General features: G+C 37.5%; 6 protein-coding genes across 8 annotated transcripts; 5 read left to right on the top strand and 1 right to left on the bottom strand.

Annotated features, from left to right (window-relative positions):
* Positions 1 to 5,474: 5,474 nt before the first annotated feature.
* LOC136260398 (tyrosine-protein kinase receptor UFO-like) lies at positions 5,475 to 26,384 on the top strand. The gene is made up of 14 exons (XM_066054110.1): positions 5,475 to 5,605; positions 11,736 to 12,148; positions 12,213 to 12,240; positions 12,295 to 12,710; positions 12,969 to 12,992; positions 15,118 to 15,295; positions 18,160 to 18,200; positions 18,653 to 18,772; positions 18,858 to 18,938; positions 19,408 to 19,622; positions 21,785 to 21,894; positions 24,044 to 24,203; positions 25,257 to 25,393; positions 26,097 to 26,384. Exons 1-14 carry the CDS (start codon positions 5,529 to 5,531, stop codon positions 26,266 to 26,268), a joined length of 2,172 nt encoding a protein of 723 aa, XP_065910182.1. The 5' UTR covers positions 5,475 to 5,528; the 3' UTR covers positions 26,269 to 26,384.
* A 1,761-nt stretch (positions 26,385 to 28,145) lies between these two features.
* On the top strand, positions 28,146 to 60,280 carry LOC136260397 (tyrosine-protein kinase receptor TYRO3-like). Of its 3 annotated transcripts, none has more exons than XM_066054108.1 (14): positions 28,146 to 28,287; positions 39,945 to 40,381; positions 42,331 to 42,358; positions 42,415 to 42,821; positions 43,951 to 44,019; positions 44,772 to 44,970; positions 45,847 to 45,938; positions 45,999 to 46,130; positions 46,566 to 46,646; positions 52,189 to 52,403; positions 53,661 to 53,770; positions 54,892 to 55,051; positions 57,613 to 57,749; positions 59,936 to 60,280. In XM_066054108.1, the coding sequence occupies exons 2-14, from the start codon at positions 39,976 to 39,978 to the stop codon at positions 60,108 to 60,110; spliced, it is 2,211 nt and encodes a 736-aa protein (XP_065910180.1). In that variant the 5' UTR covers positions 28,146 to 28,287; positions 39,945 to 39,975; the 3' UTR covers positions 60,111 to 60,280. The 3 variants fall into 3 exon arrangements, with proteins under 3 accessions (XP_065910180.1, XP_065910179.1, XP_065910181.1); XM_066054107.1 differs by lacking the exon at positions 28,146 to 28,287 and adding an exon at positions 35,238 to 35,356; XM_066054109.1 differs by lacking the exon at positions 28,146 to 28,287 and adding an exon at positions 35,484 to 35,612.
* Positions 60,281 to 64,134: 3,854 nt separating this feature from the next.
* Positions 64,135 to 71,158, bottom strand: LOC136259692 (thymidylate synthase-like). The gene is made up of 7 exons (XM_066053198.1): positions 70,742 to 71,158; positions 70,578 to 70,693; positions 70,359 to 70,529; positions 68,764 to 68,864; positions 67,306 to 67,380; positions 64,497 to 64,568; positions 64,135 to 64,322 (listed from the first exon to the last, which is right to left on the bottom strand). The coding sequence occupies exons 1-7, from the start codon at positions 71,098 to 71,100 to the stop codon at positions 64,185 to 64,187; spliced, it is 1,032 nt and encodes a 343-aa protein (XP_065909270.1). The 5' UTR covers positions 71,101 to 71,158; the 3' UTR covers positions 64,135 to 64,184.
* Positions 71,159 to 71,242: 84 nt separating this feature from the next.
* Positions 71,243 to 73,624, top strand: LOC136259690 (band 4.1-like protein 5). The gene has a single exon (XM_066053196.1). The coding sequence runs from the start codon at positions 71,382 to 71,384 to the stop codon at positions 73,428 to 73,430; it is 2,049 nt and encodes a 682-aa protein (XP_065909268.1). The 5' UTR covers positions 71,243 to 71,381; the 3' UTR covers positions 73,431 to 73,624.
* A 17-nt stretch (positions 73,625 to 73,641) lies between these two features.
* LOC136259691 (clathrin heavy chain 1-like) lies at positions 73,642 to 84,457 on the top strand. The gene is made up of 9 exons (XM_066053197.1): positions 73,642 to 74,457; positions 74,539 to 74,657; positions 74,710 to 74,832; positions 75,550 to 75,643; positions 75,720 to 75,830; positions 78,005 to 78,150; positions 79,395 to 79,578; positions 80,413 to 80,605; positions 84,214 to 84,457. Exons 1-9 carry the CDS (start codon positions 73,642 to 73,644, stop codon positions 84,315 to 84,317), a joined length of 1,890 nt encoding a protein of 629 aa, XP_065909269.1. The 3' UTR covers positions 84,318 to 84,457.
* A 724-nt stretch (positions 84,458 to 85,181) lies between these two features.
* LOC136260259 (RRP15-like protein) lies at positions 85,182 to 121,692 on the top strand. The gene is made up of 7 exons (XM_066053935.1): positions 85,182 to 85,283; positions 96,829 to 96,917; positions 97,607 to 97,669; positions 111,114 to 111,225; positions 111,443 to 111,535; positions 120,770 to 120,858; positions 121,532 to 121,692. The coding sequence occupies exons 1-7, from the start codon at positions 85,253 to 85,255 to the stop codon at positions 121,664 to 121,666; spliced, it is 612 nt and encodes a 203-aa protein (XP_065910007.1). The 5' UTR covers positions 85,182 to 85,252; the 3' UTR covers positions 121,667 to 121,692.
* The last annotated feature ends 4,048 nt before the right edge of the window (positions 121,693 to 125,740 follow it).

Here is a 125,740-nt window from a genome sequence, read left to right as displayed (position 1 = left end):
GTGATGGTTTTATTATTAAAGATTTTCAATTCTAAAGTGTGATTTTATACACAGTTCAGATTTGTTATCTAAACAGTAGATGGTCCCCAGGAGGGCCATGCCATTCTATGGCTGATATAATCTTTTATCTTGTGTGAAAGACCCATTTCCTACACATACATGCCTCTGTTGTTATCATGTTACTGTTCATAAAATTGCTAACTTTTCTGGTCAATCAATCCTCATATTGAAGGCCATTGCCTGGGGCAGGTTCAAAGGGTTCCTTGGAACCCTGTTTTTGAATGTAGGCATAGTATTATTACCTGCTGACAGTTTTTTCTTAAATTTAAAATCAGTTATGTACTTTTTAGTCAAGTACAGTGCAAAACCAGGTGCTTTAAGTTAAGCTATTAAAATGAACTTCACACATCCCACAAGTCAAAGGTAACACTAAATTTTGACAAGCACAATAGGCTGATGTTCAAACCTCAAAGTTTGTTTGAGGTATAGCTTGTGTCACCAACAAATTGCTTAGTCAAATTCTCAACACTTCTGCCTCCAATAAGGCTGCTCTCTAGCTAGCAGTGACAACATTAAAGTTAAAACTGACCAGACCTAAGACCTATAACATATATAATGGATTGCACAACAACCCTTGCCACATCAATTCATTGCACAACACCTTACATCATGTACTCCTGTTGCAGAAAAAAAAAGAACTAGACAGAAATTTGAGTTCAAACACTTGTCTCACAGTAAGGTGCTCAGTTGGTAGTCAATTCATCAAATGTTTGCTCACTAACTCAACTTCCCACCCAGAGTTCCTTGTCCTGCACACTGTAATTCTGGAATACATAATGATAGTGGGGGATATATTGTTTGTAAGACCCAAGCTGTTGCAATTTGCTTTTATATTATTTATATACTTTAATTGTAGGAACTGAGGAAATTCTCCAGCAGAGTTGCTTGGCACATATCTTTTGATTTTGTTTTTATCGGTAAAGACATGGTTAAAATTAAAGGTCTAAACAACTGGTTTTTATGTGAAGTCAATAGGTATGTAATTTCATTTCAAAGCCATGAATTCTATAAAGTTACCTGCCCTTTACTAATTTACACCTAAAAGGTGGGTCACATGCAGTTTATGACTAATAACAAGAATTCATACAAATATTATGAACTCTTGCTAATAAAAATGACTAACTTTTTCAAAAAAAAAGTCACTAAAAACTAACACTTTTAATTTGGAGCCATGTTACTGATAACAGTGTAAATTAATGCCTCAGGGAGATAAAGACAAAAATGATACATAGATGGCTGCAAAGGTCAAATCTGTATCAAAAATGAATGTCATTAGGAGTACAATAATTGATATGGAAAGCTTCATACTTTTCTCACAAATGATGCAACTTTCACATTATACTCTACTATTGGTTCCTTTTGGCTTCATATTCATTAGAATAGACCTATATTTCAACTTCTTAGGTGGTGCAGTGTTTAGGTGAGTATTCTATTAGGATTTGGCAAAAGGTAATCTCTATTCTAAACCACCATGATATCGATGTTCTGTCTATAGATACAGTGTAATGTTTTTTTTAAATTAATTGGCACTCTCTTCCACCCTCACAACTCTATGAAGAAATTTGTTTAAAGTTGTTAGCGATATATACCTACAGAATAGGATACCTACAAACCCACTTGGGAAGGGGAGGGGCGGTGAGATCACATACAGTGGACACCCTGCATGTACTCGAGAAGATAGGCTATAAGGTGTCCAGAGCTTGACCACTAATACACATTATTGATGACCTCAACAGTGAAAAACTTGGATAGCAGCATAGCCAGCTCATTATGGAAGAGTAAGAGGTGTTCCTTTGGATGGACAAAAGATTGGCAAGACGCTTGAACACCAACAGAAGCAGCTTTCCCCATACCACCAGGTGATGAAAATACAAGTGGAGTAAAGCAACCAGTAAACAGTGTAAATGAGTCCTTGTAATGTATATAGCCATCACATGAGAACTTTAAATGTGTAATAGGGTAATCCAGGGGTGTAGCCAGGATTTTTTGAAGGGGGGTTCCAGCACCAGCATTGAGTTACTAGAAGCAGGGGTCTGAGGGTGCATCCCCCAACCGCTGAGAGACTTTCAATATTTTAATAAATCAAAACTCAGCAAATCGCTATATTTTATGCAAAAAGTACATTAATTATGATGCATTAAGTGGCCCTGGGATGAAGGTACTGTAGTACTAGATAAAGTCACCTAGTGGAAGCAGACAGCATAACACATAGAGACACATATAGCTAGTAATCTGTAAGTGATGGTTATATCTCACTGTGGTATAGGAGCCATGAATCCACTGATACAAATGACGATCAAACAATATAACTATACAAATATGCATAGCATGAATTCATTTTGCATAACACAAGTGATAAATTACTGGAGCTCTATATCTTTAAACACTGCATACCAAAGCTATAACAGTATAAGGTCATGCTAAGTTTTGCATTTAATGTTGGAATGTCTGAAAAACTTCATATGGACATGGATATTTACATGCATGTTCTATTAGAGTATATACCTGACTGCTCTATTAGAGTATACCTGACTGCTCTATTAGAGTATATACCTGACTGCTCTATTAGAGTATATCGATCTTTTTAACAAGTTTTGAAGAGGGCTCATGTTACCTCTGTAAATCCTTCCCTGAGAGATGAATGTAAGTTTTATCAATTGTTGTGCTGTGCCATTACACTATATTGCTCACTCATTTTGTCCTGCCACACTAAATGGTGTGTTAGGATCCTGCTTGCAGAAGTCTAAATTTTACAGGGGGGGTTCCTGAACCCCCCGGAACCCCCCCCTCCCTACGCCCTGTAATCACTGCAGTGGAGTGGCCTATGCCTATGGAGTTGCTGTACTGCTGGACACTAACTGATTTTAAACTATTAAGATTTCAGGACCTTTTCGCACATGATGAACACTTAGCCATGAGATGTCATGAGTAAAATTGTGTATTGAAGTCATGTGTGCATTTAAATACTGAATACAGGTAGGGGGAAAAGTAAGAGTAGCTAATATAGGGTCCGCAACGTGAAATTTCGACCTCCGAGAATCAACTACCAAACCACCCACAAATGCTAGGCTAGGTACCACTTAGAAAACGCCAGATTGGTGTTATTTTTCATTAACGTCTTGTCGTGCAAATCGGCGAATATGCTTACAAATTACGAGATTTTTTGCTATATCTTCAAGTAAATGTCTTTTAAAGCTATAATATGCACTCTCAACCTTTCTTACTAACTGTATTCTAAACTAAAACCATCAGTGGCTGCATTGTCTGGAGCGATTTCCAGCCGCAGCATCGCGAAAATGAAATTTCGGACTCGAAAAAAATTTCGATGCCACTGAAGCACACAGTATCGATGCCAAAGTAACCCTCCCAGGTCAAACTGGTCTGGCATGGGTCCAACTACTACCACACCAAATATCATGGAATTCCAAAATTGTTTGCCATCTGGCTGAGCTCGACGGATGTAAAAAATTCGTCAAAAATGCCGATTTTATTCACTGACGGGGACCTTTGCTAGCCAGATGTGCTAGTTTACTTCTCAAAAGCTTACTAGACCCATAGCCAGTAGCTTTCATTCATAGGGTTGGTCTGGCAGCTCTTCTAGCGACCTCAAAAACCAACAAATGCCGATATCCACGAATTTTGCCGATATCGACCAATTTACAATGCGTTAAAGAAATCTTGCACATCAAACGTGATGCTTTGCCTCTCTAAAGTCATGCTGCATCCTTGTTTAGTTATATTCGTCCATAGGGTGGCACTGGCGGCTCTCTTATCGAGGCCAAAATCCATCAAAATGCCCATCTCACCATTTGTCATCAGTTTTAGGAAGTTTTAGCTACAAGTCAAACATACTGGTTTGCCTCTCTAAATCTTTACTGGACATTTCAATCACCTTCGTCTGTGTAGGCACCTTTCTTCAGTTTCTTGAAAATGTCAGAGCACGCCAATTGGGCGCAACCATCAACACCACTTACTGCTTATTTTGTTTCATTGATTCCACGAAAATCCAGCAGAAATATTACATAACCCAACTGGATTTAGTCTAGTTTAAAATATCCACCCTTCGGAACTCTACACGAATGGAAATTTCGATTGTGGTTTTTGATAATCGGAATTTTCATTTCGTAATCATTTGTATAAACCTGTAGAGTACAATATTTAGAGCTAGACTAACTCCATTTTCGCTCTATTACATTTCTGCTGGTTTTCCTGTCATTTTTGCGTGGAACCAATGAAACAAAATAAGCATTAACTGGTATTGGTGGTTGCGCCAAATTGGTGTGCTCTGACGTTTTCAAGAGACTGAAGAAAGGTGCCTACACAGACGAAGGTGATTGAATGGTCCAGCAAGGATGCAGAGAGGTAAACCAGCATGTTTGACTTGTAAAACTTCCTAAAACTGATGACAAATGGTGAGATGGGCATTTTGATGGATTTTGGCCTCGATAAGAGAGCCGCAAGTGCCACCCTATGGACGAATATAACTAAACAAGGATGCAGCATGACTTTAGAGAGGCAAAGCATCACGTTTGATGTGCAAGATTTCTTTAACGCATTGTAAATTGGTCGATATCGGCAAAATTCGTGGATATCGGCATTTGTTGGTTTTTGAGGTCGCTAGAAGGGCTGCCAGACCAACCCTATGAATGAAAGCTACTGGCTATGGGTCTAGTAAGCTTTTGAGAAGTAAACTAGCACATCTGGCTAGCAAAGGTCCCCGTCAGTGAATAAAATCGGCATTTTTGACGAATTTTTTGACATCCGTCGAGCTCAGCCAGATGGCAAACAATTTTGGAATTCCATGATATTTGGTGTGGTAGTAGTTGGACCCATGCCAGACCAGTTTTACCTGGAGGGTTACTTTGGCATCGCTACTGTGTGCTTCAGTGGCATCGAAACTTTTTTCGAGTCCGAAATTTCATTTTCGCGATGCTGCGGCTGGAAATCGCTCCTGACAATGCAGCCACTGATGGTTTTAGTTTAGAGTACAGTTAGTAAGAAAGGTTGAGAGTGCATATTATAGCTTTAAAAGACATTTACTTGAAGATATAGCAAAAAAATCTCGTAATTTGTAAACATATTCGCCGATTTGCACGACAAGACGTTAATGAAAAATAACACCAATCTGGCGTTTTCTAAGTGGTACCTAGCCTAGCATTTGTGGGTGGTTTGGTAGTTGATTCTCGGAGGTCGAAATTTCACGTTGCGGACCCTAGCTAATAGATAGCTACATAATCTCATTCAGTGATTGCAAGAATTTTACCTTGCAGGGTTTCTCAAACACCTACACAATGATCATACAATCATAACAATCACAAGTCATTTCCTGTAATTATAGCCATCGTGAGGAGCCCATATAATTTTTTATGACGTCACATAGACAGGATAGACTAATGTAAGCTCGAGCATGCATATGATTAAATACTTAGCTACCGCGTTAAGATACCACCTGAGGTACAGACTGAGTCATGACGAGATTACTCGTGGCAACGTTTTTACTCCTGTATGCTTCTCATCCCAGCGTCGGTCAAGGGGGCCTAGAAAGGTACGTACTCGTGTTATAATATAGTAACAGTTGGTATTACTCAATAGCTACAGGCAGTGAAGCTACAGTAAGCTTACTGCATATAGCTAACTCACTGGTGGTACGTCGTAGTAGATTTCTGTCCGTAAGTATGCCATCAGTTAGTCTCGTGGGTACTGGAATGCGCAAGAGAGAAACCATCACTTTAATGGCTACTGTGTTAAGCGAGTCTGTGACACAGCCACAGATGGGGTACTTAGCTGTCAGTAAAGCTTTACAGTGACCAGCTTAACAAAATGCCTCACGAGTGGGCATGGCAAGGAAATGAAGAAAAAATTAAAGTAGTAACTAATTAAAATTGAAAAAAATACTGTAGCCTATGAGAGTGGTCGACCTTCAAGACTCTCCTGACCATTCTGGGCAATCTCTAGTCATGAATATTCTTCATTGAAACAGCAGCTGCCAAGTTGACAATACGTCTGCAGGTTGATTTATCAATAATACTGTTCTCATTTTGAAAATAGGTTCTGAAATGATGACAGAGAAGATGATAGCTATATAGATAGTCGTGCATGTAATACACGTATCACAGGGAATTCCTAGATGATGAAATTCTGACAGTACGTATAGTTCTTGATATAATATTAAACTTTCAAAACAACTGATATGGTAGCTGATTAGTTTCGTGTGGCCAAGCTGCTTATTTCTCTTTGTCATTGGGTAGGGAGAAAAAAGGACTAGTAGCTATTTTTGACACTTAGTTATTGCCAATTTAATTTTCATTCTCTATAAAGCATTGCCTGGTATTCTAGCATGTTATGGCTACATAATTCAATACCAGCAATCCCTCACTAACTTCACTTCCAATATCAACTTTTGTTCCATAATATTATACTGGATGAAATCGGTTACATATAACTAAGTTAATTAGTTGCTCAGTTATAAAATTCTCTTGTGTTTAATAATTCAGTTAACTTCAGCTATTAGGAAATTGCATTCTCAGTGTGCCAGAGCAATCAGAGAAAGTTTATATGACAATTTAAGTACTTTGTCATCTTGTATAAACCAATATAAACCAAAAAGATCCTATTTAATGTCACAGTTTTGGGTAGCTGTTGTTAAGGTGTGTAGCAAATACAGAGATTCATCATGTGAATGCTACACTTTTATTTCTTTGTGGATCGACCTCTAATGGAATGCAATCAAATAGATGCAGTCACATGATGGACATTGGATATTCACTGGAAGGTAGGACTTGTGTTGTGCTACATTATTGATCGTAATAGGAGAAATTCAAATTTCACTGGAGCTCAGAAGACATTTAAATTGCTGTTTATGTTACCTTAAAGAAAGTGTGTTTTGCATTGAAACAGCTTTGTTTTGATTTCATCAAAAAAGCATAGGGACTCATACATACAAAATAAAATACATAGCTTTGAAGCTTACATAAAGCGCTATCTAAATATGTATGCCCCATGACTTGCTAGATTTGTAGTGGAGACTTATATGTGCGTGCAATTAAGGAAGCAGCATGTCCTACTTACTCTGAACAGTGGTAAAGGGAAACAGCTAATTTTCAGTTCTTACTGAACAATGCAAATACAGTAAAGCTTTAGTCTTTGAGGTCAGTGATATGGCTAATGATATCAGAATGAAATAAGAAACTACTTGGCCAAACTTGTTTGATGCTTTATAAACCAGATTTGACTACACTTTATCTCCAATGCCCACGTTCCATTCATGCATACGTAGGTCTTCTAATAACATAAGCCCAACTCCATGGCCACAGAAATAAAGTGTATACTGACTTAGCTATTGAGTTTTAAGAGGTTTCTCATTTACAACCGCCTACAGATGTTTAATACTTGTGCCAGTAAGACCATCACTCCCTTTAGGAAAATTTATTCATTTTATTTTGAAGCATATCTGTGCTACCACTACGTAGTATTTCATGAGACTAGATCTCACATGATCAAGCTTGTCACAAGCCACTAATGCAGGATGTTACTATCTATCTGGATATAACTGGTATTCATATCAATTTCTCTCAATTCTTCTCACCTTTATGAATTATATTCATCATTTGAATGCAACATATGATAGGATATTTGCCATATTATGTCATAAACCAGTGCAGACTCGGTTACTCACGATGTCTGGTTACAAAGAAGATGTGTATTTCAAACAGCAGCTACATAATTTGCTTTGTCTAAAAGGTCAAACCGACAACATGTGCTTTATCTAATTTTCTATTTAGTTCAGGAGGACACTGGATTAAGTAAGACAAGTGGTTACTAAGATTGTGAAAAGTGCAACTTTACAAACCATAGATGAGTAGCCAGAGTACATAAGAGAGTTTACAGTATCCATATAAAAATTAGTTAGAGTACAAGTTTAATATAATATATTGCTCATCCCTGTAGTTGTTCCCAAATGTTAAAGCTATGATATATTGTTTTGCTAACCATGCTATTAGGCCTATGTCATGTGAATCATAGTGAATGGAATGAAGAACCTTCTTATAGGCTAACTTAATTGTGTGAAAGGTAAGTGTATATGGTGTAAGTTGCCAAATATGAGTTTGTACTCATTAAATAGAGCAAATCAAACTACAGCATCCTGTTAATATTGGATTCCATCTTATTGTAGCAACTTTATAGCAAGTGTACAGTCTTTGTGTTAACTAGTTACACCAATAGCAGAGTTTATCACTTATTATCAGCTTTTCTTATGGCAGACTGAAATATCAATACAAAAACTAGCCTATTTATATTAACCAAAGATTACATCAACTACAATTACATCAATACCACAAAAATGTTCTAATGTCACACAGACTAAAGTTATCATTTATTACATTATAATAGGCAGTTCAATCAGATTTCAAAACCTCAGAAAGCTTTATCCAGCAGAAAGATGCCTTACACCAGTAGTTTAGGCATTCAAAGCCTCTGCCCGCTGTATATGGCAAAGAGACAGTTGGAATTTGCTTCCATTAATTGGTAGCATTAGGTCTTCATTAATGCTGTGACATGTACAGTTCTAACAATGTGAACAAAAGAAGCAATAGAACTAGGCATAGCTAAGGGTTCATTTTCATTTACCACCTATGTCCCACACATACAAACTGGCCTTATACATCAGTCCCCATGCAATAGCTAAGTAATTTAGTTTCCATACATATATGGTTGGCATTTCCAGATGTACATAAAATACGGCTATATAAATAAGCTGTTACCCCAGTTTACACGAGGTCCCCATTTATAGCTTGGAAGGCTGGAGTAATGTGTGCAAGCAGTCTTGTTTAATAATCTCAGTATATAGGCAATGATGTCATGCACATTGGCTTGCTCTATTCCCCTGGCTATTATTAACTGGCTGGTCACAAATCAACAGATTACCTATATAAAAAAGTAACACCACACACTTTAGCAATAAAGTATGCACAGGGAGGTAACCTGAATAATATTGAAAAGTGCTGAATTATAAACATTAAAGTGTTAGTATACACACACAACACACGTACGTGTACTTATATGTGTAAGTGTCATCAATTAATCAGTGTGGTGATTTTGATAATACAGCGTAGCTCCTGGTCTTTTGAATTACTTAACAAAACAACATCATTGACTATTTCATTGGAATTTTACTATTTCAACTATTCCATGTCTCTGCATGGAATCATGTTGCCTAATCCACTACAGAAACTACAAGCAAACTTTGCACCCATTGCAAACATTGTCCATCACACAACTATTAACAACGTATGTAGTAAGACCTGCTACCATTTATTTCTCTGTGGTGACTTAAAGACTTGCTACATTTGGTTAATACATGTATATCGCTATGGCAAATTAATATTTTGTTTTATGGATGTGCCAGGTCAATGTTTGCATATCTAAATTTAAAAACAATCACATAATCTCTATGATAGTGTTTAGCCTAATATTGCTGTAGACTCCTAAACATTGCACAAGAAGTCATAGGTTAAGCACAGAGGAGGCAAATGGAGCTCCTTTCACTTAGGGTTTTAGCTATCACCAAGGACGTAACTAGGGGGGTTCATCTGAATCCCCCTTTCAGAGGCAGAATTTTTTGAATTGAAAATCACACCGAATATTACAGCCCTGGAGTTCTCTGGGAGCTACTTACTCACTGGTGTGGCTTTGTACTAATTTTGAGGGTCACAGTGCATTAATGCTGAATTGTGATCAATTGTGCACATGATGCATGATGAAAATGGCGAAGGTCTATTACAAGACAGAGGCTGCTTTGAGTGGTCGTGTTATACGTGTGTCAGGGTAGCACAAACCATGAATAGTTGATGTATATTTACATGATGAATGTTTTGTTTGTTGGTCATGGGCACGTGATCTCTCAAATATATTGGAATACAAGCCAAGTCTGAAATTACTGAGCATCAATAGGAGGACTGACCGAGAATCAAGACACACGGTAGTGTGTCGTGCAGCCCAAGAAGCTGGCGCACAACATCCGTGAGTATATTGACAGGAAGCCGATGAAAATGCAATTTTTGCACCACTGTAGCTCTGTGATGCCTTGATGAAACAAGACAATTTTTGCTGTGGACACGCCTGCTAACTTCAGTTCCCCACATACCAAATTTGAGTGTAATTGCTTTAGGCGTTCCCGAGATATGCGACTTCAAAAATTGGCTTAGTTTCTTCGTTTTTTTTTTCTTATTTTTCTTCCTCTTTTCGCACACTTACAAACACTGCTATAAAACGCGAACGTTATATCCAATTGCCTTGAAATTTGGCACACAGAAGGGAGGTATAAAGGCACATCTCAGTACCAACTTTGGCTGGAATACGATAAACAGGCAAAGAGTTCCAAAATTCACCTGAATTGTCGTTATTAAAATTTTTACCATTAATCTACCATCACAGCCATTTCTTGGCCGCCACCTTGGATTTCACATTTTTTTCACCATAGCCTTTTTGAAGGCCACACTCTTTTTTTACAGTTTGGCTGTTTTGGATTAGATAATATATACCCAGAAGAAAGTATTGCCAACTAAGGGACTCAAATGTGGAGGTCTCCCCTGTGCTAAGAATGAGTTGCAAGTTGGTGACATTCCATGCACTACAAATCCAAACTCCTTTCCAGAACATACTGGCTACTCCCCTGATCACACCCTAAATACTGTAATGGAGAAGTCATGTATTCTCTAATAAAACAGTCAGGTAAAGTTAATAATTACATTAATTTTTATATTTATGGCCTATTGGGTTAGAACAACATCTCCACATTTTTTGTGGATCATGAAGGTAACAGTTATCATCACTGGTATGGTTTAGTGTGACTCCTCACCTTTAACATGATTCATTTGCTACTCCTAATGTTTCTTAGAGTCTTGCTACCTTGCTGGCCATCTTGATGGAAGCTTATTATACGAGTTCACAGGAAGGTATTTAAAAGTCCTCGTCTCCGTGCACTTAACTGTGTAGCTGCACGTGAGATGAGCATTTGTTTGCTACTGGTGAAAACATAGTAGCTATGTGTAGTAATTGTGTTTGTGTTATTAATACACCAGTTGTACAACTTCAATGAAACTGTATACCAGCATTAATTTGATTGCTGACTTCATGTGACAATTTATCTATAGGTACAAACACATTGTTTGTAATCCACACCAGTGTACTTTTAGTATAGCTTCTCTTCCTTTTAGTGATGTCCAGACCATACAATTAGATTCCAGATATCACTTTGAAATTTCTTCTTGTAGTGGCATACTATCCAGTTTCAGTTTTTATCATTGATAATATTTATGCAACTGTCAAACTACTACATTGACACTACTGTTGTTTTTGGTAATGCTGGTATTGTTCACCATTACTGGTTAATACTTGTCCACTACTCAAAGTACAATGCCACTAATTATAAGGACCTGCAAGAAGGACTAAATCCAACAGACTTTGCAAATAAACTCAGGGAAGAATCCTAGACCCAGTGTGACTTGACCTTCCTGTATATACATTATTTTAAATAATTATTCAATTGTGAAATTTATATAACAATAATGGCAATATGCATGACTTTTTATCTTCAGATTTGTATTTTGATTTGTAACCTTGTCTTTCATAGAGCAGCATTGACTATGTGAGTGACAATTGGTATTATTGTGTAGGTGTGAGAGGGCTGATTCTGGTGCTGGATTACCTAGAGTGTGTCTACAGTTTTATGGTGGGGATAATGGATTCTTTAATGGCACATTCAGAAATGGATTACGAATGACAATAGATGATCTTGGAATGGAATTCTCTACTATGCATAATGATTCTGGATGTGTGGACTATGCATTAAATTATCTGTGTTACTTCTACTACCCCGTGTGTAGACTGACAACTGGTGTGGTATCCTATACATGCATCAGTAGTTGTGGCTTGTTGGTCAATAATCAAAACTGTGCAGATTTATTGTCACTGGCTGGTAATCGGTTAGAAAATGAGAACTTTCTTGAGCCTGAAGCTGATTGTGAAAGGACATCTCGAACACCTGAGACGCCTATGGTAGTGGCAGAAGAATGCATATCAATTGAAGGTTAGTACATTTCTCTATGTATATACAAAGAAAATATGTTTACATCTTTGATTTAATTTTCTAGAAACTCTCCCTGTGCCTTTCCCATTAAAGTAAAATGATTAATGTATGATAATGTTTATTTAATATATATATTACATGTCCAGCTGTGAATCAATAGAAAGTACTAGATGTCACCCATCATTGTCATACACCCACTTTGCCTTAACTGGTTCTGAACTTATTAATGAAAGAGATGAAGTAACTGATGAGTTTGATCATTTAGGAGAAGAGATAGGAGCAGATCATGATTGTTTAGAGATCCTCAGACTACTTGACTGTATACTCTCTCAACCAGCTTGTAATCCTGACACTGGAACAGTTACTCCAATATGTCCTGAATTGTGTCCAGAAATTGACCAAAATATTGCTGATAGCTGTACTAATCAATCATTCATTAATGATACTATACAGTTTGAGCATTTGAATCGTATTCTTCAGTTTAACTGCTTTGATCCAGAGAGCTATTACAACTTTCCATCATCATATTTTAGTAACTCTAGTGTTGATTGTATATCTTTTGGTAAGCCACACTGCATAGATATGCATATATAAGTGTACTCAGATTCGATCACATAATTGAATACCTATTGCAGTGGAATATCAGTTATCCAGGCATCATACGTAATGCATACCACTTTAAAAGTCAATGGGTAGCCACTACAGTATCTAAATTTTTCTTTTTGCATACTTTTTAAAGCAGTTCTTGTTAACATGCAGAATGCCATTGTATGATGATATATATATTTATATTTATTTATCGTTTGATTTGGTTTTTTAGTTCTAACTTCAAGCAACAGTGCAGGTATGAATGTACAATTATTACATGTTGTATACTATATTTGTATCAGAGTCATAATAAATCGTAGGAATATTTAATGCTTTCTAGGTTACATCTACTATGTATTATGTATATGTACATATGTAAGAGGTAAAGCATTGCTGCAAGTACTACATGTCAAATCTGGCATGAAAAAGAGTGGGCGAGAGACAAATATTAAGAGTTTCATCAATAATGACAGTGCATGGTCATCCTTTTGTGACTTAATAATGATATGAAACTTCTGTGGAACTGATCTTCCTTATAGGTATGGGCAAGTTTCCTGATTACGTTGTAACAGCAAAGTTGTTTTCAGTGATCCACACCTTGTCCACAAGAGCAAAACAGCTACATAGAACTGATAAATAAAGCTTTAATCACTGTTGTCAAATGATGAAATATACATATATAAAGCAACCATGAATGTATATAGAGTAGTGATTAGCTCACCATATCCAGAAAAACCTCCAGATTTATCGGTGCAGAAAAAGATCACTCTTCCCATAGCACGAGGCGAAGGGGAGTGTTATATTTAGTCTTGAGACCACTCTTTGAGTGCAATATTTGACGTACCGTATAATGGGTATAATTTTCGAATGGCTTTATTTACAAAAATTTTGGAAACTGCCAACTGTTTTCAAAAATAATACTTTCGAAAATAGCTACAGTAGCTAGTTGCAAAATTAAAGCTGAGTAGCTCAGTGGGCATAAGCCATTTTTGCAATCAGTTATCTAGCTCCGCTACACAATTAATAATGTAATATAACCACATCAGTGATCCCTTTTAGTTACGTACTTGAAAACAAAGCTGATACAAGTAGCTACCATGCTTGAGGCAATCTGGCCACGCAAGGCTACCAGTACCACCACTTTGGATAGATACGGTATACGCTGCAACCAGTAGCCCTTTTTATGTTTCTCTGCCCACAGTATGTTGACTATAGTTTCTAACTAGTAGGCAGCAGATTACGGCTGTGGCAGCGAGTGGACTAGATCATTAATTTCCAAATGAAAAACTCCTCTCCATGGGTCTAGATCATCTCACCTACACATGATGTGCCCAAATCCATCACACAGAAAGTGTCGTGATGGGAGAGCTCCACTTAGTAGCAATAGCGAATAATGCTTGGAGTGACGTGGTACAGTCCATCTCAATTTAGGAAGGCAGCACACCACACATTGTGACATTTTTGAAAATATTTATTTGAAATGTTTGCAAGTTGATATTTTTTGAAAATTTAGCCATTCGAAAAATACCCATTATATGGTATAGCATGAGCCTAGGCAGTGCTTTAACTGTTATTATAATAGCAAACTGTCAACTTGAGGTTTCACAAGATGCACAAACAATTAGAAACTCACAGTGTAGTCTTGTAGGCCGATATAGAACTGTGAAGTGCTCTATAACCCAATGTAGAACTGCTGTGTTCTGTATGGCTATTACAAAACGGTTTTTTGCTTTGATCCCCTCATGCACACATGGTTTTTTATATAATGTACCCCTTTACCCTCTGTTTGTGTACATGTGTGTGAACATACTAATACATACTGAAGCACAAATGTTTAGGAATAATTTGTACACTTCCTTTTAAACTTGAAAAGTAAACTTCATTGATTTTCATGTATCCGTAACTTTGTTGTGCATAAATAGAAAAGTCCCATTTTGGAATTTTTTTGCAGTTTGGGACACTTTTCATACCAAATTTGAGGTCAGTTGTTTTTGAGGTATACTTCTTCAAATTTTGTCTTCAGATTTTAATTTTGTCTTATTTTGGCTCTCAAATTTGATTTCACAACTTTTTAAAACCTTTCTTATTTCATTATGTGCTCTTTATAGTTTTTATGAGTCATTGGTTCATGTCTGCATAGCAAAATATATACTATGTTTATTTAAGAGTCACCGTAAAATGGTTCTATTGTTAGAGCAGGTGTCTTAAAGGTAGGGTAACCGGTTATAGTGTGTTGTAGTAGAATTAGGCAATTTCCTTTTTGGAACTTCTTTTACAGCATATGCTTCTATAGCCAAGTAATTGTACAATACTAGTAACACTTTGTGATAAAGCTCTGTGTACTATCTGTGTATTGGTCTACATATTGTTTATTCCTTCAGCTGATGATTCTATCAGTACTGGTGTTATTGCTGGAATAGTTGTAGGAGTCGTCATCATCATCATCATAGCAATAATAATACTAGTAATATTTGTAATGGTGGTGAAGAGGAGGAGGAGTCACATACCTGTAATGTATAAGGATTCTACTGATTGTTGCTCTATAGACCAAGGACCAAGGTTGTTGAAGTAGCTGTGTTTATGTTTTGAATGTATCACATACATATGTATGCTTTGCTCTTGTTTAGAGGGACTGTATTTATGAAGTTACAGTAATGCAATGCAATATTTCTTCTAACATTAATCTCTATTACTATGTATATCTAGCTATACTCTTCTGCATAAAAATGTACTAGTAATATTTAAACCACACAAAAACAGCCAAGCTGTGAAAAAATGGTGCGGCCTTAAAAACCCTGGATGAAAATAGTTGTGAAATCAAAGGTAGTGGCCAAGAAATGGCTGCAATAATGTTATTATAATTGATGCTAATAAATTTTAACAATGCACACAGCCATTATTAAAATTTATTAGCATTAATTAACATCATTGCAGCCATTTCTTGGCTGCCACCTTTGATTTCACACAACTTTTTTCACCAAGGATTTTTAAGGCCTCACCATTTTTTTCACAGCTTGGCTGTTTTGTGTGGATTCCACTTCTTTTTGTACTTTATAAGGCCCCAAAACCAGCCTATAGCTGACTTTCGGGTTTGTTTTTCTGTAGACACAATGATGATTATCAAAGATAGACATATAAATGTATTGTATTGCATGATTTACTTCAATATTTGGTAATATTGTTGTATATAGTACTCTAATAGAGTGCACATTTTTAAAGGACTTCTAATAGAACATACATAGAATGTTCTAAAACAATCCAGTACTTCTATGGTAGATCTATGAAATTACAAACATTTTGGTGACTGCTCTATTAGAGTATCTCCATCATGAGATTTTACACTTGCTTGGTTTTTGCTTTATAACTTTGTGACTGTACCTCTATTGTTATTCAAACCATAAAAAGGAACTGCTACAACGATCAGCCTATGTACACAACCATTTTCAACTACACTCGGCTTACACTGTAGCCGTGACAGAAGTTTGATCTTTTCTTAAGTGAATATATTCTCATAACTCCTCGGATATTCATCAGATTCAAAGCAAACGTGGTACGTGAATTTGCCTTTATACACTCTTCGTTTGTGCCAAAGATCGAGGCAATCAAATTTTTGTGAACTGTGCGAAAATAAATCAAGCTCCCGTACGGCATAAAAAAAAACAAAGAAATGAAATCAAAACTTTGAACACTCATATATATCTCACAAATGGCTATTGTGAATTTAATCAAATTTGCTGTGTGGCCTATCCTGCCTGGCGGACAGCTATAATGCAAAAATGGTGTGCTTTGGAGAAGGGGCCATGGAGCTATGCACACATGAAAAAGCTGTTTTCTTTCTTCCTGTAAATATACACACAGTGTGGTGCGCTGGCTTTCTTGGTCACACGACACACTACCATGTGTGTCTTGATATTGCAACAATATTTCAGAAGCTGATATACTCAATACATGTATTTCAAGATTGTTAACTTAAAATAAAGTACTGAGGGATCCAATCACAAGTAGGAACGAAGTGGGAGTAGTGAAATAAGTGACATGACTCATTACTATAGCTATGTAGGAAATCTCTACTTTAATTGGTAGTTATGCAGTTATGTATAATTTGCTTAAATGGTACACCGTATTTCCTTGAATTATGGCCCGGGAATTTCTTTAAGCACCTATCGCTCGTCCAAAAGTAGCACTAAATTTGAGGTTAATCACTATAAAAGGTTTCTGTTGACACAACAAAGGTTTCAGTTGAAATTAAGTGAAGTCTATTAAAGCTATGAATACTAAAAACTGGCATTCATGGTGGTTACATTGTTATCAACCTCAGCGACTAAGCGAGACCAGGAATTTATACAAGACCGGCCATAATTCGAGGCAGTATGGTATACATATATTTTAGGATTTGTATAACATGTGACCTGCTCTGTCTGGGATATACTCCCCCACAGGAAATTTAGCATCATGAGATGAATTTTGATTCACCCATCGACAGACTAGTCTATTAGAACTACTGATTGTTGTATTAGAGTATGTCAATGTAGAAGCAGACTCCTTTGGGTTGGTATTCCTATACAGTGACTGTGTTATTTGTAGCGCTAAATGGTGGTGATGTACTGTATAGTTTAGCCTCTCTAACCTTGCAAATGTGGCCAGACTGGAAGGCAGACTAAAAGTCTGGCTTTGTCATTCAATATGTAAGCGTTTGAGCATTAATCAGATGGTTGCAGGTTCGAGGCTGCCAAGGTCCAGTCATGGATTTTTTTCTCCTTTCTGCACCTTTTCAAACATGCTATGTATAGCAACTTTAAACAGGTTGTAGGACCAGGTGTCCTACAGACCTTCAGCACTTGTGTTGTAAAGTCTTAATAAATAAAATAATAATAAATAAATATGTTACCGGATTTGGCTTCCACACACATCCAGTTAATCGAGTTTGAATGACCATAACTCAACATAGGAGTATGCCCTTAGTCTCAAAGTTTGATCTGTCATTAAACAATACTGTGAAAACATTGGGTGAAAAAGGTCAATAGCTTTCTGAGAGGTCATTGGTTAAAAATGTGGCTGTTGAATGTGTGTGGAAGCCTGGTTTTGTTAAATTCGGTCACATATTATGCTTCTTGCTTCTAAAGCTAGATTTGACATTTCTTGTGCAAGATTTGGCTTTAGACATACACTAAAACTCCTTTGTAAAGGTGCATAAGATAATGACTTTAATTGCAGGGGTGCCATTTTGTTTTGAGGGATTACACTGTATTACCATACTGTATGATGCATAAATTATATAACATGAGGCATGCAGTAAGATACATATTAATAATATAGTTGCCTATTAAATAAGTAGTCCGATTATTACTCACTGCCATAATTGTATAATCGAGTTTGCGTTTAGGGATGTCAGTCCATAATACAACTTTTTTTTTGGTTTATAGATATATACCAACTCTCACCCGTGATAATCCTTCAACTTCAGGTAAGTAACAATTATTTATCATGCTCACATGTACATAATAAATAACACACACACACACACACACACACACACACACACACACACACACACACACACACACACACACACACACACACACACACACACACACACATACATAGGCTCTCAAGCAAAATCACATTTTTATGATATCAATAACTAAAGTGATTGTAATAAGAAGACACTCTCACTAAGCACATCCCTTCAGCTCCTTGTATATACGATATCATGATGAAAATTCCATGCAACATGCTCTACAATAATCTAAACCCAAGTAATGGATTTATTTGTTACTAAGGGAGCATTAAAGGTGATGATGAGAATTTGTAGGTTAATGGGTAGTTACGTTGTTCACAGAGTAACAATACTAAGTGACTCATATAACAATATACGGTACCCTAGACATAACTACTGGATGATTTGATTGTTTCTAGAAGCTATACCTGGAGATAATAAGCAAGAAATTGATCAGTTCCTACAATATGTCAAGGAAAAGTTTTCTGAAGTTCTGTTACCTGCAGAAGTTGTTACTAAGTCAGATTTCCTAGGAAAAGGTATGTCAACTATCCTGCAAATAATGTTGATAGTTTTGCACATCTGCTTAATGCATATACTTAAGTTATCATTATCCTCCTACAGGAGCATTTGGTATGGTCCACAAAGGAGATTTAGTTACTTCTGGTGGTGTTGTCAAGGCTGTGGCTATTAAGACTATCAAATGTAAGTAAGACAATCAAATTCAAAAAAATTGACAAAATTGAGCACTTGATTATTGTGTGTGTTGCAGTATATTAATCTGGGCCTGTGGAAATAAGGAATACTGTGACAGGGTCTGCAAAAATAAGGCACGTGGGCACATAAAATTTGCTTACTATTTCAAACTTTCATGACTCATAACGTTGACAGGCATTTTGTAATTAAAATGCATTTTTTAGCACTCATTAAACGTTTAATTGGCTTTATAATGAAGGATACAGAATGCAGATATTTCATCCTGGTACTGAAATATGATCCGACATGTGATGGGGTGTAGTTTGTACCCACATGCCCTATTTTTGCAGGCCTGGTCACTTAATGTAGACATTTAATTGTGTTACTGATATAATCTGTTGTATGATGGGATGTAGTTTGCCGGCACAATTACAAATGTAATTCCAGCAACATTGCACATACATGTATACTTGTGTAGCTACCAGTTTGGATGGGATGAAGGACTTGGTAGCAGAGACAGCCATAATGAAGGGTTTCCATCATCCTAATGTGTTACCATTACTGGGAGTGTGTGTTGACTATGATGATGAGGATGTACTAAAAATAGTCATTCCTTTTATGGCTAATGGAGACTTGAAAACTTTCTTAAAAGAGAATCGTGTCTCACCAAACAGCACACATGAATACCCAAAGGTACATAACATTGTATTTGACTGCACGTATGTGTTGTATAATGGGGAGGGTTCCACAAGCAATATTTATCAGATACTTTAAAATTCATTTAGTAAAGCTTTACAGCACACTTTCTGAAGGTCTATAGGATACCTGGCCCTATATATAGCCTGTTTAAAGATGTTATAAATACTGTCTTTCTTGGTAATGTAACATGCATGGTGATAGGTTGTGCAACCAAGAAACTTTATGCGGCATGCCACATCCATATAACAGGAAGGAATACCATTAGGCTTGAGTACATTATGCTTTTTAAATTATCATTATTCTTTCTGGAAATTCTTTTTTTAAAAACCTACTATTCCCAAATATTCCTGGAGTAATTCCTGGAATTATAAAAGTCAAATGGATATTCTTCTGCAGCTGAAAATATAACCACTTGCAAGCATAAAACTATACCCAAAGATCGAGATACTCTAATAGAGCTGTCACAACTAAACTTGTCTGAGTGTTCTATTGGGTTAAGTGACTGTTCTATTAGAGTATCTCGATCTTTTTGCCCGATTATGTGCTAGCAATGATTGTGGATGTTCCTTTACAACTTTTTCTGCGATACTGCACAAAAAATGTGTGAATTCTAATTAATTATTCCAGAAGATCACCCTATTATTCCATAATTATTCCTGATGCTTTTTACCACCAATTATTCCAAAAATTATTTGGCATAATGTACGCATGCCTAAATACCATAGACACTTGCTATTAGGTGAATGCACTTAGCCCATTGTCAGTAGAATTTTTGTGAAATGTATACTATGGTTGTTACACATGTGCTAATAAATGACTACAAGGAGTTTCTGCTAGGAAAGCAGTACTATGGTTTTTAAACAATTTGGTTGTATATACCGGTATTGAGTTAAAACACAGTAATGCTCAAATGTAACATTGTCTGCCGAGAGCGTGAGTAACTAAAAAACTCACTAATTAAAGGGTGTGGTGCCCATTTCACTCGTGAGTATTCATCCCAATCAAAACAGGATGAATATACTCGTGAGTGAAATGGGTGCTACACCCTTTAATGAGCAAGTCTTTTAATCACTTGCACTCTTGCAAGGCGACATTATGTTTGAGCAGTATGTAGCTTACTTTAGTCAAGGAAACAGCAATTCTTAAAAGTCCACTACAGCATTGTAATTGTAGGCAGTGTTAGCTCGAATAATTGTACTATGTGTCTTGCAAAACATCAAGTGTACTGTGACACTTCTGGTCTGTTCTGATGATCTTTTGCTGCAATTCTACATAGCACAGTTTGCAGCAACAATTTCAACTACTACACATATATGCACTTACAAACAGGTGTCTAGCACAAGCATACCATCTGCTCTTAACAGGCAATATGTGACTGGAGGTAGCAAAATCAACCATGTGGGCACAACAGCCAAAACTGAGATAACACCAGCATGAAGTTGCTGCACTATCAGCTTGCAATTGGCTATTAATTTCCACATCAAACTTTCCTTCAACTTTGTAGGGTCTGCTTTTCACAGACAGTTCTCTGGTGGCCTGTATAACCATGCCAGATGTTTGTACAGGTCTGAACACCAGCTAGGGATGTGCTGTAGAGAGTCCAAACACTCTGGACAGATGAGCAGGGAGCTGAATGTGTACATGTGATATAATTATGTCTCTTTTTGTGAGATTTCTGCCTATTTCCTGCCTCTGACAGGCTGTTTTGTGGTCTGGTGCCTTCAATTACCATCCTTGTAGTTTATCTTTATCTTGCCCACTCTGCCACCCCCACCCTTCACCCCTTTTTTGACAACTTGTGATGCAGCAACACTAGTGGTGAAAATCTAGCAGGAAATATTGGCTACCAGATGCCCATCTTTGGTGATGCATACCAGGGCTGGCAAGTTAAAATGCTTTGAAATGTTTAAAAAAGCATTTATCTGTGGACCAATAATGCACTCAAATGGGTGATTTTCCAAAATTCAGTCACATATGTGCTTAATAACTGACAATGTGTGCCTAATAGCCAAATTTTGTGCAATGCATAAAAGTTTTTATAGGCTTCCATAGGTAGCAGGTTTGTTAGTTGCACTTTTATATTATATTGCATTAAGTGTGTCTTGTATGAATGCACTAGTTCTACCCCCATACATATGCTATGCATTGTTATTTAGGACCTTTCTGGAAGAATACTAAAGATGATGTGTTTGGATATTGCAAAAGGAATGGAATATCTCGCTGAAAGGAGATTCGTACATCGTGATTTAGCAGCTAGGAACTGCATGTAAGCACAAGTTTGTTTTCTGGGAAGAATATATAAATTTCTGTGTTACTCTATACCAGGGCTGTGTGGTTTTGAAACTTTGGTGGTATCATGGTATGGTAATAACTAAATAATTATTATGGTATTGTTAAATTGATTGATGATTCTATTAAGTTGTCTTCTACAATAACTGACTGTTATATTAGAGTCTTTTACTGGTCAATTAGACTGTCTCTACCATTTCATGTCAGATCTGCAGCCCCATTGTCCAGTTGTACATCCCATGACAGTCAGTGGAACAATTTTTTGGCACAAGAAAACCAACCGCTGTGCTACATAAGCTAAATAATGTGATAGCTAATATTGTTTCACTGAGATTGGTTGATGCAGTTACATAAATGTGACCTGATTTTGATTTTGTGCAGAAAAAGATATTTTGTATTTTAAATGGTAATAGTGGTTGGCAGCTACATAGGTAACGATAGAGATATTTATGGCTTTTAAGGCATTTAGAGCACAAGAAATAGTTTCCTGCCAGGTTTTATCATGACCGTACATGTTGTTGGACCACCATCGCCAACTTTTGGTGGTCATAATGCTATGATTCAACTTCAAGAGAGAAAAATGTATTGGAGACATATGGGATGTAAATATAAGGCAACATAGCAGAGCAGTGAATAGACTGCTGCTGCTACTGCTGCTGCTGTTTCTGCTAAATCATGTACCTCAAAAGTTATCAGCCCTCTCTCTACAAGGTGATCTTTCGTAGCTGAACTCTCTACATGTACATGATGGTTTCTTTGTAGCTGAACTCTCTACAAGGTAAAGTGCAGCCACCCATGCAAAAATGTATTTTAAAAAGGTGCGGCTTTCAAAAAATTAGGGCGAAAAATAGTAAAATCAAAGGTGTTGGCCATGAAATGGCTGTAATGATGTTAATTATTTTAAAGTTCAATAATGGCTTTGTGCATTATTATCATTTAATGGCCGCCACCTTTGATTTTTCACCCAGGCACTTTGAAGGCCACATCCTTTTATAGTGTTGTACCGATTCCAACTTTTTAGGCAAAACCGATATTTTTTTACCTTTTATCAAATATCATAGTTAACCGATATATACCTGAAAGTTACACTTGTACATACTCCACTAAAAGTACAGCTAGTAAAGCCAATTCTGTGAGGTTGTATACTTACCGCAACTCAAAGTTGCTAGCCAGACAAGTGAGCTAGGGCTCCAACCATCACTGTTTATTATTGTGATTGTGGTGCGGCCCTTGGGCTTGGGCATATATATCAGGCAAATCCCTCGTGGCCATGGTAGTTATGTACATTTTGTGGTAACCACAATCACAATAATAAACAGTGATGGTTGGAGCCCTAGCCCACTTGTCTGGCTAGCAACTTTGAGTTGCGGTAAGTATACAACCTCACAGAATTGGCATACCACTCTGGTATGCTCACCTAATAGGTGAAGGAATGCATTCACCACATTACTTTTATACAGAGGTTTGCAAACATTGATTGTGGGTTTAATTGTGGGCACAAAACTAAGGAATGATTGTGGGTTTCACCGGTTGTAGTGATACCATTTTAACCAAATAACCACTCTGTGGACGAATAAAATAACCCAAGGTGCTAAAATAAACACTTAGATATATAGGTTGGGAATGTTTGAGGCATCTTTTCATGCAGTTGAAATGTACTCTGTAGAAAAACAATCCCCACATTGCAAAAATGATTATTTAGTGATGCCTAGTAACTGTACTATGCAATGCTGACTCACTCAATTCTTTTTGCTTCATGATCACAACAATGCCCCTAATAAACCTACATGTTTAACTCAAACCCACAATGCAAAACTTTAAGCAACTCTAATTCAAACCCACAATGCAAAACTTTAAGCAGCTCTATATAAATAATCAAAGGGAACCAATGCTTTGTAGCTGCCTCAGCATCAAAGGCAGTTGTGGTTAGGGTTATATCATGACATCGCCCTAACCACAGGGCAATATGTGATATATAGCCCTGTGGTTTCCTTTGATCTGAAGTGTCAAAGTGGTATATTAAGTTATGGACCATCCCTACCCTCTGTACAAATGCTTTTCTTCAAGTATTAATATTTCCACTGTGTTAATTTGTCAATCTGATGAACTGACTGTTTTATCTACAGGGTTGATGAGAGCCTTAGGATCAGAGTGGCAGATTTTGGCCTAACTAGAGACATATACAGCACTGAGTATTACAGAATAGAAAAACATGCCACATTACCAGTAAAATGGATGGCATTAGAGTCACTACTGGATGGATACTTTGATGAGAAGACCGATATGGTATGGGCGTGTGTGTGTGTGTGTGTGCGTGCGTGCGTGCGTGTGTGTGTGTGCGTGTGTGTAGTATGTACAGTGATGGGCAAGTTACTTTTTAAAAGTAACTAGTTACATATTACATATTACTTGCAGCTGAACTATTTAGTTACAGTTACATATTACCCATAAAATAAAGTAACTGTAATAATATTACATATTATATTACTTTGTGTCCACAGCCTTAAGCTGTCATGTGTGAAACTACCACTTTATCACATGACATGATTGCGTTGTTGGACAATGTGCAAATCTTGATTATAAGTAAGAAGCTGGTGAATAAGCCTTATTCAGTAGGCTTCATTACTTCGTTGTGGCTAGGCGTTACTCAGTGGATTACTAATGAGATTAGTAACTTCGTTACTTGTAGTAATAATATTCCTTAATATTAGATTCGTTACAGTAACTATATTACTTAGGTAACGCGTTACATTTGTAAGTAAAGTAACTTGAGTTATATTACCTGTTTTTATAGCGTATTTCGTTATATTACTTTGTTACCACAAAAGTAATAATATTACGTAACGCGTTACTCCCAACACTGAGTATGTACATGTGGTATGCTTGACTAGCTGCATTGTGCTCACAATACGCACACATGTACACACATACACAAACTTACTAGCACACTTGCCTTGGCAGTGCCAATCTTATCATTTAATTCATAGCTAATTAAATTCATCAAAATGTTTACTGTAGCGGCTATGTAATTGTTCAGAAAATTGTACTGTAACAGCTATATTCTACCAAAAGATCAAACTAATTAGGTGCAGATAATCAAATATGGCTCTACGTTTCTAGGTGCCTCTAGAGAGTATGTTGGAAAGGTAGACACCCTGTAGCCAAATGTGCTACCCTAGTGAAGGACACAAACAGAATCTTAAATGCACCTCCTTCTACTCCAAGGCTATCTAATTCACCCCACCAACCAATCACAGACAACTGTGTAATTAATCCATCCATTGGTTGCTCCCTTTGTGTACAAGAATGTATGTGTGTGTTAATGTTCATTCATTACAGTGGTCATATGGAGTCACCTGTTGGGAGATTTTCTCACTTGGTAGAATACCGTATCCTGGTGTGGATAATGCTGAAGTGATCAAGACACTGAAAACTGGAGAGAGGCTAGATAAGCCTGACCTCTGTCCATCTGAAATGTATGTATTATGTGTTTGTTTAGACTACAACAAAAAATTTTCATGTTTTCCAACCTTATATCCATTGAAGGTCTTAAAAAACAACATTAAATTTTGTGTTACTACTTTAAAGAATGCCTCCTATAGTATGCATAGCTTAGTTGTAAGTCAACAGTGTATATACGCATTACAGTTCAGGGGATAAACTGCAATGGCAACTTTATTAAACAGGTTGTTATCATAATGGATCAACACAAATGCTGGTTTTCAAACCTGTTTATGAACGTGTTTGGTAGCTATGTTTACCAGTAGAATCCTTTGTGTATGGATATAGAGTGTATATAGAAAAGCAAAATAGTTGAGTGTGGTGTTTTGAGTGTGAACAGGAAAAAATAAGCTTTGTTTGGATGGACTGTACATTTATCTGTGTATGCACATGTAAGCAAAATTTTAAGCTATAATATAGGGCTCTTTGAGTTTATGCTGAAAGGCTGGCTGACTAATTATAATATCTGGTGTTTATCATCAGTGTTATAAAAGCAACATGAATCCATTCATTACAATTCTCATTACAAGTTTCAGGAACACTGAGTATGGCTAATATTGTCTGTGTTTAGAATTTACCTTCATCTCAGTTCTCTTTATTAAGCTTTGTCTTAGAATGTGATGTAGTTATAACTTCTTAGACTCTCCTGTACGTCACATTATTAATTTGTTTACACAGGTTTATTATGTTAGAAAGTACATGGAATGCTGAACCAGACAAGAGACCATCATTTTCTGATATTGTACACACCTTAAGTGATGGTGTGGAAGATACTAGTGTAACTAGTGATGATAGTACTGTTGAACATGTTACTGAATCTAATGGTTACATTGATGTACATGCACAATAGCATAATCTGATTTCCTAACTAACTTGTTCAACGCACTTCATGCAGCTATATCAATCATGTACATGTACTAATTGACACAATTATCTTTACATGTGGTATCATAGGCACCACTTTCATTGGACAATGCTTGCAACAATGTTAGATTTGAGATAGCCGAATTTAATTACTCTAGTAGAACAGTCACTTTTACATTTCTTTAAAACTGCATAATTTATTTGCTTTGTCTAAAATATTCTCTAAATTATAAAACTCCCATACCTATAGTATGTTCGCGTTGAGCTGAATCCTCAAAAACATTTAATAACTCATGGATGCAATTACACACAATCTTGAAATTTGGCTCATTTGCAGTACTGCTTGATCCGCTAAAAATATTTCAAAATCTTGTCGTTCAAATGTTTAACATAATATTTACGGCCAATCAAAATTTTCACAATACATTTCCTATGGAGAAGCCATATAAGTACGGTGTCCATTAGAGCCCTTTCTCGAACTTTTAATGGAGCCAAACCATACGTGTCTGTTTTTGACACCTTTGCTGTTACCAATAATCATCTGGTTGGCTGAAATGTTAACTCTGATGAGAAAAAATCCACTTTTAATTTTTAGCTGTTTTTCAGGGTTCAGCTCAACGTGAACATACTATAGTCCCACAACTAACATCCATACTGTTGTATGCTTCAAACTCTGCTATGTAAATTTCATTATCAAAGTTGACCCCTCCCCTACTCTTTGACCTGTTTCACCACCCCAAAATAAAATGCATTTCAAGGAAAACAAATCTCACTTGAGAAGTTAAAAACAGTTCTAAGACTAGATATGCCTTTGTTGTGTTTTTAAATACAGATCTGAAAACATGTATAATTAGCAGAATTAGTATGCATTGCACCAAGCTATAAAACCAAATGTATAGGTGTGTGTTTGGTTATGGCATACTCTATTATAACACTCTCCAGTAAAATCACTCTAATAGTACAGTCACAAAGTTTTAATGCACCAGTTGAATATATTTACTCCAGGAACTGGTGCACTTCCCTTTCCAAATCCTGGATTCACCCTTGAATCTACAGTCTGATTCCTTAGTAGTCTGCTGCACTCAGGGTAGAAGCAGGGAGTCTGGGGCTGCAGCCCCACAGAAACTATAACTTTGTCAATATGTTTAAGACTAAAAGTTTTGATGTAGAGTAGTTTTATGTATAAATGTCTAAATTATACTTCTTTCTCAGTAGACTAGCTACATTGACCATGATTAAGAGTTGTATAGGGAAAATGACAGTCATGAGTAGTTCAGTTAGCTACACAGTATATGAGCCTAAAGAATGGCATACACAAGACCATGTGCATTTCATCATCCTTAATAGGCTAAGTGTGCTCATGTATGGGATAGTGTGCAGGTGCATCATAGTTTCAATATTCAGCAACTGTGGAGGATATTCTCAATAGAGTTGTGTGGTGACTGTTCTATTAGAGTATTTGACTGACTGCTTTATTTGGTTATCTCAATGGCTTTTATTTTGGGGGGCGTGTGCCCTCTGTGTCCCCCCCCATGGATCCACCACTGATATAATTTGAATAGCTTATACCTTTTTTGAAACACAATCCTATTATGTAAATGCTCTAGTATTGACAAGATGATAATAGCTTAATGTTACAAGAAATGACATTACTATAGTATTATACAGTAAAAAAATTTTCTTTGACGCGCTAAGGCTGTATGACCTACTTCTCTCTCATCACCTCCAACCTAAATAAGCTGTGGTACCGTGGTGAAAAGTGTGTAGATAACGGTACAAAGGAAGGTTTGTTTGCTTTCAGTACGTACAGTTGTCTCGTTCGCGTATATTCGCAGCTGCTGGTCACCCTCAGTTGGCAACAATTGGAACTGAAAGTAGACTCTGAAGCGGATGGCATCGCTGGGAAACAATCCATCCAAACGAAAGAGACCAGAGGATTCCCCTGACGATTCCAGTAAGAGCGTAGATGTTTGCCGTCATTGCAGCAAGAAATGTACTAAAAAAAGTGAGGCTGTTCAATGTGATTTGTGCTGTTCGTGGCTGCACGCATCTTGCGAAGGTCTAAGTAAAGACGAATATAAACTGCTTACTCAATTAACATCCACTGTTGAAAATGTTATGTACTACTGTAAGTTTAATAAGTGTGAAACGCGCTCCAAGCAGCTTATGTTCGGTTCAATTAGTAAAGCACTTTTCCCACCGGCTGACAGCTCTGAAACCAGCACAGCAACGGAACAGAATTGTTTATCTAAGACTCTGACTGACCTTAGTGAGAAAATTGCTGATATGACTATCAAACAACAAACACTACACAACTCAGTGCAATCTATATCCTCCAAATTTGTTGAGTCTGCTGTTAACATGGACACTGGTGCTCCAGCTCAATCCATCACTCAAGGAGCTGGTCCATCTAGTAATGCTTTAGACATTATAGATGAGATGGCAGATAGAGATCGAAGGAAAAATAACATTGTCGCATACAATTTCCCGGAGTCCACTGACCGAAACGTTGATATTCAATCATTTAAGGCCCTAAGTGACACAGTTTTCAAATTGGATCTGGATGTAACCAAGGCTATTCGTTTGGGACCAAAGATCCCTAATAAACACAGACCATTACTATTGACTGTTGAAGATGTTGACGACAAGACTTTCATGCTCTCTCATTCTCATTTTCTGAAGCGACACGAACAGTACAACAAAGTATACCTTGTCCCTGATAGAACAAGACTTGAACGTGCTAAGCACAAAAGGGTTGTTGACGAGTTAAAACAAAGGAAGGCCAATGGAGAAACTAATCTGATAATTCGTAATGGCATTATTTCACAGAGACAACCCCGTGTAAATATAATTGCTGAAACCACCAACACTCAGCAGGCTACTAATTGTTCCTGATAGAAGTCTTGCTGGTTCTTCAGTAATGATAAGTAATACAATGTTAAGAACTTTGTATACAAACGCTGATCAGTTTTTAAATAAGCGTGATCTTCTTTCCGCTCAAATTACAGGTAGCCACCCCCCTGACATAATTATTATTACCGAATTGCTTCCTAAATCACCAAATTCTACTGTTAGCTCAGCTCTACTGGCACTTCCTGGATATTCTCTTTACGTTAACTTTGATCCAAACACATATACCCCTGTCACCTCTCACATACGCGGAGTTGGAATATTTGTCTCTGAGAAGCTGCAGGCTCATCAAGTATTTTTTCACTCACCTGATCTTGAAGATCAAGTATGGGTTAGAATTCAACTTTGTGGATCTGATTCACTGTTAGTTGGCTGTCTGTATCGTAGTCCTACGGGTGATCTCAGTACTAGTGTTTCATCTCTTTGTAATTTATTTACCAAACTCGATAACTATTCTCACTTATTAGTATGTGGCGACTTCAACTTTAAAGAAGTTACTTGGTCAGACCTTTCAGGTTCAACTACTAATTCTCATATAGTACCTTTTCTCGACTCAGTAGATGATTTATTCTTGTTTCAGCATGTCAACAAGCCCACAAGAATTAGACAGGGTGATTCTCCAAGCCTACTCGATCTAGTATTCACAAACGAAGAGAATATGGTTACAAACTTGTTGCATCTTCCACCCTTGGGTAATAGCGACCACATTTGTATACAGTTTGATCTTTTGTGCTATTTGGAGCCAAAGAAGACTGACAACTTGAAATATAATACAAGAGCGGCAAATATTGATCTAATGAAGCAAACTCTTGGTGATGTTGACTGGGTATCCTTATTGGACCCCCTTGATATGAGCGATGCTTGGTTGCAATTTAGGTCAATCTTTCAGGATGCTCTTGACAATTGTGTTCCTACTTACAAGCCCAAGGAGAAGAAAAGCCTATACAGTAACTCTGAAGTGTTTAGTTTGAAAAGGAAAAAGAATCATCTTTGGAAAAAGTACCTCTCGACCCGTTCTCTCATAGACCTTGCAAACTTTAAATCAGTAAATAATCAGCTTAGAAGCTTGACTCGTAACCTTAGAAAAGACTACGAAAAGAATCTGGCTCAAGGTGTCAGATCTAGGCCTAAAGCATTCTGGCAATATGTTAACTCAAAGACAAAAGTACGCCCAGGTGTTACCGAGTTGGTCTCCTCGGATGGTTCTGCAATACATTCCGATACTGAAATGGCTACTCACTTTAACGAATACTTTTCTAGTGTATTTACCTGTGAGGACACCACAAGTATTCCAACAGTTGATTCAACTAGTTCCCCTCTCCTTGATGACTCCATTGAAATCACTCCTGAAACTGTTTTCAGCAAGCTAATAGCTCTACAAAGTAATAAATCCTCTGGACCAGACGGATGGCCTATAACTATTGTCAAATCTGTAAGTGAATTTATTTCTGTACCATTATCTATCCTGTTTAATAAATCGCTAAATAGTGGCACTTTACCTTCAGATTGGAAGTGTGCCAATGTAACACCTATTCACAAAAAAGGTGCACGGAATCTGTCCTGCAATTATAGACCAGTCAGCCTCACTTCTATTTTCAGCAAGTTAATGGAATCCATTGTCAAAGATCATATACTGAACCACCTATCCACAAACAACTTACTGTCTCCCTATCAATTTGGCTTCATACCAGGAAGATCGTGTTCCACTCAATTGCTTCTGATGCTGGATTATTTAACTCATCATCTTGATGAGGGCTATTCTATTGACGTAATCTACTTAGATTTCCAAAAAGCCTTCGATACTGTTCCACACCGACGTTTATTGCAAAAGTTAACATCATTTGGTATTCATGGAAATGTGCTAAAATGGATTGAAAGTTTTTTATCTAACAGAGTGCAACAAGTTGTACTTAATGGCCATAAATCTTCCACCATTCCAGTTACTAGTGGTGTCCCCCAGGGTTCTGTGCTGGGTCCCCTACTATTCACGATGTTTGTAAATGAGATACCATCAATTGTATCAAGTCCGGTGCTATTGTTTGCTGATGATACAAAAATCTTTCGAGTCATTAGAAATAGAGAAGACTATACTGCGTTACAGAGTGACTTAGACTTACTTCAAGGATGGTCACAACAGTGGCTTTTGAATTTTAATATTTCCAAGTGCAAACACCTTCACTTCGGCCCAGCCCACCACTATGGTCCTTACTGTCTCAACGGAATATTTATTGACATCAATGCAACGCACAGCGACCTCGGTATTGTTTTTGACGATCAGCTCAAATTCCACCATCACACCACTCAAGTTACTACCAAAGCTAACCGAGTACTTGGTTTGATTAAGAAATCATTTGAATACCTTGACTCTACCATGCTAACTTGTCTGTTCAATACATTAGTTCGACCTATCTTGGAATACAATAATCCTATTTGGGGGCCTCATTATATTCTAGACAACAGAAAGGTAGAGAAGATACAACGAAGGGCTACTCGTCTCATCCCACAACTTCAAGACAAATCTTACTCAGAGAGGTTGACACAACTAGATTTGCCATCTTTTCATTATAGACGTTTGAGAGGTGATCTAATATTTCTTTTCAAAATTCTTAACAATTATTTCACCACCGATTTTACTGATATATATACGTACTCAAGATCTATTACCAGGGGGCATCAATTCAAATTGTTTAAGGAACGCTCAAGACTATTATGTAGATCTAATTACTTTATCAATAGAATCACCAACAATTGGAATAGTTTGCCTAATTATGTTGTAAATAGTTCTTCGATTAACACTTTTAAATCATTATTAGATAGTCATTTAATTGATTCAAGATTTATTTTTGTATAAGTTATTTAATTGATTCAAGAGTTATTTTTGTATAATTACTGCATTGATCGGGTATGCAGGCTGTGCCTTTACCCGTATTTAATCATAATCATAATTTAATCATAAGTAGACATTTTTAGAGTCCAGTTCTTCACTTTGTGTCACATATAGGTTCAGCTGTAGCATGAACACAAGCTAAAACTTATTCAAAGCTGGCCAGTTTTACAAACTTTATGTTGATCATTTTAGATCTTTCATTTGATACTGCAGATTATGACCCCTGCAGTTCAAGGGTTTGCCCCAGAAGATGATGACAACACATCAAATTTTTATTACTAAACAGTTAGTTGTTGACTGTTTTATTTGAGTGCTCTATTAGAGTACATGTATTACTCAAAAATGGACACGGATGTAAACACTATTAAATACAAAAGCCATAGAGTCTATAGTAATGATCATATAGCTAGACTGTTCCACATTGTAGTACGACATGGCAAACTTTGAAACTAATGGTTTATTCCTATATTACTATAATGTACAAAGAGTGATACTTTACTCGTTTATGTATAGCTACATAACTTTACATTGGTGCGAAAGTGTGCTTCATTTTCCACTACTTATTTACTGCCAACTGCACTTTATTGCCCTAGCTCCAACTGTATAGCTTTAGGAAATTTCATAGCTTAATAAATTACAGTAAAACACAGGTAACAGTCACCCTCAAGACAGCCAATAAATAATTATTTTACTGAAAGACAGCTTAGTGTACAAAAATCACTGAGGATTATATATATAGGATTTAAAGTACCGGGCTTCGAAAGTTCCACAAATAATTTAAAGCATTACCTTGCTCGTGCTATGTGAATAAGAAAGAGCTTGACCCTCAATTCTAATACTGTATAGTGTAGGGGCAAAATTTTTGAGGTTGAGAAATGTTACTGACCTAATTTAAAATTATTGTGGCTTTGCAAACACTCTCAAAATGTAGTAGACTATCATATATAGAGATCTAAATATTTCAAGGATAAAATGTTTGGTGGTAACCCCCAAAACTTTCACCCCTCAAAATGTTTTGGCTAAAGCACTTGACTTTACCTTTTATTAGAATCTTGGCTGCACCCCAGCCTCGTGATTTAGCTATTGTCCATATAATTATAGCAGTGTATAAAAAACTGGATGTTTGTGGAAGCCTAATTCAGTCACATTTTTGTGTTCCTGCACTTGACTGTCTGGCGTTGTAGCAAAATGTCCTCAGTAGTAGTTATTTACAAACCTCCTTCACTTCAGATCTCTTTTGACTGTCTACAGTGTCCTTGCTTTTTGCAGAAAGATAGAATCTTGAAAATAAACCCAGATTCAGTAGCTAGTACAAGGCCGGAGGAGACGGTCCGGTTGGTCAGGCCTGAGCCGGACCAATAATCTGGAGTTGAACCAACTAGCTGACCAGTTCGAACTACATTACTCTTGTCATGCAATCTTTGGACGATCACATCTACATGTAGCTACGTACATTTTAGATGTTATTGAAAATGCATGACACGAGTAGTTACCTAGTTTCTCAGCCTAACTAAAGCACAGAACTACACGTATAGTACCTCCAATTACCTTACAGTACAGCATTGCATTCGTATTGTTTTGTACAGAAATGATTGTGGGTTCTACGTACAGTATCACGTGTGCTGACAGTTGGCATTTATCACGTGTGCTGACAGTTGGCATTTATCACGTGTAAGGTATATGCCTTCTTTGATTCTAAACCAGTACACTTATATCGCAATTCAATCTTCATAAAATAATCATTAGCATTCCTTGGCTTGTCTCTCTTGGCTTCCTTTACTGGGCGAAGGGCTGGCAGTGACAAACCAGATACCTCATTCCTCGGCAAGAAGCTGCACACTCATACATTACATGGTGGCCATCTGGATGAGATGTTGAGTAGAAATCACTCCTCTTCAACTACCCACTCGTCCTGTCGAGATACCAAGCAAACTCTCAGTCTCACCCACATCGCGCCATTTTCAAATGCTGATTGGTCTCGTGACTGTCCACCAGTATATTTACGTGATGATCCGTTCACTTCATACAAACCAGTATAGTAGTATACAGCTGTGTAGCATTTTATTGTAGCTGTGTGAATTCACTGTATAGTAATTATATCCTAGCTAAAGGGGGCCATGCTGCATGGGTTCCCTGTGAAATTTGGGGGGAAAGTTGCAATTTGCTAGCTAGTTTTACTTTAAAATTTAGCATCAATTTTAAATTTTAAGGCATTTTCAAACCTTTAAATTGCAAAAATTCTGCAGCTCCTGGAGGTTGCACTCCCAGACCCCCCTTGAACTTCTAATTGCTAGCTATAACTAAATGAACCATACAGCAAGTTTCACGCTGTGTCCCCTGTATGTCAGGTCTACAATTATACATAGTATAGAAAGTCTGAAGAACAACAGATAGACCTGAGCATATTTATATAGCTAGCTAGCAGTGAAATATCACTAAAATTGCATATCTGAGTGTCTAATTTTCAAAAATTTCCTGTGGGGGCATGCCCCCAGACCCCCCTAGAATGCTCGTGCTTCGCACTTTGCAGAGTGTGCTTTGCACACTGTGCAACAGCTCCTCTCTCATTGGCATGTATACAGTAGTAATTTCAACATTATAGTCAATGGCCTGACCAACTCAATTTTCCCTCCTCCGGCCCTGTAGTATGTTTTTATCCACCTTGTAGATGCACTATCTTCATAGTGGTACAAAGACAATCGTTGGCAGTAGCTATAGCTACTCCTAGATTATCCCACTGTCTATGATGATCTGGATAGGTATTATCCCTTAAGCTACTCCTAAATCTGCAGGATTTAACTTGCTACATTTTGTTTTAAGTTATGCAGCCCATATTACCGACCCCTCTGCTCTGTATTACTAGCCCATGCTCTATAAGACTTCTGCCATCTAATCCGGATCCATCATCATGTGAAGCTGTCAGCTGTGACTCACATGGATGTCTGATGTCTTTAGATCACTTGGCTTCTCTGAATAGAAGCAGTTATTTCATGATTCAGTAAATTGAGTAATGCATCATGACTGCTATTCACCTCTCTGTAATAAACAAATTAGCTTGTGCCTTACACCCGTTCTAATTCCTGGAAGTGATCCCAGAATTCTGGGAATTTCATAATGGGGCTACGTGTATATCTGACGACTATGTATTTTACGTGTGTCACGTGAGAATACAATTAAATACATAATCTCCGCAAATTGGATTTTTCACACTTTAATCAATCATGTTGATAAGCTGCTGTATCGCGTTGTCCGCTGTATTGGTACTTGTTGAGGGAAGGTCAGTGTATTGTATGTGTTGGTTTGTTGTGCTCGCGATTATGAGAGGTGCGCGTACACACCCCGACTAAATTCTCGTGGTTCTTAACTTAGTTCTTGATTCAGTTCCGATTGCAACTGTTTCTGATGATGGTGTACATCATCGTTTGGCCTACTGCGTCCTTTCAGCCGTTAAGAGGACAATGTACGGGACTCGCAAATTTATTTGAACTTTGAACCAATTTTATCTGACACATAAAGGGAACTCAGTGTTAAAGGTATACTATCCGCTGTGTTTAAAGCTAGTAAACATGTTCTGTCAGGAAATACTATACTGTGCACATAGGTGAACTGTGTATATTTCCGCGTGACAAATGTATGGCATATTGTAAATTGTGTGGGCTGGACTAGTGTAGTGTTAATAACTAGCCATACTGACCATAGATATACGGTTAGTATATCTATGTACTGACGGTTTCAGTAGTAACCTCAGATGTAATGAATGTAAGGGAGTGACACTCCAATATACCTTGTACTCCCTGCTTTGATCCTTGTCTTCATCTGACCAATTAGACACTATCCAAAACCACGCCCACTTTTCGGACGCCATTTTGAATGGGGCTAATTTCAATAATCACTAACTGCACTGCATGAAATTCAGCGATGAAGAAAGCTCGAACTAAGTGGTATTGTCAAACAATAGTCCATGAAAGCTTTTAATGCTGCAAATTCTTTGTTCTGGCTAAAGGCAGGTGATTATCAGGTGATGACACTAATTCCCTTGTTTACCTGTACAAGGAGCGCCTGGATGGTCAGCCGCTACTACGGTTACTATCACAAATAATTTACCGCAGTAATGGATACTAAAATACTATCTATTTGCTTCGCAGTGCTTCCTGTGTGGGCCAACAAGGCAATTTGGGCTGTCGATGCTTCGCGCCTTGTTCAACCCTGATAACCAGCTGCCCCTAACCAATTTACAACCTCAAAGACTTCCACAGCCAATTGTTCGACAATACCCCCCAGTTCGAGCTTTATTCATCATCGGATTTCAATGTAGCGCAATCGTAATAATTGATACTGGCCCCATTCAAAATGGCGGAAAGCTGTTGCTATGTCAATTACGTAGTTTTGGATTGTGTCTATTATTGTACATCAGTGTTTTCAAAATTACGTTTAGGCCATATAAGGCCACCAATTGTAGATTCTTTGTTTCCTGTCACCCGCCTACATGGTAATTTAAAAGCTGCATGCAAATTTGTGACCCAGTCTGGTCTTATCGCCCATGTCAGCAGATTCGATTTTTCACCCAGGACACAAAGCTACATGAAAAAACTATCTAATTCCACGATCAAAATCAGCTAGACTTGAGTGGTCTGATTTTGCTGGCTGCTTTTCCCAAGCCCGGTGTCGATCCGTACGTGTGGTGTGGGGCCTTATTGGAACTGGTCAGCCTGGGGGTGACTATGTGGGTGTACAGCTCTGTGGTGTTGAATAAGTCCCTCTGCTTTTCATTTTAGCCAATTTTGAGATCTGAATGGCCCAAAACTTGGCCAAATTCATCCCTATGCCTTCCTTTTCAATTTTTGAGCACCATCTTACCCGCCTTCCAGGTCCCCCGCCTCCCACCCCTTTTGCAGCTCGCCTGATACAGTCAACCTCGGTATAAAAAGTATCTAAAATGGCGGAAAACATAGTTGTTGGCTACTTGCACAGTGGATGCTCTGGAAGATAAGGAATTGGTATAAAATGTGTGAAAATTTGATACACACAGCTTCAACCATTGGCGAGCTACAACACACTAAACACTAAAAACCGACATTTCTCATAGGCGATAAGCCCGGTTTTCCCAGACTGGGTCACATTTATTATTGCATTTGATAGTCACGTGACTTAAATATTACTGCTGGCAGGGAGTTGTGTGCATGGCCATGTCATGGGATGAAGACTAGTGTCATGGTGTATTATTGGATAGGTGCGTTATGTTATTTAGTGCATGGCTCCGAATACTAGCAGTGGATTTCTTCAAGTAGCCTTGAGATATATTGATGAACACGAGCCCCATTCTCTAGCTATTAATGTGTGTGAAACATTCGGAAAATTTGTGCTTTTGAAGTTGATTGTACAGAGTCAGGCTAGTGCTATATAGCATGTGTCACCACGAGCATGACAAATGCCTTTCTGGCTATGCAGGAAACATGAGCACTTCGAATCTAACCTTCTAGAGGTTTGAATCTTGTTGAATCCCAGTAAAATCTTTCAAATCACAGCTAACCTTGAATCTAGCTCTCCTAAATCTGAGAGAAAAAGCAATTTGGAGTTAATGGGTTCCCTTTAATATCCTTGCTATTAAAAAATAGCTGCCCGCCCACACGGTGTTTTTGGCCTGACTAGGATGAGAAACAAGGAATTTACAATTGTTGGCCTAAACATTATTAATTTCATCCTCCAATACTCAATAGCAGTGTGGGATGGGAGGATTTTTATTTTATTACCGTATTTCCTCGTATAAAAGCCCGGGCTTTTATTTCCTTCCCAGCATTTTTGACCCGGCCTGTAAACAAATAGGGCCTTTATTTGAGACCGGACGTTTATTTTGGATTGGTCCGACCGACGCCAGGTGTTTAATTAAATTCGGGTGGTGGTAGAGTAATGGTAAGCATAGAAAATAGTGATACAGTGTGTTGACTATATGTACAAGTGTAGGTGAGGTGTAAAATATGATTGGAAAATAATTATATCATACATAATCTGAATGCACGCGGACTCGCCCGAACTACTCACGTGATTACTCGTAGTACCTTCATCCCTCAGATGGCCCTAAACTCAAGTATGAAGCAGCAGCAGCAAAAAGGGAAACGATTAAAGCCACTAACAGTACACTCAAGTAATACCCTGGGCTTCTATTTGAGACCAGGCATTTATTTAAAGGTGCTGGAAACCCCCTGCTTATAATCGAGACAGGCGTTTAATTGAATGCGGCTTTTTTACGAGGAAATACGGTAACTAGGTATCTGAAATAGCTAGCTCAGAATGCAGTTTTCTTAGACTGCACTAACTGTTACTAACTTTAATAGATGCTGAATGGCTGCACTCAGCCACCAGTGGTACAAATTTTTGATCCAGTAAGAAAAGCAGCAACGTTGGGTGGAAATGAGAACCTAATAATTAAGTCTATGTTGGGATTCTAAAAGTAATATACACTTCGCAATGTTTGTCTTTTGACATAATGCAAATTTCTTGCTCGACTTATTTGTATGTAGTTTTTATGAATTTTGTACTTTATATAGAAGGAAGTCTCTTTTTAATATTGGATTAGCTATAGAAAATCAATACAAGTTAGTTTCAGGGGATTCCTATAAGACATGTTTATTTTTACAGGATTTTGTGGTCTTCTTGTAACGATGTATGTATGGCTTTATCTTGTATTAGTTTAGTGGATTAATTGCAGGAGGTAGTGCAAAATGTTTCCAAGACAATGTGTATGCAGAATGTTTGTGTTGCCTTTAAGTGAAGCAAATAAGAATATTGCATAACTACAGTAGATCGAGACAGACATTAACACTTGGCTTGCTAAAATACCATGTCCATTAAACAGTTATCATTCACATTCTGTATTGAACACAGCTCTGTGCACTGACACAATCAACTCCAGACCAGTAGTCACTCAAGTTATTCAGTGTGCTATCATGTTTGCTTACTCCTAGCTATGTGACAGTGTTAGGGAACTTTTTCATTTGATAAGGAACTACCTAACACTTTAGGATGTGGCAAAATTTCCTTGTCTCAATTTTCTGAAGAAATTAAGAAAAACTTTATTGTGAAACGCTAGAGGAAATCTAAGCAATATAGCTTCGACTTTTAATTTGTCTCTTTTCTGTAACTTCAAAGTATGCTGAGGGTGTCATTGTAGTAAATTTATGTAAGGTTGTAAAACATGCTGCTAATAAGAGAAACCATATAGTGCAGTCCATTACTACATGTATAGGATGTCATATCTTTCGTTGTGTGGGTAGGCCTTTGTGTGGGTGACCTTGACCTTAACTAGTTTGTACTGTGTCAACTGTACTAAGGTTTTGTGCTTAATTCCTTTCATGACAGGACAAACTGAATCACACTCACAACCTGAAACTAAGTTATTACTATGGACTGATGATCTCAACTATGTTGTTTGCTTAAGAATCTGAAAAGTAGTACACAATTAAAAAGAAGCTTAAACAAGTAGTCAGTCATGAAGAAAGTGTACACAAGTATTATACAAACCACCCTGTATATATGGAGCTGTCCATGGTCCACATTATCTCCTTACTGAGTGATCGCTCACTAACTTTCCTGTCTCACAGACACAAATGAGTGAATCACACTATTGTACTTTTAAAATGTGATTATCAATTTGATTTGTGGCACCCTCTGATTCTAAGTTAGAAACCTGCAATAGTATACACATGATCTGGTTACCCCAAGAGACAAAACTTCTGTGTACATTTCATGATAAGCAGGCCCTGAACATAAGTAACTGACCTGCAGTAATCTGTAGTACCACCATGCCTTTTTGTCCCAAAGTGAATTCACTTTGTTTTGAAAGATGTGATGTGATGTTTTCTTTTCAGATGTGTGCCATATGATAGCGATCAACTTCCCATGGTCTGTGATGGATATTATGACACCAATAGTGGATATTTCAATGGAAGTGCAATTGATGAATTACAAACAATACTGGATGAAGAAATTGCTAACAGTATTCCCAGTGACGCAGATACTTGTGTGGATTATGTACAACGATATTTATGTTACTACTATTTCCCAGTTTGTAACCTGACCACTGGGGTGATAATACCCACCTGTAGTCCCAGTTGTAACCTGTTGACTAATAATCAAGACTGTAAAGCATTAATACAACCAGCAACCAGAGCAATTGAGCAGAGAATTAGTAATATTGCAGTTGGAGACAATCTTAATAATTCTCCCGGTGGAACTTGTCTTATAACTGTCAACAGTTCTTACATAGAAAATGCTACATTGTCTATGGACTGTATAGCAATTGAAGGTACGTATATACAGCCCTGTATGTGTATGGTGTGTTAGTATGTGTGTAAGTATTTCATTGTTGAGCACCAGTAGATCATAGAGTGGTATATGATAGTTCAAATTAGTTGAACCAGTCCATTTGGTTTCACATGGGATACGTTGAGATAATAAGCCACTCTCTAGAGTTCCTATGAATACAAATACATGAAATGGACAAGGAGAAAATATCCTGACCACTTGGCAGACCCCTGTAAGCATTCGAGCGTAACTCGGATGGCTACAGTATCTATGTTCAGAAATGGATTTTTTCTCCTTCCTGCAACTTTTCAAACACACTAAATATAACATCTTTAATTAAGCAGGCTGAAGGACCAGGTGGCCTTCAGACCTTCAACACTTGTGCTGTAAAGCCTTAATAAATATGTTTGATGTTGTTGCAGGGCTTCTGTGTACCTGTCTATTCTGTCTATTCAATTAGGTATATATATACATGTTAGGATATGTTGGAAGCCATACTTTACTGGGTCACATGTAAAGTTGTAACAGGGACATGATGTCCAATTTCCTGAGGGCCACAGTGCATGCATATCAGGCTCATAGCCTGATTGCCCCATGTTACAGCTAATGCATCACGTGCTAAGTCTAATGGTGATTAGTTGGAGGTACTTTTGTCCTCCTTTGTGTCCCATTTCTTTCTCCACTATTGTGTAAGTGTTGATTCACAGTAACGTGTCATTCAGTGCTATAAGAATCGTCTGTGATTTCCATACTGACTGGATTGATTGCAGAGGTACTTCTTGTACTGTTCTTTGCTTGTATCAGTGTATAACGGGTAGGAAATAGCTGAAAATAAAGCAGAATGGCTTTTTATTCAGTGGATTTTTGCTGACTGATTGACCAGTTGACTAATGCCAGTATATTTCAATAGTGGCTAAGGATGCAGGCTTGATTTTTGTACTGTTAGATGTTACTTTGAACAGCCCGACAGGTGCCTTTTAGCATGCTGAAGTATAAACAATTTGTGCTTTATGGACTTGCCTTTGTCCTCCTTTGTGTACGCTCCCAGCACAAGGTGTTAATTCGTGGTAGTGTGAAATGGCTTCCCCTGTGGACTATCACCATACGACTTGGGCATTATTCAGTGCACTGGACTGGACTACTGGACTGGTTTTGCACATTCTATGGCTTGATTTATGGAGTCTTACTAGTAAGCACCCTTAGGGCACCTGCAGCCTACTTCTAACGGTGAAGATGAGTTGTGAAATATGCAAAATCACTACTGTTAATTATTCCACTATATAGCACTTATTCCTTCCCTGGGGTGTAGTAGTGTTGCAGGCAGTGCACGGAATGTGACAGCAATAGTTAACCAGCGATCAACTTGCCATTAGACAATGAGATATCCTTAGAGCAAGCTTGAGGAGCAAGCTACTCTTGCTGCCACACTTCTGTTTCATAGCAGAGGCTATCAATTATATTCCGAAAAAGTAAACAAACAAGCGCGAGCAAAATATAATTAAAGAACACAACAATAAATCAAGGATGTCACCTGCGCCTGCAGATAGATACTAATGGAGATTTAAGCCCTATAATTCAATCACGACAATAGACGTCCACTAGTATACCTGTAGGTATAAACAATGACCTTGTTACTTTTTATGTCTACGATCCCTTATTAATTCCCAGTACTTGTATATTAATTGTGGCTTGGTTCAGCTAATCCTACTCTTGTACATTTTGTGTGTTACTGTACAGCTGTATTTGGTTAGCAGAAATTTAATTTAATGTTGTGTATCATTGACAAAATATTGACAGGCTAGACTAGTGAATGTACTTATGTGTGCAAAGATTATATTATTGTATCAGTAGTGGTAGCAGTTGAAGTATTTTAAAGTATGTTTGTTCATAGCTGTCCTGTCATTTTTAGCTACCTACCTTTTTCTTTATGTTTTTTTTTTGTACCTGTAGAATTGATCAACGAGACTATTCCATTGAGGTAAGCGTTACTTTTATATTCTTAACATATTATTTATTATTACATTTTTAATTTAGTTGCATTCCAGTTGAGAGTGATGATACTTGCTTGCCACAGTTGCCGCCTGATGCATACTATGCTCCAAACACATTTGAACTTGTTGGTGCAGTGTTCGGTGAAATACAAACTATTATCCGACAATTACCCCAGTCAAGTGTGTGCAGAGGTTTTATTGGTACAGTGGTGTGTGTGTTCAGGTTTCCAGGTTGTAATCCGGACACTGGAAAAATCCTTCCAATTTGTTCTTTTGTTTGTCCCGTAGTGGACTGTATTGTAGACGCGTGTTCATTGGAATTCTTCCGTAATGATCCTAATTTCCCAGAAGTGAATCGATTACTAGATCAATTCATTTGCCGTGTCCCTCAAACATATTACAATTTCCCGTCACAGTATATTTCAGATGATAGCGACTGCTCATTAATTAGTAAGTTGTGCTATAAATACTGTATTTACTTTACTGTGTGCGTATGTGTGTGTGATATAAGCCTCCCTACATATGCGAGAGGTTGGCTGCACAAAAGTTACATAATCACATGCCTCACACATGTGATGTCAGGCTCTTGGTTGGCATAGCAACCAAATTTATTTCCCTGTTTGGAACTGTGATGACCTTACCGCACGAAATGGAGAGCAAACAGCAACAGTGGAAGTCCGAAGAGAATAGCACCGGAAATTGTATTCCAGGTCTCCATAATCCTATATATCAGTTTAAGTCAAAATATGTAATTGTATTTGATAGCACTTAATGTGTGTCATGCCTCCTCTGGATCAACAGTATATAGTTGATTATATGGCTTCTGGGGCCCATTTTAAACCCCAAACTGCTTTTAAAATTTTTTAAACTTTCATCTGTATATTATTCCAGGGGTCAGCCATCAGCAATTTGTAGCAAGCATTTCGTTTTAGATTGACATATTTCAGCAGTTGGGATGTGGTTATGTTTCTTACCACTTGTGTTTACATAGACATTTGTTGCTAGGTGATAAAATAAACTGGGAGGGATTACTTTATACCAGAGTGTACAGAAGAACTGTGTATACCGTATAGACAGAAATTTTCGAGGGATGAATCTTTCACGAAATTGTGTAAAATATGGTTTTCACGTTTTTTAATTCATGAAAGCCTAGAAACCGTTTCACTTAGGTAATAGCTAAGCATATGTGATCTCAAATATTTCACAATTATATTTTCACAAAGCTATCATTACTTGCAAAATTTGTGAACATTTCGTCCTCCGGCTATACGGTAGACATGTCAGACCAACCATCCAGTTGATCTCACGTGTGCCTGGATATTTTTAAAACCTTATTTTCTGTATTCCATCCATTTTTGGTTCCTGCCATCCATTACCTTTTACCCAAATCCCCAAAATAAACTGAAAAGATGTCTGCCAATAGTTTCAGAGTTACGTATTATTGGTTTCCACTGTGTACATTTGTCATATGAGGATCCATAGACAGGTTGTTGAGACTCACAATGTAAAATGGCATGTACATAATTATGTTGTATTTGTACATGTCTACTTAATATTAATACTGACATGTCTATTACAGTTTCTACGGCATCAAACACTACAGATACTAACCTTATACAACAGGAGTGCATTGGTGCTAGTAGCCCAAGTGAGTACAGAAGTTCGTAATTAAGTGTTTCCCTTGTTGAAAATTTTATGTAGTATGGTAATTCTGTATGGTAGGGATCATGGAGCTTCCTGTCAAACATATCCATTGAAAAACATCCTCACCTTTCTGTGTCATAACTGTTTAGCAGAGTATTAGTGTTACATTATCTAACTCCTACACAGGTATTCAGTAGGCTTCTTGCAGGTTTCTTAGTGGGTACTGATTAGTAAATTACTATCATCTTTGCGGTATTGGTTGGTGTAAATTACATACCTTCAGGACACTAAATGCTTCTAATGGATATTCTAATGATTGAATGATTAATTGATGTCTTAAGACAAGAGTAACTCAATACGGCTAACACTACAAAAGCTTGATGTTTTCACTGTTACTTGGTTTGGCAAGTGTTTGTTGATGTAATACAATAGATCGCTAGTGGTGATTCACGGGTAACACATTGATGGCTTCATATGTTGTCTATCACGTTAGAATAAACATCTTTAGCATCTCACCTCTAACAGTCAAAGTAAGTGGGGCTTGGTTGACGCATCTTGTCCTCTCAGGCTATGTAACAGGCAGATGTATGAGCTAGTCTTCCTGCCAGTGATTAGTGTGGGAGTGTATGTTTTGTTGTGTCAAATGTAGTGTATGGGGATGTTACAAGAAAGTTAACAAACAAGTAATAAGGATATCAGCTAGATATTGTTGACATTGTAGACAATGATCTCACATTGTTTAATGTACTCACACAGCTTCTTCTCCTGGAAGCTCCAGTAGTTCTAGCAGCAGCACAGGGATCATTGTTGGTGTAGTGGTGGGAGTGTGTGCAGTCATTGTAGTCATCACGATCATAGTGATTGTAATACTGATAAGAAAGTGTAATAACGGTAAACGTAGAGATATCAATGAAGGTCCTAGAAATGACTATAGCAGTGATCCAACAGCCGCCAGGTTAGTCAATGCTTTAATGGCCACATATCTGGTGTATTATTGCAACTTTTTGAATGGATAGTTTTTGTAGACAGATAAGCATTGTTTTCTTTGAGGTCCCACAAGCACACACGTACTACTCTGTGTTAATTATGTGATATTGCAGCATGAAATGTGAACATGTGTATAATAGATACAAGATGATTAAGAAAATAGCATAGCGAACTAAAGCAGTGTATTTTCCTTTTTAAACCAGTGTGGATGTACGCCTGGTTTACTGAAATTGTTTTCCGAAAAAAAAAAGTGTGTTTGTATGTATGTTTGTATTTGTACATTTGTTTGTCTTTCTGCACCCACGTGAGTAAAATGGCTTGTGCTACTGAAGCTGCCTGTATGTGAGCAATGAAGGCTAACCTTCCCGGTAGGTAAGTGTTTGCTTTGAGGCGGTTATTTGTGCTAGCTTTGAAAACAAGTGAAGTGAGTTCCTGAGGGCACTATGAATGATGGGTTGTATGGACATAAAAGAACTGAAAAATGGCGTATCTGGCTCGTAGGCTACCAGAAATAATGAATTCCTCCAAGGAGAAAGTCCCACACTTGCAGTATGCGAACGAGAATGAAGGGCAGCCTCGAGGGTATTCCTGTGAGAAAGCACAATAGACACACTATAAAACAGTTGAAAAGATAGTTCTGTCCATATTTTATCTAACTGAAAATAGCATAGTATTAACTGCCTATTTAGCTAGAATGGGATAGTATTAACTGCCTATTTAGCTAGAATGGGATAGTATTAACTGCATGGTCGCCTGTTTTTAGAAGTACATGTAACATAAAATCAACTTGTTTTTGTAGATATAAATACATGAGGTACTAACTATTGTACATTTACTGTTGTAGATATGAGCGACGTAATGGTGATGGTACTGTAGATCTCAACAATCCATATAGTCCGTCCCCATATCTGGCACCTCGAAAATTTCCTTTTCAAGGTACGCTATACAGTATATGTTGAGCAATGAGTGAATACTGTTTGTATTTTATTTTTGTAGAAGAACGATTGTCCAGTAGCATGGGCTCCCTTGTGTGTGAAGTGACCCAGCTCCTACAATATGTTAAAGATAAGTTTTCTGAAGTTTTATTACCTGCAGAAGTCATTACTAAATCTGACTTCTTAGGGAAAGGTGTGTGGTGTAGTAGGTTGTCTGTAGTTTGAAGTGTATGTGTGTGCATGCATGCGTGCGTGTGTGTATGTGGGAGTGTGTTGTATATGCAGTATAGTAAACCACCATGTGAAAGTTCAGTGGTGAATATTAACAACAGATACATACAGTATAAGTCCACTGGATGGAAGTTATAATATTAATTACACACACTAGCTGGAAAAATAATGACCATAAAAGGATTTAAATTGTACAGGAGAAATATCCAGTTTGAAGTACATGTATTTGAAAGTGATTTTATTTATGTGTACAATTGATTTAGGATTTATGTGTCACTTATGATCAGTACACTTTGGTAGTAGATTTTTCAGATTGAATAGTATTGTTCTTTTTGGTTGTTTTACTCACATTGGATATTGTGGATATTGTGAATATTATACAATTATTTTGTTATAGGAGCATTCGGTGTAGTACACAAAGGAGAGTTGATTGCTACTGATGGAACCAAAAAGGCCGTGGCCATTAAGACTATCAAATGTAAGGCTTGTTTGTTTGTGGGTGAATATCAGACCAACTGCCCAAACCAGTACTGTACAGTCTTACTGTACGTGTGCAGTGGGGAAAAGTCATCCAAGAGAGTGGAACGTTACAATGCACACAGAGGTCTTGGGATGTGTATTAAAATTCTTATGACTATGATAATATCATTAGTTTCAGTTTTCATACGGTGATTAATTCAGCACATTGAGTGGGATGATTGTGTTATGTGCCCACTGGCAATCTTTACTGTGACTATGTCGACAGTTTATTTTGTATTGGCATCCTCCACACTTGTATGGTTTGTGTAGCCCAAACATCCTAATGGAAATGTTTCAATTGATGAGTTTCTGTGATGTGATAATGGGGTCACTGTCAGTATAGAAAGTTTACAAGATGGTATGTACAGTAGATCAGTGAACTCTTGTGCAGTGTAGGCTTTTACTCATAACATTACTTATATGGAATAGTGTACAATAGTATTATATGCTTTGTAGTAGATTTTTTCTAGGATAAGTTTTCTATGGCTTTCCATATTAAACCTTGCGTATGCTCCCACACTGCTCCCACACGGTTTTGGGCACGCACCTGTTTCCTGAAATTGTTTTCTGAATAATGTATCACTTTGTTTGTCTTTCCACATCCGCTTGAGCAAAATGGCTTATGCTAAAAGCAGCCTATATGTGAGAAATGAAGGCTGTACAGCACCAGTATTAACCGTGCAAGTAAGTAAGCTTTAGCAATTTATTTATGCCAGCTTGAAAAACGGGTGAAGCGAGTTCCTGGAGGTGTTATTAGTGCTTTTCACAATGGGTTATGTGGGCATAAAGCAACCGAAAAAATGTATATCTAGCTTCATATGGTATCAGAAATAACAAACTCCTTCAAGGTGAAAGGGGACATGTCTCGTACTTATGTGAATGAAAATGAAAAGTAGCCTCTAGTCTTTCTCTAAACATTTTTGCATGAGAAAACATGACAGCCACACTATAGAACAGTTGAGAAGATACTTCTGTACATGGTTTGCAGTTTAAAGTGATTTGTTTGAGTTATGCTTCCTTATCAACATAATTACTGAATTACAAAATAAGTCATAATACACTAAATTACAATATTAATTATCTAGCTAATAGCAAAGCAATTTGTAATAGACCACTTTACCAGAAGCCATGGAATGTTAAATGGATAATAAATTAGTTATTGCATAATCACTGGAGTACTCAATTATTTGGCCTATGCTTTGCCACAAGTCTATGAAACTAGTTTCATTAAGGGAATTAGTAAAACGCGGAATTGCGGAATAACGAAATAAGCAAAACTTATCTTTGCAGATTGTACAAATAGTTATATGCTCTATAGTAATTATACTTTATTTACCTTGTAACAGCTCTGCATGGCGCACCACGGCGATGGATAGAACAGCAGCTGGCGAGCATTAAATGGAATGAGCACACAACCAATCACCCTAGCACGATCTACCTTCGCTAACTTTACTTACCTACACTCTTGATTCAAACCTGAAGAGTTTTGAAATCCATTTAAAGAGTAAAGACACACAACCACTGGACTTCCCTACTGAACTCTAGTATGACTCTAATAAATTTGGTCGTATGCACATGAAGGGCAACTAGTTTAACCTAAGAATAGAACTAGATCTTGGCGTTTTGTAGCTAGATCAACTAAGTAGTATAGATAAGTAAGTTTAGCGAAAGTAGATCGTTCTAGGGTGATTGGTTGTGTGTTCACTTGTCCCATTTAATGCTTGCCCAGCTGCTGTTTAGCTATCCATTGCCGTGGCGTGCCATTCAGAGCTGTTGCAAGGTGTAAATAAAGTATGATTGCTATAGAGCATGTAACAATTTGTACAATCTGAGCTTTGCTTATTTCGTTATTCCGCAATTCTGTTATTCCGTATTCCACGTTTTACTAATTCCCTTTCATTAATGCAGTTATGGTCTAGGGATAACTGACAAGGTCAATCAGAGCCTTGCTCATTCTTGTATAGGTGCACTCAGTGGTAATAGTTTGTAGCATGGTAATAAACACCCCTTTATCACCCTGTTAAAGCGTTCTGAGGCATTGCATATATTGTTTCACATTAGTAAGGGAAACCATTGAACACATAACAGTAGTGTAGTCATAATGCTTGCTGCACTGTGATTGTTGTGATATGAAAACTAGTCATCGAGTACCTGTGGTTCATCTTACACTATGACTTTTAACAAAATTCAACTACTGACACTCATATTAGCATTGCCACAGACCACACAGGATAGTAGTTTAAACCAAACTCAACTAGTACATTAAAAATTATAAATTTAAAAATGAAGTAGGGATCCAAGCAATAACAAGTAGTGAAACAAGAGATGAACGATGGTAGTTATTACAGCATAGCTTTGTGGAAAATCCCTACTTTGGCATGGTATAGCAATTATTTTGTGTTCAATGCCAAAGTAGGGATTTCCCGCCAAGCTATGCTGTAATAACTACCATCGTTCATCTCTTGTTTCACTACTTTTTATCGCTTGGATCCCTACTTCATTTTAAATTTAGGATTTTTAATATACTATATAGTTTGTTTAGATTTTTGTTTAGGCATATAGCTAGCTATAAACATGTGACTGTTCTATTAGGGTGACTGCTGTATTAGAGTATCTCAAGTCAGCCTGCGAAGATGTGCGCTTGCCCAAAAGGGGGCATAGTCATCGTGGTTTCGATCAATTATTAAAGTATCTCAAGACAGCCTTCCAATTTGAAGGAGTGTGGTCACTAAAATACAGCTAGTGCAAAAGGAGTGTGTCATCATGGTTTCAATCGATAGATCGATAATGTGTATAATAAAGAATGGGCGTGATCTTGTGACTTATCGTGAAAGCTACGAAGTAACGGTACCTCCTTACAGTAGTGCGTAGTTTAAGCGCCTTAAATAATCTTGTAGTGTCTATTATGCTGCTTAGAGAAAGTGTTGATATGGAAATTAACGCCTCGATATGGTTTTGTTGGATTAAGAAGAAGACAAGCAGCCTGATTAAAGATAAAAGAAAAGACAAAGCGCAGAGGGCACACACTCCTCGGAATCCCAAAAGGCACATCCCACTGGTGAGTTTGTTATTGTGGTGTAAAATGGTGGCCGTGCACTGCTTCGTTTGGCCTCTAGGCTTGTGACTGTGGTCAGTCAGGCAGTCAGTCTAAAATTCAAGTTTTGGCGATTTTTAAAAATTCTATATCCGATCACCTGAAAGTGTTTTGTTGTATTTAATGCTGTTTTATGTATAATGTGGACTAGTACTATTCCGTAAAGGTGATTTTCGTCTCGTAAGATATCTCTAGGATGTTTTTTAAAGGTGGAATTTTGGGCGGTACGGCCATACCGTTTGATTATAACAGTAAGTTACAGACCCCGGCAAAGTATCTAGTAATAAAATGGGAGTAAAACAATATTTGACCTCTACTGCACTGTCAGTAAGGATTGATTATGGCTTGTAGGAGTGGATACTGAAACATTAGGATCTTTTCAGCAAGTGTTTCTGTGACTAACAGGCTTATTCTTCACCACAACATGTACTACATTCTTGAAGCCATATCTTCACCTATGAACTTGCTATTTTCACTCTGTTTGTGCCAATTAGTTCTATAGGTGGTAAACCCTGTGTCCAAGTTCATTTCAATCCAAGGAACTGTGAGTCTGTGAGACACTTTGAAAAACATACAAATTTGTATATGTGTGGTTTAGAAAATATGTACTCCAGACATTGCCAATCCTTAATTACATTCCTCATGCCTTTATCTATTGCATGGGTGTTTGCTTATTAGAAGTAGCACAACATCAATTGGTTTTTAGGACAAAATTTTCACACATACGAATTGGAGACTGTTGCAGAAAGCGAATAGTCTAACACTTCTTATAAACAACCACAACTATCCCACTGACACATTAAGATAATCATACTATATATACAGTTTCTAGCACTATACAACTTGATGTCAAGTCAAGACTTTTGCCAATAAAGGTTTTAGATAGTTTTACTGCACTTTAAACAGCAATAATTTGAACTTCTCTACTGTATGATCTACTACGATTTGGCACACATGTAAACAATGTGATTTGATTTATGCATTGAGTATGGGGAATTTTACGAATAACTGTCAATTCTTAATTTTATTTCTCAAGAAATCTGTACCTACCTTTGGTAGCATAAGGGACAGTAAGTCACAAACCACAATAATTCGTGCAGTTTTTGCTTTATATGATGTGTGCCATCCAACTACGTAAATTTATGGATGTTGGTTACTGACTTCTGACTCTGCCTGTGGGTGGGTAAGTTGTGGGAAACATGCGATCTTGTGATGGCAATATAAAGTATAGTACTCGAGATTACTGCACAACTTAAGGTGTTCTACTATGTCACAAAGGAAGTGCCATTATCAGCACTAGGAAGTATGGATTGTCATTATAATCAATACCTGCCATGTCTGATCATTGAACACTTGGCTGATCATTGAACACTTGGCTGATTATTGAACACTTGGCTGGGCAATGCTACTATTTGAACTAAAGCTGTCTAAGTACTGGAAATCACTCTGTATTTTTGATGTGTGACTTAATGTGTCACTGTGCAACTTTCAGTAACTTTTCAACACTTTTAAAAAGCTTTATAACATGCAGAGCTGCTATCCTTGCCCTCTGGCAGGAGTACCACTGGTTAGCCCTCAAGGCACTAGTCACATGTACTAAGTGTGAATGACATCACTAGTGGTACTAGAAAAAGTGCATGACTTACGGTCTCTTAGGCTGTGTTTAGTGAATTTTCGATGTTGAAAATGGACAACTGTTTTCCAATAACTATAGAGTATTTTTAAAGGCTTAGTGTTTTGTATTTTGTTATCAGAATGGCACAAAAGTCAATTACCTGACCAGATTAATAAGGCCGAAAATATTTACATTCTGAAGTGTGTTATGTTCAACAACTGTCTGTTCATTTGTTCATATTAGTTTACAATTTCACCCCCACAATGAAATGCTATCTTATAATTTTTACCTTGCACAACATACACATATGTACACACTAAGGCTGTGTTGATGCTGATATAATATTGATAATGGCACTTACTTAGGTATGAGTAAATCTCAAATCTGATCAATAACTAAGATATAGTTATTGTGAGTATGAGTTAGTGATTACAGTACAGATTATGATGTTTGGGTGGGTTCACAACTCACTACGTGTATACTATATAGCTCCCCTCATTCCATAGAGGTATGCTGCTGACATGTACTCTGGTACAGTAGTCAACCCAAGGGACATCTTCATTGTGAAATCTTCTGGGTACCGAGTTCTCCTTCTTTTGACTTTCATTAAGGGGATGGACGTATTACGACCTTTTGATGTCAGTAATGTAAAATTTCAGATTTTATATTGTGTAGCCTACAACACAGCAGCAGTACATTCACAGAATAGTATTAGTATGTGGGGTTTGATGGTGTGTAATATATACTGCTACATAGTGTATAATTATTATTATTCTTATCCCATGTGTGTAGCTACCAGTTTGGATGGTATGAAGGACTTGGTAGCAGAGACAGCTATTATGAAGGGTTTCCATCATCCTAATGTGTTACCATTACTGGGAGTATGTGTTGACTATGATGATGATGATGTACTAAAAATAGTCATTCCTTTTATGGCTCATGGTGACTTAAAAACTTTCTTAAAGGAGAGTCGTGTCTCACCCAACAACACACATGAATACCCAAAGGTGTAGTATAGTTGTATCTTTGTATGTTCCGTGTTATGTGAGACAGTTCAGCCAAGTCAGCCACAGGTTCCAGGGTCAGTGCTTGGCTTTTGTAGCTGTTGTTGTTGTTTCCTTGAGCAAGAAAGTTTACTTGCACTACTCCAATCTAATTAACTATACAACGGGTACCTGGTACCCTGTGTCAACTGGGGAAGTGAATGCACATGTCTTGCTTAACAGTGTTGGGGTCATTATAAAGTTGTGGGTTCTGCAACCTTTGTCTGTGTATACTGTCCCGTGAGTTACTATTCTTTGCTTTGTTAGTACCACCTGAGTTTGGGCACTGGTACCACACATTTATTTATCCCTCCTAAGAAATATTTGCCATGTGATAGTAAAAAGTTCCTCACAAATATGTGATGTGTACATGTGCTGTGTTCCTAACAATATGTACCACATGCATTTGACCCCGACATTTCTTATTCACAAAAGGTACTAAATATGAGTTCATTCCGTGCCTGGCTAGTAAAACAGAAAATTTAAATGTGCATACTGTATAGCGGGAAATTTTCGAAAGGTTAAAGTTTTGAAAAATTCGAAAGTAACAATGTGTTTTCGAAATTAATATTTCATAGTTTATCAGAAATATCTAGTTGGCTACAAGGATCAAGTAATTTAAAGTATAGCAAAGTTTGAGTGTTTGTTTCTACTATAATATCAGTTAGTTAACTATAGCTAGATCTTGATCAGTATGGCTAGACACTGGCCACTCAGTGGATAGTCTGGTGTGGCTCTTTAATTTCTAACTGAAGGTGTGGCTGCGCCAGACTACTCAGTGGAAGGCAAACACATGATTCAACTTCACAAGTGACACCATGAGTCTTGAAGTCTAAGAGAAAATTGTTATGTCGTGGCTCTATCTGCAAGCCATTGGATTAGCTAACATAAACACCAAACAAGCTATGAAGGAGGAAGGAGTAACTAGATGCGATTCTACCAAAGTCAGATGAACATTTATCAATATGTATGTAATCAAAGCAGCATATTCTATTGTATGTTATCAATACCATTGCTAGCTTCTTCCAATTAGCTAGTGTGTGTGGGGTTTGTAAACCATTATCTAAGACAATCATTTCAATAAACTTTTTTTTTTTTTTTCAAACTTACAATCAAGCACTCTTTTTCGAAATTTAACCACCTTTCGAAAACTTTCTGATATATGGTATCCCAAACATTTATGTACACAAATGTGTGATTTTCTTTTGTTTGTTATTGCAGGATATGTCTGATGAGGTGCTGACGATGATGTGCTTTGATATTGCTAAAGGAATGACATATCTTGCTGGTAAAAGATTTATCCATCGTGACCTAGCAGCTAGGAATTGCATGTGAGTTTCATTAAGTATATGTAGTTGTGTAGAACAATCCCATGTAGGTAAGGGCTTACGTAATTACCAGATGGACACGCTAGTGTACATATATGGATCAATAAAAATACTGATGCTCATGGGCTGTATTTAAGTGATGGGATATGCAATAAGAGTGCTTCCACGCACACAAATACAAACTTTTTCCTTAAAATATATATATATGACTGGCTGAGCAAAAGCTGGGTGTTTTGTTTTCAAAATTCTATTTTGCTATTTAAATAAAGTGGGTAAAATATGGATGCTACTTAAAAAATTATGCGCGTTTTTATTGTTTTGTTATCCACTGAAGCAAAAGTCAAATCAACGAAACCTATAATCGAATTCACCTGTTCGTGGAGAGTATGTAAATCATTGTTTCGTATTCGTAAACGAAAGGAACATCAGTTTTGGTTACATATTTATGATGTAGAAATAAAGATTACCATCATCATTTTATGTTGGAATGGCTTTCATATGGAGGAGTACGGTATACCTTGATGGATTTTCCAGTTCATGGTGAACAAGTTGAACCAGTGGCATACAGTTATATATATAGCTTGTTTTAGTTGTGAGTTACATAATTAAGCGCCTGTAATGCCCTACTTTTGCTGTACAAATCAAATATATTTGCTGTTCCAACTATCTAGCACTCTAACTATTCTCTCTAAAAGACTGAAACTTTGGCTGTCCACTTCTTTGTTACTATAAATAACACAGAAGCAATAAAATGGAATTCAACGAATGTGTGAAAATGACCGACTTTTTCTCAGCTGGTCACTCATTACGTTATGTGTTTGATTGAGTTCAGGTTCTTGGGCTGTATCACAATGCTAGCAATTTCAGCACTATTCTGATGGCCTTAGCCACCTAGGATGAGGACTCTTCTCTGGCCCCTGATGCTTGGCAGCCCATTATTTGGTCTGTTAACACCTTAATCATGTGTTATAACAGATTGTTCATACAAAACAATATAGTTTTCTCAAAAATATAAAAGTTAACCCCATTTTTCACAAATCTGGTCTCATAATTAAGTAAATCAAATGACTTATAAGCAGTGTACATGCGTAATTGCATATCGATATGTGTTTTTAATTATCCAGGGTAGATGAAAGCCTTAGGATCAGAGTGGCAGATTTTGGCTTAACCAGAGACATATACAGCACTGAGTATTACAGGCAAGATAAACATACCACATTACCTGTAAAGTGGATGGCATTAGAGTCACTACTGGATGGATACTTTGATGAGAAGACTGATGTGGTATGTGTGTGTATGTGTGTGTACGTGCGTGCGTGTGTGTGTCAGGCTTGGGGTCAAGTGCATTGGTACTTGTACTTAAGTACACATTCTTGAGTACTTGTACTTGTACTTCAGTACTTTTGTTTCTTAGCCATTGTTCTTGTACTTAAGTTCAAAGTGATGTACTTGTTAGTACTTAAAGTACTTATAAGTACATTAAAGTACTTTGAAGTACACACATGACTTGACACATGCAGGCTTTCAACAGGTCACCATAAAAAATGTAGCAGCAAGAGTTCATAATATTATATTAGAAAGCAGCATGAATAATTCTCTTTGATGTTGACACAGTTAATGAGGTTATTAATACCACTTAGAGACCTGAGGTGAGGGCTCTAAGTTTCATTTAGAGACCTGTTGTCATGTGAGACTGTTATGGTAAATTCAACAACACTTCAAAGAGTTTTCTATGTCACTGATTTAATTAGTGGTTGTATGGTTAGTGAGATTTGGGTTTTTACCTTCATCAGCCATACCAGCACTTGACCAATCAACTGAAAGAGCCAGCTGCTCGATGCATATCACAGTTACCCCAACAATGTTCACATTCACTAACCATACAACTAGCTAGCCATCAGTGAAACTACTGGTGTTGCGAGTTTACAGCAAGCACATTTGCGTTCGTCTGCTTCTCAGCACTGTCGCCATTAGACCATCAACACACTTCAGCTATGCTATTGCACTTGTTTGTAACATTTGTCACTCTGTGGCCAGTTAAAAAAAAAAAAAAAAGTTATAAAGCATGTAGCTTCGTGGCCAACTGTTATAAAGCCTGTTGCTTTGTGGCCAGTTGTTAAAGTTTGTAGCTTGCATTGCAGCTAATAAAGCTTGCCGTTTTCGTGGCATCAGTTGTTATAAAGCGTCGTGGCCAGTTGTAATACAGCTTGTCGCGTTGTAATAAAGCTTTTCGCTTCGTGGCCAATACAGCTTACTGCGTTGTAATAAAGCTTTTTGCTTCGTGGCCAATACAGCTTACTGCGTTGTAATAAAGCTTTTCGCTTCGTGGTCAATACAGCTTACTGCGTTGTAATAAAGCTTTTCGCTTCGTGGCCAATACAGCTTACTGCGTTGTAATAAAGCTTTTTGCTTCATGGCCAGTTGTAATAAAGCTTGTCGCTTCGTGGCCAGATGTTATAAAGCTTGTCGCTTCGTGGTCAGTTATAATGAACTTGTCGCTTCATGGTCAGTTATAATAAAGCTTGTCGCTTCGTGGCCAGCTTGTATTAGCTAGTAAACAAGCCTTGGACCTAAATAACATCTACTAAAATAACACTAAGCCGGCGGCACAATTAAGCAAACACGCTGTAAAGGACCTTACCTAGCGTGACTCTGTGCTTCTTTTGTCAGTGCTGGTAACGAGCTGCTTTCTAAATAGGTTAGATACCCACTGTCGTTTTTTAGTAGGGTTGAAACCCTCGTTCTTGGTTTGGCACCTCGGCGGGCATTAATTAGTGACCTCGGCTGCGCCTCGATCACTAATTAATGCCACGCCTCGGTGACCAAACCGTGCCCTCGGGTTGTCAACCCTACTAAAAAACCTCCAGTGGGTATCTAACATACACATATTATGAACTCTTGGTAGCAGTTTAATTAGTGTAGAGAATGTGTCTACTAAAATCAGCACTAGAAAGAATAATTCCACAGTCACACTCAGCAAATACAGCCACCCAAGTTTCTGAAGAAGTTGAACCTTTACCCAAAAAAAGGAAAACGTTGTTTAATTTTATGGAATCAGATTCTTCATCTTCTCAGAGTCAAAATCAGCCAAGCACACTTGATAAGATGGGAGATTACTTGGAAACTGTAAGTGCACAGATGTCTACTGATCCAGCTAAGTATTGGAGAGAAAATCAGAAGAAGTATCCATTTTTAGCAATGCTAGCCAAAGATGTTCTTGGAGTACCATCATCCTCAGCTCCTGTAGAGAGGTTATTTAGCATTGCTGGCAAGGTGTTTACTCCAGAGAGATGTCGGCTCACTGATAAAAGATTTGAACAGTTAATGTTTATCAGATGCAATCATGCACACACATCACAATGAAGGTTTTACTACATATATACAACATGGCTTCAACTGTCAAATGTACTTATACTTGTACTTAAGTACTTCAAAAAGTACTTACTTCTTGTAGATAAGATGTTGTACTTGTACCTGTGAAGGTTTCAAAGTACTTGCACTTGTACTTAAGTATTTTGAAATGTATTTGACCCCAAGCCTGGTGTGTGTGTGACTATGTGTGTCACAGGTGTGACCCTGGTTAGTCTCCAGGTGCCCACCATTATATGAAACATACTAGTCCAGCTCGTAGGATTATGGCAACACTCATAAAAAGTAGGGAGCTCTGTTTGGGGGAGAACACGTAACAATGACCATATTTTATTTACATAGTAATCATACTTGGTCAGTGCTGTATGCTGCACGGGTACCTCAGTTTCACTTGACTGGTGACTTATTTTAACAATGGTTGCATAAGTGTTGCTCTGTGTATAAGGTATACATTAAATGTTGTACATCAACTACAGTGGTCTTATGGAGTGACGTGCTGGGAAATTTTCACACTTGGCAGAATACCCTACCCTGGGGTGGATAATGCTAACGTCAGCACCATATTAAAGACTGGTAGGAGATTAGAGAAACCTGAACTGTGTACAACAACTATGTGAGTAAATAACAGTATTGTATGTTGTGTTGTTGAAGGGATAAACTTTTCTTACCATTAATAGGAGAACCTATGAGTGGCTTTAAAATCAGAAATATGGGTGCTAGAAGCCTGATTATAAGGCCCATCTAATCAAATAAACACTACTTAAGTGAAGGACCTCAGAGAAAGCAAAATCCACTTGTAGTACATTTTATGGAACATGCAAAGGGTTAAAACAGTGAAGTGAATACCATGGTGTTCACTTAGTACTGTCATTTAGTTATTATAGGATGTTGAATTGTGAAGGGTGTGAGAATTGTTTGGTGGGGTATACGTATCTTATATTTGGGTTCAAGATTCATTCATCTATTGTTTGATTGATTGTTATCACTTGGATCCCTACTTCATTTTTATAATTGGGGCGAGCCTGAGCGAGCCCCACACTAGTGAGTCAGTGGTGTAATGGACACATTTACAATAATTTACAAATAAATACGAAGTTAATTGATGCTATCAAACATCACATGATAAATTAAGTTACGGAATACTGATGCTATTGGTGCTATCAAATAAAAGTTGTTGGTAGGTAAACTCGCCAATTAAATGGCTACAAAATACCACTATTTCGCTCCAGACGCTCCATAAACTTATGATCGCCAGTGCCACTGCATGATAATGCTCTAAGTATGGGTTGGTGCTAATACTCCATCACCACCATCACTGAATACTCTGTCAAAACCACCACCACCGTCACTATGGTAATATCCAGTCAGAGACTAATATAGCAGTTGGTCACCAGACATTTGCCGTCCAAATCGTTCAGTTTACTCAGACATAATGTCCTAGCTATCAAAAGAAAAGGGATGGAGCCTAAGCAATACAGCTTACTGTTTGGTTGATGGCTTGTACTGCTAATGATAACTACCACTTGGTTGCTAGGAGACACTACATTCTTACAACCCAAGGGGGGTGACCATGAATGTACACTAGGCCTATTCCCATGCAATTAGCAACAGTTGTTAGCTCACAACAACCACTACCAATGCTGTGTGCAATTGATACAAGTGTTAATGACATTTAACTAGTACATTCTGACTCTAATTGATTGAAATGTCCTACCTTGCCCTACCATGACTGATCAAGCCTGCACATGATAGGACATTATGGTGGGTCTACTGCTGAACATTATATTTGTCTCTGTACCCAGTCACTTAAACTAATCACTGTATTTTGTAACATATAGTCTGACTTATTCATTAGTAATAAAACAATTTACAGTTGAAAGTTTACTGCCCAATTATGCGATAGGATTATTGACACTTTTGGCACAATTAAAACATCACATGAATTTATTTCTTGTTCAAATTGATCTTCCATCGAAGATGACCAAAAACATACATTTATGAACAGTACCTGTCTACAGTTATACTTTCTATGCAACGTTATCATCTATTGCAACCTATATAACCCTCAGACTCGCCTCTTCTCGCCCCTTGATGCTGTTAGCATTTGTGTAGTAAACTAGTTTGTTTGGGTTTTTGTTATAGCATACAACTATACACATGTGACTGTTCTATTAGGTCATTCTGAACCCCAAAAGGCACATGCCACTGGTGAGTTTGTTATTGTGGCATAAAATGGTGGCTGTGCGTTAATTTGTTTGGCCTCCAGCCTTGCAACTGTGGTCAGGCAGGCAGATGAAAATTCGAGTTTCGGTGATTTAAAAAAAAAAAAATTCTATATCTGGCCGCCTGTAAATGTTTCTTTTTTTTTTTTTTTTTTAATGCTGTGTTTGATGTGAGATGGACTAATGTTATTCCATAAAGGTGATTTTCGTCTCGTAAGATGTCTCTAGGATGATTTTTAAAGGCAGAATTTTAGGCAGCGCATCCCTTTTGAGGGGATCCCTACTTAAACAGTACAGTACTGTTCGATACTCTTGAAGTGACTGCTCTATTAGAGTATATCATTGTGTAGTTTTAGTGTTTCAGTCACTATATACTCAGCATAGTGACAGATGTCTATAGCTTGGTCATTTTCAAGGCATGCACTTGGTAGACCATATTAATACATATGAGTAGAATGCTGTAGAGAGCTCCCTATGTGAGCCTTTCCTATGTGAGCCTTTCCTGTGTTAGTATGGTATGGTATTCTTGTACCTCATACAATACACAATATCAACACACATTATTTTTTCTATGCAGGTATACACTAATAGAGACCATGTGGTACGAAGACTCGGAGAAAAGACCATCGTTTTCAGTCATTTTAAAGTCATTAAATAGCATGTTACATTTGGAGGAGGCTCCAGTGAATGAAGAGACCTCCATCATATCTGATAGTGATGAAACAAGTCCATACATTTCTGTAACAGCATAGAAATATTAATTTAATTTACATTGTGTATGTCTGTATGTGTGTGTGTTAACGCGTACTTTTGTAAAGTAGCAGCTAATTAGAGTAATGTAGACACACTTGGTACAGATTTATTTGTATCACTTCATCTTATAAAATTGATCTATGTGACCACCTTTCTGTAAAAAGCTCTGAGTAAGAAAATTATATAGTAATTCAAGAGTTTATTGCTTACTAAGCGAGTTACAATAGACCATACCTATTGTTTTGGTTGTTGCTCTCACTGGGTACATATAATATACATGGCAGTGTCTTAGTACAAGCCCAAAGCAAAGATTATTCCCTATGCTCAAAGTCAGTATTGTGGCAACAACTAGCAGTCCCACTTCTAGCTCTTGGATGCTGGAGGTTGTGACAACAGATCTATACGTATCTTGAAATTAACTGTTCTATAACAGTATACAAATATTTGACTGTTCTATTAGAGTAAATCGATCTGGGACCAAGTCCTGTATTCTTACATACACTGTTAGGATAGTTCGAGATAGTATCGTTTTAAGACAATATCGCTGTATTAAGTCAAACCATATCGATATATCAACATATTGTGACTTGTTAACATGTCTGACTATCAAATTATTGTACATTGTGGTTAAACTGAATAGTATGTAATGCTTCTCAAAAAAAATTAGCTCACTTATTTCTTAAAAAACAAAATTAAAAAGCAACATAGACCATTGCTTAGATTCCACTTTGTATCATGCAATATAAGTTCATAAGTCTGAAGAGTCCATATCTCTGAAACTGTTTAAATAACCTTAAAATAGCATGAATTTGTTAAAAAATTCAGAACTATCAACTGCCCTAATAGAACAGTCACTACTCTAATAGAGCAGTCATTTTCATAGTTTGGTTAACCGAGAATCTGGATAAGTGGGGTCCAGATAACTGAGGTTCCACTATATACATATACTATGCTAGAAATTTTTTTACAAAGTATAGTTCGTAGACCCTCTATTCGAGCTCTGCTGTAGGCAAAGATCTCTTAAAAACTAGTGTCCCCTCTAAGAAAATCCAAAACGTCAGTGCCTCATTGAGCTACATGTATGTGTGTATGACATGTCTGCTACAGACAGTGCAGTTTAATGGGTTTTTTTAATACTATTTTTTATTTTTGAAACATGGCTACAACCAGAAATCATAAACATATTAATTTCTAGGTGTTCATGATCTTTTTTTTTTTCATTTTTAAGTTGGGTTCAGAGCAACAATTGCAAATTTCAAATAGGGCCAAACTATTTTGCCTGTAGGTGTCTGGCTCCATTGTGTTACCAACTTCAACAATGTGCTGGCAGTTTGCTCTAAATTACATTGTAACATATTAAAATTACTAACATTGGTACCTGCCCTACGTGCAGTACCATCTCTCCAATATATAAAATTTTAAAATGGGAACCAAGCTACCAATATGCAGTGCTAATTTCATGTATAGTAGTATAATGTATAGCATATGCATGTATTATTGTCACATTTAAGGTAGATATATTCTCGTGCACATACATTAAACAGGCAATTGTACTACATGTAGCAATTTATTGTACAAACTATATGGTGCTTAGTATAGTACCTGTCCCGGCTATCAATAACTTACAGTGACAAAAAACGCATTAAGTTATATGTGATGATGACTTAATGCTTATTCAAAATGGAGCTATGGCAGATCACATTTCTATAATCTGCTTAACTTGTGTTCACTGTACTGATACTATAATCATATCCTATTCACGTTAATTCAACATCCTTATTGCAAGTACGCACAGTGTTTGAAGCTGTTATACGAGTGCAGAAGAGAGAGAACTGTGACATTAAAGGAAACTCAATCTTATCCTATACATGTATGACTATTGCTCTAGTCAGTAGTTATACTTTTTAACGTGAGTCTCAGACTTTGTATTGAAAAGTTTGGTAGCTATTTGTGCCGTCCAAAATGAATCAATATTGCATGCACGTGCAATGGACACAGCTATATGTACAGTGACACAAAGCTTACAAACACTGAAAACTGAAACAAAAGGTAGTCATGCAATAAGATGGAAAGGTGACATGAAATTTACAGTGAAAGAAGACAAAACTGGTTGTACCAAGCTGAAAATTATTGAAGCACATACCAAAACACTATAGCATGTCTACTCATAAATATAGCTACGCTATTTTAGTATACAAAACAAACACACTAAAAAGCATGTGTACAGCACTGAACCATGTAAGTTCCAGCTAATGCACTAAAGGAATACCAGGGGCGGATCCAGACTTTTTAAAAGGGGGTTCCATTCTGGAATTGCAACTTCAGCTTAGCTGTAAGTTGAAGACCAAAAAAAAAAAGGTCATCGCCTGCTGACAATAGCTACCCCTCACCAACTATATTTCCTTATTTATAACTCCACACGTAGCCTGCTACACTGCTCCTCTGAAGAATACTGTGACTGCTCTATTAGAGTATCTCGAGTAAGAGAGGCTCTTTCAAAAAGGGGGTTCCATGGAACCCTTTGAACCCCCTGGATCAGCCCCTGAATACTTACAGTTCCCTACATCCTACAACCAAGGGTTTATAACACATTATAAACTCTTGCTACAACCGTACAATATTTTCTAATGTCACCATCATTCACTCATAGATAACAGGTATATATTATCTATGATTCACCTGTATAGTGCTAACACCTATAAAAGCTCTTCGTGAAAATGTTGGTATTTAGCTTTAGACAATGATATATTTAGGTTACTAAATCACTTAGTCACCTGACATGCTCATTTAGTCCCCTACACATGTTCATTTAGTAACCCGCCCTCAGGCAATTTTGTATGTGATAAATAATTATAACACGAAAGGTACACTGGAGTACTTGATAATACTGTAATACAATTCTTCTCTGTGTTCTGTGAATAATTCTGGAGAAATAGTAGACTAAGCGGCATATCTACTATAGCTCTAGCCGTTACTCTGGTTACCGGTCGAATAATTATTTTTGTGGGCGCTGTAAGGACTTAAGGAAGAAACCGTTCTGCTGTTCTGCATTGCTCTTTCACGCCACCCTAATGCTCTGGCTATAAAGGTACTTACTTTAAACTATAGTCTAAATAAGTTAGACACCGCGACCAATGGGAACTAAGCGATTTAGTAACCCCTCTGGCCCTTAGTGGCGCCCTCACTGCGTTCGGGATGCTACAGCCTCGGGCCATTGGTGTTACTAAATCGCTTAGTTCCCTTGGTCTTGGTGTCTAACTATTATATAGTCACACATGTAATACGACATAACAATGTTCCTTCAGAATAGAAGGTGCAATAAAAAGTATGCATATAAAAGTAGCCAAAAGCAAAAAAAGTTGTATCTAAAGGTTGCCAAAACGAAAAAAAAAAAGTTGCTCCATCTGGGACTTCGAACTCACTACACGACAGTTATGAAGCATACACCATACCCATTTAACCAAACTGCCTACACTTGTGGTTCATGAGTAAAACCTGGTTATAAAAGTTTATAACCAGGTTTTACTTTTAAGGATATATAACAGCAGGAGTCCTACACTTGACCCACCACTCAATTTCTCCAACTCCTGGCCATTTTGTAACAAATATCACCGGGCTGATTAATATTCAGTGATCTGCAAGAGTAGTTGATGACCCTGAAGTATATTTTATTTTACAAAGATAGCCACCATTCTGTATAACACTTGTATCTGCAGCATCCTGTATGTGCCATGGGTATAATTAGCCTCTTAGGAAATCATTTTGTACATGTATTTGGAATGCAATGACTGACTGCTCTATTAGAATGCTTGACCAATTGATTGTGATGGAGGGATCACCAGATGCATGGTCTGAAGAGAGCGAATTTTGTCAAGAACCTGTATCCATGTCACTTACACAGTATAAGGATATCAGGGCACAAAATACCCACAAGCACTACTGCTAGGTGAGTTCCACCCACACTGACTCCATTACAAGGTACTAACCTTGAACACTACCTGAATTGCTTCGCCAACAACAAAATTAGCATGTACAATATACTATTACATTTGAATATGAAAAGTCTGAAATGTTTATACTGCCATGACCATTTGTATTTTGGGGTGGCATTTGTAGTTCTGAATCATGAAGTCATCATACACAAAATCATCAATGTTGGTCACCTTCCTCTTGAACTCTAGCTTGGGGAATGGCTTCGGCTCCCGTTTCAGCTAAACAAATTAAAAGCTAATTATTTACCAAACAAGCCAATGTATAAAACAGCAAATGGGCTTGTTATAATATGTGTGTCGTGTGGTGTGTGTAACATGCAAGTTTTTAAATCGCATTCTGGGTAAGCTACATTTCATAAATACACTATACTAGTTACACACAAACAAATGTACCTGTTCCTTCAGTGGTTCAATGTGATTGGTATAGACATGAGCATCACCCAGTGTGTGTACAAAGTCACCAGCCTGTGAACAACACATGTTACCATCTTCTCAAAATAAAAGCAATGACACATGACACATTTCCCTGACACTGACTATTCAACCACAAAAGTACAGTAGTGCAAATCTTTCACATTCCACTATATCAATTAATTTTAATGTACCTTAAATATTACAAAGAGCAGTGCATATGTTTGATGTTTCACATCGTGAGATTGCTAATGATAGTATTGTGAAGAATAGGTGATAGATTAATAACTGTCAGTTATGGTTAAATAAATGAACTACAACTCTTCCAATGTTTGGGCAACAGTTGACATATCACCGACATATACTACCAGTGCCTGATCTTACTGTGTTGTTTATTCTCTCATGTAATTGTACTACAGTGGAACCTCTCTATTACGGACATTTTGGGACCCAGAATTTTTGGCCACTTTTGGCTATAATATAGAGGTTAAAAAATGTATTAACCAGACCTGTTGGGACCAAAATTTTTGTCCTTGTTTTTTCTATTGTGTCCTTAATTCGGGGAGTTTGTTAAGAGAGGTTCCACTGTATATAATATAGAACGCACATGATTCTAATGCAATTATAATAAAATGGTGCTCTAATGTGTGTTGAGTTGTCTTTGTTACATGAGGACAGTAACTCCATCCCTTAGTAATATAGTTAGATACTCGTAACAGGTGTCTTCGAGGATTTAAAGGCTGAGGTGATGTCAATTATTACCTTGGCTGTGCCTTGGTAATTATTGACATCACCGATGGCCTTTAAATCCTTGAAGGCATCGTATTTCGAGTGTCTAAGTGTTTTAGACAATGGAAGCAAACGCTGTGCTGGTGGATAGTCTGTCTCTGATATATCGTGGGGATTTTAGTGAGCCAGTTCTTGAAGGATTTGAAAGAATTTTCATGCACTTGTTTAGTGACACTCTGGAGTACAAATCTGAGGACAAACCTCGCCTCAATGATTACGATGCCGAGATTGATGAGTTTGAGGATGAATTACTTATTCATATGAAGAACCCATTAATCTATGCTCCTTGAAGCATCACAGGAAGAGGAATACCAGTTAACTAAGTACTGAACACAAGACTCCACTGACCCTTACAACAAAAGCAGGAAACTAACCAGAAAATAAATGTGTTATTACAAGGTTTTCTTGTGCTAAAAGTGCCATCGACATTGCAATGGTAAGAATGTCAGCTATTCCAAAGACACAACAGAACACGGAAGAGTTTGGTTTAACTGGGCTACGTAGTGAGTGGAAAATTTGTCAGCTGACGAAGTAGGGAGTGGACACGCACTAGAAAAAACATTTGTGCTTATGAAAGTGGAAGCTGTGAACTACTGGCTATGTCAATTTATCCCTGAAGCGAGAACGATGTCAGGTAAAAAATACAACTCTGATAGTGTATATCAACTGTGCTGTGGTCTTCAGTGGAGTGTGAAGAATACTGATCGAGTTGGTAATTTATTCGAAGATTCCGCTTTTGCTGAATTTCATGGTGTGCTAGGTGATAAGCTGAAGCAGATAAATAGTAGGGCTGAGCAATAGTATCGATAGTGCGATATATCGTGATAGTAAATCACTATCACTATCGTTATCGTGATAGTAGGGATATCACTATCGTGATAGTTATGATAAGCTCAGATCTGCATTAAAATGGTATTAACAACCCTTCTATACTGTTTTACAGTTGGTATTACCAGGTTTCTTACAAAGGAGTAACCTGTAAAAGCTTTACCAAAAGTACATATTCAACGGCCACCCATGCAGTTAATTAACAAATGTCCTGTGCATGCAAAATAACTTTCTATATGACTACAAATCAAGAGTGCACTTCAAGTTTAGCCTATTCAGCCGGTCTGCCCCACTCTTCCAGGCACAGAAATTGCTCTTGAAATTTATGGGGATCATGTGCATAAAGGTTTGTTGATGAGATTGATGTTTGGTACTGTAGAGACACCTTATGTGCATTTAGTTTAGCGCATCAATGATCGAAGAAAGTAATGTGTATACTAAAACAGCCTCCCGGGAAAATAAAAAAAAGGTAAGCGGTCGCTGCTAGCTTAACTTCACAGAAAATTGAGCAAAGAATTAGAAACCTGCTCACTCACATTGCAATAAAAAATTGCCGTTCATCACAAGAATCACAAGGAAATGTGGTGTGGTTATTGCTAAACACTGTCAATCACTTAATCTCAATCTTGATATTAGAATTATGCAATTAACAGCAATAAATTTCAGTAGCGCTTCGTGTTGACCCTCCTCTGATTATTTTCAGGATAACAGTTGGCACTAGACACTGTTCTAGACACTGTTGTATACAGTGAAGCCAAATAAGCAAAAGTCTCATGCACATCTTAATTATCAGTGTAACAGTTGGGAAAAACAATAAGACTATTCACAATGGCTTCAGCAATTAAAATAACATAGTTACATACTACACACAATACCCAGGATAGCAGCACAAACATCACTTTATGAAACAATACGTCTAATAGTTGAAGTAGCCTTATGGCTTGTGTGTGTGTAGTACCGGTAAGATGATAAGCCTATACAATAACAGTACAAGTGACTGAATACCAGTCGTATGGCATTATTGTGGAACATAAATACATTCCTAAGATAAAGTTTGATCTCTCAACAACTGTGTAGTGCATATATACGTATGTATACAACACACACACACACACACACACACACACACACACACACACACACACACACACACACACACACACACACACATTACCTTCAAGTCACACACGTGTGCTATCATATGAGTGAGTAGTGAGTAACTAGCAATGTTGAATGGTACCCCAAGCCCCTAGATAATAACAAAACAAACTATTAACCAGTAGTATGACATCACTAACTGCTAAATGCCAATGTAATAGTCCAACAATAACCCTTAATGTATACAACGACCTCATCAACAGTTAAACGAGAATGTTCTCATCTCATATTACCCCCTTAATAGCGTAGCAACTGATGGATCACTAGCAACCAACCACAACAGGTTATATCAACATTGAACATGTGTGTGGCCTGGCATATAACATACACAACATCTAACCACAATCCCTCCCAACAGTGACCACAGAAAACTATCTAAAATCCACACAATGCCAGGCAGCCTTACAAATACCATGTAGTGTTGATAAGAGTTCTGTTAACTGGTAACAATGACAATCTAGTGAAGCCTTGTTGTCGGTAACTTAAGGCATGTCCACACGAATTCGAATTAGGAACCGGATGCAAAACGAATTCAGGCAATGCGTATTGAATCCGAATTGAACGTGTCCACACGCATTATTGAATTTACTAGTGTGATAAACGGATAATTAAACGGTTAAGAAAACACTCATTTGCGCCAACCAAGAGAACAGTGAGTTTAACGATAGACTGAAAGGAATAGCTCCTAGTAACGCTTATACTTTTGTTTATAACGTACCGGAAGGATTTCTACGAATAGAATACGAAAAACTGCTGATGGTGCGTGATGGGTATGGGACCATTGTTCTTTCAAACTCTAAGAGCTAGATACGATGATGAAACACTGCTTCCATACGTCCCTGCGCTTTTATCACACCGAGCGCTTCTGCATTTCTATCCTGTGTTGTTTACAAAGGTCACGCGCAAACGTGTCAAGCCCTCACGTGTAGCATTATTATGACATAGCAAATCCCGATTCGCAGCCAGTTCGTATTCAAACCACCTGTGGAGGTGGATTCGTGTAATCCACTTTCAATTCGAATCACCCTAATGCGCATTCCGTGTGGACGCGAATAATTCGAATCAATGCGGATTCAATTCGCATTATTTTTGTCGTGTGGACATGCCTTAAGTCAGGAGTGCCTACAGCAATGTACAGCTCAAATTAATTTGAACATTTTTAATACTCAATGACTCATGATGTACAACAATTAACAGTTGAATAAACTTCCAAAACAACTACTACACTATTGAATGATATATTAACAGTTCAACAAAACGTGTAGCTGTTGACTGAATAGTCACTATTTCCTACAAGTCTTTATCAAGGAAGTACACTAATTGACACAGAGTAGACAACACATAATGTAGCTATAATTAACAGAACTGGCTCTCTATAACAAGGGCACAAAAATGAGTTTTTGTTTTTTTGAGATGTGTAGAATACTGTCTCTTGTGCAATATTATGGTTGTTGGTGAAACATCTTACACTAACCATGTCTGCTGAACGTTGGTAAAGTTGACATGATAATTCTCCATTGCAGACGTAGAACTGGACAAAAGCATGACAAGGTGGCAATGCCATCTCGGGTAAATCTAGAAAGAACAAAATAGCAACTTGTAAAAAAAATAGTCTCCTAGTTAGAGAAACCTGTTGAGTTAGCAGTACACAGGCTTCCTTAATCTACATGGAACAATGAATGTCAAGGTCGTCAAGGAAGGATATAAGCATGCCTGGCAAGCCCTACCCATGCACAATCTAGGAGCCCATAAGTACTACAAGGTACAATTTAACAGCCAGAGCAATATGAGTAAAAGTTTAAGGAAACAACAACAACTAGGCATAAGCGAGAATCAAACCTGGAGCCTTCCGATTTGCTGTAACCACTTAACTTGCTTATACATTCACTTGGGAACAACAATTATACACAGTATAATGTTCACCATGGTAACTAAGTGAAAGGAGAGCAAAAATGTAGCATGTAGGGTTTTAATCACAAATCAACTATTGACATCAACAGAATACATAAATGAACACTAATCCCTATAGTAACAAAGGATTCCACTCTATCACATACCAATATTGATGGTGGCACTAAAAAATTTGACAAAAGTATTAGTGCTTTGCAAATTATATTTAAATTGGTAACCAGGGAACCAATCATAAACCCTTCATTGAGCTACATCCATTGTACTGTACATAACACAACAATGTTGGCAACATATAACACAGGCACTATTGTTTTTACACGAGTGGCAGACCAAAGTGATATACATAATATTTGTGTAAATTAGGGCTGAAATGATCATTTTAGTATTCGAGTACTCTCTGAGTTAACGATCAAGTACTCACGAATACTAGCTATTTGTAGTCATATCCATTTGACATGTCTTGTACCAACCGTAAACAGTTTTACAGCATTTTAAGTAACAACGATGATACATACTGTATTAATTAAAGTACTGATATTAGTGTCCCTGACAAAAAACAAGCTAATCAAAACTCTACAGCCTTCATTGTGTCACTCCCTGATGACCAATAGATCATGTGAGCTGGGTCATGTGATCTTAACGAGTACTCGAGTACCAATTTTACTATCCGAGTACCAAATCCTTAACAAGTACTTAGTATTTGTTTCAGCCCTAGTGTATACACAGAAAACTCTTGGCCAATCAAGTGGTCAGGACATACATTGTCTCCCTGACTGATCGTAAGGAATGTACCAGTTGCACTTCAGGAAACCCTTACTTGTTTAAGAATCCATAAAAGTGATAAAGGCAAGGTGACAATTTCAAGGAAAAAGAATGTGAATGCTAAAGTAAAATCCACTGATTTCACTCCTTTTAAGAATCCATAAAAGTGATAAAGGCAAGGTGACGATTTCAAGGAAAAAGTGAATTCCATGAATGTGAATGCTAAAGTAAAATCCACTGATTTCACTCCTTTAGCTTGTCACTTAAGACCAGATACTGTTACCTGTTTATTGTGAACTCTTGGTATACACTTTTGTGACCAACAGTCATAACGTGTAGTACGTACGTACGTACGTATGCACACACACACACACACACACACACACACACACACACCTGGAGGGTTCCAAGCGGACATAATGATCCTGCGATCATTGGGGTTAGTCTTAATAGTGTGAATAACCTGAGCTAGTTGATCCACACCCTTTCCAGCATAGTCGGCATGCATGTCCACATATTCAGCTCCAAAGTGTCGCCATTGGAAACCATAGACTGGTCCCAAGTCACCTGAAACAACATGCAGCAACTGTAGTTTGTCATTTGCAAGGCACTCACCTTCTTTTCTGTGTTGAAGGCCTCTAGAATCAAGAAACTCTCTGGATCCATTGGCATCCCATATTGTCACTTTCTTGGCTGATAATTCCTTAGCATTAGTTGAACCTTTGATAAACCTGTGTTATGATAAAACCTCATCTAAAAACTTTTCACAAGTTTTATACCAAAGCAATTCCTCTGCTACTCCACGCCAGAATACTCTCTTTGTTGTGAGCAAAGGTAGCGTCTGATCTCTTAAATTGTAGCGCATCTGGGCGCCAAAAATGGAAAGCGTACCAACGCCAGTTCTGTCGCCTTTCTTAGCTCCCCTGCTAATGATCTCACCAATCAATCTCAAGTATTGGTATTCGTCGTGTAGTATTGCAGGGGGAACTGCGAGGTTTTCGCTTTCCTGTTGGACACTCGTAGGTTTTGCAGGACTTGTGGCCACATTTTTAACAGGAATGCTTGAAGTATTATTCTTTACGTTATCATCCACTGGTTTGAGCACCACTGTTTCAGCGTCTTTCAACAAGTCTGCCATATTCGATTTGTGAGTTCGCGCCCAAAATAGTTGCGCCAATTTTTCGCGCCATAAATATCGAATTTGCTCACTAAATAAAAAATAAAAAAATTTGCTCACGCGAGCTTTACATCAAAGTACATAGGAATTTTGGTTATTTGAAACCTCACAGCAGCGTTCATAGTTTGTTTAGAACATTAACTTTTATTTTGTAGCTACTTAGTCGGTGTATTTACTCTACCATTTGGTACCTGTGAGAGTCGTTGTGTTTTAATCGTCCTTGCCGCGGTCACTGTTCAAGGATGACGGACGATACGCAGATGGAAGAAAAAGAACGACGCAATTTATCAGACCAAGATAACACAACTTCTGGTGTGAACCAGCCTACACGCAACAGACCTCATTGTAAAGTACTATTATTGGATGGTGAATGCGTTATCATACCAGTTGACAAGAAAGCCAAGGCTCAGGTGGTGATAAATGAACTTTTTCGTCACCTTGAACTGAAGGATCTGCAAGAAAAAGAATACTTTTCTGTATATTATGTCGATGCAGCTAGCGACTGCAAAATATTTCTTAACCCTTTCAAACAAATCCGAAAGCAGCTTCCAAATGCTTCAGGTCGTACTGTGTGGGAGTTTTTCTTTGGAGTGCAGTTCTATGCTACTCAGATAGACATGCTTGGAGACGAGGTTACGCGATACCTGTACGTGCTACAGATATGCAGGGATATTAAAGAGCGGCGGATAAATGCTGACCATTCTACAAAGCTACAACTGGTGAGTCTTCTCGTACAAGCTAACTGTGGGGATCATGACCCGACCGAACACGGAGACGGATACGTCGATCCGTATGTCGACTTGATTTACAACCAAGCTGAAATCCCAGTAGGTCTGTCCAATTCTGTTATTGAAATGCACAAAGAGAAAACTGGGTTTAATCCAAGTGAAGCTGACAACTCTTTCTTTATGATTGCTAAAAATCTTTATAGATTTGGCCAGCAAGTATTCCCTGTTCATGACCGTCTAGGCCAGTCTGGCCACATTGGAGCTTCACTTGTTGGGTTATTCTTTCACAAAGATGGTAAAGAGTTTATGAACATTGAATGGCAAGATGTGGTGACTGTTGGGTATCGTAGGAAGAAGCTTCGTATCAAGTACCATCCGAAAGGGAGCAATGATGAAAAAGAGGAAGTGCTTTATCTACGCTGCACTGATCCTAGTGCAAAGCTAGTTTGGAGAGGGTGTGTAGAACAACATACTTTCTTTAGGCTGGAGAGACCTAAACCACTTGTGGATCACAGCATCAAGTCTTGGTATTCCTTCAACCGTAAGTCAGAGTTCTATTTCTCACGCAGTAGAACCTTGTACCAGATGCAACGTGCTGAACGAAGGCAACCCCAAAATTTTCAACGTTCTCTGTCCTTGCGTCTGTCAGGAAGGAGTCTACCAGATAGGCAATCCCGTAGAAATGAAACAATTCGTGACAAAGAACCTTCTCCAATTGGTCTACCTGACAGATCATCAAACCGAAATGAGACTTTGTATAAAAAAGAGTCATCTACTTCAATGCCACACATCAAAGATGGACCCAAACAGGATGAGCCAGATAATCGGGAGCGATCTTTAGAACCCGAGCGACCTCAATCAGTCCCACTGCAACAGAAGATCGAGGAAGCTCTGAAAGAGAAAAGAAGTGAGATTAATCTTGTGGTTGATGTAGAGCCAACAAAACCAGAGGCAACTACAGTGGAAATGTGCCAGCCAGATGATGACAAGAAATCAGAAGCTGAAGAAGAACCAAGAGATGATTTAGATGATCAGTCACTGGAGGTTAAAGTTGAACACACTACAACTGATATTGATATAGTAATAGAAGCTGAACAAGAACCAGAGCAACTACATGATACTTTGGAATTTAATGTGCTACAGAATCAAGCTGGAGAAGACAATGATAGTGGTGAAGATGATGAAAAAGATGAAGCCAATGTGGAATTTAGTGCAGCTGAGAAACGTTTATCCAGCTTTGTGGTTACCCTGGAAGAGACGGATGATGTGGATGAGCCTGAGTTACCTGAGGCTGCAATAGCCTTTGAAGGAAAGTATCGTAGTGATTCGATAGTCACAAATGACCTAGGTCCGGTTGCACAGTACATCTTAGAAAAGTCTAATCCTCAAGATGGAACTGTTACTGCTACTGCAGTTGATATTGAAGTGCGTACACCCACACCAAACTATGACCTTGGTACCATACAAGAGGCAGTGGAAATTATAAAAGTGGAAACAGCCTCTGGGAAGGAAGTTGAGATTATAAATGGTCATAGCCCAACATCGGACAATAGTGATATTTGACAAGAAACTCTGTTTTTATTAATTAAAGTTGTTGCTTTGTATATCATTTTACAGCTTTTTGTACAGGCAGTGACCAAGTATTCACAACACTGATCAGTACTATAGTACATTTACTACAAATCATGTACACATATTCATAGACAATGTACGCATGCACCTACTAATATCAACTGTTACTGCTCATGCGCGTTTAATCGAGTAAACTTGCTTGATGGCTGCTAATCTTAAAGCCCTGCAGCTCGCTGGAATAAAAGAAACTAAATGTGAAATTGGCGCGGGTGCGTACACTAGGGTGCTGGAAGTATATTATTGTGGAACAAGCTTCGCTGCCAAACAAATTCAACCTTCAGCGCGCCTACGCGAAGGACCCCAGCGAACCAAAGACAACTACGTTAAAGAATGTCAGCTGTGCATAGAGCTACGTCACCCCAACATCATACAATTCATCGGAATCTACCACAGCAGTGACTCCTCACTTCCTGTGATGGTGCTGGAATACATGAACGAAAGCTTAACAGCTTTTTTGAAGCGATGTCCAAATGTTCCTCTGGCTACCAAAATGTCTATACTGCTGGACACATCATTGGGTTTAAGATACCTCCATTGCCAGACTCCTCCAATTGTACATGGTGGCCTGTCATCTGACAACATTCTGCTTACAGCCCAGCAGGTAGCTAAGATTGATGTCAGCAGTTTAGTAGTGGCTAAGGTAGTGGATATAGAGAGCAAGAAATCTCAGCTAGGGACAGTGGACTTCCTTCCATCATCTTCAACTGAAAATGATATGTCCCTTGACATTTTTTCATTTGGTGCGGTAACCCTTCATGTTGCTACACAACAATGGCCTACACCAGAAAGTACGATGTCAACTGAGGTGGAGCGACGTCAGTGCTACATTGATCAGATGGAGACAGGATGCATGGAGGAATTAAGGTCACTGGTAATGACATGTTTGGATGATGATCCTGTGCAGCGTCCAACCATCATGGTCATCTCAGAAACAGTTAAGGAGATCAAACAATCATCAGTAAGCAAAGCACAAAATCTACTTTGTTGTTTGTTGTTTTACACACACCTCTTGTGTATTAGTTCTTCCTGTTCATTACAGATGTCAACAGTGACTTGTAGTGTAGAACACTCGAGCAATCTCACTAACAATGTTGTGCTGACATTAAAGGGGTCTATCTACTCTATTGGGACAGTGGAAGAAGCAGCAAAGAAAGAACAGTTAAGACAATATTACTGGTGTTGTATAGTAAATCCGTTTCACTTTTAATAGTGCTAGACTGCTGCAGCCATGGCTGGAGTCTCTGGTAAAGGAGACAGTTGAAAGTGAAACTCTGCATACTGCACTGGCTAAAGTGTACATTGATAGCAGTAGTGATCCTGATCAGTTCTTAAGGTAATTAAGGTGTACTATCACTACTGTGTACATTATTGGTAGTGTTTAACTGACACTTTTGTGTCTATACGTGAAAACTGTTTTTAGAAGTTTTCCTTTTTTTAGAGATGCTGTATAAAGTGTGGCCTGTTGGGACCAAACTCTTGATTACTATCTGTGTGACTGTAAATGTTACGTAGTGACTTTGTGGTTGCTATTATGAAGTGTTTTAGAGCCAGGTGGTATGAAAGTTGGGAATTATTTCACATCATATTGCATTTTCAAAGGTTTATGTAAACTTGAAGCAACATCAATGACTGATGTCTTTTTGTCATTTGGCCACAATGCACTCAAGTATATATTAATACAGAGCTTTTTTTTTGAGGGAGAATTTTTTTTGAACTTCGAGGATTAGCAATGATGTATAATACATATCTACAGAAATTTCTCCCTCGTAATTTGATCAAAGTGGCATTATTTTGGTTTTACAAATGCATAAAAGCTCCTTAAGATGCAAAAATATCCCTCCTCAAAATTTTGGATGTTGGCAATCCACAAAAAAGTTTCAAAATACATTGTTTTCATGACTTGTTAAAATCAATAGGTTTAGTTGTATACACGGTATGTAGTGAATGTACCATTAGAAGTGTTGATGTTTACAGTATGTGTATTATCATAGCTGGCACTCTGTAACATCATTGTAATCTTCTTTTTGACCTTATGTACTTTTTATTGTAGGGAGAACAAGTTTTATGATAGCAAGTTAATTGAGAAACATCACAAAAAGGAAGGTTCCTGTACAAAATCTGAACAAGGGAACGGTGATGCCGAGGTATGTACATGCATTTGTGTTACGTGTATAGTATGTCATTGCCACATGACCACTTTGTAATTGTCACTGTCACAAGGACTCACCGTTCAAGACTGAGGCATGTGATCTAGTGAAGCAAGGAGACATCAACCTTTGGACCACAGCACTGGATCCTAGTAACCCTAATAGGAAACAGCTAATTGACCAGGTAACCTGCATGCAAATTTTAACAATTACTTGTACAAATCCATTATTAGTACCATGTAGTATCTTACGGTATATATATATGTTAGCTCTTAAGCAAGCCTCGAGCCACTGAAAGTTAATAACTTCCGTATTCTACCACAATAAGCCAATTATTAGGTGCCTGGAATTGTGTATTGATTCTGTTCACATCATGGAACTTAGCTTTAAACATACATGATATAAGATTGACATTGTACTTGTACATCCTGGGGTTGGAGGATTTTTTCCCTTTCTTTGGCCCCTTTTCTATTACACCTTATTAGCTATAAGTCATTGAAGTCTAAGTCCTTGTAATTAGATTAAGTAATTCTAAGGCAGCAGCACAAGTTGCTGTCAGACCTTCAGTGCTGGTAATTGTAAAATGTTAATAATAACTAGTATATTAAAAATTATAAATTTAAAAATAAAGTAGGAATCCAAGCGATAAAAAGTAGTGAAAAAAGAGAAAAACAATGGTAGCTATTACAGCATAGCTCGGTGGGAAATCCCTACTTTGGCATGACATAGCCATTATTTTGTGTTCAATGCCAAAGTAGGAATTTCCCACTGAGCTGTGCTGTAATAGCTACCATTGTTCTTCTCTCTTCTACTTTATTTTTAAAATTATAATTTTTAATATACAAATTTTTTTTGTTGTTAAAGTATACAGCAGCTATAAGCATGTGACTGTTCTATTAGGGTGACTGCTGCATTAGAGTATCTCGAGTCATGTATGCTTGCCCCAAAAGGGGCGTAGTTTCAATCGATTATAGAGTATCTCTAGTCAGCCTTCAAAATTGAAGGTGTGTGGTCACTGAAATACAGCTAGTGCAAATGGGGTGTGTCATCGTGATTTCAATTGATTGTGTAGAATGAAGAATGGGCATGATCTTGTGACCTATCGTGAAGCTATCTAGTAAAAGTACCTTCATACAGTACCCTCCATTATATCAGAATATATTCCTCTGTACAATAACGTAGTCTAAGTGCCTTAAATAATCTTGCATAGCGTCTATTATGCTGCTTAGAGAACGTGTTGATACGGAAAATTAACGCCTCAATATGGTTTTGTTGGATGAAGAAGAAGACAAGTAGCCTGATTGAAGATAAAAGAAAAGACAAGACACAGATGGCACACACTCGTTGGAACCCCAAAAGGCACATCCCACTGGTGAGTTTGTTATTATGGCGTAAAATGGTGGCCGTCCACTCCTTCGTTTGGCCTCTAGGCTTGCGACTGTGGTTGGTCAGTCAGGCAGTCAGTCTAAATTCCAAGTTTTGGCGATTTTTAAAAATTCTGTATCCAGCCACCTGTAAGCGTTTTGTTGTATTTAATGCTGTTTTGTGTATTATATGGACTAGTACTATTCCGTAAAGGTGATTTTCGTCTTGTAAGATATCTCTAGGATGATTTTTAAAGGCGGAATTTTGGGCGGCGCGCAAAAATTTCACCTGGATTCCTGCTTAAACAGTACTTAAACGGTACGACTGTACTGTTTGATAAATACTTTAGGTTTAAGGAAGAAAATCCATCCCTCCTGGTGGAAGACCGAGCGTGGCCCCGACTAGACATTGGGTGACCTGCAGTTAAAATCCTGGGATTGGAGGGATCTTTTTTCCTTACTTTGGTCCCTTTTCTGTTATACCTTATTAGCTATAAGTCATTGAAGTCTAAGTCCTTGTAATTAGGTTAGGTAATCCTAAGATTGCAGCACAAGCTGCTACGTATCAGACCTTCAGTGGTAGTCACTGCAGAGTGTTAATAATAATAATGATGTGTATGATGGTGCGATTATCGGGCAAAGAAATTAGGTTTGGCAAATTTATCCTCTGTTTTGGCAGAGCAAAAGGTTTGGTTTGATGACAGTGTAAAAGCATTTAGGACATGATTTGATGTATTAGAACCAATGACTGGAGGACTGGATTTATTTTGGTGAATCATTTACTGTATGTTTGAAAATTTTATCTACACAAGGTATTATGGTAATAATAACACACAGTTTGTGGTTGAGGTCACTGTGTTGACACTATAATGTTTGTCAACTCTAAACTTGTTTTCTGCATACAAACTGGCCACCTTCTCAATGCTAACGATGAGGTCAACAATTTTCAGGCCACTGGTTGCTATGTGTTATATACACATGTCTTGTTTCATAGGTGATAGAGACCGCCATTTTTCAGACAGATGATGCAGAGAAGGCATCTGTTGCAGTGAAGGCATTCATGATGGCTGACCTGCCCAATGAGCTGGTTGAACTATTAGAGAAAATGATATTGGGAAAATCGGCATTTGCTGACAATCGGTAAGTGTGGAGTTATTGTACTAAATATATGTACATAAAATGTCATGGTATATGGATGGGTAGATTAGACACTGGAGTTGGGAAAAAAAAGGTGTTATCATTGTAACATGATAATACAGTGGAACCTTGTTTAAATGAGCCATCTGAATAAGAGCCATTACCTTTCTATTTATAAAGAACTGTTTTTGAGAGATCCTTGTAGACCTCTTTACCACCAATAGGCTTTTTTAGTTAGACTTGCACAATGATGTAACAAATGATGTAACTTCTTGTATCATTGATGTAATACACAATACCTGTGATAATCAGTGATTCACTTACAAGTAACATGTGTTAATTTAAAAGTATTACTTCCACACAAAGTGCTAATTGATTACACATGCTATGCACCCATTCTCTTCATCACTATAGACACATCAGGGTCAGTATATTTGAAGGGTGTATAGATTGAAAGTACATACGCTGATATCTTGCATTCTAGTACTTCCTTAGCAGGAAGGAATCGACCTTCCAAAAATGGTGTAATGTTCATCCTATCCTTTTACTGTGTAGTGTTCTTCCCTAGTAAAGTGTAGTGCAACCTGCTCAGGAAGTACATGTATGTATGGATATTGAATTTATTACAACTAGTTTGTACTGTCCATAATGGATATTGAACGTAGGCATCAATTGTTACTACCAAGAAAAGGAAGATGCTTACATATTACAAATCTCACATTCAATGCTATTAAACCATTACACCATCGCAGACAGGGAACAGTGTGGCTTTAAGAAGCACATTATGACATACAGAGAAAACACTAGCTGGAATCCATTTAATCACTTTGGTCCCATTTAAAGACACTATCACAGAAGTGTATACCACTATGGTGTACAGATAGACTGTATTAACATTTGCCACATGTGATCTCCATTAAGGACTTATCCACTCTGGGAAAAAATCTGAGTAACCTTACAACGTTCACAGACAGCCATTAATTTTTATACCAATAGCAAGGTGTACATCAACGGAACAAAGTTTAACAATGCTGGAAGTTATCTTGGAATTTGTATACAGTATCACAAAATAGTTTCAGCTTTAAAAAATACAAGTGTCAGTGGAAGGTGCATGGCTCAAGTGCACTCCTGAAAAATAAGAAAAATACACATTTGTCCTGTAAAAGGAACAACTTCCTTATTACAATGTATAATTTGTTTGGGATGGTGTTTAGATGTTCTACTTATATGTCATATTCATTGTATAGTAACTTGCAGAATTTGTTGATATTGACTGCAATCAAAGCAGATCAATCCAGGGTTATGAAGTACATTGACTGCCTTGACAATTTTGATGCTCCGGACATTGCTAATATTGCCATTTCAACTGAATTGTATGAGGAAGCATTTGCCATCTTCAAGAAGCAAAAAGTTAACAGTTCAGCGATTGATGTATGTCTAGTTGTGTGTGTGTGTGCGTGCGTGCGTGCGCGCGTGTGTGTGTGTGTGAGTGCGTGCTAGGGCTGAAACGGATAGTAGTTTTTACTATCCGGATATCCTGAACAAAATCTTTCCAGATATCCTACGGATAGTAACATCATCACTTGCTATAAAAGCATTGTATATTTTGTTGTGAACATGTTTGTTTTACTAGTACTTTAGAATAAACATAACACTTAAATGAAGATTAAGTAAGTTTGTAATAATGTTTAACTGGATCAAGGAAACATTAACATAAAATTGCTTCAAATTATTAGAAATTATCCTGATGGCATCAAATCACTATCCGGATAGTAAATTATTATCTGGATATCCAGATAATACGGATATCTGTTTCAGCCCTAGTGCGTGCGTGCATGAGTGCATGCATGCATGCCTATATGTGTGTCCATGTGTGCATGTAGTGTGTGCGTTTGCGTCCATGCGTGCGTGTACTCTGTGTGTACGTAAGAGCGTGAATACAAGACTCACAGACTGGTCACTCAGACTGGACACTTAAGGCAAACTCTTAACAATAATTCAGACATTATATAGCTATTGTGTAATGAATTAGTAACTTTCAAACCCAGTGTATGATTCCAGTCTGCAAAATTCATCAGAACGTCATGTTCATTGTAAAATGAAGTCAAACTATCTAACAGAAGAGTCACATAAGAAACAAAGGCAGAGAAATTTACCACCTTTTGCAAGTAATTGTGTGCATACCACTACTCCATATCTGTTTACAAATAAGTGCATGGAATTCTATTTTCTATTTGAGTATCATCTCAACTCCATGTGCTGTAGGTACTGATAGCTCATATTGATGACATGAGTAGAGCCAGTGAGTTTGCTGAACAGTGTGATGAGCTAGCAGTGTGGAGTGTACTGGCTAGAGCACAGCTGAACAAGGGCATGGTGAAGGAGTCCATTGACTCTTACATTAAGGCAGATGATGCCAGTGCTTCTAGTGAAGTGATTGAGGCTGCTAAAGGCAACGGTAAGATACAGTACTGTTCTGTTTTCAATGAGGGTATTTCTTCTCTCTTTCTGACCACCTAGTTTTCTAATAAAATAGCCGGTTTGGTTTTTAAAGTTCTCTGATGTCTGATTTTTTTGTTGTTATGAAGTGGTGTTAATCTCTGGCTAATGCGTGCATATATATGTGTGTGTGTGTGCGCGCACACACACACACACACACACACACACACACACACACACACACACACACACACACACACACACACACACACACACACACTTGCTTCCCTGGATAACACCAGGTATACCCCATCAGTGGGTATCTTCTGCTAATCAGGGAAGCAAATGCTAGCTGCCCATGTCTTACATGATATAAGGTGCCCACACCTTCATTGGTGAGGCATGGTATGTAGCCTCCCGCAAATTGCTTACTGAGAATTTGTATGCTCTGACTTGTAGCACCTGAGCAGTGAGCACACAGGTGTCTCTGGTCCACTGGCTGAAGGCATTGCTTTGTGTGTGTGCTTGTGTGATTAGTAATATTGTTAAGATATGTGGTGCAGACCAAGAAACATGTCTAAGATGTAATGCTGTACCAAATGTAATCATTAAGTCAGTCTGTGATATGTGACTGTTCATTTCCCATTAAAAACAGATTGTGGTGACATTCATTCAAGTTTGATGTAAAATAAGGTGTTCATGTTAGAATGCATTTTAGCCAAGTAATTTTGTTATATAGAAATAATTGCTATCCAAAATGTTGGAATGATCACTTTTAGAGAAAAACAAGCAGTGCATTAACAAAACAGTTACTCTCTATTAGAACAGTCAAGTAATGAATTTGGTCTGTTGTAAATGTCAAATACAGGAGGTATGTATTATACATGTGTTAGTACACAAGTGTAGACACTGGCCTGTGATCAACATGGTGGACAAAGAGGGGCAGAAAGTAGTTGTAAAATGTGGACTTGCGGACTTCATATATCCAGTCAGATACATGGAATTGGCTCAAAGTACTCTAATATAACAGTCAACTGACATCATCATTCTGCTAGATGTACTCTGGAATTCTAATGCATTAATACACTCTTAACCATAATTTGCACTGAGTTATATGTCCAGTGTCCAGACTAGTGATTCTTCCACACTGGAACAAGACCAGGCCACGTCACTTACCCTGACTATTTTGCTTGAGGTATTGCTGGCTGGGATGACTTTTGAGACTTTACACTAATGTTATACGCATGACCATAACTAGAATGCACAAAGCTAAAAAGACATCTGGCTATCTACAATTGCTTTGGTGCTCAACAATTTTCTTAGCATCTTACGCACCAAACAAGCACTCTTCAAGTCATTTTTAAATCAAGCTTCTAACTGCTGTTGTTTACCACTTACAGTGTATTGTATGTAAACTAAAGGTGTAGAACAAATTCTTGCTGTAAAGTACATGTTGACCACAAGTGAACACATTCAACTTATAAACATCCTGGCCGCCTGGCAGACTCCTGTAAGTGTTTGAGCGTCAATCGGATGGCTGCAGGTTTGAGGCCGCCCAGGTCCAGTCATGGATTTTTTATCTTTTCTCCACCTTTCAAACTTACTTTATGTAACAACTGTAAACAGGCTGTAGGACACAGACCTTCAGCACTTGTGCTGTAAAGTCTTAATAAATATAACAATGTCCACTTGGTTCCACTTTTGGGGTACTTTGTGAAAATAAAATCACCCTCTAAGGTTCCTATGGATACAAATACTTGAATTAACAAGGTGAAAACATCCTGATTACCTGGCAGACTCCTGTAAGTGTTTGAACGTTAATCGGATGGCTGCAGGTTCAAGGCTTCCCAGGTCCAGTCATGGATTTTTATCTCCTTTCTCCACCTTTCAAACATACTTTTTGTAATAACTTTAAACAGGCTGTAGGACCAGCAGTCCTACAGACCTTCAGCACTTGTGCTGTAAAGCCTTAATATATAAACAACTAGACCACGCAGTCCAAGTGGTAGAGCTAATAACTTGCAAGCATGACTGCATGAGGTCTGTTGACATGATTTTTTCTACTGATTAGCCTACCTTTTCACATTCTGGTGTACAAGAAGGAACCTTAGGAAAATAATTTAATATAAAGATCAATATCTTTTCGCTTTGATCAAGTGATGAATTATAACATTATTTATAGCACAAGCTATATCTACAGTACACCTAGCAGGTATACTAGAGGAAACCACTAGCAGGTAGCACTTTAAGACTGCATGATCACGTTAGTAAGAATAGTCTGTTAATGATTGTAATGTGAAGTGCACTTTGATGTACTCTAACAGAGCAGTCATACATTAAACAGTCACCACATACTTATAGCACTACTTCTGTAGTGATTGTATTGACTATATATACAAGTGTACAATTGTGTGTGAATGGTGCTATAATGGAATAGTCTGATGTTTTGATTTAATATGAACTGTTGAAGAAGTAAATGTTATATGACTAGGGGCAGGGAGGGGGTGACGTATGTCATACAGGACGATGGTACTGTATAGTAGGGACCTCAAAGGAGTACGTAGGTGTGGCCCATGAAAGACATCACCCAAAAACCAGCCTCACGTTTCCCTGACAACACTGAAGCAGTATTGGTTAGGTAAAACTAAGCCCAAACAAGCCTTCAGGTCAACCGAAAATGCTTTCTACAAGTTGCTATGAATTTTTTTTAAATTTATAAAATGGAGTTTTCTGCTGACTGACTGACTGACTGACTGACTGACTGACTGACTGACTGCCTGACTGACTGACTGACTGACTGACTGACTGACTGACTGACTGACTGACTGACTGACTGACTGCCTGACTGACTGACTGACTGCCTGACTGACTGACTGCCTGACTGACTGACTGACTGACTGACTGACTGATGCCTTCATACAAGCATAACTTAATAACGGTTAAGGCTACGGGCTTGATTTTTTCATTGTTCGATGTCACTTCGGCCCGAGAGGTGCCTTTTGGCATACCGCAATGCATTCTTCATGGACTTACCAGTCTCCTCCTTTGCAGACTTCTTTGTGTCTCATTCATCTTTGCTGACAGCGAAAAGTGTTTGGTTTGGTGGTAGCACGTGATGCTTCTCTTCGTAACAGAAAATTGTCTGTATTTTTCATAGTGGCTACTTTGATTGCAGAGGTGCTTTTCGAACAGTTCTTGATTCGTAATGCTGTGTAACGGGTTGAACATAGCTGACAATGAAGTGTATTGGATACTTCGCTTTTCAGACGATAATTGATAGTTCCATTTCTTTCTTTTGATATGATATGCATGGGTTCACCAGTCAAAATAATTTTATTTTGCAAATAAGAGTTAACAAACAAGTACACAAAAAATTGGAGTTTTCAACTTGAGTAGGGACCATAGCACATCAATAAAAAGTACTGAAACAAACTGGAGTATTAAATCACAGTAAAATAATAAGAAGTATTATATCCCTACTGTGCATAGTATCTTGAGTACAGTAGGAATATAACACTTCCTTATTATCGTGCACGGTCCCTATTCTAGTTGAAAATTCCAATTTTTTGTGTACTTGTACAAGGGTTATGGTTGTGTATTTACGTTATGTGTGCTGCAATACTGTAGGTAACTTTATGGATTTGGTGCGATATTTACAAATGGCACGGAAGAAGTCCAGTGATGATATCATAGGGAGAGAACTGGCATATGCCCTTGAAAAGATTTCCTAACCAGCATACTTGACATTTTATTCGAATTGTTTATGTGTTTTTATGTTACAGGTCAGTGTGTGGTACACGATCGCACACATATTAAATTACTATATAGCACAACTGTGGTAATTAATGCATATTAGTAATTCTTTCTTATATTTAGTTGTGTAGGTGGGGTGTTATGGGGTAATACCAATGGCTACTTGAAGTTGAAGAGATGCACTGGCCGGATGTCATGCACAAAATAACATCAGAAACTCACATCAGAGTCTACCTATCCACTAACCTAGTCTTCATCCCAATGACACAACCACACAACTGACTCTCTGCCAGTATTAATATTTAGGTCATGTGACTGACTATCAAAATGCAACAATAAAATAATTAGCATGCGGCTCTAAAATTACCATGTGGGTGGGTGACAGGAAACAAGGAATCTACAATTGGTGACCTAATATATGCAACAGTGTCCTTACACACTGTGTTACTCTGTATGAGTAGTCCATTTCACACGTAGCTATTATTGCATTAACAGATCTTGCCTGTAACCTAGTATGCACCGCTGTACAAGGCACTGTGATACCATAGACTATGTGTAGGGGAATATCTATGGTGATACGAGCTTGATTGTTGATTAGTGCTGATGAACAGTGGAAAACGGTGAACATTTACTTGAGAGCTCTTAACTTTGCATCCAAGGGCATGTACATCAGTTTCCCCACTACTGAAAATAGCTCACTGCAGTACAAATCAGAAACAGTCAAAATTTTACCCCAGCCATAAAAGCTTTCCATTATTACCAGTCATAGCGAGATGAAACCATTAGCTAGATGTTCTGCAGTCAAAAGTGTAAACCCCATGTCAGTTATTACATAAGTTACGCAATCAAACCCAATCCCACAATCGAAGTGTATTAAGATCGGGTACTGGCGTGCAGTAGGCTGGGACTGGCGATGGAGGACGATCAGGAAGGATTAAGTGATGGTAAGAAACAGAATTGTGTATCTTATAACGTAGTGGTAATAGATGAAGTAATTATTTATCACGCCACACTTTTATATATCTGTACTCAAACCCTAGTTTCGTCATGCACCCTTTTTCTTTTGTGTACGTGCGTCTGTGTGTGTGGGAGAGGGGGATTTGTGCAACCAGATCAACAAATTTTTGGGATTGTTGACTAGTGCTGATGAATAGCAAAGGCCAGCGGAAAACGGTGAGCATTGGCTTGAGAGCTCTTAGCTTTGCATCCAAGGACATGTACATCAGTTTCCCCACTAAGTGGCCTTGCTTTCATGATCTAAACAGTTGTAGATCTGACTGCACAAAACTGCTTTTGAAGGTCCGTTTATTGCCCCCATACAAAAGAAGACAAATGGTCTGGGCACAACACCTCACCCATCATATTGGGTAAATTTTATTTCTCAACATTTTCGTAGCCGCTTTTAATGAAAGGAAACTATTGGTGTTGAAATAATTACTGACAATTTAACCAAAAAATCTTGACAAGCAAATTTTCATAACACTCAATTCCAACATTTGAATGATTATCTCAGTGTCAAATCTACTACTGTATCAAACAGTACAGTAGCACTGTTTAGTAGGGTGCAGTAGGATGTGCGTGTGTGCCGCTTGCATAATTCGTGTTTGGAATTTCACATGAGTCTCAATAGTTAGTTGTAACACAAAACCAAAGAACATTAAACTTTACTAGCGCTCAGTAGATCTTTATATAGCGATTTACGTTAGCTTCAAGAAAATCTACATTGTTTTGAAAGAACCCATATTAGGTGAAACAGTGATTTTTGTTGCTATTTTGCTAAGAAATCCAGGGGCCCTTACAAAGCAACTTGAATTAACTCTATTAATATCCACTAAGACCCAGTGAACCACATTGTTGGCCGGTTTTGTGTAAAAATCAAGTGGTATGCATTGTATGTCCTACCTCCTCTAAAATGAATGGTATACGCCAAAGCGCTTCCATTAAAAACCATCATAGAAATATCATACAGAATATTCTTAGTACTTCTAACATCAAATTCAGCATTAAAAGCACTTACAGATGGGCAGATATTGAATCTAAAAAAAATTGCCAAAACCCAATTTTGGTCTGCTTGCCGGCCTGCCAGCCTGACCACAGTCGTATAGCTAGAGGTCAAATGAAGAACTGCATAGCCATCATTCATTCCACAATAACAAGCTCATATGTGGCATCTGCCTTTCTGACTGGTTTCCAACTCGAAGGTAGAAAAGCCCATCAGGGGTGTGGTCCACCTGAGGCATTTTCATTACAATCTATTTAACTGAACGCAAATAAAAATCACCATAACAAATGTTCTGGTTCTGGTGAGTGTCCACCTTCTGTGCTTTACCTATTATTTTAATGGTCATCTTTTCTGTATACAAGGAAACAAAACATAGGCATTTATTATCTGTATTAAAACTGGAGCATATTTAGACACCACAAAACTTTTGAAGTGTTTAATCTACTGCAAGGGGGAGTAGATATGTGTAACTGCATACATAAAATGATTGCATGGGACCACGCTCTTAAATGGTCCAAACACGCCACCACCCTTGTAATGATCAGATCTGAATGGCCACACCCCTTAATTATTGTAGAAAGCAAGGCATGACAAATTAATCTATTGTGTAGCTCAGTGGTAAGATCGATATACTCTAATAAAGTAGTCACAGCCACAAGTGTATTTGTGACTATTGGCTATGCTATGACAATGAATGATGGTAGCTATGTGGGAAAAATCCCTACTGTGGGATAGAACAGATGGTTATAAGATGCCAATGTAGGGACTTCCCACAAAGCTACCATCATTCATATTTCCTTGTGTCACTACTTTTTATTGCCAGAACCCTACAATGCCAAGTAGTGATTTTCCCACATAGTGATTCATAATTACTACTTTTTATCACTGGAACCCTACTTCATTTTAGTAATGCATCTATCGGTGATTTTAAAGGTCCACTGAAATGGTAAAATACAGTTTTGACCACAGTCAATCTTTGTTACTAGTGTTATGAGTTAATAGTTTAGCAGATTATGCTTTGCTCAGTAGATATAGTTTGCTGTGATTAGTGAAGCATCACATACACAGAAATGTCATACTAGCCATATTGACTTGAAAGATGATGAGAACTTGTACTGTAGCTACGTAGTTCAAGAGAGTGGGTTAGTAGTGATAAACAATATCCATGAAAGGGACTGTAAATCAACAGTACAGTAGTTGGAGTGAGTGAGTCCACGTTTGTTTCTAGGTATACAGATAGGTTGGTGGTTTGGTGGTTAAGAGGTGTCTTCTTCTATATTACAAGAGTAACCTGAAACATTTCTTGATGATAGTACAATTATTCCTACTAAACAGGATCCACTTTACGTGCATACACTGTATCATTTTTCATCATACAGTATGATAGTACTGTATATTGAGGTTGATGAAGGTTCTGGCCAATAACATCACACCTCACAATACCATCCTGATACCTTGGCTAGGTAGACTGACTAATGCCTTTAGACAAATGTAACTCTTTAGCACCTAAGGCTATGGGCTTGAATTTTTCACTTTTTGACATCGCTTCAACCTGACGGGTGCCTATTGGCATACCGAAGTGTATGTGTGTAATGGATGCTTCATGGACTTACCTGTGTTCTCCTTTGTGTTCCATTTATCTTTTCTGGCTGCGCAAGGTGTCAATTCCTGGTAGCACTGTCTGATGGCTTCCCTATGTTTGATGGAAATCATCCGAGTTTTCCGTTGTGATTGGATTGATTCCTAATAATGTTCTTCATTCATAATTCTGTATAACGAGCTGAACATAGCCAAAAATGAAGCATAATGGCCATGTACTTCGTTATTTCAGTAATTGATAATTGGGGCACACGTTCAGATGAAAACTTTTTGTTTTAATTCGATATGCGTGGGTTCACCAGTCATAATAATGTTACAAAAAAGTAAACAAACAAGTGTAAGAAAAATTATAGAATTTTAAGTTTCATAGAAAAAAGTAGGGAAACAATGGAAGTCGCCTACACCTGAAGGTAGGACATTTAATCCCTAATTTAGTCATGGGTATAGACTGAAGTAGGGATTAAATGTTCACTAGTATATCTTCAGGTGTAGGCGACGTCCCTTGTTTCCTTTCTTTTTTTTCCAAATGATCCCTAGTCGGACTTAAAATTCTTAATTTTTCCTTATACTGTGGTTAAAAACCCATGATTCAACCCTAACAGAATCATGAGAATTGGTACCATATATAGGACACTAACTATGGAACCAAATTCTTTTATATGTACGTAGTAGTATATTTTCAATTTACCTTACATGGTTGTGTGAAAAAGTTGCTTACCGTATTCGTTGGGAGATGATTGTAGTGTAATGATGTAAAACCTTTTGTGCCCCATTAGGATTTAATTACACTGTATTCTCCAGCAATTAGTTAATCAGAACAAACTTTTTCAAGCCCTATACAGTGAAGTGTGCGTCACTCCTCACTTAGCAACCACCCTTTAATAGTAGCCCAAATAAGATGTACTTCACAACCTCACTACTGAGGCCACATATATTTTTGGTCCAATAGGAATAAGGCCTCACTAACTAATAAGGCTATGACAGTGTACCAATGTATCCATGATATTGTATTAGCAGGGTTCCAATTGTCTTGGCCTTTTGTGGAGTAAGTAATCGTTATAAATGTCAGTGTTAAGTCTGCGCTAGTGTGTGGTCATGTTCGGTCACTACAAACAGGAACTTAGTAATGAGATCTTGTAGCAACTAATAGCATTCTATGGCTACTATTGTAGCACCTCAGCGACCAGTGCTATTAAAGTGTTGTATCCTAGCAACTAGCAAAATTATGTAAACAAACTCAAGATAAATGGCACTTACCAGGTTACCCAGGAAAGCAGTAATTTGTAAAAGCTTTATATAGAATATAATTTTTACAACTTGTAAGTAAAATTTCTTCCAAGAGAATGAATCAGAAAACCTTTACATGTTGGAAATGCTTTGAATGGTTCCAGCCCATGTTGTTGTTGTTGTACAAGTGAGTCAAATGTAAGATACTTCATGGCCTTATTATTGTAATAGCCACATTTTTATTGTCGTCATATATATTTCAGTCTCACGGGTGATCCCACACTGTTATTGTGCCAACAGTGCAGTATGAACTGATGATTGTCCTTTTGTAACTTCAAAGCCAATGCAGTGATTTGAAAGTACATGAAATCTCCTAATCTGTGATGCTAAATTGATTGTGTTATCATACAATGCCTTTGTGGGACCTCATTAAATACTAACTGAGGCCTTGTAACCACTTCATGGAAATGTTAGTGACTGTTATGGTCATTGTGCTAATATCCTGTGTGTTGATACAAACACATTCACATGGAATAAATGTATATATGAGGATGTGGGATGGACTAATCTTATTTGCCTGATATGGTTCTTAGAATGTTCCATAAACTATTGTATAGGGATTGTTTTTTGCAGTTTTTAATTCTGGAGAAAAATTTTCATATTCAACAAAAATTCCTGAAATATGAATTCACTTGTACCATTCCATGTTGTATTACAGTATTTTTTAAGGTTGATTGTATATACAGTACATTGAATACAAGAGAGTAGAGGAATATTTTGGTAATCATCACTACATTGACATGAAGGTCCAGACTTGCTCATGAAAGTGTTTCACATATTTAGTCTTGCTCTCAGATCACAAGGCCGGCCCGGTAGCACTCAATAAAAACTTTTGGGCAGTAAAGGGTACATGTGACCAAACTATTTGTCAGTTGCAGTAATATCTCTTACATTTTTCTTAGTACACACAGTAGCCTTGGTAGCATGCACAGAAGACCTGAATAAAACAGTGGACAAGGTAGTCTCAGTTTACTAAAGTATACATATCAAGTTATAATATTAACTTGTTTAACTCAAGCTAATAATAGTCCTAACACGTTATAGTTTTGGCTCTTCTTGCAGCTACAACAACAACTATACTTTGTTATGTACTAGTTTAGTGGCTAAACTTATTGTTAGTTATTGAACTGAAATGATCCCTTGTTACAAAGAGATGGTGTTTCATATGATACAAAATGACCATCTTACATTTAGCAGTGAGACCTAAGTATGATGTCAACATAGGCCACACAAGTTCTTCATTGAAATGTGAAGCTCCATTGTTTGTACTATCAAATAAATGTAATGTGGACTTTCAGTTTTACTGTCAGCCCTTGTTGGAATGTGGTGAAGTATTACTTGAGGAAGGGAATTATTTTAGTGTTTGTGATCTTTCAGAAGTGTTATGCCAAGAGTTAATAATAGTAGAGAGGAGAGTATCCAACACAATACAGAGTCTCCACAAATGATTAGTGTGATTCAAAGAAATTCCTCTGTAAAACTCTGTGATTTGTAATATATTCTATATGTGAAGATTGTTTTAATCATCACATTTCTTTGTTCTGCCAGTGTGTACTTGTTAACATGTCTGAGAGAATCCCTTTGAATCGCACTAAATCTTTTGTAGAGGCTCTGTATTGTGTTAGACACTCTCCTCTCCACTATTATTAACTCTTGGTTATGTGCATGTAATAATGAATAATGATTGGTGGTACTAATCTTGTAGGTGTTTATATCATAGATGTACAGTTATGGTTCATGCTAACAAGTACCATAGTTAGCACATGCTATGTATGTAATATCTCAACTATCAGTGCCTCTGCGTTTATATTAGTAGTCCAGGATACTCCCTATGCTATTTCCTTTATTGTATTTGAATGAATACTCATTTATTGGATTGGCTGTATATTCCCTGTTATGTCTGTACTTATATGATGCAAATCTGTAAGGTGTTTTTTGTGTTGTATATTATATAGTTATACAACGGCCACGAGTGCTCTGCCTGATATAAACGCACAAGCCTGAGGGCCGTTAGGCCCGAAGGCAAGTGCGTTTATACAGGCAGAGCACGAGTGCACGTTTGATAACTGTTATGTACCACTCACTTAATAGGTGGGGAGAGTCTCACAAGACAGCTGTAACACTTATAAAGGCCAGGTTTCTAACATCGATTGTGGGTAACCAAGCCGGACGTTGCGATGACGTTCCCCCTGCAGCCACCTGAGATATTGAAAGCTAGTACGCTATGCGTTATATCACTAACCTGCATTCGCTGTTTGACTCTCATCATGTAGTGCTCAGCATGCCAGCGTGATCACTCAATCGCCATATAGACTAAGCGCCAGACTAATCGCCATAGTGATTCTCTCAAGCGAAAAAAAGCAGCTAAATAGACGGTTTAAGTAAACAAAACCTAACTACCAAACGATACTAGTCTAATTCTTACTATTCACACTGGCTAAACTCGAATCTGGTGGCATGACAAAACTGGTTACCACAATCGAACGTAAAGGTTAGTATTATTTAGAATATATTTGTTTTATTGAGTCATTGTCAAAGTGGACTACAGTTTGATCTGGGCTAAGATGGCACCAGACTAGTAAGGTATATAAGTACGTTATATATATATATATATATATATATATATATATATATATATATATATATATATATATAGACTAGAGTTGTGGCCACCCGTGTTGGCTTTTTCGATCGCCATTGGCTGCTTGTAAACATTATACGTATTGGTGACGTTATGGCCCACAATCGACCGTTACATGTCAGGCTATAAAAGAATTCGAGTGATCTGTGAAGTGTCTTTCCACCTATTAGGTGAGGTGTCGTAGTGGTCTTCGCCACCGGCACTTGTGCTATGCTGCACAAAACCGCAGCCAGTGCAATATCTGTATATTGCACTGCGGTCGGTGCATTATAACTTATAATGCACTCGTTGTGGTCTACAAAACCACAACCAGTGTGTTATAAGTTATAATGCACTCGCTGTGGTCTGCAGCAGTGCAATATACAAATTATGGCACTGGCGGTGCCTTTGAACTGCCCACGCAGAGTGGTACACACACACACACACACATATATATATATAAATGTCTCACTGTTGTTATTGTCATTGTGTTCCTTGCCACGTGTGTTCATGACAATTGTTTTATCAATGCATCTCTAAACTCATTAGACTTTGTAATATACAGGTCTCATCTTCTTGTTACTGTACAGTTACTGTTGCAAGGTACAAATTTTTGTGAGGCTATTACATAGCCTCCAGCATAAATTTCTGTAATCGTGAAATCTGTGAGACATGACCGTGATTCTACACATCTCTTTGGATACTATGGCAAAGTTATGAATATAGATGGTTTAGGCAAAATCTGCTCACTAGAAAATCAGTCTGCCAGTAGAATTTTTTTGTAAAATTTGGACCTCACACACATATAACCTGCTGCACAGTGTGTAGTTAGATAGTGGGTAGTTTCTGTTTACCTGACAAATATCAACTTGTTTATGGTATTGTATAACAGTGTATAATCTCTGTTTGTGGTTTAGTACTGTTTGACCAACTCTAGTACCTCCTACATTCTGTGGGAGGGATTTCATCCAATATAGTTAATCAACAATTGAAGGATATTATGTAGGACTATTCCGTGCATCCTATTATTGAAAACTTAGTTTGTGATACTTATCTAAAGTAGTCAAGGAATCCTAAGCTGAAGTCCTTTCCCTGTTTTAATTTACTAACTTGATGCAATGTTTATTGAAACAACCCACCTATCCAAGAGAGATATGCAACATATAGAATTAAACCACTGCATGGCTTGAGGTGGCTCACACTACATAACTATAGTATGTACGTGTTGAGCTGGATCCTCAAGAACATTTAATAACTCATGGATACAATTACACACAATCTTGAAACTTGGCTCATTTGTAGTACTGCTTGACCCGCTAAAACTTTTTTTCATTCAATTGTCTGACATAATATTTAAGACCAGTCAGCATTTCTTATGGGGAAGCCATAAAAGTACAGTGTCATTACAGCCCTTTCCTGAACTTGTAATGGAGCCAGACCATACATGTCTGTTGTGACACCTTTGCTGTCACCACTTATCATCTGGTTGACTGAATGTTAACTCTCTTGAGAAAAAACACTTTTAATTTTTAGCTGTTTTTCAGGATCCAGCTCAACTTGTGCATACTATAGTCACAAATGTATAGTCTCACAGGTCACATCCTTATCCGTGCAGGATGTTATTACTTTCAGTGTAAGTGCTCGTAAGAAAGGGTCTGGACTACATCATGTGAACTTAGCTGGAACTTAGGTAGACCAATCAGATTGCAACATTTGCTTGCCATAACTGCCGTAAATTGCATCATGGGTTTTTTCAAAACTGTGGGGGTAGGCCACATCGACGATCAAATAACGTGATTATGTAGTCAATTCATGCATTCCTTTCTGTCACGAGTTTTAATCCAAATTCCCCAGATCCTTTAGCATGGGTGCTTTGCTGACACTGTGTGGAAAAGAGCCTGGCCTGTGAGGCTGAAAGTCTGGCCTGCGAGGCTGAGAGTCTGGCCTGCGAGGCTGAGAGTCTGGCTTGCAAGATTATGATGTATGAAGGACTTCGTTATTAGCCAGAAGCCAAACTTTTATAACAAACTTTGGGATACATGCAACAGTGCATGTTCTTTTGTGTAATGTCCTTAGTAATTAACTGTATTATACAACAGAGATGGTGCAGTTACACCCGTGTTTTCTAAACTGTTGTATAATAATGGACTTCATTTCCTCTGTGTGATCATACTTCGTGTAGTAGGAGATCTGCAAAGGATTCCTAAGTTTGTATATGTACTGAAACAAGGTGTAAGGAAACAAAAATTATGCATGTAAACATCTTCCTTTTGGTATGTAATCCTTACAATAGATGTTTAACTTGATATGTCAGTATTTACTCAAAGTTTACTAAAAATTACTCCATTTTTGTTGGTCACTATGTATATTGTTTTTTGTGCTTCAACTTGGAGTAGCCATTACATTACTTGGCTATCTTCCTCATTGTCACTATCTTCCTCATTGTCGCCATAAGCATGCCCAGTTTATGTGAACACTGGGATAGTATGTTCATGTCAGACTGAAACTTACTGTACAGCAGAAAAGGAAAAGTTGACAAATTTGCTAAATCAGTTACTCTAAGTCAGTCATCACATTCAAAAGTGGGTGTTTAGATATATATTTTCATCAAAGTTGATGAAGTGTGGATTTGTCAACTTTTACTTCCATCAAACTTTCCTGTCATACATGAAAACTGAATGTGGTACGTATAATAGTTTAGTACTATTTGACTAACTCTAATACCTACAAGTGTTGTTATTGTGAGGGAGATTGCTCATGGTATAAAGCCATGGAAGGGATGTTGTGAAATACCCTAGTGATTCATTATCATAAATGTTCAGACTGATTCTCTTATCATGTCCAGTAAAATGAAACAGAAACGTAATTTTAGATGTGTTACAGAAGAGAGTGTTTGCTACTTCTCAGAAAGAATCCACATGGCTAGCACAAAGAGTTGATTTCATATAACGGTGCTACTTATCTTAGAATATGGAGATTTGAGCTTTCCTACCCAAAAATACTACCCAAAATCCAGCCTCACACCAGCTTGGCCATATATAATCAAATGCAAACCACAAACCCTTCCAGCAAGTTTCTGTGAAATTTTAGTTAAACTGAATTTTCCACTAACTGACTAAATAACCGATGCTTTTCAGCCCAGCGTAACTTGACTAAGACTGCATGATTTCTTGCTGTTTGATGTTGCTTAGGCTCAAGCGCTTTTCATCAATCGCGTCTGCTACAGTGCATTCATCATGGACTTTTGTTTGTCCTTCTTTGTGTCCTATTTCCTTTCTCTACTGTTGACTCATGGTAACATGCCATGGCTTCAGTACTGGCTATAACATTATGTAGTCAGTGGATTGATTGTACTTCTCGTACTGTTGTATGCTCTACAATGAGTAGAACATAGCTAAAAATGAAGCAGAATGGCCACTTCATTTTTAATGGTCAGGGTGTGTGAGTGCATGAGAAGTGCAATCACACACTTTTCCTTTGTCCTCACGTTGCAAAGACAGCTTTGCTAACCTGCATACTTGTCACCCAAAACTTTTCCTGTTCATCTGCCACTTCTTGGTGGAATTCTCTCACTGGTGCCACACGCATTACTTGTAATTATGATGAATTTATATCCTCTGTTAAGTACTTTTACTAAAATAAACTTGTGTAGTATATATAGTTATATTATTGTATATGTAATATGGTTGTCTAGTGGTTGTGTTTTGTACTGTGTTTTGTACTGTGTTTATTGTTGTGTACGTACTTTGGTAGAGAAAAAACCAGCTTTTGCCAACTACCATGAGGGTTACTAAACTAAAAATACATCAATCAGTGTTCAGTTGTAATTGTCTGTATTGATCGGATTGATTACAGAGGCACTTCTTGTACTCAGTGTTGTTCATTTGTACTGCTATATGACAGGTGGAACATGACTGAAAATAAAGCAGAATGACCACTTTGCTTTCGGTAATTGATATAGTCAAGGTGTACATTCATTGTTGTCATAAATCTGCTGCAAAAAAGTAAACTGCAAATCAAGTGTAAGGAAAAATTAGAAATTTTACATTTGAGTATAAATGAAGTAAGGGAGATTATCTACACATGCAACTCTACTAGTGGACATGTAATCCCTACTTCAGTCATAGCTATACACTATTAACAAGCTGAAGTAGGAATTAAATGTCAACTGGTATAGCTGCAGTTGTAGATGATCTCCCTTGCTTCATTGCTTTTTCTTATTGTGATCCCTAAAGTTACTAATTTTTCATACTGTGTTACTGATATCCTAATTGTTACATCATCTGTTCCTTATGTGTGTAAACAAAGCCTTGACATGACTTGTGTAACCAATTGCACATAATGGCATAACATTTATATCCCATTATCATACAATGGATAATAGAAGTGCAAACGGAAGTGGAGATTTGTGTATGTACTAAAACAAGCTGTAGAGGAAACAAAAACGTATAATTACACTCATGTATAACTTGTTTTATTTTGACTGTGTGTGACATCTTTACATCGTGTCAAAACAACTCCTTATAAAGTTCATTAGTTTAACCACAAGTGTATTTTTTGGCAAGACAGGACCATTATGTTTTACTCTGTTCATATATGGTGTATTGAAGTACTATTTGTATTTACAAGATGGTCATTGCGATTTCCAATACATTGTGTGATATATAAAGAAAATTCATGGTGTGCCAGCTTTGGATTATAAAAAAATCCAGTTTGGCAGTTGTTGAATTGCATTATAAACAAGGAAAGTATGCTTTATAGTTTACTGTGAGCACATTTCACACTTACATGTACACAGGTTTAAGAGCACAAAACACTAGAGGTAACTTTCTTACTAGAAAACCACTTGAACTGGGCTATACAGCATCAATAGCAAGGTAGTAAGCTAGGGGACCTCCATAATGTAGTTACTACAATGAAGTGGTTGTATTAACAGTGTGATGGTAAAAGAGATTTAAAGTATTGTTATTCTATCATACAGGTCTTCATGAGGATTGGGTGACTGCAGATATGCCAGCACTGGCAGATGTAATGAGTAAGGTGTTACAAAAAAGAGTCATAAATGACCAGGTATAAAACTTTATTACATATTATGAAATATATCTCTATTAAGAGAATGAGTCTGTTGTTGGAAAGCCACCAAGTTTAAAATGGAAATCTTTTGTAAGCTCTTTGTAATAGTTTCCAGGAATTAACTTGTTTGAGCACATACTTATACCTGTTAGATTTAGAACAGTGTAAATTAGTACCACAATTGGTGACTAATATTTTTGTGCAAGATTATTTCTCTATTTCCTAGCTGTAATATTGATGATAATCTATACCATATGGAGCATGAATGTCACTCATGTATATGAATGCATGTATCCATTGTATACATGAATGGACAAACATGAACACGAATGCACAGTATACCTGCCTGTGCTGTTTACATGTATCTATGCCGAATATTTTGTACTCATGATACAGTAAGTAGCTATAAGTCTCAAAATGTACTTATTAGTTTTTCATTCACCAATGCTCAAAATAGCAATGTGGGCAGGCGGATTTAAACTTTTTTTATGCACTAGATAACTAAATTACATGACCAAGAATACAACTCTTTTAGACTGCTCTAGCTAGTTACTAACTTTCAGAGTTGCTTAATGGCTGCATGCAGCCCTTAGTAGTACAAAATATCACTGATTATGTGGCTATATGTATGTGTGTAATTGTTGTGACCTCTGTGTATGTATTGTGACCTCTGGTGTACAATAAAGGACCCCATACTCTCAAAGAGGAAGGCCGTGGAAGAGGCACATGACCTTGATGTGGCAGATGAGGTATATATGCACACCAATTAATGGTTCAAGTATTGGTCATGTGTGAACTATTATTAGTCACATGCAGTCTAATTCATACCTTATTTGGTAATGTATTTATAATATCATTTACCAACAGGAAGCCATATGACATGTTGTTAGTGCTATTATGGTGATAGTAGCTGACAGTAATGTCATATTTGTTACATTGTGGTCTTCATACATGACACAAGCATTTCTATGACATACGAGATCAAGAAGTTATATGTGTTTTCACAAATTGAATAAACAATTCAGATTTTCACATCTTCATTATATGGTAATGAAATGGTAATGAAAATGTGTTTCATTCCCTGTGAATGAATGGTGTTTACAGTTTACATGGCATACATGTAGATATATCCTGGCCTTCTGGGTGTGTGACAATAAATGATGAATGTGAAACTGCATGTGAAAGGATTCCACAGGTGGATTAATTGATTCATGACTTCCTTTAATGTATAGTGTCTTTACCTTAATGTGGTTATTAATGTGTAGTCACTTCCTGACAGAATGTGACACAAAAGACGTAATTAAGTATGCACAAACCATTGTAAATTGAATAGGACTTACTGCTGTGTTGAAACACTCTTACTTGTATGTATTCAAGGTAATGTATCAGCCTACACTGAAGTCAGACTATTTTCAGTAGTTTAAATTGCCCGCCATGCAAGTTTGTACATCAGCAATAATTTTGGCCATCACACTTGTAACTAAATAACATACACTATATTGTCAACTTCTGTGTATATAGTTATATGACACTTGTCTTCTTTATGCTTCACTATATTGCAAGTGTCAACTACTGGATGACTGCAAGTCTTTTTGTCTAACATGTTACAAGCAGCGTTGAAACCGGGTCACTACTGCTGACCCGGATGACCCACTGACCCGGATTTGACCCGGATGTGACCCGGATTAAATTAGGCCGGGGCGCGCGATAAGAGCTATGTTTGGGGTATTCTCGAGCAAGCGAGACTACGTTTTGAGCGTTCGATTCGTGTTGAGTAAACGAGTAGTTATGTGATAACTAAGCCGGTAAGTTTAGAATTTAAAATCAGTCAGTTGGTTTGGTTCCACGTAGCTACTGTGAGTTTACAGACAGCAATTGGGTGTGGCTTCATACATACTTAGTATTGCAATTTCCCAATATATTAAAATGGGTGTGGCTCACAAAAGTACTTAATATCCTGCTGCAAGACTAGACCTAGACTATATACAACTCATACATTAATCGATTAGTGGGCGTGGCTCCACGTAAGCTTGCAGACAGAAACGGACACAGTTTCATGCTACAGACTGCACTTACTAATAAATGGGCGTGGCTGAGCGTATGTTTGTAACTCGATAAGTGGGCGTGGCTCATGAAAGAGCTACGCGACTAGCGTTTATAGGTTCCACGTCGTCAAACGATCAATTTCGTTTCTCACGTGATCCAATCCGGGTCAGACCCGGATAATTTGTAAACCGGGTCAGACCCGGATGACCCGGAGAAAATGTGATCCGGATGACTCGGATGACCCGACCGGGTTTCAACGCTGGTTACAAGGCAGTTCCAGTGTGAGTGCTTATAGCTATTCTTTAATAAATAAGTGTCTTGCAGCACTGCAAGGGTCTGCAGACTATTATACTGTATGATAAAAGAAACATATCACAATGTAACACATCACAATGCAACGCATTTGTGCAAAGCTGCCTGTAATCACACACTTTTTTTGTTCAGTTGTCCTTTTCGGAAATTACCTAATTGCGCGTGACGTATACAGCTAGGTGCTTGCGTATATAAGGAGTTGCGAAGTGTACCGCTGCAGTCAGAACTCGATCGATAGAGTAAAACTTTGCTGAGCTCTAATAAACACTATTCTATACAGCAGCTAAAATGTCTAGCGGAATGGTTGAAACACTCCTCAAGCCTGAAAACGTCCATGAGCTACTCAGAGTCGAAGACCAACTTAGAGTGGACGATGATATGCTAAAGCCAATGCTCCCAGGAAGAAGGTCTAATCGCAACCGAGTTATTTACAATACTTCGTCTGTACCGGGCAAACAACCAAACAGAAAGTACTCTGACGATTTGCCTCCAAGAAGCGCTACCGTAGGAGCAGCAAATCTGTCACGAACCAAAAACCAGGAATCTGAAAGCACTGCAAGACGGCACAACACTGTATTATGAACAGTAACTATTGCAATTTGGCATCAATACACTGATTTTTAATATATCTGTAAATATCTGCACCGTAGCTATAGCTATATGATATTTGTTGAGTCCGTGTAGTCAGTCCAGTATACATCATGTGTTGTTCAGCATCTGTTTAAAATGATGAAATTTTGTGAAGTGTCAAAATGTGCGAATATGCATGTGTGGTGGAGGGTGCAACGTGACGAGTAAATTAATTCGCGCCAGATAGCAACTGATACAGCTATCTCGGATTAAATCCAGTGAATTGAACGCCCCCTATAGCCTGACAAGTAATTCAGTATGAATTTTGCAAGCTACAAAAAATTCTCTCTAGTTAAACTGGAATTGTGACCTCTGGTCAGTGTACAATAAAGGACCCCATACTCTCAAAGAGGAAGACCGTGGAAGAGACATGACCCTGATGTGGCAGATGAGATAAATATGCACACTAATTAATGGTTCAAGTATTGTTCATGCATGTTTGAACTATTATTAGTCACATTCAGTTTAATTCATACTTTATCTGGTAATGTATTTACCAACAGGAAACCATATAACATACTTGTGGTTATTACTGTTTATATTATGGTGATAGTAGCTGACAGTAATGTCATATTTGTTACATGATGCAAGCATTTCTGTGATATATGTTTTCTCAAATTGAAAAAACAACAATTATAATTTTTTATGGTAATGAAAATTTATTTCATTCCCTGTGAATGGTGTTTACATGGCATACATGTAGATATATCCTGGCCTTCTGTGTGTGCGACCATAGGCGGATCTAGGAGGCACTGTCGGGGGGGAGGGAGGGGAAGAAGTTTTAGACTGTACAACAGTGTTTAAAGTTATATTCAGTTGCATAAGTTTATTCAGTATAGCTGGATGAATGATAGACGTACAGTTTTAAGACTAGTTAGAGAAAATTTTAAAAATTAGACGAGCATTTTTGATAGCATTTAGTTAATGAAGCGTATGCTTGCAATGTATATAAAGATCTGTTTGATGATAAAGTGTACTAATCAAACTAAGATGTAGCTAGTATATTGTTATAATGACATTAGAATTGTGACTGCTCTATTGGAGTGTCTTGATCTTGGCACAAAAATTCAAACCTCCACTTTCTTTACATAGTATAACTGTAAAATACACCTAATCAAAAACGGCCAAGCTGTTAAAAAAGGGTGCGGCCTCCAAAAAATCCAGGGTGAAAAAAGCTGTGAAATCAAAGGTGGCGGCCAAGAAATGGCTGTGATGGTAGGTTAATGGAAAAAAAATTAATAACGCCAATTCAGGTGAATTTGTGTTGCCTCCTCGACTAGGATTCGGCACCAAATTCACCTGAATTGTCGTTATTAAAATTTTTGCCATTAACCAACCATCACAGCCATTTCTTGGCCGCCACCTTTGATTCACATTCTATTTTCACCCTGGCTTTTTTGGAGGCCGCACCCTTTTTTTACAACTTGGCTGCTTTTGATTAGATATCACCTCTTTTTGTAATTTCATACCTAAAGCCAGCCTATGGCCAGCTTTAGGTATTTCTTTTAGCTTGTCTTTTTCTTTACCACAGATCTAGAGAGAAGATTATTATGAAGAAGATTTTAGTGATTGTTTAGCTACATGTAATAAATTTTAATTTTGTTGATTGATCATAAAAATAAGTCACACAGGTTAAACTGTTTGTAGCTACAGGGAAATGTGTATGTATAGTTCTTTTCTACAGGGAGCCTCATAATGTAACCATACTCTTTGACTACATGCATGGTGAATGGTTTGTAGTTGGACTCACCACATGGTGGCTTATTTATAGCTGAAACACTCTACAAAATGTAGCTGAATTCTCTCCAGTTTCCAGTGATCTCCCTACAGGGTGATTTGTTTCTAGCTGATCTGTACAGGGTGAATTGTTTCTTGCTGATTTCTGTACAGTTTCCAGCTCAACTCTCTACAGGGTGACTTGTTTCTGGCTGACCTCTCTACAGGGTAATTTGTTTCTAGCTGATCTCTACAGGGTGAATTGTTTCTAGCTGAGTTCTGTACAGGGTGACTTGTTTCTACCTCATCTCTCTACAGGGTGATTTCTTTCAAGTTGATCTCTCTACATGATAGAAATTTTAAATGTAGCCTATCTCTTTACAAGGTTACTTGACTCTCTACAGAGTGACTTCAAATGGATTTGAACTCTTTGCAGGATAACTTGCTTCTAGCTGATCTTTCTACTGAAAGAGTTTGTTTGTAGCTGAACTCTCCACATGGTTGCTTATTTCTAGCTGAAACACCCTACGAAATGTAGCTGAATTCTTGTTGATCTCTCTATGGATGGCTTGTTTCCAGCTGAACTCTCTACAGGGTGATTTGTTTCTAGCTGATCTTTCTACAGGGCGATAAGTTTCTAGCTTATCTCTACTGAGCTCTTTACGGGGTGACTTGAAGCATAGCTGAACTCTCTACAGAGTGATTTGTTTGCTGTTGAACTGTCTTCAGGGTGACTTGTTTGTAGTTGAACTCTACAGGGTGACTTGTTTGTAACTGAACTGTCTACAGGGCTATTTGTTTTTGATACTAGTTGAAGGGTGGCTTGAACTCCCTATGTTGTTAGCTGAACGGTGACTTGATTGTAGCTGAACGTCTGATAGAGTGACTTATTGCGCAGCTGAATGTTCTATTAGGGTGACTGCACTATTAGAGTATCTCGATCGCACACTTGTTACACCTAGTTCACTTTCAGTTTCATAGTGTAGCTCGGTGGATTTTAATCTGATTCCTTGTAAACCACTGCAAGATCACTCTAAAATGATTTATCTACTGATTTCAGCTGATTCCATTAACTAGTTTGCCTGGTAGATGTGGCAAGTATTACTTTTTTATTAACAAAACTCGAGATCGTGCGCATTTTACATATGGTTGGCGTTTGTGACTGTTAGTGCGATTTTTTTCAAACCACAAAAGGTTTGCACTACGATGGTTACTCCATGTACAGACCAATTTTCAAGTCATTCCTTCAAACGGTTTATCCTGTGGCCGTGACAAAATATCGCTATCGAATTTTTCGAAAATCGCGTGTAACTCCTATGTTCTTTATCCAAAGTGTACAATATTTGGACTGTAAACGTGCTAAATTACGTTCGTACAGCCTTCCAAATGTGAAGAAATTGACTAAAGTATGCGTGAGTTATAGCAATTTTTCTAAGTGGTGTGAAAAGAAAATACGAGACGAACTTTGAAGGCGCATATCTCAGTGATAGCCTGGCGGATCCAGTTCAAATTTGCAATGGGTGGTGCCCCACCCCGAGGTAGTTTCCACAGCAAAAATGGTTAATTTCCGTCCAGCCATTAGCAAGCTACGGATGCGTGAAAACGGTGTTTTCTTGGTTCCTGTAAAATACACACTTGTCTGTCGCGCGCCCGAACTGGCTGTACTTGGCCGCACGACACACTATGATTTATAACTGTTATCTTCTATTTGCCCATTGGCTTTCTATACTTCTGAATACAGTACATGATTCCAGTTTCTGGTATCAATATTGAGTACTGTGAGTCCAAGGGAGGTAGAAAAGGACCAGGAGGGAGGAACAGCCCCCCCCCCAGATCTGCCTATATGCATGTGTGTGACAATAAATGATGAATATGAAACTGCATGTGAAAGGATTCTACAGGTAGATTAATTGATTCATGACCTCCTTTAATGTACAGTCACTTCCTGACAGAGTGTGAAACAATGACATAATTAAGTATATATATGTACAAACCATTGTAAATTGACTCCTGCATTGAAACACTCTTACTTGCATGTATTCAAGGCAATGCGGCAACACAATGTTTCAGCCTACACTGAAGTCAGACTATTTTCAGTAGTTTAGAATTGTCATACAAGTTTGTACATCAGCACCTATTATTGTGCATGTCCGTATGATTTGGGCCATCACACTTGTAACTAAATAACATACACTGTATCGTCTACTTCTATGATAATGTATATACTTGTCTTCTTTATGTTTCACTATATTGCAAGTGTCAACTAGATCTACTGGATGACTCACTGCAAGTCTTTTGTCTAACATGTCACAAGGCAGTTCAAGTGCAAGTGCTTATATTCTTTAATCGATAAGTGCCTTGCATGCAGCACTGCAATGGTATGCAGACTATATTATATTGTATGATAAAAGAAACACATCGAATTTGTACATAGCTACCTGTAACCACACACTTGCTTTTGTAATTTTGTCGAGCAGACATTGCATCGTTGTCCTTTGTGGGTGTATTGCATGGAAATGACCTAATTGCGCGTGACGTAAGGCCGAATTGCGCGTGACGTAAACCCTAATTTCGCGTGACGTTAAACCTAATTGCGCGTGACGTAAATAGCTCGGCGCTTGCGTATATAAGGCGTTGCGAAGTGTACTACTGCTCGACAGAGTAAAACTTTACTGTGCTCAAATAAACTCTTCTATACAGCAGCTAAAATGTCTAGCGGAATGGTTGAAACACCCCTCAAGCCTGAAAACGTCCACGAGCTACTCAGAGTCGAAGACCAACTTAGAGTGGACGATGATATGCTAAAGCCAGTGCTCCCAGGAAGAAGGTCTAATCGCAACCGAGTTATTTACAATACTTCGTCTGTACCGGGCAAACAACCCAGCAAAATGTACTCTGACGATTTGCCTCCAAGAAGCGCTACCGTAGGAGCAGCAAATCTGTCACGAACCAAAAACCAGGGATCTGAAAGCACTGCAAGACGGCACAACACTGTATTATGAACAGTAACTATTGTAATTCAGCAGCAATACACTGATTTTTAATATATCTGTAAATATCTGCACCGTAGCTTGCTAGCTAGAGCTATCTGAAAATTGCCTATGTGTTTGTTGAGTCCGTGTTGTCAGTCCAGTATACACCATGTGTTTTTTTATCTGTTTTAATATGATGAAATTTTGTGAAGTGTCAAAATGTTCGATATACATGCATGCAAGCATGGTGTGGGAGGGTGCAACGTGACGAGTAAGTTATAGCTAACTCGCGCCAGATAACAACTGCAAGCGGAAACTGAGTTATCACAGATTAAAGGGAACATGCAGCTATCCCCTGAAAAGTGTTAAGCAAACTATGAATATTTTCCTCCTTCGTGAAACTGGAATTTCTTTGGCTAATTGTTTCCTCCTAGGTTTCCTCAAAGCTAGCTAACCAGCAGCATGCCGTGGTTTATAGTCCTCAATTCTGGAAATCCATCTGTGCTTGCTCCACCCCCACCCTAGCTCCTCTAGTTCTATGAGGATTTGTCAACTTTAAAACAACTGCAACACTCAGCCATATAGGACTCCACAATCTAGAGATGATTCAACATTGAGCTGCCACATTTGTTCTAACTCTATACCATGGCAATTAGGTCTAATCAACAATTACAGCTCAGATCTAACAACAACATGATAGTATTACATGCAGACATGGATACAAAATGTTTCTAATTTAGGGGTAACTGTTGATCACCTCACCTGGACAGCATGATATGCAATGGACGACTACTCTGACAGGAGAAGACTGCTTTGCTTAACTTACTTAATTTCCCTTGAATCGCTATTCACCGGCCTAGTCCAAACTAAGAGTTGACCAATTATTCCTTCTTACCCACAACAATCATTCATGGAACTCCCTACCAATTCCAGAGATTGACAACATTTAATGCACATTAGCGTGTTTGCCTCTAGTTGGCTTCGTTATGAGAGATATAGTTAGAGAGAGCATGGGCTATAGTATATACATGAGTCCCTCTATAATATATGGTGTATACTTGTGATGTATATTTGTTTGACTGTCAAGAGTCCCAGTACCAGGGCAAGTTTGTCCACCTCTAACTCCCTGTTTGTCCTGTATTGTATACTATGGAGTTTACTTATCTCTTGTTAGTATTTTTCTGTACTGTATGTAAGGGTTAAGCCCTACAGTGGGTATAAGCAGCCATGTACAGTACATTGAATACAGAATTTTAAGCGAGTTGTATTCATTGGTTACCAAACTTTGATTTCAAATTATAAGATTACAGACTGGCGACTGCATGCCTTACTGACAGTGGTATGACTGACAATACTATAGTCTCAAGCTTGTATTCAAAATGCATGTTGCTATATAATAAATGTTCTGTACATGGCTAGTTGAAAGCAATAGACAGGATATAGCTAACAAACATGCAGATCTGTACATGCAAATCTGTGTACACTTATATGTACATGTTAATTATTACCTGTGTGATTATGTTAGCATGCAATACATGTATATGTGGCATAGAGTCACTTGCTGTTTATAGTCATATTCCATTGTTATAATGTGTAGCATATCTTCACATCAGCGGTGATGAGTGAAGCTATAAATCACACAAATACCTTTAAAATCAAAATGAAAATAATATTATGGTTAATCACATTTCTTGTTAACATGTTTCTACTGCATATAGGATGTACTATGATTTTCAAGTATGTTACATATGTCAACTAGTTAGTGCTGTGTGGTTGTGTTTTGTGAGCTCAAGTGTAAACATCAGTTACATCACTGCAACAGATACGTCACTTTAAATACTGGTTACAGCTGGAACTATGCTTGTATAGCAGCTAGTTGTACAGTGGCTTCATGCTGTACTGGGTGATGAGTACAGTGGTGTTTCAGCAACTAAAGTTGTTATGTAATGATTGCATGTTGTGACTTGATGGGTAGGTGCAGTATTGACACCACTGCTTTATTACAAACAACCAATGTAACCATATACTGTGCAAAATAAGTTGTACTATTTATAGAAAGTGTCAACATGAAAATGTACAGGTGTCCAGCTCTCCTAGTGTAGTACAAACGTATGTAGTGATCTTTTGTAGTGTTTCAAACTCACATACGTATAGGTACTTGTGGATGCATGTACAGTTGAAACTAATCAACCGTATTTGCGTTATCTATCTTCAAAGATAAAACAAACATTATTTGGATACTTAGTCTAAATATATAATAATAGTGGGTGTGTTAATTGTCTGTTGTATAACAAGTAAGAGGAACAAAGAATATTTATTTGTTCACTAGCATGTGATTCTGGCATGATGCAGAACTTAAATATTGTGTTTGTTATTTGTTGAATAAAATCGATACAGATGTGGTGTCTTGGCAATGCCAAAAGAGTATTTTTGTAATCAAAAACAGTTTCAGCTATTATTACTTGTGCTTGGTGTTGTGTTGATATGTGTGTGGTTGCCCTATACCTGATGGCTACATTTTTGTTGGCTACCATTTACCCCACAGTGGTCACGTTGTATAGATGATATTATTTACCAATGCTACATGGCTAAATGATATCATTCAGGTGATTGCATATGTTGTGTACAAACAAGTTAGCACATTTTTGTTTCATCAACAATTATGATTGCACAGGACAACTTTATTTGGTATAGATAATTCAATTGCATGCTTTCCAAATATGGATATTGATTGGCATACATCCTGCACAATATATTTTGTCTAATTGACTCATTCATTGCTGTTGCATGAGTTTTTGCTTTATTGAAGCAGTTAGTTACTTGACCATTGTTTCTACACATTTACATATGCATACAATATAATGTTCATTAGATAATGGTATGCAAAATACGTTTTGATCTTTGGAAGATAATAAGGTCTTTAAAAACCACTAAGAGACCTGCTAGCAGGTAATAACTGGTTAGAGACCTACTAGGCAAGCAAATCTCACTTTCTATCATTGATTTCCTATGCTCTACCAAGCATTTTGCAGAGTAATAGCCCGCAGCAGACAACTGTTGCCCAAGCCAATACAACTATAACTGCTATTTTCTTGTAAGCATGCCTAAAAGAATTCAATTATGGGAGGTAGAGTGTAATATTGTAGCTACATTTGTTATGGCAAATGAGACAATTGCAGAGATATCACGGAAAATTCTGTTTAGAGTACATGCGTTTTAGTAAATGTAATAGAAACCATGCTGAAAACTGTACTTCATGCATTGTTATCCACTCAAATGTTATCTTCGAACTGTAACAGTTTCTACACCTGTAGACATGTAATGTACTATTATACTTTACTACGAAAGCAGCGATAAGGTGTGAGCTTCAATTTGTTCAGCCCTTTGGTAAATACATGCTCGGTCTTCCACATGTACTGTATTTTAACATGTGTGACAATTTTAAATGACATCGAATCACACAATGACTCCACCTATATACCCATATGAGACAAGCCTATTATCTAAGTTGGTTAGGAACCACGCCCTTGGATATTCATGGTTTAGAAACCTCGGTCTCTAAATCCGTGAAGAACATTGGCCTGGGTTCCTAACCTATACTCAGGTTAGTCACCTAGTGTAATTGTGTAACACATTGCTTAATGTATGACCACGTACTCCCCACACCTAATAGCGTGAGTGCCTACACAGGTGGGATTTATTGGCAGATGGTTCAATGGTCATTGTACATTTACAATAAACACTGCCCACCCTTGAATTAATCTCAGACACCACAACACCTGCACATCCTCCAATGCTGTGATAGTAGTGAAATATCATTAATACTTTGTTTGTAATCTTATATTAAACTTGTTCAGGTGAAATACAAGTTAATAATAGGTAATAGGGAACAACTGTATTCTCAAACCCTGAGGTTATGTATGGATGGTGGGAGGCTGCAAACTAAACAAGCAATATGTTTATAAATACGCATGTGTACTCATGTGTCTAGAACAAAGATATTTATACTAATTTACTTTAAATAAATAGACAAAGCTAGAAGTCTGCCATTATAATGAGTACGTCTCTGCATGCATCTTTGGTCAAGTCATGTTTATGCAAGCAACCGTATTGCCATTAACGTACTTTTATTGACTAAGTCTCTTAGTAGCATAATTACTGAAGGTTTTACACTTCTTTAATAATATGCTATTGGTGGTATGCCAGGTTAGAAGCACAAATCCATGCAAATATTTACAAAGCAGTTCATCTCGTAGCTGCAGTCTTTATTTGTGAAACATTAATGAGTTTGAGTAAAATTGCTACTTATTAAAATGTAACAGAACCCAGGTTGTTTTTAAAATCCATTGCTGTTTATCAAATAATAATATAAGGCAAAAAAACATCAATTTTGCATACTGTACTATACAGTAGTAAATTTCTTTGTAAAACTGTTATGATATTGAAACTTTCATCAGTCACCATGTATTACTTGTACTGTTACTCAACTTACCAACTGTATATTTCAATATGCTATAAACTTTGCATGATCAATGAGGATTCTGTTTATTCAACTTATTTTGCTGCACTTCAATAGCATAAAACAGTACATTATTGGCTAATTTTTGTTTCAATTTTACTTTTATGCATAAAGGAAGTATCAACAAGCACAATCAAAGCACTTGTAAGGTTGAATCATATAGACTCTATAACTGTAATAAGATGATCAAACATTACTTCTGTGGATGGTATACAGTATACACTCTTAACAGCAAGATAGTATACTTGTGTGTGATAAGTGTTATGTTCTCTACTTGGTACACACTGTATTAATGGTAATATTATAATTAATGGTCCATACAAATCTGTGAACAATGTAGCTATGTAGTTGTGAGCAAGTATATAGGCTATTATTTAGAGTTATATGTGAATGTTAAATGGACATTGTTGTATGATAGGCATGGGATATATGTGCACTCCAAAAAAACTGTTCAACTCAGTGATATCTTAACTGCATTTTAAAGTAGCAGCAATTCCTGCATCATGGCTACATGGTAAAAGTACAAAGATCATTTTGGTTACATCTACCTTTATGCTGTTTGTGAAATCAAAACATGATGTTAGTCATGATGTCTTCACTGCCAAGTTTTCTCTATGTAGAACTGGTCATCGGCCACTATAGATATAGACTCTTTCAGTTGTGTAGCCTGCTTGGTGTCTCTATAATTGGTATCTCTATCCTGCTATCTCTGTAATGGTCATACAAAAGTGATGTTGAATCAGTGAGATTGTTTATTCTCTATGTAAGGAATTGACACTATCCTGGTTTTCACCTCCAACCTTAGAATACTATCTCCAGTTATTATAACAGAGGGTGTACATAAAAGATAGAGCCTGAAACACTGTAAGTCGAGGAACCTAAAATGGATCGGTAATTTTTGACTTACTGGAGAGAAGCTGAGAAATTAAAATTTTCTACGTTTGTACAGGAAGAACGTTAATTATAATGTTTACACACACACGGCATTGCAGGTTGTAACTGAGACCATGTATGGGTGAGTATTAGCACGCTATCAATATTGACTAACGAATAATTTTTTTAGCTTTCTGGGTAGGGTAGAGGAGTAAAGAATATTAGAACTTTATCAATGGAATCTTATGATCTGTGATGTCACTGTAGTCTGCAAGTAGAGCTGTATCTTCTGTATTCATACCAAAGATGGTGCATAAAACCTTTACACAGAAGACAACAAAACTAGAAAATAACTAATAGCTACATTGTTGCAGATAGCATTGAATATCTAGTGAAATAACCCTAAACAGAAGACAGCACAGCACTGGGTATTTTTCTTGACTACATTTACACAATTTTACTTAATAGTGCACTCTGATTGGTGCTACTAGCTGTAATGAAATTCACTTTGAAATGCATTTGGATACCACTGTACTGTTACTGTTTTTATTTATTTACTGTACTTGAATTTTATTTGAACAAGTACCTAAAGATTCACATTGCATAAAATGCACTGGGCCTACTACTATCTTTAAGGATAAAAGTTTTTGTGGATTAGGTGAGAACCATAAGATCACGATCAGTTAGTAAATCTTTTCCTTTACCATTATTTTTATATGTACATGTAGTTAATTGTACTCATGGCTCATGCACATAGTGTGAATACACAATGCCAAAATAGCATCAACTCAGAAGCATTTGTACTACACACTTATGAGCACACATGGGAACACAAGCAATAATTTATACTCGTATATTTGCTGACATGAGAGACATACATGAATGCACAACACACATGCAATGAATTTGCCTGTGGACAGACAGGCACATCAATAAGGCTGACAGAGAACAGAAAATCATGAATCCAGGAATTCAAAATATTTTTTACATAAAAGAACTCTTGAAACATGAAAAATAGCCAGATAATTAGATAACTAAAATTTTATGAAATGTGCTTTGCGCCAGAAATTCTAGAACTGTTTGAAAAGAAATGAATTTATCATTGTTTTTTTTAATTACTTGCAGACAACACCACAGCCTATACAGAAGAAAAGAAGGAAATTGTTTGGCTATACAAAACCAAGTAGAAAATCTTTGGAGATTGAACGAAGACTTTGTAAAGCTGCAACACAAGGAGGCATGTACATGTGTTGTATTATTGTATAACTGATTTGCGAGTCTCGTGGGACCAGATCACTTTTTTCTTTTGTGTTGGGGTATGGGAAAATGTCTTTTTCCAAAAAGACAGAAAAGGTTCTGGCCACATGAGACTATGTGTGTGACTAATGTATGTTGTAGGACTCAGTACATGATGTGAAATTTCCTGAAGTTATTGGTTATTCTGTACGTTTTAGTTGTCCAACTGTTCAATGCTGTCAACAAACATCAACAATCTGTAAAGGAAAAGGTGACCAAGGCCGGACAATTGGAGTCTAAAAGATTTAAAGGTATGCATGCATGCACCATGTAGAATTTAGTATACTTAAGTTGGTATTATACTTAAGTTGGTATATTTTATGAAAATCCAACGTGTCACATGCAGAAATGGTTTGGCTCATACACTCTTACCATAAAGAGCGGAGCTCTGAAGAGGTGTGATGTGGGGGAGGCAAAGGGTAGCTCTCGTGTAGAAGGTAATTAAATTTGCAAATCACACCAGCATATAAGGCATGCCAATATCAGGAGGAGGGGGATGCCCCCCACAAGATCATTAGGAAGTTTAACATTGTATCTGAGTGGTACATTTGTACTTTGATAGGGTATCACTATATTACAATATCCCTATATGGTAATGGCTATCATTAACTATGCAAGTAGGTAGACACATTAGTAAATGAAAGATCTATGCACTTGGTTAGGTACATATAATACAGGTATATTTAAATTACTTGAAAGCAGAATCAGCTTTATGTTTTGCTGCTATAGAGTAGTTAGGTAACTGCTATATTAGAGTATCTCAATCTTGTACTGTCCAGACCAAGAGTACAAAATAATAATAGAGGGGGAAGAGAGTATCTAGATTCACTGTACTCAAACCTTCCACAATCAATAATAACCACCCAAAGTTGACAAATGACTTATAATTTATTTCATATGGCTGCTGTTCATTCCACAAGACAGATGTTTTCCTCCACTGATGTTGATGCAGTAATACTTGTGGATGCTACCAATGCATTTAACTCTCTTAATCGCCAGGCAGCTGAAACATACAGCACCTATGTCCACCTTTTTCTACCATTTTAATAAACACGTATCGGGAGAATGTTAATTTGTACATTGGAGGGTCAGTTCTACACTCTGAGGAGGGCACCACTCAAGGAGACCCGCTAGCAATGCCAATGTATGCACTAGGTGTGATTCCAATGATCAACTGTTTGGGTGGAAGTTCTGTTCAACAAATTTGGTACGCCGACGATGCCACCGCTTGTGGTAGTGTAAAAGCGCTACGGTCTTGGTGGGATAACTTGACATCTGTTGGTCCCGGTTATGGCTATTTCCCTAATCCTTCTAAAACTTGCATTATTGTGAAGGAAGGAATGCATGATGCAGCAGCTTCTGCTTTTGAGGGGACTGGCATCTCTATAACATCAGATGGAAAGCGTCATCTCGGTGCTGCTTTAGGCTCTCCTTCCTTTGTAGCCTCCTTTGTAGAGAAACAAGTAACATCTTGGATCAAAGAGTTGCAGCAGCTGTCAGACATTTCTGTTACCAATCCTCAAGCTGCATTTGCTGCATTTACACATGGATTTATAGGCAAATGGAATTTTCTAATGAGATGCACTCCTAATATTCAACCTTTTTTAACTCCCCTAGAAGAAACCATTCGTTGTAGATTTTTGCCCAACTTGACTGGTCAACCATCGTTTAGTGATATTGAACGAAACCTGTTTGCTCTGCCAACCAGACTGGGAGGTCTGGGGGTTGTCGATCCTGTCAATTACTCATTATTTCAGTATGCTGCTTCCGTTAAGGTTACCACTCCTCTAGTTCACCTTATTATACAGCAGTCTCATGCTTACTCAGTTGAGGTGTTGTCTTCACAGATTGAGGCAAGGAGAACAATTTTGTATACGCATCACCAGTCTATCATCAACTCCCGTGATGCTCTGCTACCTGTGCTATCACCATCATTACATAGATCGATCATGTTATCTTCTGAAAAGGGCTCCTCTAGCTGGGTGGCTGCTCTACCTTTATCTGACCATGGTTTTTGTTTACACAAAGGTGCTTTTCGTGACGCCTTGTGTCTTCGATATGGCTGGCGACCACCACTGTTGCCTTCCAATTGTGTGTGTGGCAAGCTATTCTCTGTTGAGCATGCCCTTTGTTGTCCCTGTGGTGGTCTCCCTATAGTCCGTCATAACGAGCTTCGAGACATTACTGCTGGATTATTAACTGAGCTGTGTCATAGTGTTGAAGTTGAACCATCCTTACAGCCACTCTCAGGAGAATCTTTTCAGTATAGATCAGCTAATGTTGAGGATGGGGCCAATGGTTTTTGGGAACGTGGTCAAAGGCATACTTTGATGTAAAGGTGTTTAATCCTTTTGCTCCCACACACTGTTCAGTGTCTTTACCCCAGTGTTACAGGCGTGCAGAGCTAGAGAAGAAGAGGAAATATGAAGAAAGGATCCGTGAGGTGGAGCATGGGACATTCTCTCCCTTAGTATTTTCATGTACTGGAGGCATGGGACCCCTGGCCACAGTAGTGTACAAGAGAATAGCCACTCTGCTGTCAGAAAAAAATGGACAGTCTTACAGCATGACCCTGCACTGGTTAAGATGTAAACTGAGTTTTTCACTACTTCGTGCAGCCATCACTTGTTTGAGAGGTTCTAGATCTTCCTACCATCGCTTTAGCTTTAAAGAGTCTGCAGCTATTGACCTTGTTTGTGCAGAGGGTAGGATTAGCTCATTTGACTGACTTTATCTTTTGTTAAGTAATAGTTATAACTTCTCAATGTTTCATATTCATGTAACAATAATCTTATTAGAAGCGTGCATGTAGTGAACTTGTGATGAGCCAAATTGTTTGAGGATACTGATTCAACTTTCTGAAAGTGAAGACTTGCTGGTGCCGAAGTGTTGTTCTCTGTGAAAACCACAGCACCATCACAAATAAGTAAACAATCCATTGGCCTACATATAGAACACAAGATTGGTACATATGTTGTTGCTTACTATGTGCTATTTCATGAACCTAAAACAGTCTGAAACACAGGCTGAACTGGTTTTAGCAGAAACAGTCTCTTCACTAGTGAAGTAGGGACCAACAATATCAAACTCTAATGTGACGTCTACAAAAATTAAAGTAGTTGTCTTTGTGTGTGATATTCTGGCAGTTGATAAATATTAAGTAATGAATGGCACCTGATCCTTTTCTGACATTGCTAGCCCAATTACATATCTAATGATTTCTAGAGTTCCACATCAGAGAGGAGATAACCTTGATTCCATCAAAGATCAGGACATCATCTGACTTATAGGCATATGCTTTCCACTGCTGGCACATTGTCTAAAGGATCAACAGTGCAGCAGAAAAAGGCATTGCATTTTTCCCCAATATTTGTACCATATAACCATAGCAGCATATCCATTTGTAACATGTGCGGCTCTAATGTTTTGCAGTTGCCCTTGTATTCTACAATCCAATACTGGCACTTTTCTGCATAACGTTGGGGAGTCCATATTGAATCAGATTGAAAGCTGTGAAGTTTTAAAAGAATGTCTGATTGCCATAACTTGAGCGTGCTGTTACCAATATGGCATCTACTTCCTGAAACATTATACTATTCTTCAGTCCTTTCAATATCATCATTTTGATCATCATCTGGTGATCATGTTTCGCAAGCTTGGCTTCATCTCTGCTTTTCTCTCTGGGTTATTTACTTCCACTTTAGTGTGCAGGATGGTGATAACATTTAAGTTAGAATGGTAATGATAACTGCTGTCACTGGGTGTTTTTAAAGGATTCACCGTACTTATTTGCTGCTGTTGTTCTAGTAAATATGCAATTAAGTGCTTGCATTGCTTACAGAGCCAGAGCACAACATAGAGACTCTTCTTGTCTATGCTAGTAGTTGGTGTAATAATTTGCAGTAATCAAGTCAATCCTCTGAAAAGATCTTTCCTATAAACAAACACTGTTGATATGATACTATATTGTAGTCAAGGTAATGTTGGTATTGTAATTTTATCCACTGTCCCAGCTTGTACTAAATTCAACAGAATATCATATCATATTATGTAACATTGAATAAAGAAAAAGTATGTATAGTGGGACTTCGCTTATCCGGACCATGTGGGACCAAGTACAATCCGTAGCTTTGGATAATCCATATCTTGAAGTCAACATCTTTTATATCTGATTTTTGTAGTACACAATACCAACATTACTTTGACTACAATATAGTATCATATCAGTGTAAGTTTTCTTATGCTGATCAGGTACATATATAAATGCTGGTCTCGTATAGTCGCTGGTCTCGTTTAGTAGCCAGGGTAAAGAGTTGCTTGAAAGAAGTAAACGTCCAGGCCATAATTCAAGACAATACGGTACTTTGATTGCAGAGGTGCTTTTTGAACAGTTATTGATTCGTACTGCTGCGTAATGGGTTGAACATAGCTGACAATGAAGCATAATGGATACTTCACTTTTCAGACAATGCTGCTCTGTGAAAAAGGGTTGCAGCGCTTGTACTGCTTCAATTAGCTGATATCAATGAGCCTTCCGTTATTTGAAGATATTACTGATTTATTATGATGTTTTACTGTGTTTTACGCAGTGGAGTAGGTGGGAGTAATCGCAGTGATTTTGTATTGGTTATATTGAGAGTTAAGACATTCTCCTATATACTACTATCTAATCCAAAACAGCCAAGCTGTAAAAAAAGGAGTACAGCCCTCAAAAAGGCTATGGTGAAAAAAGATGTGAAATCCAAGGTGGCAGCCAAGAAATGGCTGTGATGGTAGGTTAATGGTAAAATTTTAATAACGACAATTCAGGTGAATTTTAAATTGTTATTAAAATTTTTACCATTAATCTACCATCACAGCCATTTCCTGGCTGCCACCTTGGATTTCACATCTTTTTTCACCATAGCCTTTTTGAGGGCCGCACTCCTTTTTTTACAGCTTGGTTGTTTTGGATTAGATGTCACTGTATTTGTATACCACACCAAAGCCAGCCATATCCCAAAGCCGGCCTATGGCCGGTTTTGGGGCTCTTTTTTTCTTTAACACAACAAGAAGAAAATAATGAAGCAGATCTTACAAATACTTTTAACTAATTCTGATTTTATCAGTAAATGTACAAATTATATATAATACATATATTTATTACGTGTCAATTAATCCCTACAGTTAACTTTTTTGCAGCTGATCTCTCTACTGGGTGACTTGAAATGTAGCTGAATTCTCTACAGGGTGATTTGCTTGTACGTAGATGAACTCTTTACAGGATTCTCTCTACAGGGTGACTTGACTCTAGCTGAACTCTCTGCAGTGTTATCTGTTTGTAGTTGAACTCTCTACATGGTGATTTGTTTGCAACTGAACTCTCTACAAGGTAACTTCTTCTAGCTAATCTGTCTACAGGGTGATTTGTTTCTAGCTGATCTCTCTACAGGGCGATTTGTTTTATAACTGAATTCTCTACAGGGTGATTTGTTTGCAGCTGAACTCTCTACATGGTGGTTTCTTTGTAGCTGAACTCTCTACAATGTGACTTCTTCTAGCTGAACTCTCTACAGGGTAATCTTTTCATAACTGAACTCTCTACAAGGTGATTTGTTTACAGCAGAACTCTCTACATGATGGTTTCTTTATAGCTGAACTCTCTACAAGGTATCTTCTTCTAGCTGATCTCTCTACAGCGTGAATTGTTTGTATCTGAACTCTCTACAGGGTGATCTGTTCGTAGATGACCTTTCTACAGGGTGATGTGTTTGCAGCTGAACTCTCTAAAATTAATAATGATATCTTTGCAGCTGAATTCGCTACAAGGTAACTTCTTCTAGCTGATCTGTCTACAGGGTGACTTGTTTCTAGCTGATTTCTCTACAGGATGATTTGTTTGCAGCTGAACTCTCTACATGGTGGTTTCTTTGTAGCTGAACTCTCTACAAGGTAAATTATTTTTTCTAGTGGATCTCTCCACAGGGTAAATTGTTTGCAGCTGAGCTCTCTATAGGGTGATTTGTTTGCAGCTGAGCCCTCTACAGGGTGATTCTTTGTAGTTGAACCCTCTATAAGGTGATTTCTTCTAGCTGATCTCTCTAAAGGGTGACTTGTTTCTAGCTGAATTGTCTATAAGATTAACTGTTTGTAACTGAACTCCCTACAGAATAACTTGCAATGTAATATAATTCTTTAATGGAGTAAGTTATAAACGTATCCGAATGCTCTATTAGGGTGACAGTTCTATTAGAGTATCTCCATCTCGCATTTGTTACACGTAGTTGGCTTTCGAATCGTAACTCAGTGGTTTGTAATCCAATTCTTCTGTATTATTGCAAGGACTTTCTATGATGATTATTCCAGCTACACACCAATTTTCAGCTCATTACTCTAAGTGGTTTGCCTGGTAGACGTGAAAACTAATAATTTTTTCAAAGTGGATATAGTACTGATTACGAACGTGAACGGCTATTTTACTGGCACAAGTCCGTCATTTACTGGACTATCAAACACACCAGTTGTATCTAGGTGAGCTAGGGTTGGTACACGTCCAATATGACCCGAGCATTCGACTTTAGGGCACGCATCTAGTAGGTTTCCCCGAGCATTCGACTTTAGGGGATGCGTCTAGTAGGTTGTCCCGAACATTCAACATTAGGGGATGCAAAAAGTAGTTCCTTAGCGTTAGGGGTAGGGTAGGGTTCAGCTTTGGTTTCTTCTTCACTCTTGTTATATATAGAAGTCACTTCAGTCAGATGTTTATAAGGTAGAAACTAAGGGAGGGGAGTAGGTGCAGCACTGGTGGTACAGTCGTACAAGCATTGATTATGAGTACGGATGCCTGGGTTCAAGCCCCTGCTGAGGCAACTTTTTTTCTCTAAGTTTTTTTTTTTTAAATGCATGTGACTGCCGGCACTATATAACTTGCCTAATTTTTTACTCATAAAAATCGATTGCATAATTGTGACACAGGTTGGGTTCTGTGTCATATCTCCATGGTTTTTATCTTGATTCTTTTCAAACCACAAAAAGGCACTCCTACGATGGTTACTCCATCTACATAGCAATTTTGAGCTCATTCCTTCAAGGGGTTTACCCTGTGGGCGTGACAGACCTTCAACCTTATTTTAAGTGAATAATCGATCATAACTCCGTGAATATTCATCGAATTCCTACCAAAGTCGGTACTGAGATCTGCCTTAATGAGCCCTTTAAGTGTGCCAAAATTCAGCCCGATTGGAGCACGCATTCGTGTTTTATGGCGGATTTTGCGAATTGTGCGAAATGAAGAAGTAGAAGAAAAAAAGAACAAATTAAAATGAAATTTTGTTCACTCGTATCTCAGAAATGGCTGGAGCGATTTTCTTCAAATTTGGTAAGTAGACTCCCCTAACTGGCCAGCACGTCTCTAGCAAATGTGGTTCCAATTGGATTAGGGATCACAGAGCTACATAGGTGTGAAAATTGCGTTTTCTTCCTGTTAATATACTCACGGTGTGGCGCGCTGGCGTCTTGGGCCGCATGACACACTACCGTGTGTCTTGGTGTATTCTTGCCAATACTGATTCAGGTATTTTCCATTTTATATAACTGGGAGCACAAATCATATTAAATCAAGGCCAAGTAAGTTGGCTAATAGATTACAATCAGGGTATTTGATAAGGCAATCCACACAAAAACAGCCAAGCTGTGAAAAAATGGTGCGGCCTTAAAAAGCCTGGGTGAAAAAAGTTGTGAAATCAAAGGTGGCGGCCAAGAAATGGCTGCAATGATGTTAATGCTAATAAATTTTAACAATGCACACAGCCATTATTAAATTTTTTTAGCATTAACATCATTGCAGCCATTTCTTGGCCGCCACCTTTGATTTCACAACTTTTTTCACCCAGGCTTTTTAAGGCCGCACCATTTTTTCACAGCTTGGCTGTTTTTGTGTGGATTTCACTCCTTTTTGTACTTTATAAGGCCCCAAAACCAGCCTATGGCTGCCTTTGAGGTTTGTTTTTACTCACATTTCTTCTTTTCTATGCAGATACAATGATGATTATTGAAGACAGATTTATAAATGTATTTCATTGCATGATTTAATTCAGTATTTGATAATTATTATTGCAATACTCTAATAGAGTGCACATTTTTTTTAGGACTTCTAATAGAACATACACAGAATGTTTTAGAACAATCTAGAACTTCTATTGGTAGATCTATGAAATTACAAACGTTCGATTATAAGCAGATTTCAACTAGAAATTTCATTTATAAAGCAGAAATTAAGTAAGGTGATCAGTCAAGGTAGCAGTGGTTCAGTGGTTAAGGATGCAGGTGTTAGGTATGGAGGTCCCTGGTTTGAACTCTGGTAAGTTTTTTTTTTCGACATTTTTTGCACACCTTTTTTACCCCGTGGTGACTGCTCTATTAGAGTATCTCGATCCCGCAATTTTACACTTGCTTAGTTTTTGCTTTATAACTTTGTCGCTGTAACTCTATTGCTATTCAAACTATCAAAAGGCACTACTACGATGATCAACCTATCTACACACCAATTTTCAAGTTATTTCTATACTTGGATTACCCTGTAGCCGTGACAGAAGTTTGATCTTTTTTTACGTGAATAAATGTCCATAACTCCTTGAATATTACTCAGATTTACAACAAACTTGGTACGTGAATCCATCGTTACACGCTCTTCATTTGTGCCAAAAATCGAGGCAATCGAGTTACACGTTTGCATTTTATAGCAATTTTTGCAAAGTGTGCGAAAATAAATCGAAGCCCCCGTAGCCCCCCGTACGGCATAAGAAGAAGAAAAAAACGAAGAAATTAAAGCGAAATTTTGGACGCCCATATCTCGCAAATGGCTGTTGCGAATTTAATCAAATTTGTTGTGTGGCGTACCCTACCTGGGGGACAGCTATAATGCAAAAATAGTGTGCTTTGGAGAAAGGGCCATGGAGCTATGCATGCGTGAAAAAGCTGTTTTCTTTCTTCCTGTAAATATACTCACGGTGTGGTCGCCGGCTTTCTTGGCCGCACGACACACTACCGTGTGTCTTTATATGGCATTCCATTGGCCCAGTGAGAACACAAAATGACCTACACAACTCATGGCTTCTGTTCCAATTTTCTCAGCACTAGTCCAGCTTTGTGACCAGTACACATCAAACATAAGCTGATTGGCCCAGTTGTATACTACTGGTGGAGCAGTAGATGTCTGGGTTGGGCCAGTTTGGCTCAGAGTCTAAAAACTTATCAAAAACCCTGATTACAATAGTAACTGTACTTTGACTTCTGGACATGTGTAGAGGGTATTTCATTCTTCAAAGTGTGTCCTCCCTTCCACATCCTATTTCTCTGCCCCTACCATAAAACCTGAGTGTTCAAATCATGTAAATAATTTGACTGATTACCAAGTAACTCCGTACCCCTACTATTTTACATTAATACTGTATGATGAACTGGAAGTATCACTTTTGTTGTGATGCCTTTGTGTTTGACTTCCTTAGCACTAACATCAGTTGACAAGGGAAGCTTTCTAGATATGCTGACTAGCTCATCAGCAACAGGAAAATCAAAAGGAAGTAAAGTAAACAAGGTAGGACTAATTTGCCTGGATATATAGTACCAATGCATGTAGCACACTTACATGCTGGATTGGTGATTTGAATACAACTATATGACTACTCATTCACAGATAATACATGCATGTGTACTGGTGTGCTTAAATAAAAAGACCTGTGGACTAAAATTATTATATAACAACCTGTATGTGTGTAGTTGTCTAGCACTATCTTTGTGGCTTAGACGTATTTTAGGGCTTAGCATTTTAGTCCAATGTTAACATGATCTAACGTATTAACAAACCACTATGGCTACATAGTTCTGTTAGGGAGATTACTTGATTCATGTTCCAGCTACCCTTCACTCTCCAATCAATTTCTTTTGGAAAATATATGTGATAGTCTTGAATACGTGCAAAAGTATATTTTTACATAAATTTGTCAATGGCTTAAGAATTGAGCAGAAGTATTACCAATTGTAATTTCATGCCAAAATTTGTAGTGAGCAATAATTTGCTGTATCTTCCAGTAAAGTGTAGCTGCTTAGGTTGGTGACATGAGTTATCATCATTTACAACATATTATCATTTATCTGTGGTTGTAATTGTGCCAAAAAATTAGCTTGGCACACTTAGGTCACATACATATTAATACTGTGAGTAATAATATTGGTAAAGCTGAATGTAACTATGCAATTTTGTGTTGTAGTCACCAACGGAAGTTAAAGAAGACACTTGGGAAGTTTTAAGAGATAATTACATGATGGGGTCAAAGATGAAGGACTGGGATCAGATTAGTGACAATGACTCTGCAACTGGACAATTTTCTGATTCTGATGCTTAACAGATTATTTATAATAAATATTGCAATTGCCATTAGGGGTGTTGTGGTTTTGACAATGGCAGATCCAGCATGGGGCAAATGACCCCTCCTCTTCTGCCATTTAGGAAAAGCTATATCATTTTGACATGCCAGTAAAGCCAACATCAGTTTATTTACATATTGGTTTGAAAGGAAAACATGTATCTCTTGAGTCCTTTACTGCAAATTCACCTGAATCCAACCTAAAACTGTCACCAAGCAAATTTGTGTATAGTAAGCACCTCTAAAAATAATGATAATTTGGCAGGTATTTAAGCCATTATAGCTTTTGTAACAGCTTTTAAGACTTCACAACTTTCTGCAATAGTTTAAATGATAAAATTCAACAGTGAAACACTATTAACAGGTGATCGTTTGCTGCTATATTATGTGTATACATCAGTGATAAGAGATTGTATAGCTAGTATACTAGCTGCTCAGAGTGGCCTCCCTTTTGCTGTGGAGTTTGTGCCACTCCCCTTTGCCTGCTCTTGGATCTGCTCCTGGATTGGCATAGAGTTCTAAATAAACATTGTCTGTTGATGACTTGAATTGACCCAGTGCTTATAGTCACTAAATTCAAGCGTTAACTGCTGTATAGTTTATGTGTATACATGTGATTTCTTTGGGGTGTTGATCGTCCCCTGGGTGTATCGACAATTATCGTCTGCCCAGTAACAATAAATCATAATAACACCATGCAGCAGTATTATTTAACATTGCTAGACTGTAGGTGTTTTGTATTGGCTTCAAAAGTATTTTGTTCCACTGACTTGTTTTTTTTTTGTTTTGTTGAACTTGTGTCATACTTGCTACACAATACTGAGATCAGCAAACTTATCAAAATTAATGAGTTGGTAAATTTTTACAGAATTCTGTGTTTGCGCACCAAGAAAAAGCAGAAATACTTGCTGTTATGTAATTTAGTATATACAATTATATAAATAAATTTGCTTCATAGAATATTATAACATTTTATCTTGCAGATCAACAAGCCAGATGCATACTATTAGCATTTAGGCCTTTAAAAGAAATGCTTCAAAATGTTAGCAGAGACAGTCACTTGAGCCTATAACTTTTTAAAATGTCAAGTTACTTCCATAACACACGAGAAGGAATGACTATAGTGGTTATATGTGTTATGTAACTGCATTGTTTGCGACACAAACAGCTAATTAACTTATAAAAATTAATAATAATTGTTGACTATATAATGTAAAGAGTGGCAAATTAGCGTACCGCTGTCAGAACTCATTTGACAAGATAACTATATACTATGTCTAGTGGAATAGTTGAAATGCTCCTCAACGTTACCAACTATATAGTTGAGGGGTAAAATTAATAATCAATCAATCAAAATCATACTCTATGTCCATGTCACTGCTGCTCCTGCTAACCAATTGTAATCAGCTGTGGCTGTAAGCACATCGTTAGTATTTGATATAAGATAACCAAATTATTATATTATTATAGTCCCACACAAATTACAATCAAAGCCTTAGTTTGCTATAAACTACAGAGTAATCAGCTATCCAAATCCCCACCTGGTAGGTAGATACTGAAAATTCTGCTACACTAAAATTTTGCGTATAGAAATAATTTATTCTGATGATACCAACTATACCTACTCTAATTGAAATTTAGCTAGACAAGTATACTTGTGTAGTAATATTATATTTCTCTGGTTGTGGGTGTAGGCTCTCAGCCTACATTAAAAAGCTAGCATTTAAATAAATAAATAGTAGAGAAATCATCCATACTTTTGACTGTATCTTATTGACCAATAATGTTTTCTACAATTTCATTTCTTTGTCAATGGGCATTGTAGAGTTATCATGTCCACTTGCCTAAAAAACAACACATTGAATCTACGTATTTTAATTTGTACATGCTGTTGAAAACAATACAAAACAAAATGTTTACACAACTACTTGCAACTACTCATGATCTTGAGTTAGACTGTTTGAACATTTCTCACTGTTAGACTACACCACTGTATAGAAGAAGTCATTGTGTAGTTTTGGTCACTATCATATTTTGTAATTCCATCAAAACAATTAAGGATGTGATAAACTTTAAACAGAAGGATTGTTGTATCATTTTGAAGCCAATGTTAGAGATCAAGACCTAAATTTAATGGAAAGAGCTCTACATTTGGGTGACTGCTTTATTAGGGTAGGTGAATGTTCTACTAAAGTATCTTGATCTTTCATTTTTTTATGCTAGCAGATTTTGAGAGATATTTCCAATAGGATATTATATTATTCTATTGTTTCGGAACTATTCCAACTCTTTTAGCCACCTGTTATTCCCAAGACATATAGAATTCGAAGCACAACATTTAGTTCATCATGTAAAACATCTATAGTCATCAATGGCCACCTGCAGGTGAGTTGAGACAAATCATAACTGTAGAAATTTACACCGCCCCAATGTGACACACACAACTTTGAGCTCTGGAATTTATGATAGTGTGTATAATTATTAATGGCTACAATAATAAGAGTGCATGTATGGGATAGGTCAGCCACAGGGTACAATGTTTCCATAGTATGATGTTGGTTCGTGGCATTGTTTCCATTCAAGTGTTCGTACCAGTCACTGGGGTACAGTTAATGATTTTACTAAAGTACTGATGGAGAACAAATTAAATTGATACACTGTTTCTAAAGCCTTTGACAAACTACCTCACAAAAGACATGGTCACAAATTGTCACATTTTGGAAGAAACAGTCATTTAGCTACTAGAATGGATCAAAATTTTCTTATCGGATAGCTAAAACTCAAGCAGCCAGTGCATGGGTAAAGCCTTCTACAGTATTAACTATCTGGCACACCTAAGACCACGTTAACATTCAGCAATAATGTCACATAAAACTTCCACTGCATTGTTAACTTTTATGTAGATGGTGTCTTAAATTACAACATTATCTGTTGAGAGAGAAAAAAGCGAGCTATATGTAACAATATTATTCATCAACTTCATTAGCTTCCCAGCAATTTATCACATGCATTCAAGCAATGTATATCACTGCTTGAAGTTTCTTAGTTTACTAGAGTGGTATATCCCCAGTATATGGAACAGTTAATTGTTTGGAATTTTAGTAGTTTTTCAGTAAACCTGCATTCACTGATGTTTACTGAGAGTTTAAAACTTAGTAAAACAATTATGTTCCATATACTTAAAGTTACTGACATTTTACTATCAGTATAACTGGGCACAACTACAGTAAAGCAGCTTAACAAATTAGTAAACTAAGAACCTTCAAGCAGTGTATATTAATTTTATAATCTTAATTTTAGCTATTTTATAGTATGATCATTGTTATACTATATACTCTGTGTGGAAGCTTCTTCTGAACAGTAAAAAATATAATGCAATGATGAAACTCAAATAGCTTCCCTAATTCTTGTGATGGTTATACTAAGAAAATCAATTAAAATATCAAAAGATAATTTCTTTCCAAGTTTGTGATTTTGTGTACCTGTTAATTATGGTATGACATTGACTAATAATAATATGCATGTGTGCATTGCAGCAGAGAAATGCATGACAGAGTTTACTAACTGAATTATACACTCATGCAACAAACTGTTAACGATCTTCGCTTGTTTGCTGGGCCATTTTTATAAATCATGATCATCAAATCATCAATGCTCCAAACATCATGATCATACACTGCGATGAATATTCGAAATGCTTATGTTCACTGAAAGACCAATGGAGTATGCATTACATCCAAGTTATGCATCTCTTGTTAGTTGTACTCATTGTATATAGTTGAGGAATTGTATAATACTTCTACGATAAATAGGGTGCACATGAAAGTTGAGTTTGAACAAAGCACAGAACAAACAGGCATGGTATGTACAAGTGCTTGCTAATGCATGTAGACATGCACAAGTATCAAAGAACAGTTGGTAAAACAATGAATTGGGAAAACTTTAAATACACTGCATTATGGTCCTTTTAAAGATAGTCTAATTGAATATTTGTAAAAGGCACCACATGACACAAACAATGACTATTACGAATAAAGCTTTATTTTCTAAGCT

The sequence above is a fragment of the Dysidea avara genome, chromosome 7, assembly GCF_963678975.1.
Source record: "Dysidea avara chromosome 7, odDysAvar1.4, whole genome shotgun sequence".
NCBI classification, from domain to species: domain Eukaryota; kingdom Metazoa; phylum Porifera; class Demospongiae; order Dictyoceratida; family Dysideidae; genus Dysidea; species Dysidea avara.
The sequence above is the reverse complement of the archived record's forward strand: the minus strand, read 5'-3'. Positions and strand labels throughout refer to the sequence as shown.

Bases quoted from the DNA above. Each gene is read 5' to 3' on its own strand.
- LOC136259690 (XM_066053196.1), top strand. From the start codon at position 71,382: ATGACGGACGATACGCAGATGGAAGAAAAAGAACGACGCAATTTATCA.
- LOC136260398 (XM_066054110.1), top strand. From the start codon at position 5,529: ATGACGAGATTACTCGTGGCAACGTTTTTACTCCTGTATGCTTCTCAT. The intron at 12,149-12,212 runs GTTAGTACATTT...TTAATTTTCTAG, and splicing joins AGAATGCATATCAATTGAAG to AAACTCTCCCTGTGCCTTTC. The intron at 18,939-19,407 runs GTAAGTAAGACA...ATACTTGTGTAG, and splicing joins GGCTATTAAGACTATCAAAT to CTACCAGTTTGGATGGGATG.
- LOC136259691 (XM_066053197.1), top strand. From the start codon at position 73,642: ATGGCTGCTAATCTTAAAGCCCTGCAGCTCGCTGGAATAAAAGAAACT. The intron at 74,833-75,549 runs GTAATTAAGGTG...TTTTTATTGTAG, and splicing joins GATCCTGATCAGTTCTTAAG to GGAGAACAAGTTTTATGATA. The intron at 75,644-75,719 runs GTATGTACATGC...CACTGTCACAAG, and splicing joins AAGGGAACGGTGATGCCGAG to GACTCACCGTTCAAGACTGA.
- LOC136260397 (XM_066054107.1), top strand. From the start codon at position 35,301: ATGTTGATAAGCTGCTGTATCGCGTTGTCCGCTGTATTGGTACTTGTT. The intron at 42,822-43,950 runs GTAAGTTGTGCT...TGTCTATTACAG, and splicing joins TAGCGACTGCTCATTAATTA to TTTCTACGGCATCAAACACT. The intron at 53,771-54,891 runs GTGAGTTTCATT...TTAATTATCCAG, and splicing joins CTAGCAGCTAGGAATTGCAT to GGTAGATGAAAGCCTTAGGA.
- LOC136260259 (XM_066053935.1), top strand. From the start codon at position 85,253: ATGGAGGACGATCAGGAAGGATTAAGTGATG. The intron at 111,226-111,442 runs GCATGTACATGT...TGTACGTTTTAG, and splicing joins TAAAGCTGCAACACAAGGAG to TTGTCCAACTGTTCAATGCT. The intron at 111,536-120,769 runs GTATGCATGCAT...TGACTTCCTTAG, and splicing joins GGAGTCTAAAAGATTTAAAG to CACTAACATCAGTTGACAAG.
- LOC136259692 (XM_066053198.1), bottom strand. From the start codon at position 71,100: ATGGCAGACTTGTTGAAAGACGCTGAAACAGTGGTGCTCAAACCAGTG. The intron at 70,694-70,741 runs GTATAAAACTTG...ATCATAACACAG, and splicing joins GTAGCAGAGGAATTGCTTTG to GTTTATCAAAGGTTCAACTA. The intron at 70,530-70,577 runs GTGAGTGCCTTG...ATGTTGTTTCAG, and splicing joins CCTTCAACACAGAAAAGAAG to GTGACTTGGGACCAGTCTAT.